General features: G+C 40.6%; 1 protein-coding gene across 1 annotated transcript; it reads left to right on the plus strand.

Annotated features, from left to right (window-relative positions):
• The first annotated feature begins 41,137 nt into the window (after positions 1–41,137).
• clmpb (CXADR like membrane protein b) lies at positions 41,138–119,367 on the plus strand. Its single transcript, XM_040009616.1, has 7 exons — positions 41,138–41,628; positions 92,353–92,504; positions 98,725–98,929; positions 101,839–102,006; positions 110,463–110,585; positions 111,089–111,230; positions 113,448–119,367. The coding sequence occupies exons 1-7, from the start codon at positions 41,580–41,582 to the stop codon at positions 113,782–113,784; spliced, it is 1,176 nt and encodes a 391-aa protein (XP_039865550.1). The 5' UTR covers positions 41,138–41,579; the 3' UTR covers positions 113,785–119,367.
• The last annotated feature ends 2,529 nt before the right edge of the window (positions 119,368–121,896 follow it).

Raw genomic sequence — 121,896 nt, forward strand, 5'->3', positions numbered from 1 at the left:
TGCAGTGCTCTGAGAAACTGCAAAACACCCAATAGCTAAATCTCAGACTCTGCAGCCCTCAGTTAAAGTTGTGAAATGTTAAAGTTCATGATAGTAAAATGAGAAAAAGACTGTGCAAGTATGGCTTTTTTACAAGTGTTTCTGGGAGAATGCCTCTCTAAAAAGAACACAAGACCAAAGTGCAGATGTTTAGCCATGAAGCACAGTGCTACATTTAGCAAAAAAACAAACTCAGCATATCAGCACATACACCTCTTACCCACTGTCAAGTATGGTGGTAGAGGGATAATGATTTGGGCTTGTTTTACAGCCACAGGAGCTGGGCACCTTGAAGTTCTTAAGCCAACCATGTCTATTTACTGGAGTATTCTGGAGTCAAATGTGAGCCTATGTGTCTCACAGATAAAGCTTGGTCCAATTTGGGATCATGCAACAGATCTGCACATCAGCAAATCTACGACAGAATGTAAAAGGAAACAATGGTACAGTCAAAGTCCAGACCTCAACCTGAAATACTACAGGGGGACTTTGAAAGAGCTGAACTCAATGAACTGAAGCAATGTTGTAGAGAACAATGGGCTTCCACAACTATTTGAGAACCTTAAAAAAGTCATAGAGAAAACAATTACTTCAAGTTATTTCTGCTAAAGGTTATTGAATCATGGGGTTTACATGGTTTTTCACTCACGGCTTCTACATTTTGGCCTAGTTTTTACAAAATCGGTAATGAAACTGTAATATGATGTGGTTTTGTTCATCTGAGGTTGGACCTGCTATAGGTTAGATCATATGCTGCATTCAGTCTTTGTTGTCATTTACTGTAATTTTCGGACTATAACACCTGCAAAGCCAGGCTTCTACCTTTCTACCTATAAAACCCGGAGAGCAGCCAAATGGCTGGTAGGCTTTTAGCTAAGCTTTAGCTTCAGCCAAGTGGAAGCTAAATTGGCTAGTCATTCATATGTATATTAGGTTGTTACCTGGGAATTCTGGAGGGAGGGGAGTGGGGGTGTGTGATTGAGGGCGTGGGGGAGCTGCTAAAAGCTGTGCACTTCCTTTTGTGTTTCATCTTGATGCATTCTCAATCATCCAGGGAAATAAATCTCCAAAAGTCACCAACTTGGAGTGTTTCAGTTTGCCATCTTAGGGAGAAATCAACACACATGGGTGTATGTCCTTTGTTGCTGAGATTTATTGATAAAAACAGTACAAAAAACCAACCATTTGTACACATATTTACAAATAATAATAAAAAGTGAGTGAGTACATTTCAACATTTTGTTTTGTTGTAAAGGGTGACAGGGCTTGGCTTCCTTTTGGTAGTGGACCATTGATCAGGAAGCCAAGCCCTATATATATGATACAATCTCACTGCACTTAGCCTAATCCTTCATTGCCCTGAAGAATTCTGTGGTGTACGGACCTCCTCTCCAAGGAAAGAAAATGCAGAGAAGACTCACCACTCAGCAGGCCTTGGAAATGATCCTGAGGGAAGTCGACCCTTGTGACTCGGATGGAGAAGACCTAGAAGTTCAGCCGGATTCGGACTCAGAGCTGTCTGATCAGTCTTCCGGTTAGTTTCATTTCATGTTATTTCCTATTTCATTTCAAACAAGTAAGTGGATGTAGTTAGTAAGTAAGATATTTCAGCCGCTACTTTTTGCACAAGCTTTGAACCCTGCGGCTTTTAGTCAGGTGCGGCTTTTCTATGGATTTTTCATGATTTTTGTGATATCGTAAGAGGATTTGTTTTGGTTTGTTCCGCTGTTGTACGGCACTACTTTGCCTGGCAGAAGGACATGTGATCAGACACACAGTATCGGGGAAAAAGAGTGGTATGTTGGTCACATGTCCGTCCGCCAGGGAAAGTAGTGCCGTATGAATTAGCGCGAAAAAGAAACTAGATTAGCAAGAGCAAGACGAGTATTACAGAAGCAAAGGAAGCTTTCATTCACAAACCCTCATCATGGCAAACAAAAGAAATGCATATGATGCAGCTTTTAAATTAAAGGCAGTCGATTTGGCTCCCAGCGAGGGAAATAGAGCTGCTGTATGTACCCCTGGTATAAACAAATCAATGGTGATACGTTGGAGACGCCACCGTGAAGAACTGGCTCAGTCCAGAAAGACGAAAAAAGCTTTCAGAGGAAATAAAAGCAGATGGCCCAAACTTGAAGACTTTATTGAAGGGTGAACACACAGAGAGCAAACGGGCGAGGTGTTTCAACTGTGCAGATCCGACTTTCAGTGGCTTTCAGATTTATGAAACGAAAAGGACTGCCCATCAGGGCGCGGACGACTGTGTGTCAGCAACTCCCTCCTGACTACGCGGAAAAATTAACAAACTTCCGCAAATTCAGGCTAAGAAAGATAAACGAATATTCCATCGGACCGGACGAGATCATAAATATGGATGTAGTGCCTTTGACGTTTGACCTGCCCCTCACTAGGATTGTTAACGAGCAAGGTGAATCATCCATCACGGTGAGGACCACTGGCCATGAGGGAACGAATTTCACTTGTGTTCTGGGCTGCACAGCATCTGGGTTAAAACTTCTGTTAATGGTGATTTTTAAGCGGATGACTATGCCAAGAGAAGAGATCCCGAGCGGCATCTCTGTTAAAGTCAACAAGAAAGGGTGGATGATGGAAAGCGTAATGAAGGAGTGGCTGCAAGAGTGCTATGGGAAGCCACCTGGAGGATTCTTTCCCCAAAAAAAGCATTGCTTGTTTTGGACAGCATGAGGGCCCATATCACAGATTCTGTGAAAGCAGCCATTAAGAGCCCAAACTCAATTCCAGCTGTGATTCCTGGAGGTACAACGAAGCACCTGCAGCCACTCGACATCAGTGTGAATCGTGCATTCAAAGTAGCACTACGCGTTCAGTGGGAGGCATGGATGACGAGCAGCGATAAATCATTTACCAAAACTGGTCGCATGCGAAAAGCAAGTTTTGCCCAAGTCTGCCAGTGGATTCTGACAGCGTGGAGAAGTCTCAAAACATCCACGATCACCAACGGATTTCGAAGGGCTGGACTGCTGCGTGATGAAGAGGAGGACACCGCCACGGCCCTTCAGAGGGTGTTCGTTTCCGACACTGAAGAAGAGGACTTTGGTGGTTTTAGTGTACAGGAAGAAGACAAAGATGGCGATTAACGACTGACTTTTCTTCTTGTTAAAGCCGTGTTACTGCACCTTAGCCCAAAAGGTAGGCCGAATCTATTTTTCTGCTGTGCTGTAGGTTATTGTTATACAGTACATTTGTTACTCAATTAAACTGCACAGTACATGTTTCGTACTTGTAATTACCGGTACTTGTACATATACATAAAAGGTTAAGCAAATATGTACCGGTAAATTGTTTTTCAAAATACCAATAAAAGGGATGTGTTCCCAAACAGCCATCTCTTTCCTGACAATCCACTTTGTGCATATTCTCCTACATATGGAAATTAAACATTAAAACACCTGCAGCTTTTAGTCAAGTGCAGCTAATGTATGAACAAAACAGGATTTTCCCCTAATTTTAGCTTGTGCGGCTAATATTCAGGTGTGCCTTGTAGTCCAGAAAATACGGTACTCTTCTTTTTTTACAAAGTCTCTACTCTCATGCAATACTTCTGAGTTTATTTTCATACCTCTGGCTTAGCATTGGACACATTACTCCTTTTGTTTGGAGGGACATAGTCCAGCTACTGTACAGCTGAATAAGGCATGGAATATTCTATTTTCTTCCTCTTCCACTTATTTCTCCAAACCCCTTTTCCTGTCTTATCTTCACATTCTCCATTTTGAGAGAAATGACAAGTTGATCTTCTGGAGCCAGCCAGACATGCTCTACTGGGCGGACTTCTGTGTAATAAGTGACAACTGCATGCTACCCAGTTCCAGCAAATCAACATTCAAGATAGAGAGCTCATTCACAGGCCTTATGGACACCACTGGTTCTGTAAGTGCCCGTTTAATGGGCCAGACACATAAATACATACACACAGACACAGAGCATAGGAAGTCAGGGGGCATAAAAAAACAAATGATACTGTCTTTCTGTTCATACCTCACTCGTGAAATTCCACAGATTTTTGTCACCACTGCCATTTGACTATGTATGACTCCAAGAACTAGATGTTTAAAAAAACAGGATATGCCTGCGCCAAGGCTCAAGGGAACTCCTGTGTCCATTAAATAATTCATGGTCAGACAATCCAAAAGAGACAGGTTGTCAGTTACTAGAGTTAGATTAGACTTAAAGAGGAGATGAAGTGCTACACATACAATATAAAGCCTAATTTACATCATGGAGCCCTGATCCCAAAACCTGACAAATATGTAACACTGTCTGTGAAACTGGATTTAAGAAATAAGTGCTCAAAGTTTGAAAAACATGTTTAGCACCATCTTCTGTCAGTACGGACCGTGACGTCATGTGGTTGGTTGGTTGGTTGTGGATAATAGACTTGTTTTACTTGTTTTACTAGTTTATGCTAGCTAATTAGTGATAGAATCGATAACTCAGAGGAAAATAAGGTGCTGCCCCTAGCTGCAACAATGAGATTTATGTTGAGAAAGCGAGGATATGTATTTTAACTCTGTCTCTTTAGCAGTAACCAGCTCTACGGTGTTTGGCTAGCTGAACTCAAACAGAAAAATCCACCTGTTAACTGTAATGTTCGAATTTGTAAAGCACTTGAGGACAATGTGGAGGAGAGCCTGGTTGAGTCAGGTGACAGGTTGTTTATCTGAACCGACAAGCTGGAGTCAGAAATTCCCTTTTCTTCCGTAGCGGCTGTACCCAGCAACACAACCAGCTGATGTGAGCAGTGCTATTTTATGCAATAAAATATATTCTTTGCCCAAGCACATCCAAACAGTTTATTACATACTTATGTTTGTGGTGTCGTGTAGTTATCCAAGTTTCATCCTAGCATGACCAGGGCTGTCATTTTTAAGCAGTTACATCTATGTCAGTTTGCTGTAAATTAGCCTTTATATGTGTACTGTTTCATGTCCTCTTTAATGATATGAAAATGCAAGATGCTTATTGCTGGAACAACGAGCATCTGCAGACTTTCACCTATAGCCTTTTTTAAACTTGCTCTTCTTCTTTTTTGTTTTCTTGATGGACTATCTCACAAAGCATACCCCTAGGTAGAGCTGGTGGCAGACAAGAGTTAGTAACCGTCTGGACACTCACCCCAAAGAGCACCCACTAAGGGAAAACCACCCAATATGAGGCCGTGCACCTATCATATTATATTTTGTGTAAAACGATGATGGGTGGCACCTTTGTTGACAAGTCTACATTCTGTGTGTCCCAAATCCCCATCCTGACTAAATCCTAAAGATCATGGACACATTGTCTCAAACACTCATTCAGCCATCCCTCAGAGGCTGGCTGTGGGACAGATGGAGAGAGGTGAGGATCCAATGATGGAACTGTTTTCCCACAAAGGACTCTTAGACTCCTTGTCTGTGCATTTTGATACACATGAGACTGGCAAAGAGTGGATAACAGGGAGCTTTGTGAGAAGAGATCAGCTGGAAAAAATCTCGAGGGCCACAGTGCTGAGATAAAATAAAGTTATATCTGACCTCTGTCAGTCATCCAAGTGAGGGTTAATGGTGTGAACCAGTTCACTTTTGTGCTGCTTTTTCCTTTTGTTGATTACAGAAAAAGTTAGACAGCAAATGGACATTTAATAAATGATTATCTGTAATGGTAGTGGTTCACGAGTCCACTTAACCTGTGAGCTATCCTGCCATTTCCACACTTATGTGGGTGTTAAAAGGCTGGAGTCCCCTCTTTCCCTAAATAGTAGTGTAGATAGGTCGCAAAGAAGCAGGGTACCATTGTGTGACCCGTGAATTAAAGTTAAAGTGGGACTGTAAAGGGAAACCACTGATGTTCTCCTTATCTTCAATGATGCCTCTCACTAAATGTAAAAGGGCAGGAATCCAATCAGAAAAAGGACTCTGGAGTAACAAGGCGTGATCTGTGGGCCTAGGCCTATGTGAGTGTCTAACCCAATTACTATGATGCTGGCGGTAAATTGCTGTCCAGAGTGTTTTGCTGTTTTGCAAGGCTCATGTTTTTGTTTGTTTGGTGCCATGACCTAACTGACCTAATTGCAGCCTTGACTGGAAAAGAGGAGTTCAGATGTAAACACAAATACTTCAGAGAAACAGAAAAAACGAACACGCTTAGAATTAAGGTTTGTTAAGCAATATAAAAACACTAGAACTAATATAGTAACCCTATAGTAATTGCCAGAAATTCTTTTCTTTTTCCCTTTTTTTATTGAACCTTCTGACTATGACACAGAGTAACAGAGTATTTTTTTTCCCACAATTTAGAAAAATAAAGAATACTGTCTGGACCTGGTCAGGTAGCAAAGCTGAACCAGCTGTGTGATGCCCATGCAGCCCCTTCTGTGGACACCTACATTTGCATTAATTTATGCTGGAGCTAACTCAAACAACGGGCTGCGTGATGTCCTGCCAGCATCAGCAATCTCATCTGCTGCCTCACAACCTCACCAGCCGCGTGCTACTGAACCACATCTGACGTGCAGGAGGTGACGTCGAATTGTCCTAAAATATATTCAGTGGAAGTGGCACAAAGTCACAAAGCTACCTCACATGTGTCAACAAAACAAATGAAGGGCTTCTCATTTTAGTATCACATCAAGGTCACGTTGCTTATCATTATCATCAAGCTAATGAAATAGAATAGCCTCCTCTTATTCATGTAGTTTGTTTATATTCATTTCAATACAGATTACAGAAAGGTGCACAACAACCTAGAAGTAAGACCTGGAATGGTTTGACCTATTTTAGTAATAATTACAATATTTTCACATGTTATGAATCCTGTCATCACAACAACCATAGCAGCTGCTTCAGATTAACAAATAGAGATGGAAAACTTTTTGCTGCAAAAATATTTAAGAAGCCAAATTGCTGAAGTTCAGTGGTCATGTCACAAAATGGAATATGTCTTGCTCCAAGACCTCCGGTTGCCTTTAAGGAGATGTTAGTGAACCATCAGTCAACTCGAAAGGGAGTGCTGCTGATCTCGACTGCGGATAAAGTTAGACTGTTAAAGGAATAATCAGAGGATCTCCTATGGACACACCTTCCATAGAAAATGTACAGTCTGGAAAAAATCTCGAGGGTCACCATGCTGAAATAAATAAAGTTATATCTATATATCAAAGTTAAATAAAATAATTATTTTTTTTAATGAGGGTGGATCAGATTTCGCCTTAGTTCCTCACAGATGTGTGGGGATAGACAGCTTCTTTCCCATTGACTTCCCAGTCGTTCCACCGGAGGAGAACCAAACAAACACAAACACTTAAGATACAGTTTCACAAGATTCACTGAAATAATTGCATTTTAACAACTAACTACATTATTAAGACAACATACTAATATACACTGTACCATATTTTGACTATATAAATATAGTACACCAATAACTAAAAGCATCTCTCATATCATGTGATTTATCACAATTTCGGAGTTTTCAACTTGCACGTCATCCTGTTTATATCTGCTCCCTGTAAATGAAGAGGTTGCTCAGACTAATGTAGCGTAGAGTATAGCTATACTTATACTAAGTGTAAACAGACGATTTCCTGCCTGGTGATCTGGATTTTAAGTGTTGGTTTCTGTCACAGTACTTACCATGTAAACAAAGTCCAGTGTCGCAGTGTGGAAGCGAACAACGACAGTGATGTGTACAAAAAGCACAGGTCCCTTGCTTCTCTGCATGTTGTTTCTGTGGTTATTTAATGTGTGTTTGTGTGTGTGAAAAAGAAAAAAGATGGAGAGAAATGACAAAAATGCAACATTTATCTGCCTTTGAAAAAAAATCTCCTTTCTTTAATCCACATTTCTAAACAGAAAGGTTTGGTGTAAAACAGAGTCAAGGCAGTATCCATGTCTGAAAGATCTCCTTGTGCTCTGTAACTGCTTTTGCTGCCATTAGTCCAACCAGCTCCTACTGTTCTGCGCAGGATATTGCCCATCATCATCACAAGCAAGGCAAAGGCCAAAAACACAGACCATACTTTCTTCTCCACAGGCCCATCTCTGCGGATGCCTCACCAACAGATGTCCAGGGATTACCCAGTCCCTTTGGAAAGGCACTGGCTACGGTTTTGTTTGTGAGTTTGCTTTACTCATTTTTCAAGTATTTTTAGACAAGGCTGTGCTGAAATGCAGAATCAGTGGGTGGAACAGAACATCTAAAAACCACAGGTCTTCCGCTTTGACAGCAGGTGATGCGTCACAACCACCGCACATCTGGAATATGGCACTGTTTTATCTTCCATTTAATCCTGTATACTGTATGACTGGAACAGAATCATTTATAGTTAATAGGACTGAGTATGACATTACTCAGGGAATAGCAATCAAGCTGTTTGTCCTATAATCATGATCTTAGTGTTTAGTATGTATTTTGTTCAGTGGCTAAAGCTATTTATATACCATTTAACATGCAACAGTGAGTCATAACGTTGTGATGACTCATTGAAGTCTCAGTCAGAGCATCTCTATAATGCCAAGACTTGTTGGGTTCTCCCAGTCAGCAGTGGTAAGTACAAAAGGATAGTAGTCCTTGTATTTTTGTATTTCCTTCTGATATCTGAGCTGAGGTAACGCAAAAAATTTCCCCATCATGGGATCAATAAAGTCTTATCTTATCAAACTATTAACCAGACTGAGAAATCCTGAAATAATTCTTGTGTAAGGCAACACCAGCATGGATGGATTAATCCCTTCGTAGGAGATACTAAAAAGCTTCTTTATATAAATGTAGTGGTGCTAATAAAAGATATTATTATTATTATTTTCTGTAGTCAGTTATATTTGGTGATATGGCTTCATTGTGGGGACTCCCTGCCCTTCACCGTAAAAACATGAAAAGCCTAATGCAGGAAAAGCATGTTTTCCTGCTCTTCCATGTACATACATAGAAAGCCTAAGGCAGGACCAGAGGGAGCACCCCACCTCAACTACCACTTCTCAGCTACAGAGTAGAGCAGACATTAATACCAACCCATAAGAAATTAATTTAGAGACAGCCCTAAATGTGGGAGCTTGAGTAGAGACACGTTACAAAGCAGCTTGCTAAGGAAACAAGTGTAAAAAGCAGCTTATTCTGTGTAGCCAGCTGGATGTGTGTACGATGTGAACGTCTCAGGTGGCTCTATGAGACATAATATGTATAATAACCTGTAGGGTTGTCCCAAATAGATTTTTGTGGGGTACTGTGTGATCAAACCAAAAAACTGGAGGAGATGGTGCTCAAAATTCATCATTGTCTTGAGTTAAAGACCACAGTTGCTTTGAAAATGATTGTTACAATTAAAAATTACAGTTTAAGACAGCAGAACAGTTTCATGTTAAAACAAATTTTCTCTCAGGTCTTTCACTGCTGACCTGCAGGGCTTAGTAGCCCTTTGACCTTGTCAAAAGTAGAATGCAGATGCCTAAAGTAAACAGCTAACTTCTGGTCAAAATATCATAGCAAGGTGCAATATTCATACTTGTTCCTGAGAAAAAGGCACAGTAATACATTTAAATACAAATGTATTACTAAATTTAAAACATTTAGTAATACAAAGAACCCAGAACCAAGTGTCAGGGCCAAATTGCATCGCTCATTTGACTAACAATGGCACCCTTTTGTTTTCAATATTGTCAGCCCAAATTACTTTGTCATTTTGTTCTTTTTCATATGCAAACTAAAGCCTTACAAGATATAAATCACCTTTTTAAAATATATAAATCAAGTTACACATTGTATATTATACAAAGTGACATGACTATAACACAGTCGGTTATCAGTTATTGTTTTTTTTTTTTTTGCTTTATATTTGTCTGCAAAGTATTAATTATATGGCCTAGCATATATATACTCAAAAACCAACAACAAAGCAGCTGTTAAAACAAACAAAAATGCTTTAGACCACCTTTTACATCATACACAATGACTTAAATATATAAGGTCTATGCCCCGCTAAAGTAGTTAATATGCTAGCTAATTAAACAATTTAGTTACAGTAAGTACAGCTCATATCTGAAAATTAAATTGTTAAATCCAAAAACTGTCAGATGAAATATTGCCAGAATGGACAGGTATATAAAGTTGGTGCTCAAGTGCTGTCGATGCTGAGGTCACGGTGTCTCGCAGAATTTCATTGTGTGCTGCCTCTGCTTCTGCCCCCCCTCTCTGTCTGTCTTTAAAGCTTTTCTGCCTGTCAATTATCTATTCCCACAATGACTCTCTGCCATCTGGCTATCTGATGTACTGATGTAGATTAATGCCACAGAGACCCATATTAAGTCATAAGAGAAAATGTAGTTAACCCTCGCTCGCAGGAGAATCCGTTTCTGTCACATTCATTTGCATACTGTTTATGTTCTCTGCCTCTTACACATCAATTAGCCTTTTGTTTCACTCAGCTGATTCTTGCAAATTATTCTTTTGCAAAGCCAAACACAAAACTAAATTCTCCACTGGACTAAAGTAAATATCGATCAATAAAACTATAGAGCAGTTTGAAGTGAGATTTTAAAAGCAGTAGCAGGAAGGTGTTGATAAATGCTACGCACACTTTCTCACACATATAATCACTCATACTCTAAGAACTGCTGCTTCAGGAAAAAGAAAGACAACCAGGCCAGCGGCAAGGTGACAGCCTCCAAGCCAAGGTGACCCTTTTAAATCTATCAGCTGCTCACAAGTGTGCGCACATCTAAAGAGGCAACAGCATGCTCACTTATTGTAAAGTCTCTCTGGCATAAAGACCAGTGGTGTAGAAAGCATTTGCAGCTTTTACTTACATAAATCTATAACTATATATCTGTGCGGGTATTGTTATGCAATCAAGCCTACTCTTAAAAATGGGAATTTAAATAATAATAAATAAAAAGTAAAATGTAAAATGTAAAGGCAATGCAGAAAAATGTACATATTGTACAGTAATGTCATTAGTTTTCTTAGGTTAGTATTGGTGTTGCATTATTGTAAACTTTGTGCTCCTTTTTAATTAGTTTGTATTCAGCTATGAGTTGTGGCTTCAAAAATGTTTGTATGTATGAACAGATTTTTAAAAAAGCAAGTGGATGACTGGATTTTCTATTTCCTTCTTATACTTTGAATTTTCCAAAAGTATTGAGAAGGCTGTTGTAAGTGGTAAAGGATTATCAAGGGCCAATTTTCTGTCAGTTGACTGTACTTGTATAGTTTAATCAAATGTTAAGTGAGTTATACATAATAATAAAAAAAATTCTTTGCAGGTTTGTCTCCAAAAATCTTGTTTTCTTTTTTAAGTAATGAATAAATAAAGTACCTTGAGTAGATGTACACACTTCCATTACAATGCAGAGAAGACATGCACGCACAGCTCAGCTGGATGTAACCTGTAGATCGGTGACAGATAAGTGCTTAAGCAAATTGTATCAAAAGAAATATGAATCACCTCAAAGGGCTGCTAAAAGCCACTGACTGTGTCTGAGTTTTTTGTAGTTAAAGGTGGGAGCAAAGCATATCCAAGTGTTAATGTGCAGTAAGGACTTTCCAGCCAAGGTCCTCTCTCAACACAGATATATATCTTCCGTAGATGTAATTAAAGAGATCATCCACTTGGACTGAGAGGCTAGCCCACGCTCCCTAATACGGCGCTAATTGAGGCAAACCCTCTCGTACTTCAGAGGTCACAAGGTTCTCCTCCCCTCTCGCCATAAATGTGCAGCCACAGCTGGCAAGAATCATCCTTCACGAATTGGTAGAAGCATGTTGACAGAGGGATGAGAATATATTCAATGAACCATAATACCTCTGGGTCAGTTTCACTGACGTGCTTGTCCTTGGTTTCTTGTACTTCTATAAATGGTGGCACTTCTTCATTGTCTTTGCCTCCACTTTTTTCACACTTTGAAGCCAACTCCAATCTATTCTCCTCTCGCTCACTCTTACCTCCCGCTGGCAAGAGTGCTGGCTCTTTCCTCCAGTTGCTTTGAGCAAACTAATTACAATAACTACACCTGCGGGAACCATTTTTTGGTTTGACACGTTGGCTAATAGAGAGCGGCGATTAACTGCTGTGATTCATTGTTCACCTTACTGCAGTCATGTGTCATTTAAGGGGTGTCTGCTCACAGATTCTGTAGATACAGGATATATTGTAGTTTTCTTTTATTTTGTTGTTATTTTTTGGTTTTAGTAATGTGCCATAAATAATCCAATAAATTGCATTTTTCTTTTCAAAACTACTGTTTTAATATACGTGTGATTTAGTATCATTAATAGACACAGAGTTTCCAGTTCTAAGATGTTATATAACACACGACCCTAATGACATTGGCCAGTGGGCACACTAATATGTTCAGTAATTGTATGCACTAAGTAAACAGTGCTCCAGCTGAGAAATTAGCCTGAGGAGCACATAAACAAATTGTGTCCCTAAGCTTGTTAGCCCACCCCCTTTCACAGACTAATTACGACAAAGTTTGACTTTTCCATAAAATGGTCAGTGTTTCCCTGAGAACACAAGCACAAAAGCTCCCCTTTGAGTGACACCTGCCAGCAGACAAGGCATCTATCTGCATTCCCATTAAGGGAGATTCTTCAGGGCAATAGACTCTCCTTCCGTTGTCCTTTAAAATCAAGGTGGTGAAAAAAAATCAATGCTGCTCTACTGTGGTTCTGCATCCGCACATAGGATGCTGAGTGTATGGAGGTGGCAGGCATCACTAGGGGACAGGCTAGTGAGGCTATCTGGAGGAAATCAATAAAAAAAAAAAAGCCCATAATAATAGCAGTAACAGTGTCACAATGTTGCTGAGAGTATTTTCTTTTAGTGTATTGATTTATAAAGACGGAAGCCTTATCTTCACGTGTCAATTACAGCTTTGGAATATAAAGAAAGAAAATGCGAGAACTGCAGGCACTGTTTCAGTCATGCTTCATTTACTGCTCCAGTAATGGCAAAGGGATTTGATTTGGCTGTCCTATAGTCGCTCAGAGGTCCCAATATATCTGCCAAGCCAGAAATGGAAAAAATCTCTTGGAAAGACCTGGAAAGGAAAAGGTTCCTCTGTAGAAAAGGAAAATGATGAAGGCAATCACCTCATGAGTGAAGAAAGATAAGGAGCTCTGAACCAAGGGGCTTTGCTCTTACGGTTTAGCACACTTGACCTCGTGGCCTCGTGAGATCTTGCAGCCACAGTCAAAGCTTATTGTTAACTTTTTGGGTCTCACCAGTGATGACGACTTCCACACATGATAGTTTCATTTGTTAGATAACAATGTGGGCTTTTGTTTGTAGAGCTCAAACTCACCGACATATATATGTTGACGTGAAATTAAATCATCATTTTACTATATATAATATTGTGGGGCATTATAATATCACATAAAATTAAATAGCCCTAGTTGTCCTGAATGATACATCAGTTATATATATTCAGTTTTATTAAAGTAAGAGATCCAAGACACTGTGAAAATGAAACTAGTAAAGAAACACATGATAATTAAGCTTATTCTTGGAATATTGCATATGTCAAAGTGTAAGGATCCGATTACTGATATTGTCTTTAGTTACTTGAACTGCATCTCACTGAGTCTCCCACCTGAGATTTTGCTGCTATTGAAATGTACATCTATATCCATCCATAATGACTACTTATAGTACTATGGTTGGTTTGTTATACTCAACTATATATATATTTTATTTTTTATTTTTTAAACAATTCCCCTCTTGCCACTGCGAGCAGTCTATCCTTCAAGCTCAGGTCCTTTACCAGAGGGAGCTTTAGGCTCCTGCGCAGTATCTTAGCTGTTCCCATGACTGCGCTCTTCTGGACAATGATCTCGGATGTTGTTCCTGGGATCTGTTGGAGCCACTCGCCTAGCTTGGAAGTCACGGCACCGAGTGCTCCGATTACCACTGGGACCACTGTTACCTTCACCCTCCACATCTTCTCGAGCTCTTCTCTGAGCCCTTGGTACTTCTCCAGCTTCTCATGTTCCTACTTCCTGATGTTGCTGTCATTCGGTATCGCCACATCTGTCACTGCAGCTGTCTTCCTCTGCTTGTCCACCACTATTATGTCCGGTTGGTTAGCGATCACCAATTTGTCCGTCTGTATCTGGAAGTCCCACAGGATCTTAGCTCGGTCATTCTCAACCACCCCAGGGGGCGTCTCCCATTTTGACCTCAGGACTTCCAGGTTATACCCGGCACAGATGTTCCTGTACACTATGCCGGCCACTTGGTAATGACATTTCATGTATGCCCTGCCAGCTAGCATCTTGCACCCTGCTGTTATGTGCTGGATTGTCTCAGGGGCATCTTTACACAGCCAGCACCTGAGGTCTTGCCTGGTGTGATAGACCCCAGCCTCTATGAATCTTGTGCTGCCATGATTAATGCCTCTGTGCTCTCTTTCAGTCCAGCTTTCTGGATTTGAGACACTTCTTCTTTCTGCCTTATATATATATATATATATATATATATATAAAATTAGGTTAATTTGAGAGCTTGTGAGTGATTTTTACATTGGTATTATAGATACATGAATTTTTACTGCATTATAGGCACTAAATCTTCACATAGAATAATGCTAATTTGTGCTGCATCAATTCACATCTAAACACTGCATTTATTATTTATTCATTTTATTTATTTAAAAGGAGCTACTCTTCTATATGCCAGTGTTAGCCAGCTGGCTTATTTTCAGCTGCAGTTCTTTGGTGTGATGTTCCAACACCATGCAAAGCTGACCATCTGGCAGCATGCAAAGGACGTGGGGCAAGTTAACAATAATTTACTAAAAAACTGTTTTAATTCTAATAATAATAAAAAGCGCGTATCTGCTTTTCTATAAGGGAACACTTTTTTGTTACATGCATTTTTTTAAATAAGGCTGTCACATGTGCCTAGCATGTTGCACTGATGGTGCCAATGGCTTTCAGCTCTAACACTTTCATTTGAAAGTATAGACACTGACTAATCCTTGTGGAATGAAATCATTGGTTGGGTTTGTCACAAGTTTTCATTCGGCTAATGTTGGGCAGTTACCTACAAGATTTAAATTCTTTAGTGCCCAAGGACATTTGCTGCCCTGTTAAAATCTCCATCTGTCCTGTCCCATCTGTGTAGAAACAGAGATTTGCTCTCTGCTTGCTCACAGGTGAACATGTCCGGTATTCAAGGTGAGCAGCGACTGGCACACAACGACTGCTACTCTTGAAAGAGACTTTCAAATGCATTGTTTTAATAAGGAAATGGCTGCTGTACACTGCTAGTAGTGCTAACCCATGTCATTCTCACCCATTACCTACTGAAAAACAGGCTCGCCACACATTACTGACATAAATCAATAGTCTGTTGATTTTTGCCTCTTTGAGGCTTCATTTCTGAAGAAACCTTGCCACAGATAGGAAAATCGGCTTCCTGAAGACACATACTAATGCTTATTATTTTTAATATTCATACTCAGATTAATTCTATTGGCTCACCTTATAAAACAGGAAAACAACTGGGCGTTAGATGGGCTATCTGTACAGTGAACGTGCTGAAAAAGTGCTGCTGGGCTTTTTTTCTCTAATATCAGCAGCATGTCAACAGCGGGACAGTTACTGAAATATTCCTCCTAAAGTCATAATTCCACTGACTAAGCATTGTGACCTTTTTTTAAAAAAATTCAACTGACTAAGTCAGCTGCTGTATCATTCCTCATTTTGTTCTATTCAGAAAGACACAGCAAAAAGAGAAAGCCATCTGGCCATCAGCAGTGCATCGAAACATTATTAAAAACATCTCAAACACAGCATTTCTCTCATAAGTTCCTGCCTCATGTCCTATTAAACAATCAACACAGACCCATTCACATTTGTCTTGATTTTTTTTTTGTCTTTAATGTTTGAGGCAATCTAGATATCTCTTCTTGAAAAAAAATTCAGTGGCTAAAGTGCTTCGGATCCTGACATCAAAGAACAAGATGCACTCGTGTCCATGTGAATTACTTTATAAATTCCAAGGAAATATATTCCTATTTGGGCTTTTTACTGTTTTTAGCTTTTAAGCCTTCAAGTGTGGACAGATCCTATGCTCCTTTGTTGTCAGTTCTATTCCACTCAGCACACTTTGAGCTGTAATTGTGCCTGTTAGACAGAGGAAGTCTTAAGAAGTTCTACAAAGTTGCTGCCACAGTGTAAAAATGTGTGACTCATTTACAGTGCGTGCACTTTGGGTTAAAGAGGACGCTGAAGCACGGTCTGCAGAGTTTTCACTCACAGCAACTATCCTATGTATTTTATGAACTAGTTTCCATGAGACCTAAGAGAAACAGTCCCTAAGGGGCAGTTTCTCTTAGGTCTTGAAACGCGTTATCCTAGATTTTTACATGATAGCTTTGGCTAGATCTGCATAGAAAGAAGATACGGGCTGCAGTGGCCCTATTGTCTCTGAACTGAGACCACTAAACACAAAGTGCAATTTCAGCATGGTTTTTCAGCACTTTCAAAGATGATTTTTTTTCTTTTTACTTTTGTTTTTCAAAACTAATCTCAACATCGTTGAGACAACTGGGTAATTAAATTTTTCTTATTTTTCTAACATGGTATTTTTGTTCATTGGAAATTGGGACGGGACTTCAGCTCAGCATCTTTAACGCTGGTTTTGCCTGCTGTTAAGAAACATTTAAGTTGTTTTATGCCAGCCACTTTTATGCTGGCCACATATTAAGGCATAGACTTACGTACAGATGGAAGAAGCCCATGCAAGTGATTTGATTTCAGTGCAAAAGTGCAAAAATCAGGTTGATGAGTGATTTTTTTTTCATTTTACAAACTAGCAGAGTATATCTGATACAATATACATACTATTCTTTGATTTTAAGAATTGTTTTTGTTCCTTTGATAAGACACCATCTTGATCTAATTCTCCAGCTATATGCAGCACCCAGGTTTGCCTGTGAATCTTGAAAGTGGAGTCACTGTGTCAGGAAGTGAAGTTTTAAGCCCTGTGGAGGACCAGACTGGAGCCTCATGGCAGCTTCGCAAAAGGGAGCTTTATTTTTAGCAGTTGAACAACAGGAAGGAGAAAAGGAGGCCAGTTCTACCTGGCAAGATATGTAGGAATGATGACATCGGCTCAGTGGAGTGTAAACTGAGCATGTAGAGGTTGGTACAGTTTGATAGGTTGAACACTGTTGGGGCATGAAATGCGAGTTGAAGAGAGAAAAAAATAGACAGTGGAGCAGTGACAGAGATCCCAGAGCACAGAACTCAGGTCAGGAAGTTCCTGTGATGAGCAGTCACAGGATTAGCTTATAGGATTTCAAGAACCATCCCATAAAGTACAAAAATAAGAAGTGCAAGTATGCATACACCATATTAACACTGGCTCATAACCCCAGACAAAGTCATGACAGTCAAGCTATTTGGACATATTTTAATATCAAAAACTATTGTTTGTATCACTAAAAAACAGTAACACCTACAACAAAAACAGCGAGATTTAGCTTCCTAAATAATTCCTAAATAACTAAGCTTCTGACATGTTGTTGACTGGTGACCTGGTTATCTTCTCAGATTTCCTGATTACTCTAGGAGTTCAAATAAGCTTACCTACTGTTGGGAAAAGGTAAAGGATGACTAATGGTGCTCAGATCACCCACAGAACAAACCAGAGCGCTGAAGGTTTGCCTCTCACCTTTGCCTGTGACGCTTTAGATGACCACAACTCTTCAGTGGTCAGAGATCACAGACTTTCATGGCTGCTCATTCCTATAGATTTAAAATGCTTGTCTTTAAGTAAAGTATTTAATTGTTGAAATAACCCCTGTTTTTTTTGCTGTTGTTGCTGTTTTTAATAACTGGAGTTCCCAAAAGGTTGATTCTGTTCATCTGGACGTAGCGTTTTTAGTGGGACAAATGTTTCGTCACTCATCCAAGTGTCTTCTTGAGTCTCAGCAGACTGCAGGTTGTTCATTCAGTGGACTGGTTTCAGTTATTGTGCAAATGTACTGTTTATAAGGTTTATAAAGTTGGGGAAACCTTTTGGGATTTACTTACTTGGATGATTGAGCATGCATCAAGATAAATAACTGGAGTTGTTTAAACTCTGAAACTCACACTGGATTCCTCCTTTGTTTCTCTGTATATGTCCTCTTTTGGCCAAATTCCAACATTTTGACTTCATGCACTCAAATGTCACTTTCACTTGTCATGTGTCGGTGCTAAAGCCTGCTGCTTTAGGACCAATATAAGCTTATTTATGCTTTATCTTCCAGGTGGATCACTGGAATCATCTCTTGCTTGGACTTTGTGGGAGGAAAAAAGCTCACATTATATCTGAGGGGAAATCGAAGATTATCTGAAAGCTTGTTCTAGTTGAATTCAGTGGAATGGCTAAATAGCTAAATGGTGCATTTCTGATTTGGACTCTTGGCTCTACTAGCTTCTGCCCTCTACTGTGATCTGTTGCTGAACTGTTGCTCCGCATGTTTTAACCATTTTAACTGTTCCAACTGGAACAAGCTTTCAGATGATCTTAGATTTCCCCCCAAATCAGACTATTTTCCTTTCAGATTAAAACTCTCTTTTACAGTATGTGCCAATGAGATATATACACATATACATTTATTGTCAGTGTTTATCTTCACTTATATGTTGTATGTATTTTTGCTGATGTAGATTTGTTTTTATTGTATATGTACCAAGATATATATATATTTTTTTAAATCCTTGATAAAATAGATATATTGTGTTAGGTAATAATAATATATATTTTTCAATAAGAGTCTCGATAGTTACCTTTGACCTCTCTGTTTCCCAAAGCTTTTGTACACACTCAAGTATGCTTTGCTGACAGCGCTCAGAAACCGTGCGTGACTTGTATGCTGAAATCTCAGACTTGGCTCAGTGTGTGACTGGTGGTACTGCACACTGGAGATAGCTCTCATCTCAGTGATAGCCTCTTTTCAGCGATTTGTTCAGGTACCAGAAACCAGTGAATTCATTGCTCGTCTTATGACAGGCTGCAGATATTGTGCCTGCAGAGTTTGGCAAGGCGGGCTTTTCCTTGGCTTTATTGTTAGTTATGTTGTTTTGAGCATTGGTGTAATAGTGTGTGAAAAGACATCCACTCCGAGCCACAATGTAAGCGTTCAGCTACAAAGTGGAAAATACAATATGTGCTCAAACTGTTTGTACGGCATCTATTTGTCAGCCAAGATAGCACAGCACTGCTTTGTTCACAAAAAGAATGAGTTGCATCCTGAAAATGTTTAACGTTTATTAAACTGAGAATTTAACAACAAAAAAAACAATTTGATGTTCAGTAGCCTACAATGAGAAGTTTGAACATCCTCTGTGTAGGTTCTCATTTCTAATCATCTAACAATACAAAAAACAAATAAAAATGACAAAGTCTTAACCCACATTTAAGCTTTTTGTTTTGCTTGTGAACCACCTGTATGCTGCACAAACCTTTGTCTGACCCACCTTCAACCACCTGCCTCTTGAAGTACTGCCAGCACTTTAGATGCAAATAACATATCAGACCAAACAATACGGGAGCCTGTTCAGGGGGCAGTTGTGTAGATAGAGAGCAGTGAATAATTTAACAGCAAATCCAATCTGTAAGTCACAGGGGTGGCGTGTGTGTGTGTGTGAGTGTTAACCTGGCTTACAAGGAAGTGCTTCAGGGGAAGGCCTCTTCTTCTTTTCATTACAGAAGGCAGATTGGGAAATGGATCAAGCCCTGCATTCATTAGTGTGCACAAGGAGGAGTGATTATGGCACATAGACTTCCAATTCCTCACCTGTCAGGATTCTCTTGCAGGGAAGTTTTTATCAAGTGGAAAATTAATGTTCTCTACCATAAACACCTTTGAATTTTGAGCTCTCTCCAAGTATGACAACCATTAGCAGTTTAAGTGGCATTAGAAGCAATTAAAAGAAATGACAGGGAGGTAATCGCTTGGTACCCAGAGCTATCGCCTCCACTGATGTGTCTGAAATATTCATAGGGAGAAAAAGGCTCTGGACCGGGTTCAGGCTCTAATTAAATGAAAATGCTCCAAGTAACTCAGATGTCATGGAAACAGCTTGATGATAAAGCCCAAGGGGAGGAAAGGTCAAGTTCCAAACCTTACACTGGACAACATGTGTACAAGTTATCTAAGACTATCAATCCTAAGGCAAGTTTTCCAAATAGAAATCATTGCAAAAAAAAAAAAAAAATCTTTGATTTAGCTTTAAAAATATAAGGTTTTCATCTCATCTGATCTCTTTAATAACAGTGTTATAAATTAGAGTGCGCAATGAGCCAATTACCAAACATCTGATATCTCAATTCTTCCCAACTCGTGCATTTTTCTTGTTTCAAAACGTTATCAATAAATAATGCTGGCAGCATCCGGGCGGTGAGTGAAATGCAAATGAGATTTCTGTCTCCCATGTTCCACCGTTCACTTCTGGTCTTCCAGGGAGTTATTTTTGAGGCAAATTTGGGTCACGACTCACAAGGTGTTATTTTTAAACATCAGCCCCTTTAGCCAGTGTCTGAGCTACAATAAATTCAGCCAGGCTTGATTTGCATTTTTTAAAAGGACAGCTTGGAGAACTGGTGTACTTTGTTAGTCCTGTTGCTGTCTTTTCTCTTTTCCTCCTCCTTAGATGCAAGCTATTTCAAGAACGTGGACAGAAGCGTGATGTCTTGCTTTTGGTGGGGTCTGTTGTGATGTGGAATGAGACACGTTTGAAGATGCTGCGTCTCAACGCCGTCATTCTCAGAATACTGAAGAGCATTCGGCTGACTTGTATGCTTGCATAGCACTGTGCGTCACACAGACTGGCTTTAATTAGTTCCTTAGTTCTGTGTTACAATCTTCAGTGTCTATATTTGGATGTTGAAAGGCTCACTTCTCATATTTGTTCCGCAGTTTAACTTTTAGCCATTAGAGTTCGGCTCTGGTGACTGACCGCATTTTGGCATTGGGTTAAATTACTTCAAGGCTGCAGTGGGCGTGGGTGTCGCTGATGGCTTTTCCACTTGACCCCTTTTCCATTACAGAATTTGACAGAGCTAGTATTTAATATTCTGGCACTATTCTGGGCCTTTCAAAAATCCAATTAGAGTCCCGAATTTACTGGATTATGACATAACCATTTGGGATTTAAAAAGCCTCTATTCAGTCTTTGTAAAGGAATCATCGTAGATGTTTGAGACTGGGAAAAATTTAATTCCAGCTCTGTTTATGCGCAAAAGGGTACCAATAAAAAAATTTGCTCTTTGTTGGGATGACAGATCTTGCACATATTATGTTTTTATGCAAATTTTACATTTATTAAATAAGCAACTTTGGCCTATTACAGTGGGAGAAAATAAGTATTTGACGTCGTGCTGAACTTGTACATTCGCTCACTTACAAAGAAAAGAACAGTCTCTAATTTTTAAGGTAGTTTCTGGATCAACCAAAGATCCAGAAAAAGAACACGTTACATAAAAGTTATAAATTTATTTGAATGTCATTGAGTGAAATAAGTATTTCATTCCCTACAGTCCAGCCACAATTCCCTGATGTTGCACACAGATTACAATCAATTGATCAATTACAGTCTGGAGCTTCATGCAAAATCTGAGGATGATTATTACAAAGTGGCGGATGAGCCCAAAACTACAAGAGAGCAGCTTGTTAGGAAAATCTGAAGGCAGCTGGGACCGCAGTCACCATAAACACCACTGGTACGATTACTAAGCTGTAATGGACTGGCCAAAGGAGGAGACAGAAGCCACTGACATGAAGACGAGGAAGCTCCTGACCATGCATGGAGGGTTTCACCCCAAATCCAGCATCCTGAGAGTGTAGGCTAAGCAAAGGGATGGAGGCCAAGGACTGGTGTGTGTCAGAACCACTATCCAGAAACAACAAACATCCACGAGTACAGGGAAGATGGTTACAACCTACCATGTGCTTAGAGCAGCAAGGAAAAGAACGATCATGGAAGGACAAGCCCCTGCATGGTATTTAGCACCGGTAGAAAGCAGAAGTGGCTCAAATCCAGAAATCCTTCCAGTTGGTGGACAAAGCTGGACTAAAAGGCAGTGCAGAGACACTAGTCATGACAGCACAGAAACAAGCCCTAAGTACAAGATCCATGAAAGGAAGGGGTCTACCACATCTTTTTGCAGTCTGCAAAAAGATGCCTCGGAGACAATCCAGCACATAACAGCGGGGTACAAGATGCTAGCAGGCAGGGCATATATGGAACCATAACCAAGTGTTCGGCATAGTGTACAGAAACATCTGTGCAAAGTATGGCCTGAAAGTCCAGATGTCAAAATGGGAGACGCCCCCTAGGGTGGTGGAGAATGACCGAGCTAAGATCCTGTGGGACTTCCAGATACAGACGGACAAACTAGTGATGGCTAACCTACTGGACATAGTGGTGGTGGACAAGCAGAGGAAGGCGGCTGTAGTGGTAGATGTAGCTATAGCGAATAAGGGCAACTTCAGGAAGAAAGAACACAAGGAGCTGGAGAAGTACCAAGAGCTCAGAGAATAGCTCAAGAAGATGTGGAGGGTGAAGGTAACAGTGGTGCCAGTGGTAATCAGAGCGCTAGGTGCAGTGACTCCCAAGCTAGGCAAGTGGTTCTAGCAGATCCCAGGAACAACATCGGAGATCTCTGTCCAAAAGAGCACAGTCCTAGGAACAGCTAAGATACTGCCGAGGACCCTCAAGCTCCCAGGCCTCTGGTAGAGGACCTGAGCTTAAATGACTGAAGGATAAAGAGGATATCATCAAAAATCACTCTAATAACACAAGTAGCCTGGCTTTTACAATACTCTAAAAACTCCACAATAGATTCCTATTTATTTTTATTAGTCTAGTGATCTGCCCTCAAAACACAAAAGCTCACTGAGAAAATTCCTTACGTGGAACATTTAATTATGTAATTGGGTTCACAGCAGCTCGTTGTAACATAAACACATTGTCAATCTGTTCCGTTAAATGTACCATCTTGCTTTCAGAGGGAAAAGTGTGACCCACATGTTGTTAACGACAGGATCCATGTTGCACTGCGCATACAATTTGTGCCTGCAAATGTTTCACTCTGAAACAGTATTGCTTTTACATTGCCAAGGCAAAGAGCAAATTAGAAATCATATTGCACAAGACTGTTTTCAATTTCCTTCTGAATTTCCTCTGAATGATGCCCCCACCCTTTGTGCGGTGAGGAAGCCTGAGCTCCTCCATACTTTATGACACAGGCGGTCTCGTTGGGTTTTTTTTTCTGTCACATTTTGAGTAATCTGTTTGCTGAATCACACCAAAAGCCTCTCTCACTTCAACGAGCACACGTCAGGATCAGCCAGGGTAAAAACATAATGAGAATAATATATTTTTTAAAAAGAGTTTCTCTAAGTAACGCTCCACGTCCGTGTAATATTCTATTATTTTCCCCACTTGCGTGACTCGTGAGTGGAAAGGATAGATTGTGTACTCACCGATCACAAACAGCAAGCGACAGAGGATATTCCACCACAGTGGCCAAATATGTAAAATGTCTGGAAATGGATTATATTGAGCGCAGTGCAAGAGTGATCTGCAAGTTAATTGGTTCTGGTTTGCATGGGATTATCTAAAGTAAGGGAAGTATTTAATGAATTTCAAAGTCCTATTTAGTATTATGCTATTGTGGAGGGAAGCATCAATCATTTGTTGGACTATTCCCACATGGCCTTGTGTACTTGACCATGATGTTTCTGGAGTGGTGCTTTGAAAAGAATGTAATTAGAATCGCTGTATGACAACTGAATAACCTGGGGATCTGAGACTTTCTTCTAAAGGCTTCACGGTGTTTCCCAAGCCTTGATATTCCAGTCAAGACTGAAAATTATTCCTTTTAGCTTAAAAAAAACAAAACAGCAACGACAACAAAATGTCATCTTTGTCTTTCAATCTCCATCCATGAGCTGATTAAACAAAGCTAAGGGACTGGGTGAAGTAAGCGGTGAGTTCTCAGGATTACTTTAACATAACGCATCACGCCTCCGGGCATGCTGGTCTGCCTCTCCCATCTCTGTCTGCAGTTGCCCAGAGCTATGTGTGTGTATTTGCTATTATTAGGAGCTGAACCGCTGCAAGGTATAGAAAAATGTCATGGAGGGCAGCTATTTTTAACAGCCTGCGCTTAGTGTTGATCCTTCTTTTCTCTCCCTCTTCGTTGTGTGCTGGCTGGACATCAGTGCATTGCTCCCTCCTTCACCTCCATAGCAATTAACAAATAAATCACAAAGTGTCACACCCTTCCCTAAAAACGAACAAATTCACTCAGAAGCAAAAAAGAGAGAGAAAGGAAGAGAAAGGGTATCAGAGACTTATGCGTGCTATTTTTAGAAAATGTCTTGGAATTACTACTCTGCCCGAAGCAAATTAATGAACTCCATAAATAGTTTTTTGCTCAAGCTTTGCAAAAACCCATTCATACGTTCACTGATAGCCACTAGTCCTTGCTGACATTGCAGTGCTAATGCAGGTAGGAGAACTCCTCCTCTTCTACTATGCAAGCACCAGAAGCAGCTCTCCTCTCTGTCCCTCTCTCATACACGTGCTTGCTCTCTCTCTCTGACACCCTGCTCAAACACTTGTCTCCCCAGTTTTGTTTGACTATCATTTCCTTCCCTCCATCCTAAAGCTACAAAACGTTTTCTTTTAGCTTCAGCTTTTTCTTTGACCTCTAACTATCCCTTTGTCTCCTGCCAAATGAGAACGCAGATGATGGGGTGAAAAAAGAAAAAAAAATCCTCCCCTTCCGCCTCTCAAATGCTTTTCCTGGGAGACACGGAGCACAATGTTATCAACCACTTTAAATATCATCAGGGAAGATAATCTCCTGATTGCTTTGATCATACTGTTTCGGGGGCACTTTTTAAAAGAGACAAAGAAATGAAAGTGATATGACACTGTGATTATATCATCCTCCAAAAATATCCAATTTGTGAGCTGTCACTCTAGACTAGGAGATAATCATTCTACCCATTCATCTGTGGGGGGAAAAAACATGATTTAACTGTTCAGGGAGTTATTTTTGGTGCTGAATGTGACAGGTAGAATTACAGAAGCCATATGGTCTTTTCTTATTTGTATTCCCATGGCATGGCTGAGTTTTATGTTGAATTTAACAGTGTTGTCAAGGCTACCACACGCAGCATATGAGCCCATGCAGAACACGCTATTTTCTTGTTCTGTTTTTAAAACCTTGACCACAAGCTGGACTGTGCACACGGCCCCATTTGCTGTGTTCCAAACTTAATGTGACTCGTTATGAAGAGGAACTTGTAGCTGGTGTCAGATTTAAGAATCAGACAGAAGTCTGAAGTCAAAATACATATCATGATTGCCTGTGTCTGCAAACGAAGAGCTGTAAAGCCATCCTCGGGTATTACAATAGCAGTGAAAGCCCTCACCAAAGGAAGGGAGACAGAGCAGAGAAAGGGAAAATTATGATTATGAAACTCTGTCAATGGAAAATGAGACAGGAAGCAACCGAATGAGAAGACAGAGGGGCTGCGCAGCTGGCATCAGCCCAGCAAACTCATTTTCTGAGGCCACAAATCAGTCAGTGTTATGTGAGTCAAGATTCACAACTTGTGTTTGCAGTGGAAAAACAGCAAGTGCTGGCAGTATTGGAGCACCATCAAAGTGGATTGCAGTGCAAGCGAACGCATCCACTGAAGTGGACCTGGAAAGCATTTCGCCTTTAATTCACTTAAGTTCCTTCTTTAGCTTATTTAATGAACACTTTTGTTAGAAGCATTAAATACAGCTGTACTCTCCACCTACAGTGCAGCAGCTGATCCTGCATGGTGCAGACCAGTTCAGTCATGCATAAATGGCAACTATCCCTGCAGGGCATGTTGTGTACAAAAAATACCTAGTTTAACCTTACCTTGTTAGTGTATATGCAGTAACACTGACTTTCCCTATTTTAAAGAGAAATCCTTGACTTGGTCCTGAAATTTTTAATAGTTTGTTAATTGCAAATCAGCATATTTGGGCTGTTAGTACCCACATCACAATGCAACCGGAGTGAACATATGCCAGAATGTTTCCTTTTTGTACATTGCAGGGTGTCCTTATTAGAGAAATCTCTATATAGATTGCCTTTTTCAGCAGCTGTAAAGCTTGGTACAGTAATGAGCTAGGTGATATTTAGTGGGTGGCCCTTCTGACTAAAGCAAAGTGACAGCTGCATGCTAGGTTGTAATTTGTTTCTTATAAAACCCCAGTTCAGTGTCTGAGCTCATTACATGTGAGAACATGTTGCAAGGAGTATTTCAGTGGTAAGTAAACAGCAGTTTCAAGCACACTGCATCTTCAGTCTCAAGGGCTGATGCAAGACAACATCATGCCGTATCTCAGCTACACTGTAGTATAGGGTTGTTGTTTTTTTATCTATGATTTGAGTTTCTGTTTCTCTTTATTATTTATTCCACTATATTCTAGTTGCTTCCGCACGTTTTTTGGCACTTAACTACTTCCTCAGTTTTGGTGCTATTTTCACCGTTCAAATTTTATAATATTACTATTTCTATTACTATTTCCGCTCTTTCCTGCTATGACCTTTGGTGCTCATAACTTTTCAGATATTACATTTTTTTATGCAATTGTTTTGTCCCATTGAAATGAATGGACCACATTATCAGTGTGGTCACTGATTTTTCTTGCTGGGGTGAGCTGTGTTTTAGCTCAGTGAGATGAGCAGCAGTCCTCAGAGCAGGAGGTCCGGGTTTGAATCCGGCTTATGGCAACATGTTTTTCAATTAACATTTCAACTTTTTTAACTCGTTTCAACACAAATTTCAGCTTCTTCTTCCTTTTCAGCAGAATTTTCATTTTTTTCACTCCTTTTAAGCAAAAATTCCAGATTCGTCAGCTGTTTTTTAGCAGAAACTTCAGTTTCGTTACCTCGTTTCAGCACAACGTTCTGCTTCTTTGCCCCTTTTCAGTAGAAGGTTCTGCTTCTTCACCTCTTTTTAAGCAGAATTTTCAGCTCTTTCACCTTATTTCAGTTGTCTGAGAACCGGTTTGGCTCAGTAAGATGAGTAGCAGCCTAGAGACCATGGGGCCTGGGTTCAAAACCTGCTCATGGCAACATATCATTTAAGCTGACAGTTCAACTTTTTCACCTCTGTGATTCAGAAAATACATGTGTTGTTATGGTTGCTATGCAGTTGGCCACTGCACATTTGTGAACTTTCTCTTCATGTCCGAACAACTTCTTGCTACTTGCTCAATTTTCACTGAACCTCCACTCTGCAGTCCAAACGTCGTGGGTTTGATTCCACCTTGTTTAACTTTTTTTTTTTTCATTACAAATTAATACACTATCACAGACCAGTAATCTATATTGCTAATTTATTACAATTCTGCAAAGCTTTATGATTTTAGCAGCTTTTCTCTTTCTGGACCTCAACTTCTTGTTTAAGCTCCACGCCAGAAAAACATTGTGGAAAGGCTGCATGTCTGTCTCTGTCTGTGTGTGTAAGAATCCCGCTTATGGCAACATTTTTTTCAGTTAACAGTTCAAATTTTTTTAACTTTTTTCAACAACATTTTCAGCTTCTCCACCCCTTTTCAGCACAAATCCCTGCATTTTCAGCTGTTTTTTGCAGAAACTTCAGCTTTGTTACCTCTTTTCAGCAGAAATTCTGCTGATTCACCTCTTTTCAGCGCAACGTTCTGCTTCTTTACCTCTTTTTAGCAGAAATTCTACTGATTCAGCAGAAATTTCAGTTTCTTCACCTCCTTTCAGCACATAGTTTTACTTCTTCAGCTGTTTTCAGAAGATTCCGCTACAAGGCATTCACACAGCATTTTCGCGGGAAATGCAACTTTTTCTAGTTTTTTTGTTGTCGTTGTTGCTCACAAAGGGTGGTACATTGTAAGTATATATTTGCATACATTTATATATTTACACACTCACTGATAATTTGTTTGATACATCTTGCTAACACTGAGTTGGACTTCACATCCATAACCTATGTATGTGTTTCACCACATACCAAAGATGCTCTATTGGATTGAGATTTGGTAATTGTGGAGGCCATCTGAGTGAACTCATTGGCATGTTCAAAAAAACACTTTAAGATGACGTTCTGTTATCTTGGTGGAAGGAACCATCTGAATATGTATTATCTGAATGTGGCAGCAGAAATTAAGACTCATTCAATCAGGCAACATTACTCCAATGTTTTACCGGCCACTTTTGGTGAGCCTGTGCAAATTGTAGCCTCAGTTTCCTGACTGACATGGGTGGCACCCAGTGTGGTCTTCAGCTCCTGTAGCCCATCTGCTTTGAGGTTTAACATGTTGTGCATTCAGAGCTCTTCTGCATAACTTGGTTGTAACGACTGGTTATTAGAGTTACTGCTTCCTGTCTGCTAAAAGCACACAGACCGTACTACTTTTTCCTCAGACATCAACAGCATTTTCACTCTGAGAACTGCTGCTCAATGGATATTTGTCTTTTTTGGACAATTCTCTGTAAACCCTAGAGATGGTTATGTGGGAAATACAATAGCTCAGCAGTTTCTGAGATACTCAGACCAGCTCATCTTGCACCAACTATATATATATATATATATATATAGTGTGTGTTATTTTGATGCATTTGATTATATGAAATGAAAACATACTGTTGTTGCAAGAGGCTGAAGCAATTTCTCTATTTCTATACAGAGTTAGCCACAGGGCCTCCCAGAGGACTCTCATACTTGGAACTACATTTGATTGTGTTTCTTCTGTCTGCGTCTCTCAAGCATTATAGTTTCCACAGTATGTCCCACTTTACCTGATTCAAACACGACTGACATATGAGGCCAGGTGAGCCTCTATTACCATATTCATTACCTGTGTTATTGGAACCTGCACATGCAGCTCTGAACTTTCCCCCTCATATGCAAGCAGCCCTTCCCAGGAGAGTGGTGGCTGCACCTGCCTCTTTCTCCAGCTATTGTTAGTCTTATATGGAATGACTCCCATCATGATTTGTCCTATTGAAGCTGCGACTAGGTGTGCGCATGGGAATGAGTCCATCAGGACAAATTAGGAAGGTCACAAATAAACTTCTCACAGGAAGAAGGTGGAAAATCAAGATGGGCATTAGCGTGGCACCTGTGAAGCCTTAAACTGCTGTTATTTGATTTTTTCCAAATAGTTGCCCAGGATAAAATACGGAATCTAACAGCTATGCTTTCATCACAGAGAAGATGTGCTGATCTATATCTCTTCTTTCTTCAAACTTTGATGGCAAATGAAAACTGTGCCCAGCTGAAAAGGTCAAGACAGAGATGGAGACTTGTGCGCTCAGCCAGAAAATAGATCAGTCATAACAGTGATAACTGGAAATTAACTTTTTTATCCTCATGGTGTCTGCTCCATTTTTGAAAATGTGCTGTTGTGACAAACACGTTTGATGTGAGTTGTCGGATAATGTTAATCATTCAAACTGTTTGCAGACACCATCATAAAAAGTAAGAACTGAAAATTGGGCTTTTCGGTAACACGTATTTTAGCTTCCATTTTCATTCCTTATTTTTTGTGTTGCTATAATTCTCCTCGACAGACAACAGCACATATTTAACATAAGTACACTTATGTGCTAAAGGGTAAACTTGCTCAAGCGCTGCTTGTGAGAGCTGGAGTCAAGAAATCAACCAGAATCAAACACCAGTTTGGACAGCAAGTGAATGGATAGATCAATTGATTGATTAGTGTGTAAATCCTCTCTTGCAAATGCTCCTAAATCCCCTCTTCATGATTACCGCTTCGTACTGTGAATGCTAAGTAGCCAATACAGCACACACATCCACAGTGGTCGATAAGGATATTATTGCTTTGTGTTGAATTTTTCATTTCTTGTCTTCTTTTCTTAGCGGTGCTTGTCAAAGAAATGATCTCGCTTCACTGGTCACTGCATCAGGCACGCCTCAGTCTGTAGTTGCTCTGGAAAATTGCCTGGACTTTAGAATAGTTATCAGCTTGGGGCATGGGATTGTTTGCAACCTTTTTTTCCTTCTTCAGAAAATGATTTTTTTTTTTCCTGTTAAATTCAGGGGTTATTCAGGCAGCCCCCAAAGCACACACTCACCACATAATCCTACATCATCTTTTTATGTCTAGTTCAAAAAAAGAAAAATCACACACAGCTCATTTTATCCTTCAGCTCTATGTGTCCCTTTGTTATTTATTTGTTTGACTGGCTCTGGAACAACATTTTCCTTATCTTCATGTTGTAAAAATAAGTAGCTTTTTTCAGTGATGAGGCAAACTTTTATGTGAATGGTGAAGTTAACAAACAAAACACCGCTATTGGTTTGACACTAACCCACACTGGATGGATCCCTCCAAGACTGTTGGAACAACAAAAGTGATGGTTTGGTGTGGTATATGGGGTACAACGATAGTGGGTCCATTCTTCATCAATGGTAACCTCAAGGCCATTGGATATTTGAAATTGCTACATGATGATGTGTTTCCCTCTTTATGCACTGAAGCTGGCACGTTCCCTGAGTTTTTCCAGCAAGATGGTGCACCACCACATTATGGGTGCCAGGTCCGAGCATTCCTAGATGAACAGTTTCCTGGAAAGTGGATTGGTCGTCGTGGGCCAGTTGAATGGCCCCCAAGGTCTCCCGATCTGACCCCCTTAGACTTTGTCTATGGTGTGAGGATACGAGATGTGCAGCACCTGAAACTATGGATACTGGATGCCTGTGCTGGCATTTCTCCTGCAGTGTTGCTATTAGTGTGTGAAGAGTGGGAGAAGAGGGTTGCATTGACAATCCAACACAATGGGCAGCACATTGAACACATTTTATAAGTCGTCAGAAACTTGTAAATAACTCATGAAAGAATAAAGTTATGTTGAAACCAAGCACACCATTGTTTTTCTTGTGACATTACCATTAAGTTTGATGTGTCACATGGCCCTCTTCCTATTGAAAAAACAAAAGTTGTATCCAAGATGGCCGACTTCTAAATGGCCACCATGGTCACCATTAGGGCTGGGCTATATCATACCATTCACGGTAATACCGGTGTAATTTTGGGCAACGATAGGAAAATGAAATATCGCGATAGAATATGGGTAAAACGCGCATGCGCAGTGCCTTTGTTTACATACGCACATGGCGGCGACGCAGAATGAGAAGAGCGAAAGCAGATCGTTAAATGAAACGGATGAACCAGAATTGGTTTGTAAAAATGCTGCAACTTCAGTGGTGTGGCACTGGTTTGGCTTTCGTCCATCCACTTTACTTGTGTTCATGGGTCTTTCAAACTCTTTGGTGTTGCTGAGTTTACCAGTGCATTCCTTCTTTTTAAGAATATACCACATTGTTGAGCTCACTGCTACTGAAGTTGTTGCTATCCCACCGATAGTTTTGGGGTTTTCGGCCTATGGCCTGAACAATGGCCTCTTTCCCTTGCATCATTATGTCTTCGGAGCTCATTTTAAGAGTTTCTGTAAAGAGCAACCAATTATAAGTTCAAAACTTTGATTCAACTCTAAATCTTTTTTCCATAGAATAATGAGGGAGCTGCTTCTCAGTTAATTTTCTAAGAAAATCTGAACCTCTCAAAATGTGATTCTATGTATAAAAAGTGATGAATTCCTAACTAGCTAATACAGGGTTAGGCAACTCCAGGCCTCAAGGGCCGGTGTCCTGCAGGTTTTAGATGTGTCCTTGATCCATCACAGCTGATTCAAATGGCTAAATTACCTCCTCAACATGTCTTGAAGTTCCCCAGAGGCCTGGTAATTAACTAATCATTTGATTCAGGTGTGTTGGCCCAGGTTGAGATCTAAAACCTGTAGGACACCGGCACAAATTTTATTTGATCATTTTACCACTTTTGAATTCCATGCTATTGTTTTCAGCAGCCCTCCAGTTTTATCTGTCACAATTTATAGACCACCTAAAGACAGCGCTGCTTTTATCAAGGAATTCTCAGAATTTTTAACAAACATACACTCAAAATATAATATGATAATTTTAACCGGTGATTTTAACCTGCACATAGATAATCCTTCTGACCCTGCATCAAAAGAATTCTTAAACATTCTTCACTGTTTGGATTTTACCCAGCACGTCACGCAGCCGACTCACAACAGAGGACACACTCTGGACCTGGTCATCACCCATGGGCTGTCCACCAGTGTATCCTCTGTTGTTGACTTGGCTGTCTCTGACCACTACTGTGTGTTTTTTAACATCACCGGTTTTATTCAGCGGGAGACCTCAGTGCGAACTGTGAGGAGGCGCTATCTAACCTCTGAAGTGGCTGCAAATTTTACCAGGGTTTTAGACGAATGCCCCCCTGTGATTTTACCTGCACCCTGTGATTTGATTTTTAATCATTTTAACAGCAAACTGAAGAAAAGCATTGACTCCGTTGCTCCACTCACCACCAAAAAGATTAACGTAAAACATGCATCACCCTGGAGAAACGAAGAAGTCAAAAAACTCAAAAGAAATTGCAGGGCAGCAGAAAGGAGGTGGAGGAAAAATAAAAATACTATCAACCATCAAATATTTTGCGAGCAACTTAAAATGTACAATAATACATTAAGGAATTCAAGAAATTCATACTTCGCCAAAATAATCAGTAATAACAAAAATAATCCCAAGGTCCTCTTTTCCACCATAGATCATTTATTTAACCCTGATTTTAACAGCTCCCAAAGAACCCCACAGACTCACTCTGTGAGCAGTTTGCAGACCACTTCAGGGGAAAAATCAGCGCCATCAGATCTGATATTTTATCTAATCACGATATGTTTGTAAACACATCTGAGGGCTCGATTGTACCTGAGGAGACACTGGACAGCTTTGTCCTGGTTAATGCTGAGAACCTTAAGAAAGTTTTCTCCACAGTGAGACCCACCACATGTCTTTTAGATCCAAATCCCTTCTTCACTCTTTAAAACACTTTATGGATTTTTTGAGGCTGAGCTTTTATACATGATGAATTGCTCTCTTCAGTTGGGTGTCTTCCCTGCTGCCTTTAAAACGGCGGTGGTGAGGCCCCTTCTGAAGAAGAGCAATTTGGATTGTAATGATTTTAATAACTACAGACCTGTATCCAACTTACCATTTTTAAGTAAAATCTTAGAAAAACTTGTTTTTACTCAGATTACTGATTTTCTCAATGATAGACAGATCCTGGAGATATTCCAGTCTGGATTTAGGGTGAACCACAGCACAGAGACTGCTCTCCTAAAGGTTTTAAATGATCTTAGATGTAACTGGGACTCCCAAAAGCTCTCAGTCCTGGTGCTACTGGATCTAAGCGCAGCCTTTGATACAGTAGACCACGCTATTCTTTTAAACAGACTGAAACACATGGTGGGCCTCTCTGGTGCTGTACACAACTGGTTCACTTCCTATCTCTCTGACAGAACTTTTATGGTGAGTATGGATACATGCTCCTCTAAGATCCATAAAATGACATGTGGTGTGCCTCAAGGGTCGGTTCTAGGCCCTGTACTTTTTAATTTGTATATGCTCCCTCTCGGCAGTGTCATCAGGAGGCATGGAGTGAACTTTCACAGTTACGCTGATGACACTCAGCTGTACATCTCCGTGTCTCCTGATGACACCAGACCAATGGATGCCCTTTTTAACTGTATTCTAGATATAAGATCTTGGATGGCAGAAAACTTTTTACAGCTTAACCAGGACAAAACTGAAGTTTTAATCGTCGGTCCTGAGGCTCAGAGAGAGAAACTCTTGTCTAATTTAGAGGCATTTTCACTATGTCCTTCGCTACAAGTGAAAAACCTGGGTGTTATTTTTGACTCTGAGCTTGGTTTTATCCCACATATTAAACATGTAACCAAAATTGGATTTTATCATCTAAAAAATATAGCCAGAGTCCGCCCTATTCTCTCTCGGGCCAACACGGAGATGTTGATGCATGCTTTTATTACCAGTTGCATTGATTACTGTAATGCCCTGCTCTCTGGTCTTTCTAAAAAGAATATTTCAACTTTACAACTTTTACAAAACTCGGCAGCTCGTGTGCTGACGAAGACCAGAGGGCGGGCCCACATTACACCGGTTTTAGAATCGCTGCATTGGCTCCCCGTGTGTTTCAGGATCGATTTTAAAGTTCTTTTATTGGTTTTTAAATGTCTTAATGGTCTTGGGCCTTATCTCTCAGATCTGCTTTTACCATATGAACCCTCGCGGACCCTGAGGTCCTCTGGTGCTGGCCTTTTGATTGTCCCTAAAGTCAGGGCACATACTCATGGAGAGGCAGCTTTTCAGTGGTATGGCCCTCGTCTGTGGAACAGCCTGCCGGAGGAGCTCAGGGCCGCAGAGAACGTACATGTTTTTAAGAACAGGCTCAAGACCCACCTTTTTAATTTAGCTTTTACTTAACGTTTATTTATTTTATGCTTATTTATTCTATCCAGTTATTCTATTATTAATTTAGGCTTTACCTAATATTTATTGATTTTATTCTTATTAATTTTTTAATCTTCTTACTCTATTTATATTTATATTGTATCCCGTTCTTATTTATTTTATCGTTTTACCCTGTACATATCCTATTGTGTCATATCTCCAGTGTTTCCTTGGAGGGCACTCTCTGCACCGGGGCTGTGATCGACCGTGGCTGCTGGGGCTCTGGGGGTCCTCTCAGCCTGGTTGGGGGGCTTCTTTGCCTCCCTCCTGCTGTGTGCCCAGCCCGGAGGCTGCGGTCTGTGACCGGCTCCCGGTGCAGACGGCTCCCTGTTATAGTGTTTCCTCACTTGGCACATGCGTACCCAGCCCAGTTTTACTCTTTGAGTGTGTGTGTGGGGGGGGGGCGGATATGTGTGTATTCACATTGTTTATGTTAATGAGAGTGTGGGGAGTGAGTTGGAGGGTGGGGTGGGTTGGGCTGCTTTTAACCATGTAATGCACTTTGTGCTACATTTTTTTTTTTTTTTTGTATGAAAAGTGCTTTATAAATAAAGATTGATTGATTGACTTGAGGCCTGGTGTTGCCTACCCCTGAGCTAATACAATACTGTGGCGGAGGTGTGGTCCCTGGCTCAGATGGGGTGGCGCAGTGAGCTCAAGGGAGTGGTGCCAGGGAGGCTGGTGGGACAGGTGGTGATGATTTTCCTAACGAAGAGTCTCCTTTTTATAGTGAAGCTGGAGACCAGCTGGAAAGTTGGTGAACCGGGTGCCGAACCAAACAAAACTGTATGTGTGAAACGTCAATAAACACTCCTAAAAGTGATCAAGATAACACTGTGTCGGGTTGGTCTTTACAAACACTTTGTCAAATCCCTTGAATCAAAGTCTGCACTTCAGCCACATCTTGGTTGTTAGGCTTAAAATTCATAGTAGTAGCAAAACTACTTTTGGTCCTTAGCTAAGTGACAAACATTTTTGACACAAATGGCTTCAAAACTCCAACCACGCATCTGACATTGCAGGATCTGGAAGAATGCAAGTTGATAGAGATGCACCTGTTAGTCAGTCAGCAGATAAATGGAGCATATTTGTTGAAAAGGCCTTTAACATCACAGCACAAACTTTCATATTTTAATAGACACATAGTTGTGTCAGTTTACCTGGTTGCACTTTGGTACTAGAAGATAAGACAATATCTAGATAAGGTTGTTTTTTTGTTGTCTGTTTGTTTTTTGCAAAGAACAATGTTTTAATTTCTTTTGATTGTAGATTTGAATCCTAGTGCATAAATAATTCACCTACAGTGGTGTGGACATACTAAGACCAAAGGCAATTCAAAAGTGTACCCTGTGGTGTTACTTTTAAAGTGATTATCTGCACTTTGGTCATTTTCTATACTGGTAAATGGAGACATGTTGAAGATGGATTCCTCAGCCCACACCTGACACACAGTATGATGCAAAGCATCTGCTGATTTATGCTGGCTCTTCCCGACCATACGGCTCACATCACTCACTCCCCAGTGACCGGGCTGAAGACTTCTTCATCAAAGAGAGGGCAGAGAGGGTAATAGTTGTGTTGGGTATTGAACAAGGGTGGGAAAGGACAGAGGAACTTCTAAATCAGACAAATCAAACAAACGGCACTTCACTCGCTTCCCTCAGCCTTTGCTTATACCTCAATCAAGCCTTGTTTATTTGCTAAACGAAGATGGGATTGTGAGCACTCTGTCCTGTGTCAATAAAGCTGAAGAGGCAAAGCGATCAATGACAAAGAAGGCATTCAATTTATGCTTAAACCTGAGGCTAATCAGCTAATTTGCTAGCTTGTGACAAGGGCTCCTTGAATGTTCTGGTAATGAGCATTAAGACTGTTGTATCATTTCACAGAAGTAAAACTGTAAATAGAAAAGTTTGACTACACATTTTCATTTGTATGAGATTAGCCACCAAAAAAAAGCTAATCTCATGCAAAACACAGAGAAGCCCATTTTAGCGAGCAAGTAAGACACAGAAGAGCTAATATACCCTGTAGATGAATTTTTGCAGATGAGCAGATCATGGCAATTATGTCGAAATGAGTTTATAAGTGATTGTTTTGCTAAAATTAAGTTGACTTGTCAGCAGTATTTGACTAAAATATGCATTTTTATTCCAGCATGGACTGTATATTTGAGTGATTAAGGTGCAAGGCTCTCAGGTACCACATGGCACCTTGGTGGTGGTAGTGTGGTGTTCATTCAAAGCCCTACTTTGTTTAAAATCCATGTCTAAATAGCTCATACAACCTTCTCTAATTAAACATTTATTTGATTTTCTCCTTTTGGGTGATTTCTAGAGACAAGCAGAAGACAGCATTTTCCTGTAGCTGCTGGCATGGAAACTGTTAGTGTTGGGGGAAATAAATTCTAAAGCAGCTTCCAATGCAGTGAAAATTATATCCAAATATGATTGATCTGTTTATTCTGGACTGGAGCGGGCAACCATTTTTAAATTTATTTATTTTCTTTATCTCAGTCATGCATTTTCATTGAAACAATCATGGCTCTTTCATTCTTCCAAATGACCCCATCATGTGTGCTCGGTTTATTCAGTCATTTTCTCTCGTTTTGCTTGATGATTTCATCCACATTGTTCATTTGCCCATTCCCATTCAGTTCATTCATTTACCTGCTCACTGCAGACTGAAAGATGTGCCATAGTATAATAAAGCTGGGCACGCTGTTAGCTTCTTTGATGCCATTCTGTTCGGCCTCGCCTTTAATTAGAGCATGATAACATGTTTTTAAACTCCATCCTTCCCTGCCTCGTGTTTCCCGAGAAAGGCTCATAAATAAATTGAGGCGGACCACCACTTCTGAACTCACTGGGCTTTACAGTACACGGAGACAGGCATTGCACTCGCAGGAATGTGGAATGGGAAGTGGTCTAAAACTGGAAATAGCTGCTTCTTCTTTATCACACTGTATAAGCGATCTGCAGTAATGACACCAAAGAGTCCAGCTAACTGAATGATATCCTTCAAAATATCCCCACACAAACACTGCATAATCAGATAATCATGATCCTGTAAATCGATGAACTTTCTGCCATATATGCTACAAAAGATGCAAAATAAAATAATCTCAGGTTGCTCCATATTTGTGGTTGTTGTGTATACACCATCCACTGCTCCTTAACACATCACCGCTGGATGTCATGCTTATGTGCTTAAGGAGACGACTACAACAACAGATGAAGACTATATTCATTTTATTGGCTAAAGAAGACAATTTGCTTCTGTGGCGTGGTTGCACAGTGCAGGAGGGAAAGAGCTTTACTGAACCATAAACAAACATCCAATTTGGATCAATAAGCCGCGTGGCCAATGTCGCCTTGAGATGTTCGCTGTAAATCTCAGAGGGCCGCCCTCTCCCTCATTAAATTATAAAGGATCCATGAGCCGTGAAACACTAACGGCAAAGCATCACATTGGTTGCTAAAAATAGGAAGCCCTAGACAAAAGAGTTTCTTTTTTTCTTTTTTTTTTTTTATCCTCATTCATATTGTTACTCAAGAATCCTTTTAACCATCCACTTCTATCCTTGCCTTAAGTCAAGTAGAGAGACATGGCCAAAGCCCGACATCCCTGCAGTGCCTCGCGTGTGTTTGCTCGGTATCGTCCTTGCGTCAACAAAACAGTAACACGTCCCTGTGATGTCATGATGAGGGAGATACAGCTGTTCTGGCGGACGGGAACACAGTTGGTGAAGTGCTCCGTCTCTGACAGGAGGTCCGAGGTGCATCTTGTTGCTCCAATTTAAATTTCAAATCCACTTAAAGTACATAAGTCAGGAGTGCTCCCAGCTAAAATGCAAGCCGTGTTGGGCCTGGAAGATATTTAAAAAATCATGGACATTGCACTTGGGAGGATTACATCTTCATGTGCTGAAAGGAAAAGAACGAGGGAGAGTCCCAACGCAGCATCATCATCACCTGAAAAAGGGGGCACCCCTCACAGCAAATGATGTTTATTTTAAAACAATGCTTATCATGCCCTTAGCTAAAGCCTCGTAATGAATCTCGCAACCAGTCATATGCTTTCCGTGTGGTGAGATATTGTCGTGCTCTTGGTGATGTGAAACTAATCAGGGAGAAAGAGTGGTTTCCACACTGGTGACTTTTCAAGGCCCTGTGGTATAAATATCAACCATCTGTGAGGCCATCTGCATTGGGGTGCTATATCATGCACCAAGGCCAAACTACCAAACACAGACAGGTTGCCTTCCGTGGCACAATTTACACTGCATGCAAGACAAAGTAACCTATTGCACAATCGCTACTGTCAACAAAGGATATGCCCTCATACCTCATGTTGCGCTGTCATCAGCTTATACATAACAAAGCTCCTCATTTGAAATGATAGTGTCACTGTTGTTTAATGTATTCTACAGCCACATACTCTCCTCTGCTTCCAGATCTCATTTTTGTGCAGAAAGACTCATTTTAAAAGGGGGAAAATAATATATGTTGGCTGTCAGGTGCATTTTCATTCAAGTGTGTTTATCTGGACTAAGAATACAGGAGGACTGTTGTCACTGCAGGTGAAACGTGTCTTTTGAACCTGGCGATCCATCATAGTTACACTGCTAATATTGCATCAGTTCCAAGGATTCCTTGCTTTTGTATTTCACTACAGTGCATGCTGCTCACTTTCTGTAAATACTGACCTCTGCAGAAAAGAGCTGTGATGAAACTGGGATGTTTTTTTTTTCTTTTCATGGAAAAGCAGGAGAAAGAGAATGCAAACAGGGAAGAGAGACAAAAGGGACACGCGACACTAAAGACCTCAGTTTTACCACTACTGCTATTTCTCACAACATCTGGAATTATGTTGTTGAGTCTCATCTTCTGCTTTCTGTGCACATATCTTCTTTTCTGTTCTTCTTTTTAAAAGCGTGTATGTATGTATGTGTGTGTGTGTGTGTGTGTGTGTGTGTGTGTGTGTGTCTACTTGTGCGTGTGAAACATTGTTTCAAGCTATCTAGTTATTGGAACGGAAAGGAATGGTGGAAGGCTGGTGCTGAAGAGCAGGCCTCTTGAGGGGGGAAGAGAGAGAAGAGAGGGGCCACAGGCGAGTGAAAATCCTTTTTTGTTGTTTCGGCTGATTGTTGAGACACAGAAGAGGGGGATTAATTTGTCTCAAGGTCTGACAACAACCATCAACAGACAGCAGCTTTTCCCCCTTTTTTTTCTTTTTGTTTGTTTATATAACTGGTGCCAGTACGGGGTGTGGGATGACAGTTTTGTAAAGATGCACAGAATAATCAGATCATGGTCAAAATATAACATGGTAAACGAGAACAAATATGCCCTATGATTCCAGACAAATCTTTAAATTTAATTCCTTTAATTATAACTATACATCATGATAGCCTGAATAATATAGTTACAAAATGCATACCTTTTGGGGGCTTTAACATGTGGACTTCTGGATTTCCCTGTTCCTATTGTAAAGTCACACCAAATCCTCAAAAAACACTTTAAGACATCAATATTTGAAATACTGATGTAGTATAGTAGCTGTAGTATCAACAAAAGACAAAGAACTTTCCCACAAATATATGAACATTTGTAAAAAAGTAAAATACATATAGCTGATTTTAAAAAAAACAACAACGTTGTGTGGTTTTTTGAAACACTGTAGTATTAGAATACAAGGAAAAATAAGCTTTAGGGAAAATGGGACCAATATTATAGCCTGCATATTATAGTCTCTTAAAATATGTTGGCTTCACTGATTTAAAAAAATAAAAAATAATTACTGTATTGAGAAGGCCATTCATTTTACACGCAAGCCTTATTATTTCTCATAAAGACACATGCATGACATTTTCTGCAGCGGCTCGTAGCAAGAAGGGACACAAATATAAAGGTGCAGCTTTTCAAGACATTCGGTGTTATCTAAAGTGGAAAAATATTAACATCACAGAGAAATATAATAACAAAGATAGTCTTTTTTTTTTTTTTAAGTTTGATGCAAAACCTCTAGCTGCTATTTAACTTCTGGTAACTACACAGTAAGACATGTTATACCAGTTCTAAAATATTTTGGTCTCTAATAACTGGTTGTAAACCTTTAAATGTTTGGTCACAGAGTCATGAACCCTAATCACGCCCCTTTTTCCTGTTGGTCCCTTTTTTTTCTTCAGTGGAATAAACACCAGTGCCAACCAGTCAGTGTTTTATTGATACAGAGCAGAATGCTGTAATTTTAAGTGTTAATGGCTTATGTTAAAAAAATAAGAAGGAAAAAATGCAATGATAAAGTTTTGTTATCAAAACTCTGGTTCTCAGCTGAATTCTGCCTTACAAAGAGCATTGTTCATTTACTGTATATTGCATTAATATACAGATCAAAGATACAAAAATATAATTCCAGTGTCTCAACTTCACATGCAGTTTTGTTTAATGGGACTGTGTGTAGCTATTTTTCAGCTTGCATGATTTTCATTCAGTGATACGTAAACAGATTCACTCCTGTCTGCTGCACCTAGCTATCGACTCCCAGCCACCCAACAAGCAGAGCGTGTGTTGCCGGATGCTCAAGCATGTGTAAGAGAACTTCAGACTCTAGAGGTCTCCATCCTTCAGCATCCCCTCATCATCATCCACCTATTCTCCCTCCTCCTCCTCCTTCTCCTCTCTGGCATTTTGTGCAGCGGAGGAGGATAGGAGGAGTGACTGCTGAGGAGGAGACAGAGGGGACTCTGAGACAACACGTCCCACGCCAGAGCCAGACAGCCAGGGAACTTTGATTTGACGCCAAGTAGCCTGCGATCAAAATTACAATGAAAAGAAAGAGCCTCGTTTCTTCCTCCTCCTCTTCTTCTTTTTCTTCTCGAGAGGCTTAGATATGTCGGGCGTGTGCAACATATGATGTCGTTGGACTCATAAGCTCAATGAAGATTTATTTATCTCTGATTTCGGTCCTTAATTCGCTGATGGTGCCGCTTCGTTGTGCTTGCGCTTAGGTCAGCCGAATGAATTTGAAGGCAGTCTGAGCGCATTGTTTCCAGCTCCGTTACATATGGGATTTCGAGCCGTGATGTCTGCAATCTCTCGCTCTTTGTTTCTGGGTAAGTCACTTTCCATTTCTTTAAAAGACCGGATTTATTTATGTAAAAGCAGCGCAGGCGTGTTGCTCTGAAAATTGAGGATGTGAACACCGAGGTTCATTTTTCGTATATATTTGAATATAATTCTCTTTCGTTGTTTCACGTGTCGTTAACACCACATCTGACAGCTTCGGTTCAGAATGATGTCAGAATATATCTGTTGTCTATTTTCTCTTCTCCCTTATGACACTTTAAGATTTGGGTGAGAAATGACTACATTTACATTTAGATTCATCTTCAAAAACGCAAACGCGCTGTAGCCAACCGTGCGCTTTCTCTCAAGCTGGGAGCTCTCGAAAATGGGACAAATTAAAGCAACGTGAAGGGGATAAAAGTTCACCTGACCCCTCCCTTCAAATCTGCTTTCAAGATTTATTGACCCTGCGCGTTCTTGTATTGGCATTTTCTTCAAAGGCAGGCCCGCAGCAGATGCACAAAAACCTCCTTTGTCATATTTAAACAAAGGGAAATAATTCATTAATTTCAGTAACCACCAAGAAAACACTAGGCTAGAAAAAGATCGCTATTCTAGCTCTTCTGGATGTCAGTGATTAGATTTGTTAGGATAGGATATCTTGAAAGGATCTCTAAAAAGTCTTTTTTTTAAAAAAATTGTTACTCTTATTTTATTATATCATAAACCATAGATGGACCTCTTTTTATTTTATAGAAACAGAAGCTTCATTTGTCTCCAAGGCTTGATTTTATCACTACTGCTATTTGCTGTGTTAACAGTAATCCTGCTTCTATTATTACTGTTACTAATATTATGGGATTGTAATGTAGAGGAGGCCTGGAACTGTTTCCAGGTCCGAAGCTCAACGAGGAATGTTTAATTCCACTGTGACCTCTCTGACTGGAAGTTACAGTTAGCACTGCGGGACGGTGTGTTAAAAATGACAGTCAGTACGAGGTGTTATTCACCCCACTGCTGTCTCATCACCTGTGGTGTAACTGAGGGGAAAACTAGTTTTGAAAGCCACAGATTTGAAAAGACAAACTAACAAAAGATTTTAAAGTTTGAAAATTGTCTTTGACTGGGTGCTAGAAAAACTTTGAATCCCCACCCTGGTTGAGAGTTAGATTGGTTGAGTGTAGCCATATGAGGAGAAATCCACACGGCTCGTGCGCTCTGGTCTGAGTCCTGAGGTCGTGCTCTGGTAGTTTCTGTGTGGCTTGCTGCTTGTTGCGTATTGCAGTCTGGAGAGAAATCAAAAGACCTCGGCATTTGTTTTTAATTTTCTATTCCATTAGTTTAGACATACAACTGATGTTATTTGCTTATGCTTGATGTGGTTTGTGCTGCAGGCTTGTAAATGCTTGGAGAGTTTGTTATCTTCGTCTCCCATTATTCAGTCACTGACATATTGTGGTGATCTGTCTGTGGAATACCCTGTCCAATGCCTAATGCGTTCAGTGGAGAGATCCTCGTCCCTCTGGACCTGGTATAAAATAAATAGATAGTTGAAGGATGGAGATATGTATGGATAAGCTAACCTGTCATGGCTTACATTGGTAGACCAGCAAGTCCAAAGAGTGTGGTACGCTGTAATGCATACTGATCCTCTGTTAAACTAAAGGAGCTGACTCTGCAGAGAACACTGCATACAAGTAAATCTTAGGTTTCGGTCAAAAAGCACTCTGTAACACTGGGCAATGATGTAGGCTATTTTAAGCTAAGCATGCAGATTATCATAACACCAGCAGTGCTTTTCCGGTAATGACGATCTTAAATAACGCAACCGGCTCATTCAGGAGAAGGCGAAAACATTACACATTATCCCTAAATAATAGCAGTTGTTTGCTTTTCTTAAAATAACCATATGACTGCGCCTTGAGTATTAAATGACTTGTTGCCATGGTGAGGTATTTTTCCCCTCCTTTGTCATGTTTAAGACAACGGAAAGAAAAGTAGTTTGTGCAGCGATGTGACTGGATGGCATGTTCAATACAGTTGGAACCGGGGTCACACGTCTCTCATCCAAGAACAAAACATCCATCAGTCATCCAAAAGAGTATTCACCCACCCCCCAACCGAGGGGATATGCAGCTTTTCAAGCTTGGCTGCTTGGTTGTACCATACCGAAGGACTTTTTTCCTCTGAATTTATAGCCTGCATTAATTCAAGATCAACTAAAAGGCCAAGCAGAGGGAGGAGGTGGCTGTTTTATTCTAAAAGAGGATCAATAGTCATTAATAGGGGCTCCTTTTCTTTTAATTTGGATTTGGCTTCGCAAGTCCTGAGACATCCTTAAATTAATATCTGTTGGAAATGTAATATCCACTGGTCACATTACAGATAAGTAGCACAATTAATTGCCACAGAGAGTTCAATAGCTCCCTTCGGTAACTCTGCTGATGTGAAGTAAGAATCAGAACAAGGTCATACAAAACTGAACAAATCAAGTAACTCAGTAAGAGCACAGGGCACGTGGCAATTTGGCCAGGTAATGGAGACCAGTGATTGATTGTGTGTCTGTCCCAGTGCCAGGATTAAATGATTCTGAATGGGGGGAATTTGAAAGTGAAATGACTGTCCAAAAAGTAATAACACAATCTAAGTCACTTGACGGAAATCTAATTTGAAAGTATGATTAGCTTTTATATGAGAGCCGAACCTTAGCACCTTTGCTTCTTTTTCTTTTTCCTGCATGGCCTTTTGGGCCTCAGTGTCTAAGAAAACTGCAATGTGATCACTGCAGTACAGCAGGATCTTAGCATTAAGATGTGTGCTGATGTCCACATTCATACAGTATAACACTGAGAAGATGGCAGTGCCTATGCAAGTATGCTAGTGTGTGATGTAGATAAAGAGAGCAGTGGCTCCAAACAGAAATTCTGTCCCCATTCTATATTTAGCATGTCTGCCGGGGTAGGCAGAGGATCTCTGAAATGTGAAGATGACAGGAGCCTCCTGAGCCAGAGGTTATGAAGTGACATCTTGATGTGTTTGTGCCTGAATCACACTCCCACACACACACACACCCTGCCAAAGACTTCTGACATTCCTGCACACCCAAAGACGTTCCGATATTTGACGTCTAGTTACCATACATTAAGGCTTAGTTTTGATCTTCTTTTGACTCATGTCGTGCGTCAGTGTTATCATGTGGCATCCCCGTTCTATATTCTCAGCTTTGAAGGTATTTTGTTTTTGGGGGGGGAGATATGTGGTGACTCTGGAAGCTCTGCTTTGCAGGACTTGAACTTGTGTGATGTTTGACTTCTTACTTGCATGAAGAGTAATCTCATGTTTTTAAAGCATAAACCATTCAGTTATTTTCAATTTTACTTGAATTACCAAGTTCAGTTAATTTTGTTAGTCGTTTCACACATTGGGACGAGTGTGGTTTTACACAGAGTGTGTGTAAAAATCCCTATCATTTAGCGCGAATGCAGGACTTACAGCAAAGTGTAGCTGCAGCTGTTGAAGGAAATTTTGTACCAATGCTTTTTGTTGAATGCCTTCCCTTGCACCTACAATGTCAGTTATTTTACATGCAGAACAAAGTGTAAAAACACTTCCATCCAGAGAGGATTGTATTACTCAAAACAAAAATGCAGAATCTGACTGGCTCATCAAGGGCAGAGCCCTCTGGAATACAAAACCTGCAACAATGGTGACTGAAGAGGCCTACAGATGAGTGCAGAGGTCCTGCTGTCCTCAAAACAATTGAACCATATCATTAGAAAACACTGATTTGCCTTCCAAGCACTTTCCTTCTGATGTGTATGGCCTTTAAATGACAGCATGGTTCCCTGAATAACAAGCCATCCTCTTTTTGTACCTGGGGGGATTCTTCATGTTTCATTGATTGTGGTGCTTTTAGTTGGAAGGTCTTTCTATTCTGTCGCAGCAAACCGAATGCCACGCTTTGAATGAGAGCGTTTGTAGGTGAAAGTCTAACTGCTTTGTACAGTAAGTGCTTTTATTCCTGGAGGATCGAGGCAGGTTTGTGTTTTCACTGAAACCGAAGACATCCGAAGGAAAAATATACAAAGATTGTACCGCTGGAATCGTCTGCAGTTTTCCACAGTATTTCTTTGTTTGGCAGTTCCTTCATCTTCGTTTCACCACACCCGCAATTTCCGAGCCACCCGGTCGTTATTCTGCTCGAGCCGTTTGTCGCTCGCGTCCTGCGAAATGAAATACACATGCGTAGACAGAGGTGGGTTTGTGTAGTGTTTCTGACCTACACAAACCCGGCCCCTTTCATCCGTCACTGGGAAAATTACTCCCAGATTATTTTGGAACGTATGAACAGGAACTGCCTATTTCACTTTACTGCTAATCTTTGACAGATGTTCTGGAGAAGCTCACGTTCACATTAACCAGAGACACATGTGCAGTCTATGCTGGGCTGAACAGCAGTATTAATGAACGTCAAGACTCCACTGATAGTCAGGATGATCAGATTGAGCTGTGACACATTTTAAAGGAAAGTGAATCTGGTTACTGAGTGGAGGAAATATTTTCTTCTATTAAGTCGCTAATATTTTGCAAATGAGCTTTTAGGGCTTAAACATTTTTTTGATCAGTTGATTAACAAATTGGAAGAAAGCACATACACTTTACGGGAAACATAACCGTTCCACCTGCATGTGCTTTTATTTTTAATGTTTGCATCTGGCAAGAAAATGTGCTCTAGCCATGTTCTTTACTTGTTTACTGCAACCATTTGATCTTCTTTTACAATATCCATTCATAACAACTAAACCAGCTTAAATCTTATTTATGGTTATGTTAAAGGAACTCCCACCACATAGGGATAGGGAAAGATTGTGGTCTTTGTTATTTACTGAAAAAGTCAACAGTGGTTATAAGAATGAGACACAACTTGATTGCAGTATTTAGCACAGCATTGTTTAGAGTATTTAATGTTTAAACTAAAACTTCGGGATTCAGAACTTGCCCTCTGAATAGCTAGTATTCACCCCGACCATTTACCAGTGAACTCCACGAGGCAAACAAATCTCAAGAACATGTTGGAATCAAGCACGCAGCAAGAATATGTTTGCCTAAAGTGTGTTGTGCAATCCAGATTAGTTCTGTATACTCATTTGTTGAAAGCAGTACTGAAACCAGGAACGCCTCCACTGATTTTTTGTTTTGGCTGTTTCACAACAGGCTGGACCAGATGTCACCTTGGGGAAGGGGTGCATCTGAATTGATAAATCAAAAAATCAATAGCTCATTTTGTCATTTTGCTCAAGTGTCTTATTAGATGAGCTCAAGGCAGCGTTCACCTTACAAAATAACCCTTCACCTCATCACTTGACCCCACTTCACATAGCTCTCTCACCAGCTGACCTAAGTATATAGATTTAGTTAACCATGCTTTTTACTTAACCTGCAGCCATCATGAACAATACAATATTTTAGTGCTAAGCATGCATATTTCATATGATCATGTTAGCAGTGAATTAAAGTAGCAACAGCCTAGCTTGCTCCCACAACCGATTAGCATGACCCTTTTTTGTTTCCTCTGCACCACACCATATTCTGCTGACTTATCTGCTGATAAACAGATTTGGTCTTTTGAACATCCTTTTAGAGTACTGTGCAAAAGTCTTGAGCCACCCCTCATTTGTTTATATTTGGCTTCCAAGGAGCCAGATGTTTCTCCAGGCTTTCTAAAGGTTTGCTTTTTCACTCCATTCCTTGTTCCTGACCAAGGAATGGTCAGTGCTCAATCACCATGAGCCAGTGCTTAACACTGACTCATGAATCAGCATACAGTAAATACTGTGTCCTCACATAACAGACAAGTTAGAGCAAAAACATTTCAAATAATGAGTTGTTTCTTTAGGTGTATGTTTACTAGCAGACTTGTGCAAAAACATTAGCCGAATTAGCTGAATCTATGAAAAAATAGCAAAAATAATGCTTGTCGCAGTATGTCGAGGTATGTCAAATAATACAAGAACTGGACTGCTAATCAGCTGCAACAGTTCTGAATCACAATTTAAAATTTCTGGTTCAAACTGTCATCAGTACAAAGGTAGTCAGGAGAGAGTAGCTACAGCCATCTGTAAAACACAGTGGAGGCTCTTTCATCGTCTGGAACTGCATGATATTATAGATCTTTGTTAAAATCCATGGAATTATGACCACAGAAAAATACAGTCACATTTTAATTCACCATGCAATTCTATCTGGAAAGCATCTGATTGGCAAAGGCTTCATTTTTCAGCACGACAGTGATCCCAAACACTCTGCCAGTGCAGTAAATGCATACCTGGACAGAAAAACACACACTGGATCACTATCAGTCATGGATTTGCTTCCACAGAGCCCAGACCTCAATATCACCGAAGCAGTGTGGGATCATCTTGACAGAGAAGAGAAAGGCAGCCAACATCCAAAGGAGAGCTTTGAATGTCCTTCAAGAAGCCTGGAGAGCCATTCCTGCTTAAAGGTGTTCATACCAAAGGCTCCTTAGAATTCTAAATATATTGTTTTGCCTCATATACTGTATTTGCATTTATGTTTGCACATGTCTCAGTAAATTATTACACCTACTTCCCAATTATTTACCAAAAAATAAAGAAATGAGAGTACAGCACTTTTAGTAAATACTGCCACTTTGTTAGAAAACACGTTCTCATCCTTTTAATCTTAACAAGCAATAGTGATGGATGGCCTCCATCCATGATCTCGAGCACATCCTTGGTTACCAAAGTTACACATCCAATGACAATGACCATTTCTGTCAAACTAACTTGTAGAAAATTATGGTGAAGATTTATCAAAAGCATTACAGGTTCTGACCAAGTGTCAGTATGAAATGTCTTTAAAGTGAGAACAGGTTGTAAAAACGGGTTGCAGATTTGCCACATTAGGATCAGATTGTACAAAAATAAAGCAAGCTGTTTAAAATTTGAATAAACTATAATTCTGATAGGGAGAAAATGTGTAGGAAAGTGAATGAGTGGTTGGAAACATTGTGTTGTTCTCAGCAATCTGTGATCTATTCTACCGTGGCCATTTGCTCCAAAGGGAGGATTCTTGCCTCATTTGCAGAAGTGATACACTGTGAAAGTAAATGAAGCTAACTCGGTTACTAGCTTTATAATTTCTTGGAAAATCTGAAGTGATTTGCTGCTTGTGAGCATAAATGTTTTAATCAAGGTCTATGATTGTGTTATGTAAGCAGCGGGCAGATCAAAGAGTGAACAAAGCTGAGATAAACACTGATGCGATTGGTGAGGTGGAGCAAAGAAGTGTCTCCCATTGATTCACCACACTGAAGGTCTGTCTTGATATTAATTTCTTTGCGGCTATTGACAGTACTAGAAGCAGGATGCGGCCTATCGCCAATCAAGCGTTCTTCAACTGCAATCAAAATCCACACACCTTGCAAAAACACCATTTAAAATGATTTGTTTATCAGTGGTGGGGGTTGAGATGCTATCATCTCTGAGCTCCCAGCACTGTTGTGGTGCTTTCAAGTGCTTTCTGCCTTAGTGAAAACTGGCAGCGCGGAATAAAGCTGGCATGCTTGTCTTCTCTAAGCAGAACATGCTTTTGATCTATGTTCTCTGTCTCTGAAACCAGGTATATCTCTTGTTTTCTATGCAGCTGTGCAATCCAACTGTGCAGAAAAATAAACTGCTAAAAAAGCCTATTGCTCAGCTGCCTTTCATTTTCAAGCAGGTTGGGACAGGGCTTACACTTACTCAAAGAAAATAAAGTTACACTACTGATTAAACATTTATAAGCAATTATCAGCACACAGCAGTCAAGCATCCATGCCTCACCAAAGTCACCTGGAAGCTTGTTAGGATGATTGAAAATAACAACATGTGAATTTACTGGTTTCATATAACTTATTTACTCAAAAGACTGGACCTCGACCGAACGCTCGGAAGTCTTCATTTTTGGACAAGTCTCTCGCATGGTTCCATTTTCAGTGTACTGTCTGCCAATAATTGATCATTTCCTACCAGTCGTACTTTAATTGGTCATGGGGTGCACCTGTCAGAACCCAGTGTGTGTGGTGCCTCATGTCACACTGTGATTATTGATTATTGTGTCCAGATTTCAACTTGTAAGTTTAAATGGCATCATGCTGCTTAGATGGGAATCAGCAAGAGAGCACAGCCGGACTATGACCACAGGGAATCATCTCCATAAATCTACATAAATCAGAGAGGATTTTTTTTTTCAATTCTGAAATGTATATGAATTAATTCCAGCGTGTCACCAATGCACAAAATATTGATTTGCCTTTCTCTCTGCGTGGAGTTCGGCTGTAATTCAATTCCACAAATTGACTGCAAATGAATGAAAGCAACTTGCACTAAGCCAAACAATGAGATCCTAAGTGAGTTTTTCTTTCCACCCTCTTCTCACACTTTTCTGACTGACTGAACAGGAGGAAATGTTCCACGTCGCTCTAGTTAGACGCCTGCCGTTCCTTTCAATTTGAAGCAGTCGAGTAGCCCAGCAAGCAGGACACTCCATTAGGTGTTTTGAATGCGCACGCTCCTTTGTCTCACTCCATTTCCTCTTTTGCCTGCCAGTCTTCCCTAAAGCCTTCGTTGCTTTAATCAGCAGAGGCCCTTCTGCCCTTCAGACATTTATCTTCACCTGTGCTTGGTCATCACAGCGCAGCCAGGAAAGACCCAAAGATGGATGCTGTTGGAGGCAGCGAGAATTCGATGGTCATTGATTAGAGAGGCATAAGAAAAAAGTGGTTACCTGCACGAGACCTGAGCACCATCTGGAGGATCCCTTCCTCCCTTAGTGGATGATAGCGTGAAGTCAGATCTCTTCCCACTGTCCAGCTGAGATCTAGGACAGTTTTATATCAGCAGGGAGGCAAGAAAGTTGTAACTTTAGTAAGTTTAAACAGTGGCCTTAATCTCTTTATGGACTGTAACAAAAGTTTGGAAATGACCTTTTAAAGCTCTTTATAATATGCAATTCTACTGATTAATTCTTCATAGGAATAAAATCCCTTATCATCAGAACCTCACCTTGTGTAATTGCGCTTTAGTAGAAACTGTAAAATTCCATAATGTAGGTCCAGTCTTGGGTTGGCAGTCCTGTTCTTCTGCAGTGGATGTTGCGTGATGGATGATTTCATTATCCAACCACAATGCCGGCCACTTGGTCTTTCATACCACAGCGAAAACATTGTAAACCGAATATCATTGATCAGTTGCTCCATTGTCCACAAATTAAGTATATAATACCGCTGATTGCATTGCAGTCAGTATTTTCAGATTTAAGCACCCAGAGCCTTTTACCGGGTGAAAAGGTTGAGAAGTTTTGTTGTTTTCACTTTTGATGAAGTAACTTATGCAGGCACTCAGGCTGTGGTCAGGGTACAGCATGATGTCAGTGCTGAAAAAGCTTTTTTCCCCTCTTGCCCTCCCGTCTCTTTTCCCCCCTTCCCGGCAAAGTGGTTCAGAACAGATGGCAGCACCACCTTTTTTTCCGACTCGTTAGACTTGACTTGTTGATGAAATGGAGCCTTTACGCTATACTGCCCATGCAGATGTTTAGCTGTACATATTTCTGTGTGTGCATGTATATGTGTGTGTGTGTGTGTGTGTGTGTGTGTGTACACTCTCCTATAAACTGCCCTGCAGCAAAGGAGGGAGAGTCCACAGCCTAAAGGTATCTAAAGTATAAATGTTACATTTACATCTTAACAGCCTCTATATTTTTTCCAGGACCAGGAAAGCAACTATATGGCTTTGTATAGATATAAAGAGAACAGTGTGGAATGTTTTTATGTTTGCTACTGCTGCATAGCCACATATATACCCGAGTGCTCTGCAGCACAACAACCCTCCAATTAGCCAATACAGAGCTCATTCAACAAAAATTACGTTTTTGCCATTCTGTTCGTGACATTTTCTACAGTTTCCCCGAGTGCGGCCCTGTTTAGCCTGGTCTGTCATGGAGTTTGTCAGGCTCAACTTACAGAGTACCACATCTCTTGCTAAGAAACAGACAGGGGCTTAGGACTGCATTCAAGATGCCTGTTATGGTTTGGCAATGTTGTCCAAACTGTCACATTTTGTATGAAACTTGTCTTATTGTAGTTGCTGGATGAGTAAGAGGAAGTGTTTAAGTGTCTAAAACTGTTGTAGTAGCAAGCAAAAACTGCACTTTACTTCGAGTTTGATGTCTCTCTTAAAATTCTTAAGCATGTAGCTTTTTTCTATTTTGGACTTTCCGTTTTTCTCCCAGCATCAACCCTATTTTTTTTTTTTAATGCTATGTCTTTCTTCAATAGGGAAATCAAGAGTGCTATAGCATTTGGCTTGATTTGCTGTCTGGGATCCAAAGAAGCTGAGGAGGAGGAAATAGCAGAGTTTGCAAATTCAAGCTCTTAAAATAATTAAAGTTGGCGTGATGACTCTGCTTTCTAGACGGGACCAAGCTTTAAAAAAGGCAGCACTGGGAGTTACCACACAGCTACAGCGAGCTGTGTTGTACTCGGAAATTAGGAATAATGAAGGTTGCTATATGCAATATGCAGATAAGATTACATTAAAAATCTGTCAGTGTGGAATGAAATAAAGCTTTTGGCCACTGACCCATCATAGTAGAAAAATAAACATTTTTTTCTATTTAGAAGAGGGAGATGTTGTTTACTCTATTAACCTTTCCTCTCGGTTGCACTCTTGACATTGAACAATGTGGAAGAGGCCGACTCGTCGCTGGCCCTTTTGCTAATGAGGCAATTAAGTCTATCCTGTGTTGGTTGAGCAAGGGGCCGAGAGAGCAAGCCAAGTCATCTGCTGTCTCAGCAAACACCAAGCATCTTAGCCATGCCGCAGTCAGAATATATAACAAGCTCTCCTTTGTTGTAATGGTCTTCCATTCCTTGTGGTTCTCCCTTGTCAGTGTGACCCACAGCACAGCTGGAGATCACAAGCACCATCAGGCTCTGTTTATCTAAGTGCACTGAATGGTGGCAAATGGAAATTGAAGAAAAACACTAGGTTAAAATAATGTTTGAGCTATACTCGGAAGCTGTTGTGAAGCTGTGGTGGAAATTGGGTAGGATAAATTTGGTCATTTGTTAAAATAATGTAGAAAACACAGTGGGCACTATTTAGGAATCAAGTTCCAACCGTCCATCCATTCTCTTCCGCTTATTTTTATCAGGGTCGCGGGGGGGCTGGAGCCTATCCCAGCTATCATAGAGCGAGAGGTAGGGTACACCCTGGACAGGTCGCTGGTCTGTCTCAGGGCTAACACATAGGGAGACACAAAAATTCGCTCTCACATTTACACCTATGGGCAATTTAGAGTTTCCAGTTAACCTAACCGCACTAACTGCTTATCTTTGGACTGTGGGAGGAAACCAGATTACCCGGAGAGAACCCATGCAAACATAAGGAGTGAATAGAAAGACCCTGGCCTGATGGTGGAATTGAACTCAGGACCCTCTTACTGTGGGGCAAGTTGCCTGTTTTGGAAACACAGTGATCAAACCCTGATACAAGGTTGGTCAACATATTAAAATGTTCTAACCTGCCAAATTAATAAAATAATTTACATATCTATACAATTATTCTAATAAGACTCTCCGTAGGCGCCTTTGCGCTACTCTCAAACCTAAGCGAACAAAGCGAAATGGAAGGACTACCTTGTAGTTGGTATGCTACTACATTAGCAAAACTAAGCTAACGTACAACTTACTCGCCTAGGAAAAGACCGGTAAAAATGCAATGACTCAACAAATGATATGTAGCTGGTATATTTGTTCAAATACCTAACTCTATTTGCCATGTTTCTTTTATAGTATGGCTTATTTGTGAAGAAAAAAGACTGAATGACTCTAACACCTCTAATAGACTGCATCCTGTTGTCAGGGGTGGTGTATGTCGTGTTCAGAGTTTTATTTTAGTACATAATGGAGTAGAGTGAGGAACTGATCATAGACTCAAAGGTTCTCTCTGTCTTTCTCTCTGTATGCTGATATCAGAGCAATCCAGATGCATGTATGACACAAAGACATATTATACAACCACGTGCATACATCATTGATAGAGAAGCTGTCAGTGTGTGAGGCTCATACCTGATTCCCGTTCTTGACACATCTGAGTGGCAGTGTGGAATTGTGGCTTCCTTGAGCACTGTCTAGGATAATGTTGATTGCTGTGAAATGTGCTGCATGCATTAAAAACATCCTTGCTACCCATTTAAATGTGTTTGACAGCAATTAGCATGTTTCCGCCCTCTTAGCCTACTGACTGTCTGCTATGAGCAGCTGCTGTGTCATACAAAAGGGGCCAGCGTTAGGGCCTAAGTTAATGTGTTTAAGGGATGCACAATTCTAACGAGCGATAACCGAAGGCTTACGGCTGCTCAGAGGGGATTAAGGGACGTCGTTGTCTGTCTTAAAGCTCAGGCTTAACCATCATATTCCTTTTTTTCCCTCCTCCATCTCTCCTCCCTGGTAATGAATCGCCAGTATTCCCTGACACAAGGCATGAAAAAAAGAACATCTTACTCGGTAGGGAATAAAGATGGCTGCTCATTAGCAGCGGAAAGGTGTACCGAACCAGAAAGAGGAGATGTCTGAGTAGATTTGTTTGAAATCAATGCTTGTCTTCTGAAGCTTCATCTACAGTATGGGGCTGCCACAAGATATCAGGCAAGATTTCCAAAGAACTTATGTCGGCATGCAAAAGTGTGTGCATAAGCCACACAGGCATTTGTACATTTTTCCATGTTACAGCAGAAGGACCACTAAGGCTCCTTTTAGCATCAGATTTCAGCCTTCTTGTGCAGGTTTCGCTGTTGGCTATAACATATCTGCCTTTCATCACGTGACCTGATCAATACGGAGAGATTAGCCATGCATGGCGTGAGACACGGGTGCCCCCAAAGTTGCAGGACCGTCACAGAGGTGACGGTTTTCAATTACAGGACACTAAAGATGCATAGTGGCAACAATCTGCATTGGCAGCTGGCCACATGTGTTTGCTGCATGCTGAAAGCACCAAGCATGACAGGTTACATGCCTTTTCAGCAAATTATACTAATTTACCCTGAAAGCACATGAAACTTTCTTTTTTGTCTCGCTGGAGAAATACATGCTTGAGTTGTAGGCCTACTGCAGATGAGGTTACAGCACAAGCCATTAAAAGTTTACTTTATGCTTTGGTGGTATTTAGTATGTAGAGCAACCGGTTAGAGGGACGATTTAAAGCAGTCTTGTTACAACAAGATTGAGGCAAATGATACGACTAACCTTTGGCTCCATGCATATACCTGCGCTGTCATTTATCTAAAGCGGACGGTCCTGTGCTAAGATAGATAGACCGGGGCACAGTTTTTCTGAGGTAACATCAATAGCTCTGTCACTCGCCCCTGTGGCGGCCGATCGGGAGACCTTTTCCTTTGACATGCAAGTTAGCACTTGATTGTCATCTGGTAACTGTACTACACCAAGTCTTTGGGGAAATCACAATGCAACTGCATCGGCTTATTTTTGATTATTACCAAAAGTTATTGCATTGAGCATTCCTCGCGACATGGTTAGAGCACCGCCCACTCTAACATCGCCTTCATTTCCATATTTCACTCCTGTTTCAGCACATATAATCGAAATTCAGATTCAGTGGAAGGGAGAATAGAGGTTATGCTGTAGGGGTTAGAGAAGGGTATTTAATCCGCCCTGTCTTGTGGGTGGACATTTCAATGTACTGCACACATTATTATCTGAATTAATTAGCATGAGCAGCAGAATGTAGGTTTTGCAAGCCTTCATTATTTTATGTATTGATTTTTGTTTAACACACCTGTAGTTGAGCTCAAGTAATCCTACTTATTGTTTATTCATCACTCCTGCCACAGCTAAAGCATATTTGAGTGAAGAGCAGAAAAACAAATAGATGCCTTTCTTTCTTTCTTTTTTTGGTAGACTCCAAATGTTCTCCTACATTGCCAGTGTTTGCCTGCATGGCATTGGAACGCAATAGAAGCATGACTGATATTTCACTAGACTTACCAGCATGGTCATTAATCCTAATATTTGGACTGTAGCCACCATCCACTCCCAGCCAGGGCTTGACTACGTGTAATCATAGGCGTACACCCTTGTGTATTGGGCTGCAGGAAAAACACTACACGCTCAGAAGCTTAGTCCATCAATCTAAGAGGCCAGACATTTTTCCTCCAACCCCGATGTCAGAGGATTTCACATGGCACCCTCCCCCTTCCAGGCGGAATATGTTTATGAGCCCTTTCTCTTACTGTCCTGTCTCTTCCTAGTCCCCACTTCCTCTTATGAGACGAGGGGGTCTGAGCAGACAGCGCTTGCATAGCTCCCCGCTGCAGGGCCGTGATGGATGGCCACTCAGCTATACGTGCCTTACTCACCAGAGGCCGACCATATTTCTCCTTCACTGCCCGCGTAGGCCTGCATCTGCATGAAGACTGTCAAAGATGCTGTTTTCTGTGAGCTCAGCAGGGCTGAGGCAGAGTATTTGATTAGTTGTAATGGAATTAAAGTAATCTGATTCCAAAAAGATGACATCTGTAATCTGTTGCAGTTACTGTAAATATGCAGTAATAAGATCACAGAGTTATTGCATTGCTCAGTACAACTGTGGCATCTAAATTGTGGCATTTCCTTGTGTATTGTGAAATAGTAGATTTAAATGATCCTTATTTAACTTTAAACTCAGGAGTCTGTAATAAATTAACTACCCTTGCCATATTAGCGGCTACAATTTTCTGCAGGTAATCAGCTCTTTTGGTAATTGCTTTTAAATGTAATACTCCTAACCCTCATAAGTGGTAATCCATTGAATAGTGGGCTGTGTGTGTGTTTGGTGCGATGTGTCGGAGAGGTAATAGCTATGGGATGACCTGAGGGCCTTATTGGAGGCCACTGCTCGGTCACAGAAGGAACACATGCTGCAGGATTCTCTGCATGGCAGCGCACTGCTGCTTTTGGGTCAGAGACATAAAGGAGGTGGGAGGAAAGAGAAGAAAGGGAGAGGGAATATCTATCATTGATCCTATGGTATTAGCCGGGGCTGCAGTCCTAATGAAGCTAGTGCTGTGGGCTCTAGGAATGCATGTGTGTGTTTGTGTTACTGATAACTCCTGTAAATATCCACATCTGGAGTGTTTACATCCTGGTGATTAATTATTAGTCATGTGGACACAAATAAATCACTCAGTGTGTGCTTGTGTGTGTGTGTGTGTGTGTCTGTATGTGTGTGTGAGTGTGTGTATCTCCAGATGGCCTGGCGTGAGCATATTGGTGTGTATGTGTGTGTGTATTGTACCTGTGCAGGTGTGCATGAAACCGTGTATATCTGCAGAAGCCTTTTTGTGAACATCTTGCACGGTACGCATTGTCTTCGTGTGAGTATACTGTCAGTGCATTTCCCTGACTTTGAATGCATGTTTGAGTTTATGTGCGAGGGTGTGTGTGTGTGTGTGTGTGTGTGTGTGTGTGTGTGTGTGTGTGTGTGTGTGTGTGTGTGTGTACACAGTGGTGAGGCAGGAGAGGCTGCTTGGCGACTCATCCATCATTTTCCCCCCTGGCCTGCGATGCCCTCGGAGGAGCGCTGCACTGTTACGGTGACATTGGGCTCATTTTGGAATAGAAAAATGGTGCATCCGCCCCCAGCGTCATTGCCGCACGTCGTTACCCCCCTCCAGCCAAACAGCCAGCTTAAGATGGTGCAGTAACAATCCCTCTAACGGTCTCAGACACGCTCCCTCGCTGTCAGGTTTACACGCCATATCCACAGGGACAGATTACTAATCAGAGGAAGTGCTCTGTTGAAGGGCCTTGTGATGTCCACGGCTGCTTAGTGAAGCTGCTTTAGGTGGCCTGTCATCTTTTCTTCCTCTCCCTACCCCGACCACTGCTACCTTTTCCACTCTCACCTCCCGCTGGATAACCTTGGCAAGGGTGGAGGAGGGGTAGCAAATGGGGTAGAGAAAGGGAAAGATGAGACCACTTTATGAGTGTCCTGGGTTCCCTGTGCCCAGCGTTTCTCTCTTGCTGGTGCACAGGGTGAGTCAGCATGAGCAACTGCAGTATAGCGGCCCAATCAATTTGTTTACGCTTGCCTCTAAAGAGACAATGCCATTGCCAGTGCTGCTGTGTGCGAGTGGTCTCACCACTTCACTTCACAGATTTCCTCATGTCGGACAGGACTAGCACACACTAGCCAAACTTTCTGGCATTGCTCAGAGTGACACCTGCCACTCTGAGCAATGCTGGGAAATAAACGCACAGTCAAGCAAGAGGTTGGAAAATGGGGAACAGAAAGAAAGCATGGTAGATAAAGAGAAAATTATGTGCTGGCAATCTTTCTCAGCCCTAAATTGGTGCATGTTGCTGCAATAGATGGACGATGGAGTCCTGCTTTTTCATCTAGATTTAGGAAGGCAGAGTGTGTGTTTATGTCTTCGGTTTACAGTGCATGCTTTCTATTTCAGGATAGAGTCTTTCCAAGGGCATTAGGGTAACCTGTGAACAAATTGCACATGGGTGATAAAAACAAATAGCAACAATTCCCACTCAGACACACACTCACACACAGAGAGATGTCACTACTCGACAAATAGCACAGACTGTTAGCGCAGACAGTGATAAGCAGATAAATGCATGCAGACGTAGCTCACCTACCAGCTCCCATTATGTAACTGTGTTCGCCACATTTTAATGTCATTCCTTGTTGCTGGAGGAGGAGGGGGATGTGAGACACACAGAGATAAAATAAATAAATAAAGCGAGAGAGACGAGAAGGGAAAGAACAGAGGAAGACTGGAAGAAGAGAGGAAAAAAAATGTTTGCGCCCCACCTCCCCCGCCATCCTCCTTCGTCCTGACACTTCACACGCACAAGCGCATTCACCGTAGTTTCGCAGATTTACTGATACATCAAAAGAGATGCACACAAACACTCACACAGCTTTTCCTCAATAAGCCTCCTTTCATAGATAACCCCTCTCCGGCTGACAATAGCAACAATAGCATAAATCCTGATCCCAACAACAACAACAGCAGCGGAGGACAGCCTCGTCCTTCACTGAACTCGCGTCAGCACATTGTCCCCTCTCTGTCTGTCCTCCAAACCTGTTTTTTTTTTTTTTTTAACTTTTAAAAGGATCAGTTTCCAGAGCTGAAGTATTCTGGTAGGACATGCTGTGATGGTGATGATTGATCACCCTGTTCTGTTGCTGGAGATCAATTGCCATCCGTCCTCCTCCACTGAAGATCTTGTTTCCTCTAGTTGCCTGTAGCAGCTTTCCTGGGGACTTTTTATTCCCGAATGACCCCACCTTTCCTAAAAGTCAGGCCACAGGTCAACACCTATTATGAAGTTGTATGACCTCGTCGACTATAATGCCCTGTGCCCGTATTGTCTTTCATACAGTCCTGAGAATAACTTCCTTCCTGGTCGGGAATCAATAATGTAGCTTGGTTTATGAGAAATATTATGCCATTTCCCTCCCAATAATGGCCGGAGTCATGGAGAATGTATGCTAGCCTGCATGAAATCAATAGCCTAAATGTAAACGTAAACCTTTCTATTGTCTTGCTTCAATGTGTTTATGTACATTTCAATACACTAAAAGCTGATTTCTGTCTGAGAAAGCCACACCGAACGCATTTCACAGTGCTGGGTTGCAAATATCACTCGCAGTTTTCTTTTGAATATCACATATCCCAGTCTTATGATGCACGGCTCCATGGCCTCTTATCACGGTCTCTCACCATGAAGCAATAGCACGTTTCAATCATCCTGTCATGGGAGAACTATAATCTTTTTCTTTTGCATGGCATATGTCCTTCCACTTCTAACTAATCCTTATTATGCCAGAGAAGCGAAGGTCATTGTCAAAGCCGAGGGGTGATTAAGTTAATCCACTTGTTTTCTGAATCCGATTTACCTCATTTTCCAAACTAGGGAACAATGTTCCAGCACAAAGACATCAAGATGATAGTGTGGCACGCATTAAGGAGGAGGGCCCCTACACTGGAGAGGATTCTTTTATCTGTCTTCATCATCTGCATCCCATTCTGATTCCCAGTTCTATCAGCTGACTTCTAATCACAGCATTCAAAGCTATCTCTGCCATATGGAGAGCCAGAGCAAAAGCGAGAGGAGAGCAGACAAGTTAAAAGCAGCATGATCGCTCATATTCCTGAATCAATCTATGTCGCTGCGGTATGAGACACTAGTGAAGCAAAGCACAGTGCCCTGGTGTGTGGGAGTCCCGCCATGCAGCCAGCAAGCCTCTGAGTTACGCAGTGCAGTGGCATACAGTTGACTTCATTAGCAGGTCCCTCCCTTCAAGGGGATGGGTTATTTACTACTGCACCGTGCAGGGCCAGATGCTCCACAGATATTATACTATAGAGATTTGCGCAAGAACAAATAGGTTTGCATTATTGAGTAAAAGTGTGTGTGTTTTAGGGCCAAAGCTCTTTGTATCCCTTGCAGTCAGCAGTGAACCTGTAATAAATCCTCAGCAAAAGTATATTTGACTTCAGAGAATGCAAATAAGGTGATTAAAATGCATCCCCGTGTCAGTGAGGGAATACGTGTGGATTATTGTTTTAAACGGCAACTCTGCCTGTGAGCTCACATACAGTACAGACCAGCAAACGTCCCTGATTTTAGCATCTGCACCTCACTGTGAACGTGTTATGTATTATGTGCTTTTCTCTGTATATCATGCAAGTCTGCATCTATGAATATTTAATATAGATTCAGTTCAATTCAATTTTATCTATATTATTGTTATGCCAAATCATAACAATAACCACCTCAGAGAACTTTGACACTATGATAATACAGAGAAAACATACGACCCCCTGAGACAGTGGGAAGGAAAAACACCCGTTTAACAGGAAGAAAACTCAAACAGAACTGGGCTTAGGGAGGGGACACACGCACACACACCCTTTTCTGCACAATATTTTTCTAGATGGTATTGCATTGTGGTTTAAAATCTGATGGCACTTTCTGGATTCATTCATAATTTTCTTCCACACCACTGGCTAAAATACCTCAAACCATGACATAGTCTCCATCGACTTTTACACGAGGCTGTAGATACTCGCTTTTATCTCTCCCTCGGTACATCCTGGCCATGATTTGAACCAAAGATAATTATATATTCATACTTAACCCTAGAACACTATCGCTATAAATAGTAGCACAATCACTAATGCCGGGTGATTTTTACCCGATATAATATGACCAACAAAAAGTACTTGTCATCAAAATATATCAAAATATGACAACACATGACAAATCAGAGTGGTCTGCTTTTACTTTTAACTGTGCCACATCTAACAAAATGAAAAAAGTGACCCTAAAATAATGCTCCAAAATTACAGAAGAATCTGGAATTCAAAAAAATTCCTAAAAAAATAAAGTAATAATGATACTGGAAAGCTGGTCTTTGATCCACCCGTTCCTGGGACATTTGAGACTTCCCTGGTGAAGGCACAGTCTCCTCAACATGCTAACAGCTGCAGCAGAGAGAAATCATGTAAATGTATTGGCTCGGGTAAAAATCACTCAGCGATTCTAGGGTTAATATAATTATGAAACTGGTGCAAAGACTGGAATGAAAATGAGTGAAAAAGCATCCAGTATCCAAAGCAAAAGCTTGAATAACTCTTGCTCAAGACCGCTTTAAAAAGAAATACACGTTTGGTTCCGTAGATTTGAGGGATCAAGCATTTTGCACAGTTCTGTGTGCAAAAAACCATCAAACAAACTTGCAGTAAATCTGAGTCCTTCTGCAATAAAATGGGTAACTTGTGTGTCATGAGTTGAATGACGCAGTTTTAAAGACGCATTGCTAACAGTGACTCTAACATTTAATGTCCAAACCAAACCTGAACTGCAGTATTCACAATAAAATAAGCTGAAAGTCTGACTGTTAAGCCTGCTTTGAGATGGGTTTCAGATTTCTGTTGCACAGTCTGCACAAGCATGAGGGACGAGAAAAAGACAAAGAAAGGAGAAAGAAAAACAGATGGAAAGGAAGAATGAAAGGGAAAAAAAAGAGACTGAATGTGAAGAAGAACAATAGACAGCAAGTTAAAAAAAACAAGGTGTTTAAGAGTATTTAGCTCATCCTATTGTGAAGCTCTCAGTCAGTCGTAATAAGCAGACCTAATGCACAATTAAAACCACCTGGAGCCCGCCCGTCACTTCCAGAGTCAACCTCACAATCATTTCTTTGTGTGCGTGTGTTCTTCGTCAACCCTTCAGTCTATCACCCCTACAGCTTTGCAAATTAAGGTGTGACCGAGCCAAAATGAGATCTCTCCGTAGCCAGAACAAACACCATAATAGACATTTCAAACACAGACCCTATTATTTTTGTGTGACGGGTGTGACACTGGTGCTTTGATAGGCTGTGGATCCTAAGAACCTTCCATTCAAAAACACCCACATTTCCCCCTCCAAAGATCTGAATCACAACGTCCTAGTCCTTTCACATAAATGTCTCACTCCTACACTGAACAATTATGTTTACATAACAAAAACGCTTTATTGCTTTTACGTGAAGAACTGGGTAAGACAGATTTCCTTGAGGATAAATTGGTGCATATCAGGGTCACCCAAGTAGTAGTAGTCTTTTTGCTGCTTTGATTGTTGTGTGGCCTTGGATTTTGAGAAAATTCAACATCGCACAAATAGTGTTACTGTCTTTTAAATTCATAAAACAATGAAAAAAACCTAGCTTTTAATAGAAGGACTTTGGTGGAACAAGCAGATACTGTAGTTGTTCCCATTTATTTAAATTTCTCTCCTTTGGCGTCAGACTGTGAGTGTGAGCAGCAGGATGCATGAGGTGTGTTTAACTTGGACTCATTGTGGGGGAAGGCCAGAAGCTCAGAGTGAAATCTGTAAAAGCTCACATACGAAAGACACTTTTATCTTCTTTGTTTTTCTCCGGTTCATATAATGTGGATGTTTGTTCTTGCTATGCGGTCCCTGATTGTTAATGTAGTGTAGCTTTTCTCTAGAGGTAGACCAAAATAAAAACAGCTCCAACATATTCCACTTCTATTTTCCCTTCTCTGCAGCTCGCCACCCAGGGTTGTTGTGTATCTGCTACATTTCGCAAAGCAATCTTGCTTAAACAAACCCTTTGAACTCTGTCTGATTTGGTCTCATTTAGACCGGGGAGCAGAGGGAATAATCAACTCTAAAACGTCAAAGTTGCACCAATCTAAATATTTAATCACCTTTGACTCTGGATGATAGCTGAGCGTGAGGAGGGAAGATGGAAGATTACCTCAGTGACTTCACAAAAATAACATCTCATGACTGTATTGACTATGATTAACACTTAAATTAATAATTACAGAGCATTTCATTAGAGATAAAAAAAAACATACTGGAGGCAGTTGGATCTCAGCCCACTTACCTACTTTATTGTTTGTAACAATGGAGCAGTGTCGGTAGTGGCCAGTGTGGGAGCCGATTCTTATCACTCTTGTTCTCATAGCTCTTGCCAGATGCAGCTCTTGGTGTCAATTTTGAAGTCCGACACACTAATGATAGAAGGCCTTAATGGTTAAAGCGTTAAACCTTGTCTTACCACACATCCTTATGAGCTGTTAAGAGTTTATGTTAATTAGCTTGTTTAACAGCCTGGCTGACCTCTCTTGGTCTAGTATGTACTTTCTTGAATCCTGCTGCCTGTTAATGATCGCAGGTACTTTAATCAGTGATGAGTAAGAGTTTGGCTTTTTAAAGAGTGCCATTAGCTGATACAGTAGACCCTTCAAATTTCTTTCCATTTGGTGAGGTTATGACCGATTTTATTAACTCTTTCCCGTCGCGCGAGTTAAAGTGCATCTGTCCAGGTCAGTGACTAAACAACTATATCACTGTCTACTTTGAAGCTCTGCCTGTCCCTGTAAATTCTCCCTTGCCTCACCCTGTGAGGTGGAGTGCAATGATCCATTTGAGCAAGAGAGACACCTCCCCCATTACTCTGAAATTCAGCTTGACACCCCTAACACTGCCATGCTGGTCATTGACACAGCTGACTAGAATTTGTTTGTGTTTGAGGTAAAGGTGTTTGTGTCTATTAAGTGTCCTTGAATGGATGAATCTGGTGCATTCGAGTGGTTGCACGTGCAGCCTTGTCAGAGAAAATTCCATTTAAAAAAGCACAGATTCCAAAAGCCATTGCATAACTGGCATGTCTCGCATCTTATCAAGTGGAAGAAAATCCCCAGAAAAGACTCAGACGTGACTTATTTACACTGATCCCCCACAACTTTAAACCAGCGTCACAATTTGTAGGTTCAAAACAGTAGCAAATCTTTTGGCTCCTGATGGTTGTGGGCTAGGATGCTGTCTTCTGGGTTCTGTGCAGTTTTGAGGATAGATCAACACCTTGGCTATTCGTCATGTTTCAGGAGAAGTAGGGTTTTTTTTATGCTGCACAAAATGGAGTTTTTTCCAATTCATGGAGGCTGCTGGCGGTGCAGAGGAAACCTTGCAGCAGAGTGCTTGGTGTGCGTGGTCTGCAACACTGTATGCTGAACATGTAAGGTAAGTGTCAGTGGTTTTATTGTTGTGGTTGGTCAATGTATGAAGATTTATTGAGAGAAAGGTTGTTTTGTCTTGCAGAGAGCTACTAATCGGAAACATTAGACGTTGAAGGTTAGTGTGGTCTTTTTGGATCTGTATGTTCATCAAAAACTAAACTTTTTTATTTTTGAGTTATGACCAGTGTCTTTCGCCTCAGCTTGGAGCAGAAACGACGCTACAAGGTTCTGGAGATGAACCAGTTCAGGCTTTGCATTCTTGGCTCGGCTTCTTCTGCATAGTTGCTAACTGGCAAATCACAATAAAGCTGCTAATAGTCAAATATGAAATGGGAATCTTTTCATGATAGTGTAAATCCACAGGCATGCAACCAGCCAGCATGTCTTCTTGAGTATCATTCTCCCAGAGCTATTAATCACTCATTCTTGCTTTGATTTATTCTGCTTTACAAAGGTAATCTGTTCAGTCAAAAGTTGAAATGGTAAGCCCCAACATAGTACTTGAAAGTTCAGGTTAAAACAATTCTGGAATAGGTTATGATACTTTAGGCAGTTCATTTCGTGAGAAAATATATTTCAAGTTATGTGACGCTGCAAGGTTTACTCACTGAGCTGGTATGTTAAAATGGACCAAAGAGGAAAAAGCCAGTCAGTGTGTAACCACAGAGAAACAAGCAAAAGCTTCTTAGATTTATCAAATGAGAGGCTAGTGGTCTGGAAAAATTCAGCGAGTCAGTCGCTGATGGGCCAGGATCGATTGGTTGGGTTGCGTTCCAGATGTTTGTGGACATACAAATAATATGGCGCAGCTGGTCCTTGCAGCATCCAGAAAAATATGAAAAAGCTTGGCACAGTAAAAGACCTTTCTCCTTGGCACAGTATGTTTATGTGCAAACTGCTTAGTCCCAACCCTTTTTCTGCCCTGCGTCATCGCCACTCTCAATCAAAAGACCCGAGGCTTTCACATGATGTCATGTGCTAAACTGTTCCGCTTCTTTTTCCTTTTCCATTTCTTAGCACTCTAAACTTTGTTGTGTTTTTCTGATTCAAAATGATGTGAAGTATTTGTTGTAACAGCTTTGGCGCCATAAACAAACAATACAGAAACACATACTGATGATATTGCCTTTATAAAATAATAAAGCCCATTTATATTCAAGGTGTGTAAAGAGAAGCTAATCAAGGCAATCAGCAGCCGGTGTCTTGACAGCAGCTCTTCTCGTTCTGACATCCGGCAATCACCTCAGCTGAAGTTCCTACCTAATAATGATTGTTTCTTTCATCTTTGTGTGCAGAATCAACTGCTTAACAGGTAGTGTAAGATTTAACCAAAAGTGCTTTGACTGTCTTTATAACATCTCAAGGCTCTTAGTCTTCCTGGCCCAGGATTCATTCTGAGTTTATGGTGCAGCATTTTACTAACTTGTCACCATGTCTAAGGGGTCAGCCAGAGTGCTTGCTCACTGACCTTACAGGTCAGCAGACATGCTTCACCCACCTCACCACTACATTGATGGAGCACCCATGCGTCCCTGAAGCTGATTAAAACACAGGGTGATGGGGATTATTTACAGCATGGCCCATGTGTGTGCGTGTTGTGTTTTCTCTTTACGTGTGCATATGTCTCAAGGACTCTAGTCCCAGGAGGATCCTAGCCTCATAACCTCCCCCATTCCCAGCCATGCCATGGATCATGTAAGGAAATAAGAAATGGGAGGAGCTGCCATTTCCTTCTGCTTGATGTGTCACCTCTTTAGCCTTGGTGAACAGCTAGCTGAAGGCTGAAGCCTGCTGAGAGACACTCAGACCATGACACACCAGAATGTGCTCGATGAGTGTACTTCATCTGGGTACTCAAGATTTGTGTGTTTTGTGCAGCCTGTTAGGACATAGCACATGTGTTGGTACGTGCATGCACGTGCATGTGAGTGTACACCTTAGAAGGCATTGCAGCTGATGGCTTGTCATTGATAGTGGCCCCAATGTGAAACAAAGGTCACAGTACTCTCAGGGTTTCATCTGGCCCTCTCACTGGAGTACCGCTGTAGCTGTCAGCTAATGAGACAGTAGAAGAGTGCAGGGGAAATAGGAGATAGATCAAAAAAAAAAGTTGAAAGAGAGAAAAAGAGAGCAGGAGATAGGGATTTAATAATGCAACTGAAAGAGAAGGAAAAAAGAGATTTTCTGTTTTGTTTCAGTGGCCGAAATGTAAGAAAACATGAGAATAAGCACAGAAGGTGGGGGGGGGACAAAAGAGCAAACAGTGCACTACAACAGCAAAAAAGGAGACATCACAGCAAGTCGTGAGTTTTGCTCTTTTAGAAAATAAAGCACAAAATGGGGACAAGGAGGGACTAAAGAAAGGAAAAGCTTGAAGAAAATTAAAGGAAAAGTCTGCTTCAGTTCCATCACAGGGAAACCATAAAATGCAGTTTCACAGCAGCAGCTGCAAAGAGAAGCAGTTAGGAAACGGCCCCCTGCAGTCTGCCATACACCACACCCTTAGTGAAACTATCTGGCTCTGTCTCTTTTTAATTTCTATCTGTGCTCTTGTCTTTCTGTCTGTAACTCACTGTCTTTCTGTATTGCTCCCTTTCTGACTTTTCCCCTTTTGTTTTCCCCCATTCCTTTAGAGAGGCATCCTAGACAGTGCCTTGAGGCCACCTAACTCAGGAATGATGGATTGGGTCGAGGGTGCATGGAAACGCAGGGGGTTGTGGTGCACTGCAGTGTATGACTGATGGGAACATGCATTATTTTCCTTGAAGGCTTGTTCAGCATGCACCAAAATACCAGCACGTGTTAAAATGGCCCGAAGCATAAAGAAAAGAGTGCTTTTTAAATGGTCATGCTGTTGCTGTGAATCATGACCTGTTATGCCAACCCGAATGTATTAGCTAATGGCACTGACAGAAGAGAATGTTGGCAGATGTTCAGGTTACACTGCAGAACTTACGTATGATTAGCTGTCTTTAAAAGCCTGTTTGTGTGAGACTTGGTTGCTGACTCACCGCCACCATGGGATGTCATCCCAAAACCAGTTGCCACCCTGCAGTACACTGTATACGTGCATAACTTTGGCCACCATCTTCCCTGTTTTGCTTTTCCTCCCTCAGGGTGAGCACATAAAGTGGAGTCTTTCCAAAACGGCATAAATATCCACCCAGCTGTTCGTGTAGTGCTTTTAATCACATCCCTGTGGTTTAACCCAAAATCAATATTCTTGACTGTGAAGTTCCTGTAACTTCACAAAAAAATGCTTCCATGTACTGTTGCCTTGGCCTGTCTCATTCATTTATAAGGAGTCAGTTATGACTCCCAAGAGTTGTGCTGGAGACTAAAGTCTTATGGTTCAGTCAGCCCAAACCTGCTGTTGGAGCAGGAAGGTAGGGACGTGGAACCATACAGTGTTTGTAACAGAACAGCAAAGAAGTGCTGCAGCGATATTTGCATCTAGTGCATGAATGGGAACAGAATTATAGCTCTTTTTAAGACTATAATTGTAGATTTATCATTACAGAGCAGAAAAGCAGGAAAGGCAAAGCTCTAGCTTTCTTTTTTTTTTTTTTAAAGAAAAATCATAAAAACCATTTACATACCATTTGCATGTACATATATGAGAGAACTCAATATATGAAACCATTTTCTTAACCTATTCAATTATAAAAGTTTACCATTGCGTATTTGTGTGAAATAACTCGTTTTTCATGAATAGGCCTATTAAGGATAGAATAAAGGGAAATTAGCAACTGTGCTTCCACAGGAAATGAAAAGAGTAAGGTTGTCAAAAAAATTGATACTCGGATCCAAATCCAAGTACTATTATCTACAATGCTGGATACTCATTTACAACAGTATCTATACTGGTAGGCAGGTACACAACCTCTCCCATTACTAGCAGCCCTAATATAAAACTGTTACATCACCCACTGTTTTCTGAAGTCCTGTTTTGAAGCCTTGAGATGAGCCTTTCCGCTGGTGAGGCGGGATGGATCTGACTCTAAAACTGGACGCTCACTGGCTAATGACTTGATTAGCCAATGAGCAGAGATGGGCAGTAACGTGTTACTGTAATCCGATTACTTTTTTCAAGTAACGAGTAAAGTCAGGGATTACTATTGCAAAAACGGTAATTAGATTACCGTTACTTTCCTGTAAGCACGCTGCGTTACTGCATTACTAAAACCGTGATTTTTATGCGAGAGTGTCTCATGACAATGACGTAAGCGAGTGCGACGTTCGTGACAACAGCTGTGTGCAGATCAACAATGGATCACATATCGATTGTGGGAGAGAGTATGAGCGTGCAGCATTTAAAGCGTGGAAGTACTGACCTTACTTTGAGTTTGATTCCATAAAAAGTGACAAAAACATTAGTGTCCATTGTGCGTGGGAAGAAAACTTCTTTTTACAGTGAAAAAAACCCCTAAACTTCCAAGCAAGCACCGAGTGCGCTACGACGTAATGGGAAATTCACAGAGAAACTCGCGGATTCTGCAACTGACCGCGGCACACCTGCACCAGGGCAAACCTCCGCCTACCCCACTCCTGCTATACAGGTGAAAATAGAGCAACAGGACCGCTAGTCTTTGACTTTATTTACTTTCTGCTGTGTTTTACTTGCATCTATTTGAATGACTGAGTGTAAACACAAAAAACATTTTATTTTATGTGCTGGAATGTGCAGAAAACAGGTTTAAATGTTAAACAAATTTCTTCCAGTCAGAGAATGTTGCATATAATTAAATTTTTGCTTGATACATAAAGTTAAAAGATTAAAACTAATAAAACAAGTTTTAAAAAGAGACTTTTCCATTTGATTACATTTTGTATGATGGATTATGCAGAAAAAGTAGAATTGGGCTGAAAGATCTATTGCTTTATCACCTATTCAGGTTGTAAATCGTGTTTTTAAAAAGTAACTAAGTAACTAAGTAATTAATTACTTTTGAAAATAAGTAAATAAAGTAAAGTGACGGGATTACTTTTTGGGGGAAGTAATCAGTAATTAGTTAGTGATTACTTTTAGCCACATTAGCATTGTTTTTATTAATGTTTTTAGTGACCACAGTGGCTGTGGGTAGTTCTGCCTGTTTGTAATGTGTTAACATGATCATCATTTATGTTGAAAAACGTGTTTTGTTTTTTTTAACAGATCGAAGCTTGATTAAAGTCTGCCAGTAACAAAATCAAAACAGTAGCAGCCTACCTTACCAATTTTATTTTATCAGCAAAAACAACACATCACCAGATAAGCAAAAACAGTCTTTTTTTATTTTTAGCTACCCAAGAGAATCTTTAAAGCCCTTACCATTATGCATTTTTTGTTTGTTTTTTGTTTTTTGTTTTTGTTGTAGTAAATCAAAAAGCTTAAAAATAGTGTTGCCATTGAAATTATTCTTTGTATTATTGTAATCATTTTTTGTTATGCTTCTTTTTTGATATCTTTTGTAACAAAACTGGTATTATGTATTTTCCTGGGTATTGGTCCTGAGTTTGAATTTCTATTGTTGTGTCAACCCTAGAGGAAAGTTATTGTCATGATACATCTGAAATTCTACTGTCAAGTTATGCAGGAAATCATGGAAAAACAAAAATTACCAAGAAAGTAGACTTTGATTGATAAAAATGTGCTTTTGGACTATAGGATCTACATTTGGAGGAAAGTTAAAAAAGTCATTATTGGGAAAATTTTGTTTAAAAGTCAATAAATTTGAAAGCTTCTGTCACCTTCTTTTAATTGAAACTTCCAAGAAAAAAACAATACAAACCAAAACAGGTCATTTTAATTTTAAGGCATTAATTTTATAAGACCTGTGGTATCAGGCGACAGGATTTAAGCAGCAAATCCTTTAAGTTCTTTAAGTAGCAAATTGGAGATTAGATTTGTTTCAGCATCTTAACACTGGTTCATGGCTCATCCCTACTTTACCTACAACAGTGGGTAGGTTCCTACAAATGCCAGCACAGTGATCAACATTGCTTGTTTGATCTGTGAGTTGCCATCATATTTTGGCCTCATACTGATATGAGAAAGGAAAAAAAACAATGGTGCACCTTGGCAGGCCAAAGACACTGCTAACACGTGAAGGGAAACTATAATATAATAGCCATAATGATGTCAGTGATAAAGCCTAGGTATGGTCTGTCAGTGTTGAAACAAAGTCCTCTGCATGGTCCACACACTGAAAAGGTCATCAGTCCTGAACCATTAGTATCAGGCTAAACAACATTTGAGGCCAGTTCCTACAAAAAGATTTCATTGCTTCTTTGATTTATGCATAATTGTTTTCCATTAATTCTTTATCTATTTTTAGCTATTTAGCCTAGCATGCATTAGCCTTACCGCATATGAGTTGCCTAAACTGGTGCCCCATTATACATTATTTGGTTGCAGCTTTATTATTTTCCAGCAGACCTATCAGGAAGCATAGTCATAATCTTCCTCATAGGCTTCTTATAATTTAATGTTTTGGCCACGCTGACCTTGTGATTCATACACTGCATAGGTGAGAAAGTAGTTTTTTTTCTGGTTTATTAATAGTTCAAACGTTTTAATAACCAGCAACAGCATTATTCGCCATCTGTTTAAATACCATTATTATTCGTTAAAATGAGTTTGAGCCAGCATATTTTTTGCCATTTTCCTCCTCAGGTAAGCTCCGTCATGTTCTGTGTCACCACTACTCTAAGCAGTCTTGACATTTTGCTTCATTGCATCACTACTTTTCATCCTTTCCCCGCAACGAACATGTGTAAAATTCAATTTTCTTACATTGCATTAGCTTGGTATGCAAAAAGTGCCAAGATATCTTATGTTATATGTCAGCCGGTGGTACTCTTCTGTGCAAGGATGACTCCATTTATAATGAAGACAGGACTTAGTGCGAAATTAACTTTAGCTGCTGAGAAGCTGATGACACAAAGAGAACTCTTCTACTGACTGCGCTGACAGACCAGCCGCCTCGACTCAGCTTGGATCTCGCTGGAGTCTCTCAGGTGTTTTGGAGTCTGGGAACAGAGGCTTTGCGAGGAGAATAGACTGCTGCCAAACGCCTATAACCTAAACACTGTGAGAGCACACTTCACCCTCTGTCTCCTGTTGTGTGTTCTTTGTTTAAAATGTGTTTTCCCCTGCTTCTGTCTATGTCACATTTCTACTCTCACTGCTTTCCCTGTACCTTTCTTTCTTTCGCCTCCATCTCATCCATTTTCAGCCTACCCTGCTACTCATCTGCATTTTTCTTCCTCCATCTTTCTCTCTGTTTTCTCTCATCCCTCCATCACACCCCTCCTCTCCTGCTGCGAACTAGTCGGGCTGCAGAGAACACAGAGCCTGAGGACAGGATGTCAGGAAGTCAGTTCCCATGAAAGGCAATGGGTCGCCACGATGCCTGTATAAGGCCAGATGACTGGCCATTGTCGTGTGCATCAGTGTGAGTGCGCGCGTGTGCAAGTGTGTGTCTATATCTGCGTGTTTTTTAGTTAAATTTGCTTATCGCTGTCAGCTAATGCGCATGCGGAGGTGTTTCTAGATTTGAAGATACATGTGAACATGTGCATGCAGCTACTTGAGTACATGTCTTGTCATGTGTATGTGTGTATTTTGGTGTGAGTGCAAACCCAGCAGCAGGCTGACGTGTGCCGTGCAGCCACAGAGACCAGAAGGGTTCTGCTCCCTCTCAGCTAATCCAAACAAAGCGTAGGCTGAGCCAGAATGAGGAATGTCTGCACTGTTGGTCGTAGACGCAAAGGGTCAACCAGCATGAGTGTGCGTTTGCATGTGAGAGAAGAAGGGAAACAGAGATCTTTTTGTATTTTTTTCCTAGGTTTTTGCTGTATTTGTTCATCTGTGCACACTATGTGAGTGTGTGTCTGTGGCTCAGTAATTCTTAATGTGCACTGTGTCATGGAGGGGCAGCTATTCTTATCCCCAGACTTACCTGATTACCATGTAAAGTCACAGAAAAAGGATACAGTAAAATAACCTCTGCTGGCAGGAATTCAGTGTCTGCTAGAATTAAAGGCAGCACTTCCACAGAAACGCACACCGAGTTACAAAAACAGGCACCATAGCAACAGCTTTTATTTCTTTCAGTATTTTGTAGTTTTCTTTATATGTTTATCAATCTTCTTCACGTGTTTATCTGATCCTAAGTGCTTCCTGTGAGGCACTTTGTTCTGTATACAGAAACGACTCATTTTGTTTCCTGAAAGCGGAAACCTCAAGGTTTTGGGTTCTTTTTTCTTTTCTTTTTTTCACTTTTGCACGAGTCATTCGCATTTGGCTCTTTCCTTAGATTCCTGTTGCATTTCAAAACTCTAACCACTGACAGTGGAACTGTGTTTTCCTTGGGGTGACTGGTGAAATACAGATGGGATTTGGAAACTTGACTGTTTGCCTGAGCCAGAAGGATCATTAGGTACTTGTCAGTGACGGGCCTTATTGCATGTCATGGGTTTTCCAGACAGCTAAGGGGGGGCACAGTGAGTTCACAGAGGTTTACATTCACAGACAGTCTTTTGCAGAGATAAAAGAAACGGAAAGAGCACACTGTGCCCCAGTCTCAAACACATTAACAATCATGTCGGTGCAATCATAAAAATTGACTTTTTGTTTAGAAAAGCCTGACCCGTTCCCTCAAAACACACAAGACAGATCTCTTCCTGCTGCTTACCTTGAATAATGATTCTCTGGGAGCTCATTTACGTGCTGTGTGCTTCAAGTTTTATTGTGCTCAAGGGGCTATTGTGAAGCCATCAGCGTGGCACAAGTGACACCTATCACATACGACTGTCACAATTGTCCAATAGAAGAAAAGGCATGGCAGAGCTTTTAAGCCCCTTTTCCGTTAGTATGTACTTGGATCGACTTGCCACGGTTTGCCACAACTTGACTCAGATCGGCTGTTTTTCATTACAACTTAATACCTCTTAATGTGTGTGGTCGTTGTCATAGCAGTGTAATTAATATGCGACACGGACGCAACAACAAATGTGGACATCGAGGCAAGAAAATGCATGCTGCTTGGTCTGTGGCTTTTTGTCAGACTCAGGTATGACGGCGTTGTTTTTTGTAGCCATTTCTCTCGTTGCCGGAAATGGCAGTTTTGATTTCCGTGAATGTGATGCTCTCATGAAGTCTGACAACATCACATTTTAGTACCTGCTCGGATCGCTTGAAATCTCGGCCGAGCAGGTACTAAAGAAGTACCTGGCATCGGGTACTATGACCTAATGGAAAACCCTGAAAACCGTGGCGGACCGTGCCAAGTCGATCCAAGTATGTACAAATGGAAAAGTGGCTTTAGGTTGTGTTGTGATACTCAATACTGTTTGTTTCATGCAATGTAAAGTCACTGATGCCTGTGTGCGTGTGCGTGTGCGTGTGTGTGTGTGTGTGTGTGTGTGTGTGTGTGTGTGTGTGTTTTTGTGCAAGAGAGCAGTAGACAGCCAGAGAGTGAATATGTGTAACTGATTAGTCTCCATGTGTCCCAGGAGCCCATCGGCATAGGACTTTAGAGCAGCTGTGACTGGTTTGACCTCTGACCTTTGAATATTTTACTCTCGGGGTAAATCCCAGGGTACTGCATTTGCACCTACAGACTGACATTTTTTTCTGCATTAAAATGAAGTGCATTATGTGTACTGCTTAATTTATAATCTATTTTCCCCAGTATATTGTCATTTGTATTGCACCACTTAAGTTGAGTAGGAATGTTAGGAAACAACTTCAGCGTTCAGTGAAAATGGTCCTCAGCTTATTTGCAATAGTACATGTTCAGGCAACCATGTGGCACAGGGTATGCTGAATTTGTCAGAATGCAATGAAACCATAGTCACTTATGATCCATCAGTGGCTTCTGGACATAAATAACACTACCATTTCACAAGCAGGCCAATTAAAAATCGGTGACATTCAGGTGTGGGAAACAGAGTGGCATTAAAGTTAATTCCTGCTAAAACCCAGTGACATTAGGAAACAGACAACTAGAGAGCAGGCATTCACTCTCATTCTTAATCTATTGCGTTCTTTAGCAAAAAATGTAGCAGTATGCAGGGAAATTGCCAGTGGGAACTCAATAGCAATGGGCAGCCTTTCAAATGTCATTGGGCATCTTTTTCTCTGCATTTAGCAGTTAAAATGGCCAACGTACACTGTACAGGGTAGCTTGAGGATTGGAAGGAAGGGGCATGGCCTCCTTCTAGTCATGATCAGCATCTAAACTGCCTTTTCAATGAGCGCTTTACCATTTTATGTGCATTTTATGTGCATTTGGGGAGCATGTGTTTCCACACGTTAGTGTATTTACATGTATTTACATGTACGAGCAGCGTACTGTTACTGTATTGACAAGAATACATTAGCTATTTAGATTGGACCGACTAAAGAAAGGGAGTTCCTGGCCATGTTCCTCTGATGGCTTATGCAGATGTTATTCCCACTCCTCCTTACTTGCATTAGTGAGGAGGAAAGCATCCAGGGATGAAGGACACTACGGCTTGAAGGTCAAACCATAGAATCAGTAGCAGATTGCTGTGGGCAGCATTGCTCTCTCACATTAGAGTGCTAGCTACTAATGTGACTATGAACTGCCAGGTCTGAACAATCTAAGTAGTATATACATGAGTGTCATAACATGCTTTTGTGTTTGCTTTCTCAAATGCATAATCAAATTTGCATTGTCCAGAAGAGGACATTGTATTTGTACCTGAACACCTAACCCTAGGCTACACTGTTGTGTTCATTAAACCTTCCAGGAGTCTTCTTGTCATCCCATCACTCACAGTGAGGCTAAATCGGTGTACTGCTCTGCGCGGATCTTAAATGAACGCCAAACGAATGTCTGCACTAATAATTTCAGCATATTTCATTCAAATGCACTCATAGTACATGCACCTTACAAATGCTTTTAAGGAAGACATTATGCATAGATGTACAGCGTGCACGCAAACTAACAGTGGTGCCACATCTCAGGTGGAATAAAATCATCTCTTTCTCTTGCTGTCTCTGTCCCCCATTAGCCTTGCTTCTCATGCAGAGCCACAAGTGTCACATCACATCATTGCGAGGCACCCCTAATAGAAATATTAATAGAGGGAAGGATGATAGAGAAAAGCCATTTTCACTGCCTCTCGTTCTTTTTTTTCCCTTCAGCAAACAGATTAGTACGTAATCCACCAAGGATAAGGCGAGATAAAATGTCCCTGATTGGCTACATTGCGATAAATAAACACATGCCTGCTCCAAATGGATCTTCGCTGCAGAAGGCATTTTTTTTCCCTGATATTTAGCCTTAAAATTGCACTTACTTTTGGATAATTGAATTCACAATTGCTTTCCAATGCAGTACAGGAGCTTTCCTGAAACAAATGTTTTAGTTCAGGTTGCTAATTAAGTTTCCTTTTCTCATAATACAACAAATTCTACTCATTGCGTCTCTTTCTTTAAGCTAGAGTCTGTTAGGAGCTCGGTGTTGGAGCTCAGGCTCTTATTTGGTTCTTCTTCTGTTACTTAGTGATTTATTTTGGAAACAGATATTATGTTGGTCTAAGCTGTGGTGAGTTTACACAGGCCCTGCTAACTCTTCTGATGGAATTAGTAGTTAGGGATGTACCTTGCCAGCATGTGGCATAAGAGAAAAGCTAAAATGTCTGGACACTTTCTTGTTGTGGACTCAGGGAAGAACATTTTCATCATCCTGGCATTGGTCCAGCCATGCATGGCTCAGGCATTATGTACTCTCCACTGAGCAGGCGACACGCAGGGCAAAAAGTGTGCTTCTTTGGCAATAACTGACTGTGTGCATGTGTTCATCATGAGATCTGATATATATGCTGAGAGATAGGACGGATGATGGGGATGGGGCGGTGGTGTTGGTGCTATCCATAACCATTTCCCATGTGAAGGCAGATGCACAGAGATGGTTTTTTGAGATGTCTCTGCAATATAACCTATAGCAAGTGAAGTGAAAATCACATACTGTACAGTGATTTATTTTTATTTTTTTAACCTGGCTATCCTCTTCCTTTTTTTTAATTTAATCACGCATAAAGTTTCTATGCTAATCGCAACAATAAAAGTATACTTTGATCGTTTAATCATAAATTCCAATTTAAACTCAGGAATATGACATTTGAGCAGTTACACCACAATAATAAGGATAAGATTTTATCTCAACAGTTCCTCCAACAATTTTTATTTCATGGAGCCATCCAGACTCTTCTGGGATGGTCAAAAGTTAAAACCTGTGGCTTTAAGTTTCAGGGAGGAGAGGATGCACCGCAAGTCACCTGACCAGACAGACAGACGGGCGCTGTAATTTCCACCAGAGTGTGAATAGATAATAATAGCTCTCCCAGCTCACCCACACAAAACTGAGGTGCTGTTAGTGGACGTACTGTAGGTTAAACAGTTTGTTCTCAGCTTACTGTAATATGCAACACATGGACACATACTTGCACGCACTTGGTAGATAAAATGTATAATTTGTCAGTACAAGAGAGATGCGGGCGTAATGTAGTTTGTTTGAAATACAGCTGAGCTTCACTTTATTTTCTTTTTTTTGTGTTGGTGAAAATGGGAGAAAAAATGTAGGATGAAAAAAAGTTGCTTCCCTGAGTGAGGAGAGCATCCTCGGTGGCGCATAAACCTTTCGCTGGTCAGAGGCTGTTTTTAACCTTTGTGTGGGATCCAAAATGTCAAAGAGCCAAACGTCTTTCATTAATCTCGAGACAAAAGCCCCTTACATCAGCAAAACCCGCAGAGTGCCAGCAAAGTGAGAATCATATCCCAAACTTTAAGAGAAGAAAAATACGCGAGCAGACCGGGGCTGCTCCCTCCCAATTCTGTTCAAGCAAGATGCCTACATCGTTTTCCTCCTGCACCTTGTTCTTTTTTTAATTAGGCAGGAAATACTGCCCAAGGGCTGATGCATGAGGGACAAAGCACTTAGCATGTCTGGCCCGATCTAAGATTCTACATTCTGGCTCCTAAAATAAATCCATTTATTGCTTCCTCCTGGGTATGCTTTCTCATGCCTAAAAGGAGCATGATGTTGATTATAGCTTTAGCTGCCACACTCTGTAGACTACCCGAGCTTAAGCTGTGTGGCCAAATGAGAGACTGTGGGACATGAATTTGCATAATACAAACATACCAAAAAAAAGGGAGAGGGGATCGAAGGTAAAGCCTGAGATGACTTCTATAGCTTCTATAAAGCACAAATTAAAGAGTGTCCTTTCCCCCTCACCACCACTTACATCACCTCCAGATCCTGATTCTATCATCTGTTAAACTACCACCTCGATTCGATGACATATCCTCAGATACACCTCATACACATTCATCCTAATGTTTAATTCACTCGGAATTTGTGCACGCGGCGTGTTTTCCTTTCCCTACGCTCCCTATTTTTCCATTTCCCTGTGGCGATGTCACAGGGGATTAAGTCACGGAGGCCAAGGGACTTGTTTATGATTCATCTGGAGGAAGGCTGGAGCCGGTAGTAGTACCCGCAGGGCAGGCAACTAGCAGGCTATATCCCAAGCTCCCTAAGTTATGCTAACAGGACAGGAGCACTGAAAAGCGTCTAATGGAAATCACAGAGATGATGCGGAAGGAACATTATTAAAGTAAGATTAGACATTTCGTATGACGTAAATGTCCATGATGTAAATCCTGTGTCGTGGTCTGTGTTGTATTTATAGACTTATGTAAATTAATTGTTTATGATCCCATTAGACGGGATTAATAATGTCACACCACAATATGATAAACAAGACAGAAGAAAAAGTGAAAGTTTATTTATATGACTTTAGGGGAAAATATACCCTGTTTTTACTTTTTTTGTCTCGTGATCTAATGATCTAAATTGGCTCAACTTTTCTTTACCCGCTCTTATTTTTGTTTTTATCTTTTATTTTGAAAGCACCTCAGGCAGATTGCAGTAGGGTGCTACTGGAGTGCATTATCACAATAAATTACAGGCATTTAAACCTTCTGCAATTCAGCCCAACTAATTGCATGTCAAGTTTTTAGGAACCTGTTGGAGTTGATTAACATTTTTAATAGGTGTGTGGGTGCTGCGGTGAGGCTTACATTTAATAAACCCACTCACCGTGAGTAAACCACAGCCAGCACTAAAAGTTAGTTTGAAGCACATGTTCAACCTTTCCTTTTTTTTATATTTTTGCAGTATTACTAGTCTCATTTGTCAGTAACAAAGTGATTTGTTATTGGTGATAGACAACATTAGAATAGTCTCTTTTTATAATGTCAGTGCACCGGTGTCACAGAAACTAACATATTGGGACTTACTGTCTTCTTTTAATTACTCTTTTAATTAACTTGTGTCTAACCTTCGTTTTGTCTGAGGATGCCCGAGCATGCCATTTAGCACAAGGTAATGAGATTAACCTCTCATTGACCAAGCAAATGTAGATTAAACGTTATGGCTAAATGAAATGAGCTGGGCTTTATTTACTCATGTGTGCAGGCAGGCGGCAGGCAGGCGAGCCACAACTCTCTCAGCGGTAACATAGCTGAAATGTCAGGGGGATAGAGGGGAGTGTGTTTGGCATTGAGTCGTGAGTGTGGCCGACCAGCTGCATGGGAAGGAAAGAGAATGCAGCCTGCGCTGGAAAGAGTACAAAAGTCTCCCGCCTCTAATTCACTAGCTAAGGAGAGACGACTACAGACGGCCGACAAAAACGGGTCGGTAATCGGTCGGTTCTGTGCGTGGAACTTACATGTGAGTGCATCTACAGAACCCAGGCTTCTTCGCTGTCACATTCTCCCGCTGTCTCGCTCTTCACATTCACCCAGAAAGAATGCAAAGGACACCCTCTTTCTCCAGCCACACACATGTGTGCAAAAACATGACCTCCACGACTGTCAAGGCGCGCTCACTGGGTGTGCAGGCTAACTGGTAAAGGCAGTAGGAAACAACATGTGGCATGTTTGGCTGTTTTTCCTCTTTCCAAGTGAATTCTCGTCCAGAGAATGCAACATTGCACAACACTGACTCTAATGTCTGTGGACACAAACATGAACATTATGCCTCAGAGATCTTGGAAATGCAGTCATATCTTGTAAGTATTCAGGAGTTTTTGTTAACAGGCACACTGCACTCTTTAAGGTTTATTGTTCCTTTATGCTTCAAATGATACTTCAGAGGAACAAAGTTAAATTCTCAGGGGAGAATCTTTAAATCTAGGATCTAAAAAGGCCCTACTATTAGTACTTTAATACGAGGTATGTTGTTGTTGTTTCTACAATTCTAATAAGAATTCATATTTTGGAATCATATCACAAAACCTGAGTCTATTAAGTCTGATGGCTTTATTTGCTTTTCCCCATATCAGATTCTTCATCTACAGCAACGTTTGTATGTTAATGACCCTGGCTCTACAATTCAGGCTCTCATTTCCTTTGGCACATCTGTTATTACACATAAGTGGCCTAGTTTTAATATCAAATTTAAAAGCCAACAATACATGCATACCTTTAAGGCATGTCAAATGCATCTTTAGAGAAAGACTCTGGAATTTGGGGGATTTTTTTTTTTTTTTTAGAAATTTAGGAACTGTCTGTGCTTTTTCAACTGTCTACTGAGAGATTATGTGCAAATTTCCAAAACCTTAGGTGTGACCTTCGCCCCGTTTCCTTCTAGCCCAGAGTTTCTGCAACCAAATGTCCTTCTAGCAAGAGAAAAGCTGCACTGGCCCAGCTAGAGCTGCACCTAGTTTTAATCAGGCTTTGGGGAGTGAAATATGACTCTGTTGAGCAGGCTGTACCCAAACTCAATTCATCTGGTTTCAATCTTCTCTCCGCCCTCGTATGTGGCCGCGTGGGCATTCCTTTTCGAGACATGGTGGGGAGTAGTGCTGAGCAGCACAAAGGGCAAGCATATTTATTTGGAGGAGAGTTTGTGTGTGTGTGTGTGTGTGTGTGTGTGTGTGTGTGTGTGTGTGTGTGTGTGTGTGTGTGTGTGTGTGTGTGTGTGTGTGTGTGTTTCTGTATCACAGACTTACACAAACTTTCTTTTCTCAAAAATGCCACTGAGGACTATTGCTCTTGCACACAGATGCATTCCACACACCTTTAAATATATTAAAATAACAGAGTGGATATGTGTGCCATGTGTTAGTTCAGCTGCACACACATATACAGTGTAAGTGTGTTTTGTGTGTGTCTGTGTAGCAGGTGAATAAGTTTAGTGTCCTGCACGAATGGCCTTAGCTAATCATAAGGACAGATGGTAGGTTGGTCCATTAGTTCTCCTAAATGAGCCTAAGTGAGGCCTTTCCTGGAAACCTCACAGCCCCTGTTGACCTCCCTGGCCATCATACAGCCACCACTCTGGCTCTGTCAGCTACCCCACCAGTCAACACCTTTCAGCATACAGCTGCCAAAACAGACGTAGCATCTGCTCACCTCTGGGGAAATTGCAGTCATTGACGTGTCCTTCCACGTCAGTGGCTTGAACGGATAACTTACCTCTTTGTCCTCTACAGGAGCAGCTATGGCACGAGCGGCAGCAACAGTATCATCCTCTCATTTGTGTATGAGCTGTCCCCTGCTTTATTATTTTCCGCGTAACCAATCAAGTAAGAATGGCGTGTCAGATGCATACCATAAGACCGGCGACAGCCCTAATATGTCAGTGACGCAGCCAGCGCTGGGCGGATGAAGAGGGGGAGTTAGCGCCCCGTCTGTTTTCAATTAGCCGATGAAATGTACAACAGGGGAGCTGCTCTGCTGTGCTCAGTTCCTATTCTCTCGTGGATCCGGCGAAGTAAATTAGCTGAGAGAAGCTTTGCCGTCGAACCCCAGGTGAACTTGGACTTTAGACATTGACAAATAAACACAATGACCTAAATAATGGAAGCAAATCTACATGTGAAGAAGAAGAAGGGAAGCATCCAGAATCCCCACACACTCATGACTATGAGCTCCCCAAATGCAGTGTTTACATGTCCAGATTGGATCTTATATTGCCTCTACAGCTAAACTTTAGTGCTGCTACAAATATAACACTAGCTGCAGACTTGTTTTCTTCCTATTCCCCTTGTTCGTCACGTGCCTGCAAACCTAACCATATAGCCCACTGTGGCTTTTATTATCTTCCCACAGGTTGTTAAACGTGTCTTTGAAACACAGCTGGGGCATTGAATTGCGTTTAATAAAAGCCAGGGGTGCTGTAGTTTATAGCGCATGAGGCAGATAGTATTTGAAGTTTTCATCGGTCGCAGACTATCGTGAAGCATCCATCATTTGTGCGACCACGATGCACCCCGCTTCTTGTGGCCATGCACCTAGTCAGCTCTATTTTCAACCTAATGGACATAAAAAAAAATTGCAGATTGCAGCAAAATGGACTTGGCAGCACAAAAGCTTATTAAGTATTGATCCACTGAGGTCAGTCCCCATGTCCAGCCACTCCAACAATGTGAGAGGAGTTCATTCACATGCTTGCCAGCCACAAATTGAGATTAGACCACATAAATAACTGAGGAAATTGAGGAACATTTTGTGAACAGAGAACAGCTCCTGCAGTCACCTGATGTGCCAGCAAAAGCTGTAGGAGCTGTTTATATGTGCGCTGTGGGCTTTATGGCTGTAGCATAACTAGTCCATCTGTCCTAACTCCAGCAGTGCTTAGCTGATGATATCATACCACTTGAAAGCTCAACAGGAAAGCTTTAAGTTGATCAGCAGCAGGAGAACCTGTCTTCTACAGTCTTTTAATGAATACAGCTCATCTTGTTTCTGACTGCACCATCTGTCAGGCATACGGGGTCGAACAGAGCTTGAAGTCAGCAAAGAACAGCCTCCGACTGAGTTATCTATTCGGCTATGATTGTAAATACGCTAGGGATCTCTGCGATGTATATTTTTCACTCTTATTCTCAAACTCCTACCAACAAAACTCCTTAATGCTGCTGAGATCAAGGGATGGTTGAGCCCTGGGATCAAAGTTTGTTGAATAGAGAAAAATAAGAAAAATGGTCTGCACAGGAATGGAAAGATAGTTTTGTTTGCGTGGGGGAAAGGCAAATCTGATTTCTGCCAAAGCAAATATAATTTCTGTAACTGGATTTGCAGTTGTTTTCGTTTGATATCCCAAATTGCTGACTTACCACTTTGAAAACGAGCAATTGTTTTCTGTTCAGTCGAAGACCCATACGAGAGAGAATGAGTCCCAGCAAAAATATCCTCGGCAACAGCAGAGAGTTTAATTTCAAAGTGCTTTTTTGTGACTTCTTATATATAATGACTGACTGTCCTCTACTCCTCCATTAAAACGTGTTTCCTCAGTGGGGGGGTGCAGCAGGTTTATTCAAGGCTGCATGCATGTGCTGCAGGGAAGATGTGCCCTTTACACACATTCACACGTACCCACACACAGCTTCAGTCACCTTGGTGATATGTTTCTGTAAGACGTTAACTTCCTCTCTCTCTTCTTTGCTGCAATGCTTTTCTCAGATATGCAGACTCTCACGCAGAATAAAGTGACTATCCACACATGCTGGTTTGTTTAGTCACTGCCAGATGTTGGGAGGGTCTGATGTTGCACAGAGAGGTCACTGTCCAAGCCCCATTTGACTGAAGCGTGTTATCTCGCACAAAACAGACCATTTGACATTTGGACCTTGTTCAGTGTAAAGACTTTGATGGGGGGGGTCTTAAATGGTGTTTTTTGTGTGTGTTTGTTTGTTAGTTCCTTTAACCTGAATATAACCCTGTAAACGGTTTTACTCCACGCAGACTTTTGGAGATTATTCTACAGGTCAGTCTCCAAGATGCATTGCTGTAATTAACATTTTAAATATGGAGAGTCCTTTATAAAATGATGAATTGGTTTTCCAAAAAAAAAAAAGAAGATGAAGAAGAAAGAAGAACTTTTTGCCAAAGACAGAGTTTTGTTGTTAAAGAGACTGGAGTTTGTCCAAGTCTTCTGCATGTCCGTCTTTCCACTTGGTCTTTTTTTTCATACAAAAGCCGCAGAAAGGTGGAAAGAATTACTCAGACTTCTTGCAGTAGTGTGTCATGTTTCAGTGTTCCCTTTAACTTTGATTATACAGTATATGTAAAATATGTGTTTATCTTCTCTTGGAAAAAAGACAAAACCAAAATTGACTGAATGGTAAAAGCAGCCTCCAGGCTGAAGAAAATGCTACAAAGGCTTTGAGAAGCCTTTGCTTTTTGGATTGTTTTAAGAGAAAAGTAGAAGACTTTGCAGTTGAGCAGCTACACCCAAGAGTGTAGGTTGTGCCACCAGATGCAGCAGTGTAAGCAGGTTTCACTGACTCGCTCAGACCCCTGGGGAATGATGTAATTATCTTTTTCCCATTTTCGTTTCTTCATTCTTATTTTGCTAAGGGAAAATGCAGAATACTTTGGGGGAATTAAAAGTGCCTGTTGTGAAACTAATTTCGGATCTATTTTGGGGATCTATCAGCGGGATGCTGATGCCATCTCTTGACATGACAGCAATGACAAGGCCATGAAAGGTATGCTAATGAAGGTAATAACAGCATCACAAGGTGAGCATTTGCCATATCATTCAAACATCGGTGGTATTTTATCTCCTTTTTCTTTTCCAATTGGTCTTCCTTCTCTTTTCCCATCTGCCCTCCCTCTGCAGCTTCGAGGGATTATTGTGGAAATTATTCTGTTCATTTCCTCCTAAACCCACCCATTACTGCTCGAGCCAGATTTCTTAGAAACTCCTCATCGAAGATGAACAGGAACTGGATGGCCTTCACTTTTACAACTTTTTGTGTAAAGCTTCAGTTTTCTCATTGATCTAGTGGCCCTCATATTTAATGGTGCTACAAATTAAAGAGGTTTAAATATTCAGATTGGCTGTACGAGCTCGTGATGTTGTGATTATTAACGGTCAGGCTTGTTGGGATTAAACTCTGTTTCACCAAAGACATCTGAGAACATGACACAAACATAACAGCACAGGATGCAAATGGTAACAGCAGTGCAAGAAGCCATCAGTTTGAAGTACTTCACATTTAATCAGTGCACAATACCTGATAAGTGGTACACAATATTATATATATATATTAGGGGTGCAACGATACACAAAATTCACGGTTCGGTTCGGTTCGATACTTTGGTGTCACGGTTCGATATTTTTTCGATACAAAAAAATGTTCATGCATTTTTAATTTGTCATTTATTAAAATTATAAATATATATTTTAACTCAAAAGTACAGTTTTTAAATTTAACCCTAACCCTTGTGCGTGTTTTTTATTTTGACAGCGAATGCGCACCTGCGGACCACTTATGTGCAGCCCTGGTTATTTAGCTCATCATATTGCAGCCACAGAAATTCTTTTGTCCATGAAACCATAAAGCTGCACTTTCTTTTTGCCTTATAGTCTGATTTGTCATAACTTCTCCGTTTTGTGGTAAGCTTTTCTTTGGCTGTCACTTCTTCACCCTGACCTGTCTTATTTGGCTCAGCAGAACTGAAATGCTTTTACACGCTCACTCACATAAGCTCAGCGATTCTCTGCGCGATCAACCTCTCACATGTTTAAGCTGCTGCGGGAGATTTCACTTGTCATGTTTGCATAGTAAGCTAACGATTAATAAGACGATGTCAGAGGAATTGGTGCAGCAAATTATCATCACTCACAGATCAGTGCTGTCGCTCTCTATACACAGTTCGCACGATTGCAAAGTGAAAGCAAAAAAACAAGCGCAAATTCAAACGCAACTTCAATATGTCACATATTGACAGTGGCTCACCGATGCCAATGACATAATTACCCAGCTACATTTCTGAAAGAATGCAAAAGCATTGACATATATTTTTCCTACAATAGCCCGACGGGCAGGGAAGAGATAGATTTTGGTAGCCCGACTGAAAAAATCGCTAGCTCCGGGACGTCGGGCTAGCGATATTGCAAGCCCTGTATCTGATTGAGGAATCACTCATCTTTGGAAAAGAGAGTTTATTACAGAGAAATGGCTCTTTCCAAAATAAAAGCTATACTATCCGCTTCTTCTGGGCTATATTCTCAGCAGCATAAGGAGAATCATGTGCTAACAGCTGTCTAAATGACTCGGCTAAAGTTAGTAGCATGCTTGCTTTTTTTGTCTGCTTCCACTTGTCTTTGCACTAGGATGATGTCGGCGTAAATGTGCAGTCATATTCGTTGTGTTCCCACTAGTGCTTTCAGGTTAATCTCGTTGAAATGACCTTAACGCCACAACACGGCAAATCTCCGTTAACGAGCTACCGCCGATCGCTCCGTGCATGGGGCTAGACGGCAAACACGTTAACGAGCTAACTGTGCTAACACACTAGTTCACACCAATGTAATTGAGCATTGCATGGCACATCCAACATACTGTTTTACTTTAGTCCATGACTCGCTTACCTTCAGGGTCATACGTCACATGAAAACCAAAATAATTCCAAACGCCAGATCTGAATGTTGCAAGTAGAGCTTAACTTATGTCTCGCTAGCTTGCCCTGCGCTCTTCCTTCTGACTATGCTGTCTGTGTTGAGCGCTCAGTGGATCTGCGCTCGACAGTGCAGCCTAGGCGGAGTAGTCGAACACAGATTCACTGAGCACTCAACACAGACAGCATCGTCAGAAGGAAAGTTGATAAAATAAATTACAAATGTGGTATTGTTCGATACATATGCGTACCGAACCGAAAGCACTGTATCGAACGGTTCAATATCGATACGAATATCGTTGCACCCCTAATATATATATATATATATATATAGTAGTAAAGTATTTAATATTGAGTGCTAGATACTTACTGGATCCTGATTTAAAGTTACAAGATTTAAATCAGAGGAGAGCTTTGAGATGACACGTTATTCTGGTTTCTTCCAGTTAATTATTTTCTTCAGAGGAAACCAATGAGTACAACATTTTCCATTTGTAATAGTACATAATGCACCTTTTTTAAGAGGTTTTAGCTGGTGTAGTATTGTTTGAGCAGCAGGACAGTACAGAATACCTCTATATTGAAGAACAGACATAAATATTGTATAATAATTTAAAGGGTGGAAAAAAAGGCATCACCTGCATTCTTCAACTCCAAAAAAAAAGCCTTGTTACAGCACTGAACATCTGGTTCATAAGTCATTGAATTTGAACCAGATGTTCAATATGAGTCTTAAATCAATGTTACCATGAACCCAAATACCAAATTACGATACCAAGGACTAAGCCAAGGTTGGTACTGCATTTGTAGTGACTGCTTGTCAGTGGTTAGAGTTAGGGATGCAATGCTTTCCTTATATGGACACAAAATGAAAATAGTGTAGTTATCATAAATTACTGACATATTTCTAGTAGTAATATTTAAGTAAAGAGTTATTCTGGTTAGCAGTTACTAATTAGCGCTTTGGTCTTATTTGCTCCTTACATATTACTCAATAACGACTCTATGTACCTTATTGTAAAATGCTACTGACAAAAAATTTAATGTCAGCAGAGGGTTGCAATGGTCGCTGGGTGTGAGGCAAAAAGGATTATGGGATTTTATCCCTTCAAAGAGCAGCCTCCAGTCAGGGAAAACCAAACAGCCCGTTTGATTTCCACAGGCACAGTATATATTCATGAGTTGGACCTTGAAACTACAAGGAGACCACTATAGTGCGCCATATGCAAAACATATGTTTTAATGTGGTGTGATAACTTGGAACATTTAAAGAGACTTGCCACTTAAAAAGATATGACTAAAAGAGAGGGCTGTGTTTGGATGAGTAAAGGACTCTCTCACAGAGCATGCATGGTGGCTCTTTTTGTAAGCGTTGCATTTGTTCTAACAACTGAAGGCAGCCTCTCATCTGCTGAAACATGTTTTGCACATTCCTCAATTTTTCTGAAATATCAGGAAAAGAAAATAAAAAGGGACAAGATGTGACCTATATTTAGAGATGTACCACACTCATACACCATGCTGTATATGTTTGGCATTTGAATGGCCCGTTCAGTCACATAGGAGAGCTGTGAGTGGAGGGAAGCTACAGCCTATAAAACACGCTGACCTGTGAGTATGTTGCCGTTGTCTCATGCCCTGTGCTCTTCTCCAAGTCAGCTAAAAAACACTAGCTCTATGTCAGCAGCATGGATGGATAAATGAGATTTGTATTTCCTGTGTGAGATTTTGCTAGTTAAATGGATAAAAGTTTGATGAAGTTCCTAATCCAGACTCTCCTCCTCCTCCTCGCCCTGTATTTAACAGAGTCTCTATTTGACAGAAGATAAACAGTTGTGGGAAAGATTGGCAAGACTGGGAGATGATTGTTGCTTTTCCCTGCTGCTGTAAGGCTGTGAATGTAACTCAAATGCGACTTGTGTCTGTATGTGTAAAGTAGCCATATTCCAAATCATAGGTCCTGATGTTGAGGCGCTGATTTGCTGTCAGCACGTGATAGTCCCTTGCATCTGGAGTGGAGGTGTCTTTGTGACAGAGTATCTACCCACATACAGCATAAATCATATACACCAGCAGCTGGGAATTTACATGAAATATAGATGTTTGCACATGACGAAAATCAGCATGAATGCACACAGCAGGAAATTGTCAGAAATTGTCAAAAAAGATAAACCAGCCGTCCCTCCGGTCTTTCGGGGCGGGGGATGTGTGCATATGCTAACCTGTGTCTAAAACCACCTTTGTGACGGTATAATCCTTCACCCACACCAGTGATTGAGCCAGCATAAGTGGTCAAATCAAGGCATTGCACCATTCCTCCACCCCTCCCTCAACCTATTTCTCCCCGCCCTGTCACTGTCCCACACCCCTCCACCCCTCCACCCCGCCTCCCCCACTTTCTGATGTGCCATGTTTGAGTACCAGAGGTCATAAGCGTCGGACGTGGCAAAGGCCCCAGCCAGGCTGATGTGCTGACTGAGGGGATATGGGGCTTGACTTTGGGCAGTGCGAAAGATCCGGGCCTGTCTTGTTTGTCTGTCTGTCCGTCTCACTGGCTACACTATAATGAGATTGCAGGGCTCTGTAAGGCGGATTTACTGGAGCACAACTCCCCCTAGGGTCTTTTCATAGAAATTGGTTCCTCCATATTTCACCCAAGCCTCTCACTCTCGCTCTCTTTGTCAAATGTGTCCCGCACTCACACTCTCTCTCCCTAAATCTCCCTCTCTTTTAGCTCCCACTTTTGTTAATTATGATCGTCTTCTTTCCTTCCTTTCTTTGTGTGGGTGAAGACCGAACGCAGTCACAAATGGAGGCACGAAACTGAACCAAGCAGAGCTGTAACAAGAAGGCATAATGAGAGAGAGAGAGAGAGAGAGAGAGAAAGCGGGATAGAGGATATGCTTTGGGATATGGCACAAGCCAACATATCGCAAGCCCGTACCACATATATCTCCCCCTCAAGAAGACAGTGTTTATTTAGATGGTCTTTTCCATGCCCCTATGGAATCTTATAAGGTCACGTGAAAGCACGCACGTTGCTGTGACCAGGGATGTTACTGAAGCTGAAGGTTATATGGCTCACTTTTCTTTTATTATTCTTTCTGGGTCACCTTAGCTGCAAATTGAAGCCCAAGGTCACGAGCCCATACCAAAGCCAAACAGAATTTCCATAGTGTTTGCAAATCTGCCACAGAGATTAATTCTGATGTGTCTCATAGCTGATGTGTTGATGTTGACACAAATGATGGGGTCTTGCAGTCCAGCCACCCCAGCTGTGCACACGGTGAATGAGGCCAAACCAAATGCAAGCTCAAACTCACATCAAGGCAAGCTTATTTTGGGAGCACTGTGTCATCCATTCCACAGCACAAAAGCCCCTCTGCAAGACCATAAATAAATGGGAAAGTGGGTAGCATGGACTGCATATCGACCAAAAAACCCCCGTCTGATTTGTCTGCCAATTCTTTCTGTTAAAAATGAAAAATATTTTCTGTCACAGATGGAAAAAAATATTAGGCGTTTGCTTTTTTTTTTTCATTTCTAAGGAATAAATTAAATACCTGGAACTGAAAACTTTACTGTTTGATGATAAAGAGAATATTTAACACCCACAAGTCAACGTTAGTGAGCTGACACAGGTCGCTTTTTTGAAGGTCAGTTTAGAGACAGTTAATGAAAAGTAAAGTACTTTGTGTGGGAAAAGATGGCAATTCCCCTCATTCTTCAGACACATTGGCCCTATCTATCTTTCAGGGGAACTCTTCCATTTACAGAGCCTACAGCTGAAGCGGTGGGCAGTTAAGGATGAGGTGGGAGGCGAGGAGGGAAGCACAAAGCTCTTATCAGGCCAGCTACACAGTGCCGGGTTCAGCCCCAGGCTGCTGATGACTGTGGGAGCACCGATTACAGAGGCTAGCCTGAGGAGCGGAGTGGGCACAGGTCTCCCAGCAGACCCTGTACCACCATCAAGCATTAACTTGAACCATTAAGCTCAACCAGCTGTGCATTCACACATGGCCTGAACTTTCTTCCTCTTGAATATTTTCTAATGCTGCAAAGCCCTCACTCTCTTTTCTGACATTCAAAGCAATATCAGCAGGGAGGCTAACAAGATGAATAACCCCTGCAAATGCTGCATTAAAAAGTCATGAAAGGGGATACCCTTAAGGTGCAGAAGCTTCTCTGTGAGGAGGGGTGGCCCATCCTTTTCTGCTGACTAATGATTTGAACTGGGCAGGTGGGCAAGCAGAGCAGAAGGACCTCAGCAATTTGTCCTGTTGCTCCTCGGGTGCCAAAGGGACACAGAAGCTCTCAGCCAGCCGCAAAGTACTTTATATTCCCTCTCTTTGTTCCTCAAAATGGCAAATTCCAATTGGAAACTTTACATTTAACTGGCAACGAGTAGCCCAAATCTTAAGTTTAGAATGTGGGACTCGGAAAATCAAGACATAATGTTGAGGATTCACACTGTGCACAAACTTTTTATTGCCACTGGATGGCACACTAGAGCATCAGCTTCTCAGAGCAAAACAAACCTAACCAAAAACCCCAGTGAAGCCCTTTAGCAACAGGCATGAATCTATCTTAGGAAAAAGTTGTGTCATATGTGGTCTTGTACCTTTCTTTGTGGTTTTTCACTGGAGAAAAAGTGGAAAGACTAACTTCTGCTAAACGCTTAGGTTTGCATATAAAGTGGCTTTGGAGGTTACTTTCTATCCAGCCTCTCATTCATCTTTTTCTTAACTTCTTTCCCTACTTAGGGTGGTCAGGAGTGAAGCATAACCTGGCTGACGTCAGCTAAAGGGGTGAAAAAGTGACGCGCTGCCAAACTGAGACTACCAAAATGTAAAATCACCAGTTAACCAAATAAGCATGTCTTTGGTTTATTGGAGGAAAGAGGAGCAAGTACTTTCTAGTCTTTTTATAAACACAGAAAGGTCCTAGATCCGTTAATATACATGTCTCTCTGGCCATTAAAACATGGAACAGAGAAGCTACAATACACACCTAGGAATTGTGGCACAAGTCTCAGAAAAAAATCATTTTAATTATCAAAATAATTAGGAATAATCTGTACACAAACCACAGCATAAAAGCCTCTAGCTTAAAACTGTGTTGTCCCTCTTTGTGCTGCCTCTGTGAACGCCTGAACCCATGGTTTCATTAGGAAAGCACTGCATCCTCCCAAGATGTCCAGTGTTAATCACTTCCCCATCGGGGGGGTTTTCTTAACACCGCCGCCGATGCGCACAACCTTTAATCAAAACTTGAAGAGCAACTGAACTCAAGCAGATGACGTCATCTCAGTAAGGATGAAGCTCTTTAAGGAGAATTAGTTTCTGCGAGGTTACTCTTCATCTCTTTGTGTGCTGTATCAGCACTGAGTCACCCATTTCACAGCACTGAGCTGACATTTTCATTGGCCCTGAGATCACTTATGGGATAGGGCGTTAGCTCCTATGAGGGTGAACCGGTTCACAAGGGGACAGGCGCCCAGTAAGCGCTGATGCATTCACATGGCTTCCCGTGGAACGTATATGAGGTTATATTCTAAACACAAAACTATTCTGTCAGTCAGTATCAGCATAACAGACAAAACAAAGTGCACAGCTTTCATTCAGATGTGTGTCCCACACTACATTTATTTATTCTGTTCAAACAGCAGGCCATGTTGAGTGTCTAGTAAGGTGGCATGATAATGAATAGGAGCAACAATATTTACACAGTCTGAACATTTCACTTCAAATGAGCATCTGTTAGGCAGGATAACTTTAATTCCAAGCAGTCAAATTCCCCTGGAGCTATATGATTATTCAGCACAGCACACTTAAATTAAAGGCAGGTAGTTAAGATGAATATAGCAGGGCCAAAACTGTACGTCACACGTGAGTGCGTAAGCACAGTCGAGCTCTGCAGTCTTTCTAAACATATCTCACTATTGCACCACTGCTTCTTGACACACACAGTCCAGCACATGCACGAACGCGAGCATGCACAAACACTATCCACAGTTTCACTTTCCCAGCATCCCCTGTGACGCCTCTGGCTAATTCCATTCAAGCCCTCTAGGCTGTCCAGCATCCTCCAATAAATTAGCCCTGCTGCTCCCCCACTGATACGCAGGCCACACTAGTCTGGCCAGTGCCCAGAGTCACTCACTTGTGCACACGCTCGCAATTACTGCTACCTTTTACTGCGACTGTCGGTCTTAACTGAGTCGACAGTGGGAGTTTTTGGTATGTGCGTTTTCTGTGCGGTTGGGACTTAAAATAGTTTCCATACTGACATTCACTGTTAATGGGAAGGTGGCCTGGGATAGCTTTTGGACTTTTTTGCAATGGAAGTGACTCATTAATTGTATCTTTTCGGGGTTTTCTGGCAGAATTGTCCATGTGTCAGATGTGTCGGCACAGTACCCATCCATAATTCCCCCCAAACTGCAGCTGTGAATAGCTTTTCTTAGTATTTTTCCTTCAACTCCTCAATCAAACTTTATTCCCTCTGAACAGAATCCATCTGTTCTGTCTCCCTTCAATATTTGGATGTATCCTCGCACCCGGTTTCCTCTATCATTGTGGTTTCGCTTCCTGTCCACAGCATCTGTCTCTTGCCTCAAGCTTAGATCGAGCTAGTGACCCCGTCTGACATGTCTCTACCTCTGTCTCAAGTTTTTTTCTCTCTCTCTCTTTCTCTTGTTCTCCCTCAGTTCTAGTTAGCCTTCTGTCAGTGGGGGCCCAGACAGAGATGAAAAAGGTCGTTGGGGACAATGCCACCTTGCCATGCCACCACCAGTTCTCATCATCCGTCCCTCTTGACATTGAGTGGCTACTGCAGAAACCAAACTCCCCACAGAAAGTGGTAAGATTGTATTCCTTTTTTCTCTGCATTTAATACAGTTTAGAAGCATCTGAATTGTTAAAGGTTCCCTGCCGTCTTACTCTGCCATGACTTGGGTAATATTTAGTAGTTGCTGCAAAGTTATTGCAACACCAAGACTGACCTTTACTGGGATGAAATGGCAATGACAGTGACATTTAGGCTAAAAAACAGAAGAACAACATGTGAGGTATATGTATAGACTGTATATACCTTGGATAGTTTTTCTTTTCTCCCTTTCTTTCCACTTCCCCTTTTCACACACAAAAAAAACATTTTAGCTTTTCTCCATTTGGGTTACGCTCGCTGATTTCCAGCAGGACCTATAATAGTTGCACATTAACACAATCCCAAAATTACTAAGGCACTTCAACTTTCAGTGGCATTCACAAAGGAGCAATTGTGTTCACCAACACATTATATATTTCTAACCTTGGCACTTTTACTTTTAACTTTTTTAACTGGTGGGAGATAAACACTGTAACAAGTGGAAATGAAAAACAGACCTAATGACCTTTTCATTACTATCAAGCTGACAAATTCATCTTAGTTTTGTAAAATATGTAATTATAGAGACAATTGAAGATTACAGCTGCAGCAAACTTCCACCCCAAAAGGAATTGAAATCAGAAATTAGACCAAACAACAGAATCAGGTTCAAAATCTACTATTTAATAAACATACAAGGGCTCACGTGCAATCAGGCATTCAGGGACGCAAGCAGGATTGGCAAGGTTGACAGGAAACGGTCTCAAAACAGATCATACATGAGAACTCTCTGAAAAGTAGTCGAAATCAGCAGTCAGGTAAATGCAATAATCGTACACTGTGGGTATAAAGACATTCTGGCAAATATGTCCAAACGTTTTGGGGCAAGGACATAAAGTACTTTGTTAGTTTTTTGCTTCTTTTCTTGTTTTGTTTTTGCAGAAGTGTATAGGCTTTTTCTGGAAATAGTAAAATTCAATGCTCTAAGAAAGGAAAACATCTGTTAAACGAAATAAAGAAAATTCCTTCATTTTAAAGTTTTTAAAAGTTTAAGTTTTTTTCCCCCTTTGTGTGCAGTCACACTGAATTTTAAATCAAGCAGTCAAGGTGTGCTTTAAGTGCAGTTTCAGCTTTACAAAAAGTATTGCATTAACTGTAAAGGAATTACAGCATTTATAAAAAAATTTCCCCTTGTTTGTATTTTAAAGTTTTAGTTGGCACAATAATATATTCTAATTCTGGCTTCATAAAGTCTATCAGCCTGAACCAGGAGGATAACTGAAATCTTTAAACGGCTAATTTGGTTTTGTTTTTTAAAGCCTTTGATAACATTCTGGTATAATTTCACTGGTGTTTGAAAAACCGCCATTTTTTTTCACCCAAATTGAGCTTAGAATCTGATAAGAGAGCGCGAGAGAGCAAAACATCTCAACAGCGTTCTGTTGGAAGGAAGGGACTTCCATTTTCTTCTGAACCCATTTCTTCATGTGCTCTTGCGTTGGCACAGAGAAAGGAATGAATAGCAAAGAGTGGAAGGGAAGCGGCGGGGCTAGGAATGAAAGAAAGGGGGAAACTGGTGGCTTACACTTTGATTATTCAGACTGGGGCTGCCACATTGCGATGAATATTTAACGGGAGGATAACATTGAAGGCACCATTAATTAAAATCAAACGTTTGAAAATTTGATTAGGAAAGAGACTACGCCTGTAGCCGAATGAATAAATCATTCTTTTGTTCTGCTCGAAGGCCGTGTTGAGATGGAAAGAGCATCTTGTCAACATTTAGCCTCTGTTAGCAAATGTACAGGCTACATGTGTTTAAGACACAGAGGGGCACAAAATTCAACTCCATTTAGTCAGATGAAGAGTAAAAACAAAAAAAACTGCCCTTCTCTCACTGTTCTCAGCTGTGTTGGTCTTAGATGATCAGAGTTACTCAAAGACGGCATTTTATAGCCTATCATAGTGTAGTTTCAGCAAAGACCAGCGATGGTTAATAAAGATGAAGTTATTAATTTCATTTCCATCCTTTCTTGGGAAATTGCTCCTGCCACAGTGCCACATTAGTTAGTGCGTATTGTGTGTTGTTGCTATTTGCTATGCATAATTGCTGCCCTTCAGCATATAAAACTGAAGATATTGAACTGGCATTATTGCGAGGACAATTATCGTCCACAGAGATGATAAATATATTAGTAGTAGAGTAAAATGACAGAGTCATTGTTGTATATTTGTTTCCTCTGTGTATTCTTCATTGACTATAAAATTATTTATGGAAAACACTTTAAAAACCGAACAGCTTAAATATTTGAATGTTAGCCACACTGTTCATATAATCTGCTTCCAGTAATCTTTAACAAGCTGCTTTGATCAGAGCAGCAATTCTACTGTGTTAATGTTTTTGATAAAATGATGTGATATAAAAAATTATATATTGTGCTGTGCAAAAGTTTTGAGCCACCCCTCATGTCTTTATAGTTTGCTTCCAAGGAGCCAGACTTTCTCCAGGCCTTCTGAAGGTCAAAGTTTTTCTTTGGACATGTTTCAGTCATTTTCAGTCCAGTCCTTGTACCTTTTTCAGAATTATGCTTTTTGTTTGTTAAGCATAAAACAGGCGCCTGACTCAAGAATGTTGCATCTGCACATAACAGACAACTTAGCAAAGAAACTAAAAACACATCATTTGTTTCCATTTATATGCTTAAACCTATGAAAAGTGCGCGACATTCACATGCAGAAATTCTGCCAAACTGTATTTTTGCACCAACAGGGTGATTCCCAGAGCTTTATTAGCTGAAAGCTTTCCAAATCTCCTCATCATGTACAGAATTGCCTTAAAAACATTTGAGGAAACTGGACGAGTAGCTGTCATCAAGTCATTTGAAGGGAAACAAGGAGAAAAGACTGAAGCATGTCAATGTTTGCTTCAAACGGTCCACAGTAAGCATGGGGAAAGTCAGGAGAACAGTACAAGAGTGAGCGTCTACAGCCATCTGTGAAACAGAAGAAGCTTTTTCATGGTTTGGGGTTGCATTTTGTCATCATTATCATCATTTCATGACCTGTGTGAAAAAGCAGAGACACTTAATTATTTGTGTACAGTATTTTACTGAATCAACAAAACACCTTGCCTTAATAGAACAATTCACTAACAGACAGTACAGACATTACCAGAAGCAAAAACACATATACACATGTGGTTTGGTTTGTGAGTAATTAATGTTCTGATTTCATGAAGGCAACAGTTGCATGCCCACAGGACAGGTACAGGTATGCCCTTTTTTGTTTTGGTGTTAGAGCCCGGTTACTTTCTGTGTGTAGCTGTGGCACAGTGATATGTTTCTGTTTGCATTCATGGTGTGCCACATGTTTGGTAAACGGCAAGTTTGTGAGTAGGTTTGGGTATATACGTGTGTGTGTAAATGGCCAGTCATCACCTGTGATCACAGCAGGTGCCCCTGCTTCTTAGGCACTGATGCGCTGTGGCACCAGCATTTAGCGGTCCCCATCTGCAGGCTCTCACTTGCCCTGAGTAATAGGCCACTGTGACAGCTGTGTTTGTTTCTGTTTGTGTGTGTGGATAAAGCAAGAGCGTGAGAGAGCAAAAGACACACAAGGAAAGGCTAGAAATAAACAAAGACAAACTGTAAACAGCCAGGGAAGAGAAAATGAAAGCTTTCTGGTGCAGGTTTACAGATGCTACAAACTTCAAATTAGCTCATTTTTTTCCTTTGAACACCCGGTGTCTGCAAACATCAATGAACCTTGGTGGTAAATAGAAGGAAAAAAAGGGAGAATCAAACAGATTATGTCAATCGCAGGCTCTAACAACAACATCTTTTTGTGTACCTACAAGGAATTTCCGATTAAGGTTATCAGTGTGTTGAGTCCAGCACTCCACTGTGTAAGTGTGGGGTGCCGGTTCATACTCTTTCTTGTAGTCAGAACAGCGGGTGCTCAGGTTGATCTGCCCTGTCTTGGAGTCCTGGTGTTCTGCCGTGTCAAGTAGCTGGTGCTCTGTTGTTTCCAATGACTTTATGAGATTTGCTTATGTGATGACTTGTAACTACATCTTATGGTCTTTCATGTAGCACATGTTTTATTTATGAAAAAGGTTTTCTGTTATAAAAAACTGCTATTGCAGGAGTTAACGGGGATCTTAATAAACTAATTAACTAACTAATCTTGGTTGCTATGACACCTGAGCTTTCATGTTGCAGAGAAGCAGGTAATCAGCTAGGAGCTCAACAGCTTTGTGCCCTTATGGGGCACAAAACCTTTGTGATCAGGATTGTCCTGCCCTATGTTAGCACCTGTTGTTAGCACCTGTTGTTAGCACCCCAGTTATTTATGCTGCCACGTGTTCTGGAGTGCTGTAAGCTTCTTAAACTAACAGGCATGAGTCGTGTGAGGTACTGGTACTGCCCAGCTATTTTGTTGGCCTTTGTCATTGATTTTGTTCTGAGAGGTTGCTGTGGTCGGCTCTTAGGTCCACCAGCCACTTGGAGTTGGAGGCTTTATGACACCACATCCTTGCTCTTACTCAGTCTCAGCTGTGGTGAGATCTGTCCTTGTCTCATTGTTGCCTATCCAAGGTGTTATGGTTGCAGCTGGGAAAACACCTTGGCTAGGTCTTTGGAGAACAAGCCATTTATTCTCTCTGGTTGTGTATCCCTTTAGCCTAATAGCCAGTGTTATGAGCCTTTGTTTGGTACTTTGTAGAAGCTCTGTTATGAACACATTGTTATCCTGTTATGGATATCTGATCTCTGTGATGATGCCTATCTCCAGCTCTGATAGCCAACTGTAATAGCCAATATCCTTCTGGGCTTCCTCCACGGGAACGCTCTGCACATATTCTTGAGCTTATAACCAAATGTTTCTATGATTACAGTGGCAGTGGCATATACAAACTCACTGGTTTATTTGATACTGGTAGTGGGGGTGGTGAGTAAAGCTGTGTGACTCGCAAGCATTTTTTCTGAGGGGATTTACCTTTCTACCTTAGCTCAAGAAGTAGAGCAGGTCATCTACTAATCAGAAGGTTGGCCATTTGAGAACTGGCAGCTCCAGATACTAACTCCATGTTGCTCTCCAATGCACCCATTGGAGTGTGAATGTGTGTGAATGAAAGTACTAAAGCATAAAAGAAAGTGCTGGTGTGAGTGGCTGATTGAGGTATGCTGTATATAAGCGCTTTGTGTGCTCAAGTAGAGTAGAAAAGCACTATATAAGAACCAGTCCATTTAAAAGGGACTAATCATTAAGAATTATGGTGTTTGAAGCTTTGAGCCAAGCCTGATCATAATCTGACTAAAATGGCCTAAAAGCTGATTTTTACATTTTTTTTTTACATTTTTCTTTTAAGTTTTATTTGTATATCCTTTGAAAAGGGGAGTTACAAAAGTGTCATTCTATAGCCATTTTGTATCATCTGTATGATATTATGTACTTTCCTGTTTCTGAAGTTGTTTTCTGGTGACATCACTTTTAGTGCCACTGTGTGCACTTTAATCTTTTATCTTAGGGCCAGAATAATAAAATAGAATTGTTTGGGAGGGTGTTGTGGGGATTTTTTCTTTTTCATTTGACAGCTTTATTTGTGGAAACACCATAAAGAGATAACAACACTCACAGATAATCAGCTAAATGAACACTGGCAGGATACTGGCATTCCAGCAAATGCATTCATTTGTAAAATATTATTTCCCAAGTGTTAATTAAAAAGTGATTGTTAACAATGTTACCCATGAGTGCTGGTATTCTGTTTTTCTCAAGACTGTGCCTCCAGAGAGGAACTACGTGGAACTGTCTTAACTGAGCATACACAGCCATTAGAGCCATGTTATTTAAAATGTAAATGGCAGCCTACCAGTGAAATATATCAAGGGTAATACTGTTGGGACATAGGAATTAAGCAAACCAAATGTGCTGTTAAGAGATGAAAATCTTATTTGGGGAATTACTTGCATAAATCAGTTAAGAAATGACATCACCAGCTGCTAAAATGTTAGTACCAGGTCCAGGAAGAAATGGGAGAATTCCTTCAAAAGAAAGATAGAATCAAGATAAGTAGAACCGGAGCAATTATGAATCAGTCAATCCCTCGCTGTAACACATCAGGAGTTTTTTCACTTGTGCAAGAATTTCATTTCAGACAACAGTCTCTGGTCTGAACTAAATCCTTGATTATCTTTTCTTTCTCCACATCTAGATTATTACCTTCTTTGGGGGAAACGTGTACATCAGTGACCCCATGGATACTGAGCCCAACCATCTGTCCTTTGCTGGGGAGTACCTGGGTGGAGACGCCTCCCTACTCATCAGTGACCTGCTGCTGAGCGACACGGGGGAGTACTACTGTAAAGTCAAGAGTGGGGGAAAGTACCACTGGAGCCAAGTCAACCTCATTGTATTGGGTAAGTGTGGATACATCAATGCACATGCACATACCATCGGGTTATGAAGAAATTCATTTGTACATGGAAAATCCTCATACACAAACACACATACACACACTTCTTACACACACAGACCTAATCACTGGATCATTAGCCTGGCACATTTCCTCTGTCATGCTGACTGATCTAATGATTCAATTTGATTCAGACAGTGTGATTTGATTTTGTTCGTGCTGTTTGGGTCCGTTTGGATTGGTTTGTTGATGAGGTGAGACCAGAAACATGCAAGTAGGTTTGGCAGGGCACAGAAATGATTGAGTTAGAGACTGCATTACATGGGCAAATTTCAAGCTAGATTCTAATGTACTTGTGTCCTCTATGACATATACAGTACAAGACAACAGACCAGTTTGATGTTCATCATGTTAAAAAGTTAGCTTACATCAGTTTAAGTACAGATAAGCTACTTAGAAATATTAATTGCCCAAGTGACTCTTAGATCTTATAAATACAGAAAATCCCATTTTGGTACGGGAAGCGTGTTGTTCTAATTTGCACATTATGCAGATGGCTATAAATGACTCAACAATACAACTACCTCAGTGGTAATGCGCTTCTCTGTCTGCATATCAGAAATAGCTGAACAACTATGAAGGACAGACAGCTGCAATAGCTGGCCACAAAGTCCGGCGGGAGGAGTGAGATCGTTCTCAATGTCAAAAAAGCATGCGATTTATTAAAACATCATGGGAGATTAGTTCAACCCGTGGTTATTGGTTTTCTAATGGAACAGTCTGTTAATCCTTTCGCTCTCACTCCCCTCTCTCTTCCATAAAGACATTTCAGTGAGTTAGTGCCTCGAATTTTACAAATTGCCCTCAGCTTCCCAGTGACACTTTCGATTTTGAGAGAGGCGAACATTTGCATTTTTTTCTCGCGCTCCCTACGCTAAGATAATGGCTTGGCAGCTGAGCTGGTAGCTGGCTTGGCATGAGACAGCGTGTGTGTGTGCCATAGTTTGTGCGCTTCTCCAGTGGTCGGGTATGTTTCTGTGCAAGTTTGCACAATCACGCCTGAATGAGCGTGTGGATTTGCATGTGAAGTTTTTAAATGTGTATATATTGTGTTTATTAGTATTGGGGTTATGAGCTGAGGTTACGCAGTCCAACTGCTCCTTCTGCAGTTTGGCTTAACCGACCCCGACAGAGCTCAGAGACGCACAGACGAATGCATCAATGCTCCCTGATCAGCTTCTCTCATTATATTCTTTGCAAAGTCTGTGAGCAGAATACAGCCTGCAGGGTGTCGAGAAAAGAAAGACAAACAAAGGGAGAAATGCACATAAGCTATCTGATTTTTTTTTTCTCTCCACTGGCTACTGTTAATTCAATCTATGTTAGCATTTCGCAGTTACTACTGCTGCAACTTCACTGACAAGCATCCTAAGCCAAACACAAAAGTCAGCATTGGAAATATGTCAGCGTGACAAAAATAAAAAATAGATATTTAAATTTAGCTCACCACTGATTTAAAAATATGTCACTCGGGAGGGGGAAACAGTATGCTATTTTCATGCTTTTAAAGTGTAGCAGTGCCTTTCAGCATGTATCCAACAGAGCAGGGCTCAGCAGATTCTAGCTATACTGTATTATGCCTTTAGCTAATAGACTATGACCAAAACCTTTGACATGAGGACGTATTACCATAAGTATTCACAGCCAGCCTTGGGGTTGAATTGATCCATTCTCTACGGGAGGATGTTGCTTTTTTCTTCAATTTGTGTTACCAGAAATGACTGTAACGGCAAGGTAACTGAACATCCCTCATAAACGGTTGCACCAATAAAAATACTGATAGAACAAATCAAATAAAGTTTACAATGTATGTCAAATATTTCAGTTTTATGCAACCTAACAAGCTATGTTATTATCTAAATTTTATTTCTTTGCTTTTCATTTTAATGTAGTGCTTTAGTCTGGGGCGATAAACACAGGTGGTGGACAGTTTCACATTATAAAATAACTCCCACTTCAGTAGATGTTATGTTCAAAGAAGTCTATTTCAAACATAACTCAATATTCAATATTCAGCATTCAAAATAAAAAATGTCAGCCCTTCCCTTTCAAAATAAAGATGCATTTTATGAAATGCAAAGTTCCTATAATTGGCATAGGAAATATTGTGGTAAGTCCACATGATACACGTAGGCCACGATTTTCTGCAGTGTAGTAATGGAAACCATATTTTAATGCATGCGTCACTGGAAAATTGATGACTACATTATATGCACATATTAAAAATTAATCATTTCGGTGAACACATTTATTTTTGCTTAATTATTGTATTAATATATATGCTGCTTAACGAATTCACTAGACCACCATGCAGTGTAAGGTTTATGTCACAACTGCCCTAAATTAGCAGCATTGTAATTATAAAATAATTATTGATGTTCCTGTAATGGTTGTATGCATGTGCAAGCTGTTTAATTGACATTTTTATTGCTAAATATAATTTATGTTGTTATCCATGATTTTTAAGATTCACTGTTTTACTTATAAAAAAGCAGAATAAAATAAAGCACATTATTTCCTTTGGTTGAGATGCTAATTTACAGTCATTTACTTACATTCGTGAACAGAAACATTAATTGTAGTGATTGATTTATTTCTGAACTTCTTGGAGAAGTCCAGTGTGCTGGCTGAGATTTGGATTTAAAAACATGAATTCAGTTTGTTATATGCGTCTTAGCTTTAAACAAGTTTTTGAAAGATGACAGTTTTAGTGTGTTCTTGTTTTTATGGCATGTGGTCTAGTAAATTTGTTAAACACTGTGAGTCTTTTATACACTTTATGTTTAACTGCGATAAGAAGTTTTGTTGCAAATATTGATTCAAGCATTTTTTGATTCTTTTGTTTTCTTGCAGTCAAGCCTTCCAAGCCGAGATGCCGGATGGATGGCAAGCTCCAAGAGGGCAGTGATGTCAAGCTGAGCTGCAAATCCAGCGATGGTTCAGACCCCATTAGCTACAAGTGGGAGCGAGTGCTGGACAAAGGCAAGAGCCTGGGAAAACTGCCAAACCTGGCGCTGATAGGTAAGAAAAATAATCGGCACTACGCTTACATGCTGATTCACTATTCGACCCCTCTGCAGAGGAATGCCACGAAGATTCATTTTCATATTAGTGATTTTCATAGGCTGCTTGTCGAAGGCAAGTTTTGCTGAGCGCGTCATCTTCCCTTCACCTCTTCCCATTTTCACATTCATACATTTGCAAACACTGACACCTAAATTTGCCAGTGCCAGCTATATTGTCTACTGCTGCTCCTTGAGCTGCTTCACTGGAATAATTAACACTTGCAGCACTTTGCTCAAGGGCACTTTGATGGGCTCAGGCTGTCCCAGTTAATCCGCTGATTCTTCATGCCTCTATTATCTTTAGTTCGCCCCTCTCTCCAAATTTGAACAGTAAACCCAGGACCACATAATGTGTACTACTTTTTTATTTTTTTTCCAGAAAATCAAACAGAACACAGCCTTGTGATTTCTAGTTGTATTCTATTGGGATGACTTATATAAACACAAGAGCTGATGCTGTGATCTGATGAATATTTCTGTGACATTGAAATGTCAGCCTGGCTCAAGTGAATACCTACATGCACGAAGTCAGTGTGACTGTTTGTGTGTAAAGAGGAGAAAATCAAATGTAATAGGCAGAACTGGATTGGCAGCTCAGACTATATTCTGTACCAAAGAGGCACTGGCTCCGCAGTAGCCTTGAGGCATACTTCACTCACATGGTGTGGATTCTGGCATTGAATCTTGAATCATAACCAGGCATATCTGCCTCTAAATAAGAACAGGGATGGTTTGTAACAGAAAAGCTAATAGCAGGGCACCTATTGTGCATTCTCTAAACCAGGAGAAACAACGTCAGGGTGCCAATCTCTGTTTTCTCTCCTCTGTTACCATCAATATTGGTCTTTTGGTTCATTTTTAATGGCTTGCAATGTGACACAGGCATCCAAACAGTTTGTGATTCAGTTGGAGTAAGTAAATTTTAGTAGTGTAGGTAAAATCTGTGCAGCTCACTGATGTTGTGGAGCCAACAAGAGGTCAACATTCAGCAACAGTCTTCATGCCTTTATGCATAAGCCATCAAGAACATTTAATCTAATCGCATTCAGCTTCAGACTCACACCCCTATACTGCCCACACAGATCTATGCCTCTGATAACTTTTCCCAGAAACTCTCTTTGTGCTCTGCTAAATGAGTGTTGGGACTGAAATATGAGACTCTAGGGGCTTTCAAGGCTTGCCTTGATTTACCAAGGTGACAAGTGTGGAGAGAAGTGTTTATCATGCTGCTACTTCAACATTTTCAAGTTTGAATGAATGAACTTTGTTTGTGGAAATTAGAAATTGGTCTACATGGTCTTCACAGTTATGCCGTTGTTACCTAAATGTGTTGCTAGTTTTACTTCTTCGCCTGAATTCTTTGATCATATGTGACTGTAACTCCCTTTTTGCATCATGAAACCAAGATAAATTCCTTACATGTGTCTTAAGCATTACTGGGTCTCTGCAGCTCCTGGTTTTCGTGTTTAATATATTCCAACACACAAGCAATTAAACACTATGAACTGGTTCCACAATATTTGTGGTCACTTTATGATGGGTAAGTTGTACAAAGGCAATCACTGATCAGCACCAGAACATTTTGACAATAAACTGTATTTGAATAAAACTGTTTCCTGTACTCTAAATTATGGCTCTGTACCTCAGTAGAATTAAAGATTTCCTCATAGGGTTAATAACATATCTACTAACTATTTCATGTCCAAATTACTGCTGAGGGTTACTCCAAGAACTTCCTTTAGTGGCTCTTCATCAGAATGTTTTTTTTATTTGTTTACATGAAAATCAGCCACTGTGTATTTTTAACACCTATGTGATGCCATGATCCTGCTTAACATCCTGTCTAACAACATAAAAGTCTCGAAAAAGGTTAAGTATGGAACATAATATAAATGGAAAATCTTATATTGCACTCCAAACACAGTCAATGTGAAATGACAGGAAAGATCAGTGCTCTGTTGCAGTATGCAGAGTACAGATGTATCATAGTACAAAAAAACACATTGCTAATGGTATACTTGCACATAAACCACTAGATTGGACACTGATGTGTCACTCCATACCGTGCCACCCACTCAAAATGTATGTTGTCCACCTAAGTGGACATGTAAAAAACTCTTTGAAAAGTGCATGTTTAAAAAAATGAAGTTCAAAAATCTTTTTTTCATGCCTAAAGATGAATAAAAACTTAAGAAAAAAATCCAGATTGAGGTTGTCATAATTCATGCATAAAAGGGTTAATGCAGTTGACACAAATTATGCAGGTTAAGGCATAAAAAGGTAATTGAGGTTACCAGGCTGAAAATCTGTATTTTATCTATGTGCACACAGTCCAGTAAAGACTCTCTTAGATGTGTTTTTTCAGGCTTGCTACTTCTTCTTTTGTCATTCACCTCCAGAGATGGTTGTGTGGGGAAATCCCACCCAGTAGATCAGCAGTTTCTGAAATACTCAGATCAAACCATTTCGCAACCGCAGCCACGCCACGTTCAAAGTCACTTCAATCACCTTTCCTTTGCACCATTCTGATGCTAAGTTTGACCTTCGGAGGGTCATCATGACTATGTCTGCATGCCTACTGTAAATACACCGATTTGCAGCCATGTGACTGGCTGATTAGATATTTCTCTTAATGAGCAGTTGAGCAGGTGTAACTAAGCTACCTGATTTTAGTCATTAGGCCTTTTTAAAAAGTAGAACTGCCATTTGTGTCTTAATATTTTTACTAACACTACTTTAACTGCAGTGAGCACGTGAGACATCCCTGCAGATATCTGACTGTAGTCGTCACACAATATGAAGTGTGTTAATTATGGAAATATTTGTTATTTCTGGTGATAAAATGAATTAATTTGCCACAGAAAGCAACTAAATCTAATTTGCTCCTGACCCCAAAGGCCCCAACATGAACCTTGGAGCGCATACTTTTATACTTCAGTTAATCATTGTCGTGTCCAAATCACCCAAATAGATTTTGAAGTATTAGAAGATGCTTTAGAGTATTTTTTCAGAAATTAGAAGTACAGTAATTACAGTGTACAGTGTGTAAGACTTTTTTTTAAAGCCCACAGCTCCGTGGTGCCAAAGGTCAAAAACCCTACTGGGAACTTTTTATGGAAAAGGGAGGAAAAGTCATATTTATTATTATTCACATATTACACAGACTGTGTGTGCTGACCGAACAGGTTCAGAACAAGGAGTGGAGTTCCTGGCCTATTTTCAAGTATCATTAAAGTTACAGTGTGTAAAATCTTACCATTAGATGTCAGTAGATTGCAGATTGCAGTCAACAGAGTCACTTTTCTTATCCTTCCTAATTCAAGTGCATAAACCATTGTTCAATAAATCCTTGTTTAATCTCTTTATTTGCTTTTTGGGGAAGTGAAAAAATCTCTTCAATCATATTTGCTTTGGTGGACAGAAAACAACCTTTGTAGACTGTTGTAGCTGTGTATATACCAGCTGCTGTCAGGCTTTAAATGTATGCATTAGTCCACTGCACAGTCCACTGTGTTGTAAGCCATTGCTTTACTGCATAAGTTCCCATCTACTGTTAGAAAATGAAGATAAGCAACCATATAATATGAAAAGGCATACTGTAAGTTGACGTTCTATCTTTTGTGATTCATCAGTTTGTATGCATCTTTTAACAGGAGTGACCTAACCTACACTTTATTTACTTATACAATGAATTGTTTAGTGTAATGTAGTGCAAAATACATAGCGTGATTTCTTTTCATTTAATACGATAAAACTCACATCAAGAGTTTCCATATTGGCTGTTCTAGAATTTTGCATTCTTAAATCAGACTATCTGGTCTTTAAGTGATTTAGGGCTCAAACTGCTCTGCTTTTATTAAGGCTGTTGTGTTTTTAGCATGTTTTAATGCTTTGTATCTTGTTCTAGTTAATCTCAACAAGCCTCTAAAAACAATCAGTGATCACTGTCGGCCTCTCTCGGTTTTTATTACCGCTATTTATTTTAAAGCTCCTTTTTTAAACCTTACGATGTAACTACAGCCCAGGCAGTGCAGCAGTATATTAACAACTAACCTTGTATTGTGGATGGATTATCTCAGTTGTTCTCCTGACTGAAGTTTGGTCCGTTTACAGCATCCTGCCATGCAACTGCATTTGTCGCTAACCATCGGGAACCCTCACGTTAACTTTTATCGAGTGGAAAAAAGTTTGCATTTATCCTTCTGTGTCGCTAGCCACCACGTAGCACATCATTATATACCAGCTAGCCAAACTTCAGTAACTCTAAAAAACGTCACTGCTGTTTACTTTACTGTCTTCATTTATGTCTGAAGTGATAGCAAAGCTCAACGTCTTAATTGGTTTCAGAAATCCCTCAGTCAGAACAACATATATTATATTTAGATGGAAGCTAGCGAGCTAATTCCCTGCTAACTTCTAACTCTGTTAAATTTAACAAATTCTGTTTTCATGGATGCTGCATGGATGTTACACATGGTAGAGCAGCCACACTGATTATTTTATTACAGATGAAAGAGTTTGGACAGTTTTTCAACTCTCAGTGATGCCGCAGTGATCATTTGACTTAGGGACCTGCAGCGGAGTTTGGGCCCAGACACAGCTAATCATGTCAGACTTATAGACTGGATAAGAACAGCTCATCTGTGCAAGCAAAACCGTCATGTTCAGGGCATTTTCAGGTGAAGATCTTACCTTACGCCATCATTGGAGAGTATTTGACAGTTTTTGTTCCAGACTGCGATACGACTATAACATCTAAATGGAAGCAAGTCGAGGAATCTACAAACCCATCAGGGTATGTGACAGTTTTTGTTTATACTGCATTTCAACAATTTTCAGAATTTGATGTAGAAAAGTTGACAAATTGAGAATCGTTTTAAGTAACAGTGAGTAATTTGCTATTTCTTTGACAGGTGTTGTTCAACACACCCATTTATGACACAGCTGTAAAGATCTACTGCCATCTTCCCGGCTACAGGGCTCAGGTAAGACCCAGATCCATGCAAACCAAAACTGACAGAAAATATCAGGAAATTTCTGAGGACCTGAGAGTTGTGGTGATTAAATGTCTCCTTTTATTTTTAGATTGCAATGATGATGGAGTTTCTCAGACTTTAGCAGGAAAATAGTTTTATTCTACCGAACACCTAAACTCCTCAGCGCATTGGAGGATTACATTCAAATCCTGAAAGAGAAGCAGCAGGAACCACAAAGCACCAAACTTCCCACCGCCCAGGAGGTGGTGATAGAGGTCGTTCCCCACATCCTGCAGGGCGTTTGGGAGCTTCCTCCTCGTCCCGTCTTGAACATGGCCTCCCAGAGTTTAAGCATACTCTCCACGAGTGTCACCAAGGCCACTTTGGATCGTGTCCCCAAAAATCTCACAGTGATGGAAGGCCAGGCCATCTTCACCCACTCCATCTGACACGATACGGTCCAAAGTATCCTGACGGAGATCAGACAGAAATATCCTCAAGAAATTCTATGTAACTTTGCACCAGTGTTGTTCAGGATGGTTGCTGATGTAGCAAAGATCCACATATCCAAAATCTTCTAGCCCCCTTCAAGTTTTCCTGATGGTTCTTCTAAATGAAGAACTTCCATTTGAAAGACTGACAATGTCCAATAGTGTTCCCCGTGAAGGACCTCCATTTGAAAATCTGCCAGTGCCTAAATTTACACAAGTCAAAGAACCTCCTACAGAAATTCTTACAAAGTCTGAAGTTCTTCCCCGTGAAGGACCTCCATTTGAAAAGCTGCAAATATCTGATGTTCTTCCCAGTGAAGGAGTTCCCTTTGAAAATCTATAATTATCTGATGTTCTTTCAAATGAAGAACGTCCTGCTGACAGTCTCTCAATGACCAACATTCCACCAGCTGAAGAATCTCTTTCGGAAAGTGTCCCAGTGCCTGATGTTCCCTGTGAGGAACCTTTTGCTGAAACTGAATCCAGTCTGAAGTCTGAAGACCTTAAGATCAAGAAGAAAAAGAAGAAAAGGGGATTCTTCCAAAAACGTAAAAGTCTGTCAAAAGTTTTGTCAGACCCAAAGAAAATGACTGACAGAGAAACTGAAATTGGTGTTCCAGTCGTTGTAAATATGTTCCTTGATTATTGTTGTTCATGTTTTGGGGGGGTTCTTTAGTTGTGTTAGTGATCTTAGTTGTGTTATCTCTGTCTGTGTTTGAGCCTCTTTGTTTGCTCACCTCCTGTGTCTTGCCAGTCAGTCATGTCTGCTGGGTGTTTTCTCCCTTCGTGTTCCTGACTTAATTCTAGTTCATAGTTCGCGATTTGTTTTCCTAGTTCTTTTTTCTTAGTTTTTCATTTCAAAGAGGCCAGTTTAGTTTCTAGTTTTTATGTTTGAGGTTTTGGTTTGCTTTTTTGTGAAGTTTATTTCTTATGAAAAGTTTTTCCAGCAATAAAAGCTGCTGCTTTAAGTTTCATTCCGCATACAAGTTTGGGTCCTACAACCTGCCTGCCACAGCACACCATGACAGAAATCAAATTTTAAAAACTCATTAATATTTCTATACGAGTTGCCGCCTAAATCCACACGTACACGGGTATTTTTGAAAACGCAGCTTTTTCTATGGTTTGGGCCTTTTGTCCACACGTAAACATATACATATACACACATTTACATATACATACGCAGTTACTGTCGCTCCATTTAGAAACACAGAGGCATCAGAGTGAAGTTCGGACATCGGACATTTGAATACATTTTCTTTTAATTAAATTTGTATATGCTGTATGCATTTTGTTCTTTCCTAGTTGTGAGTCTACACCAACCAAAATGCTGTCTTTAGTTATTAACATTTGAAATTTTGAAGGCACTTGAAAAGTAACACAAAATTATCTGCCTTTCCGGGAAAACACAAACTTTTAGGAAGTACTTCAGGTTTTGTGAGTGTACAAAACCCTGTTTAGTCTTTCCCTCCCAGGCTTCTGGACTTCTGATTGGCCAACATTTCGTTTTTAGCGTTTACATGTGGATGGAGCTTTCTTTTTTTTTTTTTTTAAACGAAAACAGAAAGTTTCCATTTTCAAAAATACCCGTGTACGTGTGGTTGTAGCCTTAGTGGTTTATTTTATTGCTACCTGTAATTTATTTCAGTTTACTTTCCTTTGTTTAATTGTTTACTAAGTGTTTGAAGTGTGAAATAAACTGCAGTGGAGTTTGAAAACAAAATATGGGTGTGTGTGGATGTACTTTGTGCCGGGTGGGGGGGGCGAAATTTTCTTGTAAAACAAAGGGGGGCTTCGGAAAAAACGTTTGAGAACCACTGACTTACAGTATGATTTCTGGCCCTTTTACAGCCAAAATTACCAAGTAAGTCCAGGCGGTCTGTACGATACTTGTTCAGTATATTAAGTAAGCTTTACTCCATTTTTTTAGGCACTAGTTTGCATAGATTTTATGTTCTGGGAACTAATGAGGTTGTACAGTATACTCAAAATGAATAAGTTGCCCTAACTTAGTCATCTTAAGTAAGCTGTACTCAATTTTTTTTTTGAGGCAACGAGTCTGCATAGTTTTGTTTTGTTTTTTAGATCCGGGAACTAATTAGATCTTTGATGAAAAACATGTTTAATGGGCTGAAATACACCGAATCATTCACCTGACAGCCTAAGTGCAGAACTGAAATTCACACAGAAGAACTTGGAAACTAGCTGAACAGCCTGAAAATGTACATAGGAAAAACATGTCTAATGGCAAAAGAAAATTTTGAGCTAGAACACATCTGAAGAAATATTGAAAACTCATATTCCTTAAATCACTGGAAGAGCTGGATTCTGTATTATATGTTTATATGTCTAAACTCAAGAATCTCAAATTTAAAAAATTTAAATTAAAATAAAAAAAAAAAGAATATTTTCAGAATATCTGCTGTGTGTGTGTGTGCGTATCAGCGAGTGAGTGACATGCAGAGAACGATCTGAACTGGCATCAAGTGAACAGGAAAATTAGTTTTAAAACTTTAAATGTTTTGGGGGTTTTATTTTATTTGATTGGTTAATGTGTTTTAGTGGGGAGATAAACTATACAGACTAAACACAGAGACATTAACTTGCATCCATAATTGCACGTGTCCAACTAAAAACCTTCAAAATTAATTACATCCACCAAACAACACCTGTTCAACCTAATTAGATTTCACTGGACAGTAATACACAGCCATTATTTATTGGTCTGGGATGGCTGTCATTGGTGGGGATGACTAAATATCCCATGGGACTTTGGGGCTACATCAGGTCTGTCAAACACGCTCCCATGATGGGCTTCTCTCTAAGATAAACACTCCAATGTCTGTCTGTCTCTCTGCCTCTAAGTTCTTCCTTCCGTCATTATAGACATTTCAGTTGTCTCTCCTATATAATTAATATTGCATTGTTTTTCTTGTTCTCCCCAGATCTGAAGAACCCAGAGATTGTGACCCTGAGGAATCTCACCATGGACAGCACAGGTGTCTACAGGTGCACTGCAAGCAATGACGTGGGAGAGGAAAACTGCACCATCGAGGTCACAATAAAACGTGAGTTTGGGGAGAAAAGGGCGATGGAGTTGACCTAACAGCATTCACCTCGCACCAAACTGCCACTCTGATTGATGGTTATTGTTTCAAACAGCAGCTAGAAATACATTTATTCCCCTCCCTGCCTTTCCATCTAGCTCCTTTCACCCTCTTTATTCTCCTTCAGTGCTTCAACTGGACTAAACCAAAATTGCTGGCTATGGTCACCACCCCTGCCCCATGTCACGTTTCATTCTAAAACTAGTACATTGCATCAAAGGCCCAGCACGATTATGGTCATGTGTAGACACAAGGCAAATCAAGTGGTTCAGCATAAACAGTTTTCAATTCTTAACTAGAACTCAGGTGCTGTAGCAAAAAGATAAGGAGTGTTTTTCCAGCAAATGGGCATGAAGGATAAGTATTTGTGAATTTAAGAGTTCATGGGAAAACTATGAATAATATGAGACCAGAGACTGTAAGTGACTCAATCTTTCATCAACTACCTCCTTTCTTGTTCACAGACGTGAGGGATGTGGGGATGGTTGCGGGCGCAGTGGTGGGTATATCCCTCGGTGTCCTCATTGTGATATTAATCATCTGGCTCGTCTTCCGGAAGAAAGAGAAGAAGAAGTACGAGGAAGAGGAGACCCCAAATGAGATCAGGTTTATTAATCATCATTTGTCCAGTGATTGTTTCATTTTTTCACCATTTTGCAGGTTTTATGTGTGTTAGCGTGTCAGTCTTTGTTACTTGTGGGGCTCTGTGGGGCTGTTGCGTTCTGCTTAGCTGCAGTTTAAATTTTTTGTTGAACTCAAACATTTGTTTCCTGGCTGTAATCACTTGTAATCAATGGTGATGACTTTTTTGAGTATTTCTGCATTTTACCCTTAATCTAGTTGCTGCGTTGCACAAATCAGCTGACGACCAGCACATTGATTTTGCAGATACTTGTATTCTGCATACTCTGTATGCAATATATTCTAACCCCTTCAATTTGTACTAGAATGTAAGGGGCATTCCTTTTGTATCATTTTCTGTCTGTATCATTTTCAAAAACTTTCGCAAGGCTAAAAGTATTTGCTTTTAGCGCTGCTGTCCAAAGTGAGAAAGATGCAAACTTCTCTGATTTGCTGCAAGCTTGTGTAAATTTCCTTGGTTGCCACGATTATGCACACTGCAACAGTTATGACACTGGCAGAGCACTTTTGTTCACTACATCAGTGATGTAGTAGTTCAACTGGCTCACAGTCCTTCACAGTTCACAAGTTACTGAAAAGTGTGAAGTACAGAAAGAAGGTGAGAAGTTTTCTTGTTTAAAATCCACTGAGAATGAAAAACGTGTACGTGACCTTGAGCACAGTTTGGGTGAAGAGCTGTTAAGTGACCACTGTGTGCAAGTTTCACTAAAATCTCACCAGTAGCCCAGTAAAGACTACCTGTTACAATTTTTATGAAAAACATAAATATTCTGTTAATAATTTATGCATGTTTAAGTGTCCATGTGACAGGTTTGTTTTGCAGACAAAAATGAAAACATAAAATAATGAAATATTTAAAAAATCGCCCTCAAGTAAAAATTGCTATATGGCAACATGCTTCTGAAATAAGATAAGTGTAAGACAGTTTAGCTGCAGCGCTGTGTAACACAGGGTTGGTTGGATGAACTGATGTTGATTGGTGCATATTAACCTGCTGTGTGTGAGCACTGATTCCACTGGAACGGTTTAAACTACAGCTAAGCAAGTCACATTCTAATTGAAACAGCCACAGCCTTTATGCCTGCATGTGCTCGATGTCATCCCGTCGTGCTGCCTGTGCTTTTTTTGTGTTTCTGTGTGTCTAAAAGGGGAAACAACTACAAGGTAGTTTTCATCGATTATCTTTTAAGAGCTTTCTTTTCAAACCACCCTTGTATTTCAGTGTGTGCCTGTGTGCTCATGGAGCTGAGATCTCACAATAGTTTTTATTTATCCCTTTAAGACCTGAATGCACAGGTGGACTCTGTGGACCTTGTAAGAGCAACGTTTTTGTGACAGAGTGGACTTGGTGTAGGTGCATATTTACCGATGTAACAATGAATAATGCAACATAGCTTAGGAGTAAATAAAGTAGGTGTAATGAAGTGCTTTCTGTTTTCATAACATTCTAAGTCTGAGCTTTTCCACTGTTGTTGCTGTACCAGACCACCAGAGCGATGCAGATCTCATGGGTACGGCTTTTGAACCACCCAACACTGTTTAAAAACTGTTCACTTTATGCAAGGGCTATGGGACCCTCTGTGGTGTGCCTGGTGAGACATTGCAGTGTTGCCAGTAGTGCACAGCTGAGAAGTTTCTATTTCTAACTTTCTGAACAGATCCTCACTAATTCAAGTACCATCCAAACACCAATGACAGCAAAAATGTCTTCAGAGCTGCTGTTTAATGGTCAGGACAAACTCTTTCAGGTTACTTTTACCCAGCAGTTTATTGGAATATTTCTTGGAATATTTTAACCCTGTTATTAAAAGCTGAGGCAAAAGTAGAATTATAAAGTTTTCACTGTGTTCACAGCAAAAACTTTTTATCCCCCCCCTTGTAACAATTGTATCTGGGGAACAAGTGATTTCAGCAGATTTCATTATTTCATGCAAATGTGTTTCACAAAAGTTAGACGCTGCAGGAATCTCATGAATTACATGAGCCCCCCTACATAATACTACTCCCATGTGTCCTAGACCTTAGAATAATATATTGGAATGGCACTTCGGTGTACTCTTTTGCAGTTTATTGTATGTTTGTACGGTTCTAATTTCAAGTACAGGTACAGTTAATTCAGCTAAATTAAAAATGATATGGACTTTTGTCACGATTGTCTTTTCTGTGTGTTTTTAACCACAGGGAGGATGCCGAGGCTCCCAAGGCCAAGCTAGTAAAGCCCAACTCCTTGTCCTCATCCCGCTCCGGCAGTTCCCGCTCCGGTGCCTCCTCCACCCAGTCCATGGTGCACAACACTGCCCAGCGTGGTCACCGCCCTCGCCCACCTGCTGTAGCAGCTCTCAAGGAAAATGGACACCCTCCTGGCTTCCCCCAGTCCCCTCCATCCTACACTACAGTGGTGCCCCCTAAAACCACTGATCCCCCTGCCACTCCCAAATTCAACTCCAGGAACATGTCCGCACCTACACCCCCAACCCTCATGGTGCCCGCCCAGACCAAGGCCTTTCAGACTGTGTAGGACTGAAAGCCAGCCCCTTCTTACAGCCATGCGAGACTCCCATCCCTTTCCAAGCCCACCAGCCCCGTCCCAAAGACTAAGACTCTTCCATAAACAAAGAAATGCGACTAGTTAAAAGGATGTAATTAAAAGAATCAATACTATAAGTCCAAAAGTACTTTTAATGAATGCATATTTAAAAAGGGAAAAATAAGACATGCTTGCCCCCTATTGAATTACATAAAACAACAAAACAAAAGAAAAAGCAGCGACCTAAGTTTGTCTCATGGCTAAAGGCAGAACTTATTTTCTTGAGTTCCTTCACTTGACTTCGGAAGGCACAGGGAAGCACCATGAGCAGTGAGGTGGAAGAAGCCCCCTAGTAAAGCTTTTATTTATTCATGAAATCCAAGGGTTAGGCATACAGTAGGGGGGAAAAAAGGGGAAATAGTCTGGATAATAGCGTAAATCTAAAGTCTGAACCAATGGAGTCTCATTGCTTTTGAGCATCAGTTGTAAGATATGAGTGCAAGCAGGATGGAGAAAAATAAGGACGAAAGCAGAAAAACGTATGACAGCAACTTTTTTTTCTCTCTCTCTCTCGGAGGACGGGGTTTGTGGTGATTCTCAGATTCATGTCACCCTGCAGCCCTGACTTGCTGCTTCCAGCACCTGCTCCGAAACCACAAAAGCCCCCCTTTGCTTCCCATGGGCTGGGCCAATCGTGCCCATCCGTGTGGACAGGCACGGCGCGTGGCATGTGCATCATCTGCCTCGGTGCTCTTGGTCTTTTCGTGCTCTCATGAGGAACCCATGAGAAACCACGACAGTTGTGAGACTGATTCAGTTGCCTCACAAACAGCTCATCTGCTTTACCAATCAGCAGGGGATACTTCAGGTACAAGGATGTAGCACTGATGTTAAGTCAAATCAGTCTTACCCCCAGTCGTTAGCCTCCCCTCTTCCCCCTCGCGGATCCTGTGTGCATCTATGGACATCTTTTTCTGGTACCAAATATCCTCCCTGAATAATTAAATAGTATTTATTAGGCTTGTAGTGATACTTTAAATATAGGGATAAGCATTCTATTAGAACCAGCTGGACTTGTTTTTCTTTTCTGTGTATCTTCTCTATGAACAGGTTGTAAAGAGTGACAGACAGCCATGTGTCCATTCATTCATATTAAGAAGTGCCACCAATCCCTAGGATGGGTTATTATTATTACAATTATTATTGTTATTATGGCTTTTTTAACTCTTTTGTTTACCTACTACATTTCTGAACTGAAACCAAAATTTGTCACCATGAATGTGTGCTGTACAAAGATGGTGGATCCCATTGTTTTCAGCCTCCTGTAAACATACTGAATCAATACTCAAGCCAAGGCACAAAGAATTGACCACGAGGTTCAATTTGAATGAAGGGAGCAAGGAGTATGATTCTAGAGATTTCTATTGTACAGCGTGTGTGTGGTATCATTGTCAGTACTCCCATTGGATCCATTAAAGTGGTGTGGCACTTGATTGCTGTCTTGCTCAGTCACCAGGTCCTGCTTGGTCATTGGTTAAACTGTGCTTATCAGCCAGTCCCGCTTTTGTCATGTCCTCAGACATACCCAGTGCAATTTGATTGAAAGTAGCTGAAAAAAGGGCAAGTAGCCTATCTAGTGTGCCTTCGCAATCCCTCTTTCCTTTGATGTTTTTTTTTTCTTTGTCCTTATCTTCAGCACACCAGTGGTTAAGTCTCACATCCAGCTTTGAAGGTCAACAGCAGCAAATACTGAGAGGTACACCTAAACAAACTTGCCCCTAGTAATAAGCGAGGCAGCCTAGGGACCGCCAAGCAGAGTGAATTATCCCTGGTGAGCAACGCAATCCCATGCCACGGGACTATGTACTGTACATTCTGTAATCAGTCTTGTTTTATATTGTACATACAGATAGATATACGCACATGATGTCATTTAATTTAAAACACAAGGGTATGTAAGGGGAGATCCCCCCCCCCCTCCATTACAAAAGAGTCAAAAGGGAAACCCAAAGTGAATTTAGACCGTGTGTTTTTATACACATGCTGTGTGAACATGTGAAGCCCCTGTGTCACCAGGTTTACATCAAAACAAATTCGGTGCAACACAAGATATAAACAATTAAAATCAATTTGTTTTGTCTAAGACAAGATCCCATCATACGTACTGGACAGATTCCCATAAGAGGTATAGATTTTATTAATCAGTGTGACAGTAATTGTTTTCTTTCTGTTTTAGTGACCCTTTGACCTTCCTCATTTTATCCTACCATTGGGATAAAATTGCCCTTTTACCCAATATCAACACATTTGATATGTAAAAAAAGTTCCCAAATTCATTCCAACAACTGACAAAAAAAGAATTATTAATTTACGATTAGTTGGGTTTAAAATCATGCTAAACTGGAACTAAAACCACTGCCAGCACTAGCTTAACATGGTCAACAAAGGAAAACAAACTAACCCTAACTAAAAATCTATAAGAAGCTGCCTTCAGATAGGAATTTCAAGGTGAATGTATGAAATAGATATTTACTGATATTTAACTTAATATGTAAAGATATGTAATAGTTTTAAAGCAATCAGGTGGAGTTTTCATTTATGTTAGAAATATTAATCATGTTAACCAATTAGTGGCCATCCAGTATGTTGACCTATGCTTACTTTATTTAAGTCAGCATGGCCTTCTGGAGAGTTATGTTGCACACACCTGTTCTAAATGAACAAACAGGTGGGGACAACAGAGAGCATTACATGATGAAGGTGCTCAACCAGTAACCGTGGCAATCCCAGCTTACCTAGCATATACTCTGAGATAGCATTTTAACTATCTAGCCATCATTGTGTATCCTTGACCAGGTCTCCACAGCGATAATTTGCTAGTTATGATGAAAATCTTCATCAGAGCAGGTTTTATACTACTCTGAACTCTAGCTCGCCAAAAGAAAAATTCACTATTCTGCATTTTCAGTCCTTATGTTTTTAAATTGCTGAGCTCAGCTATGAAAGTGGAAGACCACTAAATGAGCAAAATTTATAGTATAATCAAACCATGCACAGTCTATATAGTTAATTGATGATGAATGTTTGGCAAATAAATTAATTATCTTGGTTTGGACATATAAAAAATGGGGTTTTTTGTTAGTTTTATGACCCTATTGCCTCTCAGGACAAACGCTAACTGAAGGTCCCTTTACTGGTTTAAAGTAAGTTGCTCTTTCCTCCATCAATACTTATATACCTGTAACTTCTAAATCTGAATTCCACATTATAGTGAAATTTTTCTTGTGCAATGAAGTTTTTTAACCTAAAATGTTCAGAAAACCAGCATCTGTCTGAAAAGCACACTTGGTTTGATTTCACACACGGGATTTCACACATGACTTAGTGTGAGGTAAATTTAGAAAAACACGAAACAAAACAATGCCTTTTATATTTAACTACAGACAGCAATTCATATTTGAGCAGGGAAGCTACTGTGTATGTGTGCGTCTGAGTGTGCGAGGGTGCATGCGTGCATGCATGCATGTGAATGTGCGTGAGTGTGTGGGTGTATGCATGTAAATTCAGTACAAGCCCTCGGGCCACACCCACACATTCCCATGTTAGCCATTCACTGAATGAGAAGGATCCAGCCAGGCAAAGCAACTTCTATCCAAATTGATATGACTGCAGACTGGCAGTGTTTATTTTAGTTTTCACTGACTTGTATGCCTATTGAACTTGGCTTCGCAGGCGGTAGTCTTGTTTTTGCTCGTGGGGGTGGCGTCCTGAGATAAAGCACGTCCATAATTCATAACTATCATGAGCTCTGGAGGCCACTTGTGCGCTCCCTCCTTGGTCTTGCTGTCTTTTAACACAGAATGCACTTGGCCCTGGGTGTACTGATGGCATCTCAAGGTGCACACGTACGCACATTTAACACAAACAGGTAAAAGTTGTATATACACACACATACAGACATGTATACGCTGTATTCAGGTGCACACAAAAACACAGGTGTGTGCCTCATGTACATTCACAGTTGGCACGCACATCCTCACAAACACGTACACGGTGTACGCAAACAAAAGCCAAACCACTTTTCTTGTTTTTTCTGCTCCTTCAGAATCAATTTGATGGATCGAATGTCTGAAGGTATTACAGCTGACTGATGGAACCAGGAAACTAAATACAGCACAGAAAGGGACACACAACAGTGCATCCACCCAGAGGACATCTGCTGTCTTACACACACACATGCACATATACAAAAGCAGCTAGTGTAACAAAACACACACACACACACTTGCACTTAGAAAGACAGACACTGCTATGCATCTCAACAATCTGGATGGCATATGCCTAAAGACTTTTTTTAGGAATCTGTGAGTGTAGTCCTGGGAATTAGGAGTGGTGTAACAGGATTGATACTGAGCCAGGAATGTAGGCTCTTGTCATTGAAATTCCCTCCACCACTGATGAAAGTAGCAGTGGAGGTGGAGGATGGGATGCAAGTCTTCCAGCTGTTAAATTCCTCCAAGCTTTTTGATTTGCTTTCCAGCATCTGCAAGTCTCAGGTGGCAGATTCCCCAGTTTATGAGCCCTCGCGTTGCATCTCTCCTCTCATGTGTGCAGCTTAGTGGACCGGCAAACTTGTGCTCTTTCCAACAAATGAATTTTAAGGCGCTTCGATGTCAGTTCAGCAGAGAGGAGGAGGAAAGTCTTAAAACAAGTCAGTGTCAGCAGCACATCCACTATCATCCCTTAGTACAGTATCCATCAGTACTATATACTGTCTTATTATCATCACTCAAAGGTGCAGTAAAATCAGTAATGGTTATCTTGCATTATATGATAGGAGTATGACTCTCATGTAGCCACATTGTTTTATGTTTGAATTAAATGTCAGTTGTGTTCTGATTAAAGTTGTTGAGCAGGGCAAAGTGATGCTCGGACTTTGTGGTTTGGCCTTGTATGTCAGCATAAGGGAATGTGATGTATTAATACTTTAGGAGACTGATGGGGCTTAATTCAACTTCAAGAGGGAAAGAAAGCAAAGATACCTGCATGTTATATAGGAAATGAGCAGATGATTGGGAATGCTTTGCTTTGATGTAACATAACTGTAATCGGTTTAAAAAAAAAAAATACAAATCAAAACTTGTAAATATATCCACATAAAAATTTTATGAAGCTTTATTTTGTTATCTTCCTTAGTTTGTTTTTTTATTTGATTTTTTTTTTTTTTTCCAAATCCTTGTATTTCACACTATTTTGTGCGCCAAGCTCATCATCGGCCTGTGTGGGATCTGAGTGGTTGGCTGTTTCTCTTGGCTCCATTGTTTCAGTGTCAAGGGGAGACACGCTCATCACGGCGTTACTAAAGGGAAATGTAAGACACCTTTGTTTTCTTTACTCTCATTTGTTTTTCTAATGTGGCGTCTTCTTGGTTTTGTAAAACAGTATACGATTTTTTGGTTTCTTCGTTCGATGAAAACAATCCATGTAAATATCACGAGTCAAAAAAATGTATATTTTTACGATCTCTGAGTTATTACTCTTTCATTTGCAAATAAAATATTCAATGACAACTTATATTGTCGTCTGGCATCTTGATTTGGATCGTAAATTATTTTTTAAATTTGTTTGTTTTTTGCGTACAAAATTACAATTTTCAAACTGCATTTTGTTTTTCCCCAGGTTATCTTTGTCTAATATTCAAATTTGCTAATGATCTGAAAAATGTAAGTGTGGGGAAAAAAAGAAAGGAAAAAGGTAAATACTTTCACAGCCCTTTCACTGCTCTTTAGACTATTTTTTTCACTCCCTGTTCTCTTATTTTGCACATTTTGTTTTTTCAGACATGTCAAGAATTAATGTGAAAGATACACTTGCTTGATGTTCTTTACTGAGTAAGGTACTGTAAATATGTATTCACACAATCGTCATTTCGTATGATTTGGCTGATGGGACTGGAATTTGACAGCTGACAGCAACATTTCATTCATGACCTACTTGCAGGAAATAATAAAACGCTGAAGGGGAAAACAAAAGCAAACATGAATGTTAACAGTGCATGGTTTTTGAAAAAAAAAAAGTAAATGCTGAAGAGTGTGAACCATTTTGTAAAGCTTCATATAGTGTAGCTTTGTAAAATGGTTATTGTGTTAAAACTTTACTCTTAGGTCCTGTGTACTGTACAGCAGTGGTCCCCAATCCCTGGGCCACGGACCAGTACCGGCCCGTGAGTCGTTTGATACCGGGCCACGAGAGTTGAGGCTCAGGTGTGAAATTTATGGTTTTCAGGGTTTTTATCAGTTTTTATCGTTAATTCAGTTTCCCTGGGTATTTTCCCGTGTGTTATGAATAACTCTTCTTTTTTTTGGTAGTGGTACTGGTTTTATTTTGTTGTATTTATCTGCAACACCTTAAAGGCCGGTCCGTGAAAATATTGTCGGACATAAACCGGTTCTAGGCGCAAAAAAGGTTGGGGACCGCTGCTGTACAGTATATGGACTGGCAGAACAACTAGCCCTGGAATTATTGGTTCACTACAGTTCAGAACACCATAGTCAGTTTTTTAAACATAAATTTACTGTTATAGTTCTGTATATTAAAAACAGCCATTACATTCTGTACTAACTAAGCCCATCCAAATGTGAACCTCTCGTCTGCTTAGGAGGCAGCGTTTGTTAGAGGGCTCCTTCTTCTGCTTCCTCCTCAACCGTCTGCTGTTCTTCTGCCTCTCAACGTGACACTCAAGCCACTGACAACAAGGTCAGCGATATATCTATCGACCTGTCAGCCACTTATTGACTGACATTCATCTCTTCCCTCTGAAAAGTTCCTCTTATGTTGACAATCTGTCCAGCTGCCAAGATGGAGTGCATGCGTCTTCTCTGGTTAAGGAGATTGGGGTGACTTTGCCTCTGCTTCAAAAATGCATAGTCCCATATGTGGAGGAAAACACTGATAAAGGCACAGGAGCAAACTGTGAGGGATAATACAATTACCAATGTGTTCCCTGACATCTGCTTGTTAAGTAGTTGGCTGCAGAGTGCTTGCTAAATTTACATCTTTTCAAAACACAGCATCCATATTAAACAGGATCACATTTTCAAGGCCAGATCACATTTCTCTACCCCCTGTTCCATGCCTCCGTGCCCATTGTTCCACATGATTAGCCATGTGTGACGACACCATCATAAACCCATCGCACTGCCATGCCCACCCACACACATGCACAAACTTATCAATGTATGCGTACGCAACATCAGTGACATTTAGGCACACACTGGGAAATTTCCAGATTTGCGCATTACAAATGTGTTCACATATCACGCATGCATGTCTCTGCTATTTTTGTTAAATAACGGCAGTAGCTGTACGGTGGGCTAATATTGTAAAAATATTAATATTTAGTAAAAACAAATTGTGCGCATTAATCAAACAAGCATTAAATAGTTAGGCACTGATGTGAAACACTGAAATTAATTTACTTTTCAGACATGATATTGGTAAGCACTTCGGTATGCAAGCAAATTTAAATGAATAGACAAATAGGTAGCTGAAAGAATAAGTGATATGATAAGTGGCGTTATTTTACAACAACAACAAAAGCAAACCTGGAGTTAAATTAATGAACTGCCTGAAAGAGTGGATTAGACTCACAGTGACTTATAAAAAACATTAATCACATTATGAAGCATGTGTTTGCATAAACCATGCCTCATAAAAAATAGATTTCAGTGGATCGAAAGATGCACACTACTGGTTTTTTCAGATCATCTATTAACATGATGTGTCACAATAATGAAATAGCACAGATACACTAATTGACCCAAATAAATACTAAAATGATCTAATGTGTCATCACACAGATAAGAAATCTTTTGGCTCCGAGCAGGCATTATAGTTTAATTAATAAAGATTCATATTTTGCCCTCGGTGGCCCTCTGTAATCTGCAAAGTAAGCCACAGACTGCTGCACGAGGCATCCTGAACTGAAGACACTAATATAATTGCACCCCCTGGTGTTGACTGGTGATAGCTCTCACCATCTGTGAAGCAGAGAGGCTCTTAATGAGATGACTGAAATCCTAAGTGGCACACTATTAGGCATCA

This window comes from Simochromis diagramma, unplaced genomic scaffold (genome assembly GCF_900408965.1).
Source record: "Simochromis diagramma unplaced genomic scaffold, fSimDia1.1 OVJJ01000344.1, whole genome shotgun sequence".
In the NCBI taxonomy this organism is placed as follows: Eukaryota; Metazoa; Chordata; class Actinopteri; order Cichliformes; family Cichlidae; genus Simochromis; species Simochromis diagramma.

Bases quoted from the DNA above. Each gene is read 5' to 3' on its own strand.
- clmpb (XM_040009616.1), top strand. From the start codon at position 41,580: ATGGGATTTCGAGCCGTGATGTCTGCAATCTCTCGCTCTTTGTTTCTG. The intron at 41,629-92,352 runs GTAAGTCACTTT...GTTCTCCCTCAG, and splicing joins CTCTCGCTCTTTGTTTCTGG to TTCTAGTTAGCCTTCTGTCA. The intron at 111,231-113,447 runs GTTTATTAATCA...TTTTAACCACAG, and splicing joins GAGACCCCAAATGAGATCAG to GGAGGATGCCGAGGCTCCCA.